At 46.1% G+C, this 120033-nt stretch overlaps 3 protein-coding genes across 9 annotated transcripts in view; 2 read left to right on the top strand and 1 right to left on the bottom strand.

Moving 5' to 3' along the window:
• Window positions 1-2506, bottom strand: part of TNPO3 (transportin 3) — a 92388-nt gene extending 89882 nt beyond the window's left edge. For 2 of the 5 annotated variants that reach the window (XR_006787648.1, XM_045855658.1), the window contains exon 1: window positions 1996-2506. Coding sequence is in view for 1 of the 5 variants with exons in the window: in XM_045855658.1 (XP_045711614.1) it covers window positions 1996-2115 (120 nt within the window). In the remaining 4 variants the exon portion in view is untranslated. The remainder of the gene's footprint in view (window positions 1-1995) is intronic. The other 3 variants (XM_045855660.1, XM_045855661.1, XM_045855659.1) reach the window with 3 other exon arrangements.
• A 60648-nt stretch (window positions 2507-63154) lies between these two features.
• Window positions 63155-83739, top strand: TSPAN33 (tetraspanin 33). Of its 2 annotated transcripts, none has more exons than XM_045855676.1 (8): window positions 63155-63517; window positions 76888-76945; window positions 77600-77724; window positions 78074-78148; window positions 79156-79251; window positions 81740-81868; window positions 82272-82433; window positions 82644-83739. In XM_045855676.1, exons 1-8 carry the CDS (start codon window positions 63416-63418, stop codon window positions 82743-82745), a joined length of 849 nt encoding a protein of 282 aa, XP_045711632.1. In that variant the 5' UTR covers window positions 63155-63415; the 3' UTR covers window positions 82746-83739. The 2 variants fall into 2 exon arrangements, with proteins under 2 accessions (XP_045711632.1, XP_045711631.1); XM_045855675.1 differs by having other exon boundaries at window positions 77597-77724.
• A 13675-nt stretch (window positions 83740-97414) lies between these two features.
• Window positions 97415-119790, top strand: SMO (smoothened, frizzled class receptor). Of its 2 annotated transcripts, XM_045855753.1 has the most exons (13): window positions 98176-98313; window positions 110179-110291; window positions 110984-111189; window positions 112288-112497; window positions 112736-112908; window positions 113457-113676; window positions 113774-113897; window positions 115199-115291; window positions 115697-115805; window positions 116541-116726; window positions 117177-117325; window positions 117862-117996; window positions 118235-119790. In XM_045855753.1, exons 3-13 carry the CDS (start codon window positions 111043-111045, stop codon window positions 118666-118668), a joined length of 1980 nt encoding a protein of 659 aa, XP_045711709.1. In that variant the 5' UTR covers window positions 98176-98313; window positions 110179-110291; window positions 110984-111042; the 3' UTR covers window positions 118669-119790. The 2 variants fall into 2 exon arrangements, with proteins under 2 accessions (XP_045711708.1, XP_045711709.1); XM_045855752.1 differs by lacking the exon at window positions 110179-110291 and having other exon boundaries at window positions 97415-98313.
• Window positions 119791-120033: the final 243 nt, after the last annotated feature.

The following is a 120033-nucleotide window of genomic DNA, read 5'->3' as shown; positions in this document are numbered from 1 at the left end:
CTGGCTATGTCCCTTCAACTGAAAACTACTACTTAAGGCAGCCAACTCCATACTCTTCTTGAGAGTTCCAGTAACCACTCTCTTCCCTACCCCTTCCAGCCCATGGATGTTAACAATTTGGCTACAGGTTACAACTACCTCTTTAGGTACCACATCTTTATAAATAGTACCTTTATAAAAGAAACCCTCCTCAAACTATCCTATTTCAAGTGTGCCAACTGTCCTGTTGGGACCCCATGTGATGAGTTGGTGAGGATGAGGATGATGACATAAAGTTGTCACACAGGGCAGAGTAAAGTAATATGAGAAAAGTGACTACCATTTAAATAACAATTGCGGCCCTGGCCAGTGTGGTTCAGTTGGTTGGGCACCATCTAGAAAACCAAAAGGTCAATAGGTCAGGGCACATGCCTGGGTTGCAGGCTTTGGTACCCAGTGGGGACACATGCAAGAGGCAACTGATGTATGTTTCGATGTTTCTCTCTCACATTGGTGTTTTTCTCCCTTTTCCTCCCTCTCTTTCCCTCTGTCTAGAATCAATAAAAGAGACTAAATAAATAAATAACAACGAATGTATTTTGAGCTCCATGTCCCAAGAAACTTTTCTTAGCTCTTTGCAGGTATTTATTCATTTAATCACGACAAGCACCCTATGTGACAAGCAGAGATTTTGTCTGGTTCATTCCCACATGCCAACGCCTAGCACAGTTTCAAGAACAGGGTAAGCACCCAAACACTGATTTAGAATACACACAACAATAAGCAAGTTTAGTAGGGAAGGGCTGACTTTTGGTATGGTGTAGCATTTCTCCTATTTACTTTGAAAACTATATAAATCAGGAACCTCACTCCCCAGATCACAAAACTAACTCTAAATAAGACCATATGTGAATGATTTTTCTTGTGCAGCCTACAGTGAGTCCTATTCTTTTATCTTCCCATAAGGTTATCCAGGACTTGAGTTCCCAACTGCTTTTTTTTTAAGTGTAATATTAAAAGTTACAAGTTTTTATATATTATGCACTTGCAGCCTATGCTGATTTAAAACAGCAGAGCACCTTTAAGCATCAGTTATTACGTAGTTTTTTTTTAAAGAGCAGGGGGCAATTTTTTTTATAAAATGCATAAATAAGAATGGTAAAGCCAGCAAGATCAAGTACACACACTCACACAAAAATAAAGCACAGCAAAGGTATGAAGATTAGAGAAGGAAACTTAAGACAGTGAATCAATGAAAGAATGGAGAAATACAATAGGTATAAAAGTTTGTGATTAAACCCCTCACTGGATGCTCACAGTTACATGGAATAATCAAGGAAGCTGTGATACCCACATCCTAAAAACAACCGATAAGACAAGGATAGAGAACCAATATGCAGCAAAATAACAACTCCAAAGATTTTTTGAAATCAGGATTGATGTTCTTTATCTTAAGATTACCTTACACTCCAAAACACTGGCAAATTTTACCTGTAAAAGAATCCAGACACCTGAGAAGTTTCGAGAATAAAGAACTCAAACTAGAGGGAAACATCAGCAAGAAGAGTGAGGTGTAAGGCTACCACTGGGAAGGAATTGCCAGGCGCAACACTTGGACACCGAAGGGAGACAGATAAAGACATCCTTAAGTGGAAGATGGAGAATGACTGGGGCTAGATTTGGTTGAAGGAAGACAAAACCAAAAGGCCGTGCCTAAGAAGCAAGTAGCAAGAGTAAAACTTAAAGAGGAGTACATGATGCCATAGTAAAGTGTAGGACCTACCAATCAGAATCTACGGGGTGGGGAAAGGGCCAGTTCGCGACCAGCCAGCTGCGACTTCTTTCCAAAAAGCCGCGTAGCTAGCTGTAGCTTCTCAGCCCCACCCCGCGGGAAGCAGCTCCTCCCGGAGGAGGACCTCACGAGGCCAACCAGTGGGTTCAGGCTCCTGCTCCAGTTCAGTTCCCACCCCGCCCTTTCCCCCCCGCGGGGCAGAACGGCCTCTCTGGGCCCCTTACCGAACGCTGCAGCTCTCCGAGCCAAAACGAGGCGCGCTCCTTTCCGCTGGGATCTGGGTCGTGGTAAAGCGCCTGCACTGCCTGGTACACGAGCTGTAATGTTGGCTTTGCCCCTTCCATGGTAGGGGCGGTGGTGGCGGCAGTGACGACTCTGGCTCTTCTCCGAGGCTTCTCCGGTTGCTCCGCTTTCGTGCTTCCTTACTGTGTTGTCCTCGGCCGCTCCCCGACTGGCGCCATCTCCTCTTTGGCCGTTACCAGAGCAGAGGGGTCCCCGGTGGAAGTTGCCCCCTCGGAAACAGGGGTTAGATCGTACTCAGGTTCCTGGCCCTTTTCCCGATCTTCCCAGTAGACTTCAGACTTCTGAGTCCGGACGCCGGTTCTCGCCTCCGCACCCCGCTGACTGGTCCTCAGAAGTGTGTCCCAGCACCAGACAAACCACGTTTGTCTCAGTAACGTATCTAAACCGCGTTAACCCGGACCGGAAACGGCACCACGGCTACCTTTAGCACACTTCCGCCTGGTGCAGTGCAAACGGCCTCCTTCCTGGCACGCCTCTTCGGGTCTACCCGCCCTCTCCCGGAAGTGGCCCTGCCGGGCAAGGAGCCGGAGATGAGTGCTCCCAGGTGATTGTCTCGGTTCCTTGCGTCCGACTGGATCTTTAGAACTCACTTGTATCCCATACCTGAGCCGCTCTCCTCCTCTTGACAATGAATCCGAAGTGTTTCCTCTGCACTCTGATTTTTCCATCCCTCTCCAGAGAATTCTTCCTGACCCTAGTGGCCAAAACACGTCAATTCAACCATCCAACGCGTGCCCACTGTACTGGAAATCCAATGACTTAAAAAAGAGGTTTTCTGTGTTGACTGTAGTGGAGGAGACAGACAGGTAATCAAATAACTGTTGTACAAACCTGAAATATGTGTCACGTTGAAATAAATTCAAAATGCCTGGAATCCCTGTTCAGCCCCCTTTCCACTAAGTTCTGATACCCAAAAGGGTATTTCTGTTGCTCAAGACACGCTGAACTCCAGAGTATTTGCATACATCTTTAAGGTCGTTCCCACATTGAAAATTGTATTTTTGTGTGTGCCTTTCGGAATCAAAAATACATGGTCTAACAGTTCTGAATAGCAGTATGTTAAAGGATTTCCCAACATTGTTGTTATTCCTTGGCAATAACAAATGCTACTATTTAATGTGTTTACAATGTGCAAAGCACTTCAGTTACAAGATCTCAATTATCCCTACTATGCCAATTAAATCGCCGTGTTAAGGAACAAGACGTGGGTAATGTAATTTGCCCAAGGTTACACAGTTTTTAAATGAAAATAAGCATTTGACTCCAAATGAGTTTCACTCCAAAGCCTGTTACATAGTACAGTCCCTATCATTCTGTTATTTAATTTGTTTCTGAATTGTTATTCTCAAGGGATTTTCACTGCCAACATCACAAGGAAAACAGTGTTACTGCACAGAGTGGATACAATTCCAAAAAGAAAAGAAACTTGATATTTTGGTTACCCAATTCACCTATTCATTAAAAAGAGATTTAGTAAGACCACTCAGATCTTTGCTCTCATAGAGTTTACAGTCTAATTGCAAAGAAAGACAAGCAATTCAATACAGTTAAGAAGTTCTATGAATATCCACAAAAGATGATGTTGAACACACTTGGTACCAAAAAAAAAAAATCCTAGGAGATAAATGGAAGAGCTAAAACTATAAAACTCTGAGAAGATCCCTGACAGGTGTAACTTAGTTGGTTGAGCATCATCCCACAAAGAGAAAGGTCGCCAGTTGGATTCCCTTTCAGGATACAGGCCTGGGTTGCCATTCAGACCCGGCTGAGGCATGTAAGAGAAGCAACTGATCATTATTTTTCTCCCTGTCTTTCTCCCTCCCCTCTCTCTAAATATTAAGTAAATAAAAATCTTAAAAAATAAAACTCTTGGAAGAAAACGGGAATATATGACCATCATGACCTTGGGGTAGGCAATGGTTTTCTTAGATATGGCACTAAGAGTACAACAATAAAAGAAAAAATAGATATATTGGACTTCATCAAAATGAAAAACTTGTCCTGGCTGGTTTGGCTCAGGGGACTGAGCACCAGCCTGTGAATTCAAAAGTCACCTGTTCTGCCCCTAATCAGAGCGCATGCCTAGGTTGTAAGCCAGGTTCTCAGTGAAGGGTGTGAGGGAGGCAACCAATCGATGTATCTCTGGCACATCAATGTTTCTCTTCCTCTTTCTCTCTCCCTGTCTCTCTAAAAAGAAAGAAAGAAAATCTTTAAAACCAAAATTAAAAACTCTTGTGTCAAAGACCATTTAAGAAAACGAAATGACAACACACAAAATGAGAGAATATTTGCAAATCATATATCTGGTAAGGGATTAGCATTCAGAATATGTAAAAAACTTTTACAATTCAACAGTGAAAAGATAATTCAATTTTTTAAATAGGCAAAGGGTTCGAATAGCTATTTCTCCAAAGAACATATACAAATATACATGAAAAGATGCTCAGCATTTTTAGTCATCAGGGAAATGCAAATCAAACCATAATGAGATGCTATTTCACACTCACTAGTATGGCTAACATAGGAAAGACAGTGTTGGCAAGAATGTGAAAAAATTGAAACCCTCAAACACTGCTCGTAGGATTGCAAATTGGTCCAGCCGCTTTAGAAAACAATCTGGCAATCCCTCAGAGTTTAAACAAAGTTACCATATGGCTCAGCAGTTCCGCTCCTAGGTATATACCTCCTAGAAATGAAAACCTAATTTCATAGAAACACTTGTACCTGATTGTTTATAGCAGCATTATTTGTAATACCCAATAAGTGAAAACATCCTCCAAGTCCATCAACTGGTGAAAAGATAACAAAACGTGGTATATCCATATGATGGAATGTTAAGTATTGAAGGAAAGAAGTACTGATTGATGCTACAATGTGGATAAACCTTGAAAACATTATGCTAAGTCAGCAGTTTCCATCCTTTCTTTTATCTCATGGCACACACAAATAAATTACTAAAATTCCATGGCACACCAAAAAATATATATTTTTTCTGATCTGACAAAAACTATAATTTTGATTCATTCAGACTGGGCAGCTATTGTTGTGTTGGCTGTTGTCTTTTTTGTTTGTTTGTTTGTTTGTTTGGCAATCTAAGGTGAAGGAAGACAGTTCCGCTGACTAAATAGTCAGGTATTGCATGTTTTAAAAATTCTTATGTCACACCAGTTGAAAATCACTGTGCTAAGTATAAGCAGCCAGACAAAAATGAAATATCCAGAACAGGCAAATCTCTGGAGACAGGAAGTCAATGAGTGGCCGCCAGGGGGTGGGGAAGAGGAACAAGATGAAGCGTTCTGGAATTAGATAATGGTGATGATTGCACAGCTTTTTGAAAATACTAAAAACCATTTAACATATGCTTTAAAAAGATGAATTTTATGGTATGTGGGTTATATTTCAATAAAAGTTCTATGATTAGGATTGTTTGAAGTACCACATAGATATTTGGTCAAAAGTTACAAAACAAAACACAAACAAAAATAACAATAAAAAAAATACATAGTGTCTCACTCATCTTTGTATCTTCAAGCCATTGTCTAATCTATTGTGTGTGCATAGTAAATGTTTTAAGTTACTTGCCTCTTAGCTCTTCAGTCATAACAAAATCATTCTAACTGCAACATCAAATGACTTAGACAGGGGGCAGGTGACAAGAACAGAGATAAGCTTGTAATAATCCTGGTGAGGAGGTAGGGTGGCCTAGAGTAAGCCATTGGCAGTGCAGATGGAGATAGAGTTACTTAAGATGAATTTCAGAAGAATTTTGATGTAGTGATTGTTTGAGTTGCAGGGTATGCAGAGAGGGAAGAGAAACCAGGCTTCTGAGTATGGAACCCAGAAGAAGAAACAGCTTTGACAGTAGCGGGTAGAGGTATGGGGGGGCGAAGATGAGGAGTTTAATCTCAAACATGGTGAGTACTGAGGCACTCACAAGACAGCCAAGGCCAGCAGACTGTACCCTGTGTGAGACTGAAGCCAAGGACCAGACTGAACACGCAGTTTGAGAGCCCTCAGTGTATATATAGGTGGTGGATGAGGACAAGGAGGTGGTTGAGATGAGCCAGGGCGAAGAGGGACCAAGGCAGGTCCCTACAGATGACCATTATTTAAAGGATTGGCAGAGGAAGCAGAGTCTAGGAATAAGTAGCCAGAGGGGAAGGTGGAGAACCAGGAGAACACGCTGGACAGATCAGAAAAGTCAAGAGAATAGTGTGGTGAACACACTTAACTTCTCTTGAATACTCTATTATATTGAAGGAGCACCTGACGCTTCAGAGAGGTCAAATGTGGTCAGAGTAATAAATCTGAAATAAAACAGAAGTATTTGGAATACCAAAACTTCTTTCACCTGTAGGCACGATGGCCACGCTAGGAACTCTGGCCTCTCATACCACGTCTGATGTGCCGACGACAGACTGCCCACAGCAAGGGCCCTCACTTCTTCTTACTAAAAGGAAATGAAATATATTTTCTTTAAGCAAGAAGGTGGCTTTCTAAGGGAAAGAAGGAACGAGAAGATGGTTTTTTAACTCACTAATGGTGAGCTTACCCAAAGGTAAAATATCATCCTGCAATAAACAATGGCCTCTCCGTTCCATACAGGCGCTGCCATGGCAACTTCCATAAAAGCTTAAATCTGCCATGGGATGGTGTACGTGACACGTGGTGAATTTCAGGTTACACTGAGCATGGACTGTAGCTCCACTGAGTCCTCCTGAATGACCTTTTCTCACTCCCTGACCCCTGCTGTCCATCCACCAAACCCCAAGGTGAGGCGAGCCCTTGCACTTTGTGGAGAAGCTGCACAGACAGCATCGTGGAGGCCAGTGGGAAACCACTGGCCTCTTCTTTTCCTCACCAACTCAAATTGCATTTCTGTCACCTGCCATTAAAACTCTTTTGACGAATACCCTGCTGTCTTAGCTGAAGCTGCCATAACAAAACACTGTAGAGTCTGTGGCTTAAATGACAGAAATCTATTTTCCCAAAGTTCTGGAGACTGGAACTTCAAGATCCGGGCGCCCTCCGGGTCAGGTTCTGGTGAGAGCTCTCCTGCTGACTCAAAGTTGACAGCACCCTCCCTGCCTGCTTACATGGCAGAGGGAAAGAGATCGTTCTTCCTCTTCTCACGAGGCCACAATCCTACTAGAATAGGCACCGACCTCATGACCTCATTTAACCTTAACTACCCCCTAAAGACCCTACCTCCAGATACAGTCACACAGGGCGTTAAAGCTTCTGCATATACATTCCTGTGGGCGGGGTGGAACTCAGTTCACTCCGCAGTATCTGCCAGCACCTCCACTGACCTTGGAGAGCTGGAAGGCCCTCATCTTCACCCAAAAGGTTCGGGGAGCATCAGACTTCTTTGGCTCATCCAAAGCAAAAGCTCAGGCACAGCCGTGCTGACTGCTCCAGGGGCAGAGGTGTGCTGTGCTTAACTGGAGGGCAGCACCCTTGGGCTGGATCTCACAGCTTCCTGCTGGAAACGAGCAGTCTCAAATGTCTCAGGCAGTAAAGGGACACTTGTAGGGTACACAAATCTATGTATAAGAATGTCCGTCCCGGGGCAATTTGCCCTAGTGAGAAGATGGAAATACCCTGAATATCCACCCATAAAGAACTGAACATTAGGGTATAGGGATACATTAGATAGATACTAGATAGCCACTAAAAACCAAGTCATAACTATTGTTAATTTTGTTACATGGAATAACAGTATTTTGTTATGTATAAGAATGCCCTTGGTTGTTTAGAAATACACACTGAAGTATTTAGGAGCGGGGTGGTATAATAAAGGAAATATCTGGCCTTTGTCCTCAGTTCCTGATGCAGTGCTTCAGAAGCTCTCGGCATTTCCTGAGCAATAGGAATGTTTTTGTTATTGTAAGAAAGTGACTGAGGTGGGCCCCTACATGCTGCAGGGTGGGGGTGGTCACCGGAAGGACCAATTAGAGCATTGTCACTTGGAGCCAGACTGACCTCCCAGGAGCAGCAGATTGAATTCACTGGCAATCATGTGAGCGCTGATTTAATCAGTCATGCCTAGTAATGAAACCTGATCAAAACTCTGGACACCGAAGCCAGCGGAGCTTCCTGGCCCATGAATGTGGTGAGGTGCCAGCTGGGGGACGGCCCTGACTCCACCACGAGAGGACATGGGGACTCTGCCTTCTTGCTTGTTGGATAGCCTTCATAACAAACCTTTATTATATTTACAGCACTTTCCTGAGTCTATGAGCTGCTCTAGCAAATTAATAGAACATGGTGGTGGGGGGGTGTTGGGGGAACCCCTGAAGCTTTAGTCATCTGGTCAGGAGTTCAGGTGGCTCGGGGACTACTGAAGTAAAGCTGGCGTCTGAGGTGAGGGCAGTCTTCTGGGGGACTGATCCCGTAAACCTGTGGTGTCTGATAGTGTCAGCAAGCAGTTGGTGTCAAAACTGAATTGCACCCCTGGCTGGTGTGGCTCAGTGGATTGAGCACCAGCCTGCGAACCAAAGTGTCTCTGGTTCGATTCCCAGTTGGGACACATGCCTGGATTGCAGGCCAGGCCAGGTCCCCAGTAGGGGGCGCATGAGAGGCAACCGCACAGCGATGTTTCCCTCCCTCTCTTTCTCCCACCCTTCCCCTCTCTCTAAAAATAAATAAATAAAATCTTTTAAAAAATTGTTTTGCAGCACCAGCTGGGGTCGAAAGGGAAGAGGTAATATGTTCATGAAGTCTGTAATTTAGTTAAAATAGACATAAACTTCACCCCCCACCAATAGATGAAACAAATATGGCAAAATGCTAATAAATTGTTAAGTGTAGAGGATAAGGAAATGTGTTCACTAGGCCATTCTCTCTATTTTTCTCTGTCTGAAGTTTCCCAGATTGAAAGAAAGTCAAAACTGGAAAAAAAATCAAGTCAATTGTTATTTATTGACATGAGAAGATGTCAGAAGATACTGGAAAAGGAATAGGTTATGACTCATCATGTGACAATACCTATGGATGTGAGATTATATCTATGTTCACATATAGGCAAAGAAAGGTGTCTGGAAGGATGTTGGACAAAATGTTAGCAAAGGTTGTCTCTGGTGATGGCATTTGGAGCGGTTTCTTCTCCGGGTGCCTCTCCATAGTGCTCACCACCAGCTGACATGGTCCACAGACATGGTTTTGGCTGCTCCCTCTGCCAATGTGGGGGCTCGACACAGACAGGGACATCGTTTTAGTCACTGTCACACCCGGTGCTGTGAACAGCACCTGGCATATGGCAGGCACACAATAAATATTTGTTAAATGCATTAATATTTATCTTATTTAAATTTTCTTTCTAAAATTGTTTTATTTATTGTTTGAGAGAGAGAGAAAGAGAGAGACTTCATTTTGTTGTTCCACTTACTGATGCATTCATTGGTCCATTCTTGTCCGTGCCCTGACGGGGGGTGGAGCCTGTGGCTTTGGCTATCGAGACAATGCTCTAGCCTATGGAGCTACCCCGCCAGGGCTGAATTTCCTTTATAATGACTGTTTACATTTTTAACAAACATATCTTATTAAAAGCAACACAGCTGAGTTTTTTCCCCAGACAATGACACTATAAAGTTGAAGGGACCAATGTTGACTGAAAGTTGATGGCCCTTTGTCAAGGAAAAGGTGCATAGCACGCACCTGTCCTGGGCCACCTTCTCCCGACTATTCAACTCCTAGGGCACGAACTCCTCCGTCTGCACAACTGGAGACAGCCCTGAGCGCAGCACCGAACGAATCACTGTTCCCTCAATTTAACCCACATTCAGGGCCCGTGTGCTGAGTACAGCACCTGCCTTAGTGTGGCTCTCCAGCTCAGAACCGCCCTCTGTTGCGGCTTTTCACTCAGTTTCACTTGCAAAACAAATTCAAACTGGTGGGAGGGACTGGGGGAGGAGAATGGTGAATGAAGATCATGAATTTCTGTGGACTAATGAGAGTGCAAATTAACTACCCACAGTCAAAAGGAGGCTTGCCTGACGATGTTCTGAAGGACACTTCTGATAGGCTGGGGTGGGAAAGCACTGAGTAGGTTTGAACTTTTCTGAACATTAGTAAAGTGAGATTTGCTTCAGAAAAGGAAATATGAGACGGAGAATTCAGGGACAATGGCAGAGAAAAACCATACACAGTTCAGTAGAAGTCCACCAAGCTACCTCTGATTCCTTCTCCCTTCTCTCTCACAAAATCTCCCTTCCCCTGTTGAGCTCTCCTCTGCAAGTCAGACACAGAGGAGGGGGAAAGTAGCTTTTCCCAGCAAGATTAGTTTGTATGTCATTCTATCCACAGTCTATTGACACGTAGCCTGGTTTTATCTCAGAGTATTAAGCAATGCACTGGAGCTGGTGTGGGATGGGCCAAAGCGTTGCCCAACCAGGCTGGAGAATGCACTTCATTCCCCAGTGCAGAAGGCCCCACTCGTCTGTAGGGACAAAGAAATATCTCCTCTACAGCGGTGGGATGGAAAGAGGGCTGTCCCAAAACTCAGACCCGCTGGGGCCAGTCCAGGCACCACTTCTTTCTAGCCATGTGACTCTACCCAGATAACTGCCTTCCTTGGCTGGATTCCCCTCCAAAACAGGTCATGACACCCACTTACCCAACACACAGAAAAGACCAAGATCATGTGAAAGTGCATTGACACTGGGTCAGTGTAAACACCGTCAAGTAATTAAATACACTTTTACTAATATATGGAGTCAGTCACTCCTGGTCTTATTGAGATACTTAGAAATCACAAGGTTTTTACCCCAAACCGACAGGCTTTTCACATGCTGGAGGAATAGTGTATTTAGTGAAGCACCGAGGCAGCAAATGAGCCCGAGTCCCAGCCCCCACCAGCCAAACGCCTGTGACCACTGTCACATGTGTTGCACTGTTTCTACCTGCCGGCCTCTCGGGTCCGAGCGCTGACCAGCCAGCTCCTGCCTCCTGAATAGTTTAGATACTTAGACCCACTGACGACTCCCAGCTACTCTGCCCCGCTGCTTCGTGGACACTGAGCACATACCCGCTCTGGTCCCACGCTGCCGCGTCTGGACTGCAGGGCCTCTGTCCACGAATGAGCCCAAGGCTCTCATCACTGTCCTCCAGCCTCTAGATCTCTCTACCAGGGGTGTCCAACCCTCAGCCCGCAGGCCACATGCGGCCCAGGATGGCTATGAATGCGGCCTAACATAAAATCATAAATTTACTTAAAACCTTTTTTTTGCTCATCAGTTTTTGTTAGTGTTTGTGTATTTAATGTGTGGCCCAAGACAACTCTTCTTCTTCCTGGGTGGCCCAGAGATGCCAGAAGGTTGGACGTCCCTGTACACAGTTCAACTTCCCTCCCCGGCTTCCCAAATACTTCACCTTCCGGCACTCTAACTTCCATAGCTCACCCCTGCCTGTCACTCTGATTCTCAACGGTGCCTATCAACCCAGCTGCACATTAAAATCACTTGGGGAAGAACATTAAAATACACCAATACTGGGTACCTCTCTAGATCAGTTAAATCAGAAGCCCTGGGGCTAGGTTTAGAGCTCAATCCAGGTACTTGAAAGCTTCCAAGTGTTTCCAATGTGCAACTAGGTTATTAGCCATGCCTTCATTTTGTTACAAAAGAGTTTCTCAGCAGGAGAGCTGCTGGCACTTGGGGGAGGACAGCCCTTCCTTATTCCATCTGATCCAAGCATTGTGGACTGTCGCTAGCACACCCCAGTCATGGCACCAAACATCCCCAAATGCCCCTGGTTGAAAATCTCACAACCCCTTCTCTTCGTTTTTGTGCACCACCCGCCGAAGTTGCGGGAAAGCCCCTCCCTCCCCGCCCCGCCCCTCAGTCCTCAGCTGAGTAATGTTCTAGTCTGTGCAGGCCCATGGTGTTTTCCAGCCTGTGAGACGTGCCGTGCCAACACCGGGAAGTTCCAGGCAAACTGGGAGGGTTACTAACCCTCAATTTCCTCAATTGCCTCCCCCTGTTTTTCCACCTTAACCCACATCTTTTTAAGAAAGTGGCCCTCCCAACCCTGACCGCCAAGAGATTTAAAGTGGGAAATGGTTGGTGGCCATTTTCTACCATGAAGACTAGCGTGGGTTGTGGGGGAAGATGGGCCGTGTGGAAACTGTCCAACCCTGGCTGGTGTGGCTCAGTGGATTGAGTGCCGGCCTGGGAACCAGAGGTGGTTCAATTCCCAGTCCGGGTGCACGCCTGGGTTGCAGGACAGGTCCTCAGTAGGGGGAGCGTGAGAGGCAGCCATGCATTGATATTTCTCTACCTATCTCCCTCCCGTCCTTCTCTCTAAAAATAAATAAACAAAATCTAAACAAAGAAAAAAAGTCCATAGAGACTGAGGAAACACATGCCCAGAAAGGGCAGAGGTGAGATGGCGTCTTCCTGGCTTTCCCACAGTGCCTAGGCCAGCGATTTTCACACTGGAGCCAGCACCAGCATCAGTCACCTGGAGGGTTTGTTAACACTAGGCACCCCCCGCCCCCACACCAAGTTTCTGCTTCAGTAGGTCTGTGTGCGGCTCCAGGATGTGCTTTTCTAAGGCGTCTGCAGGTAGTGTCAATGTTGCAAGTTAGGGACTGTTGTGAGACCCAGCCCTGCCCTTAGGTTACATGGACCTGTATCTTGGTAATAAATTCTGCTTTTTCTCCTAAATAGATTTTCAGACATATAGTTCAAATACCATACAATTTACCCATTTAAAGTATATAGTTCTCACCCCTCACTGGTGTGCCTCAGTGGACTGAGTGCTGGCCTGCAAACTAAAGGGTTGCCAGTTCAATTCCCAGTCAGGGCACGTGCCTGGGTTGTGGGCCAGGTCCCCAGTAGGGGGCGCACAAGAGACAACCACACATTGATGTTTCTCTCCCTCTTTCTCACTCCCTTCCTTTCTCTAAAAAATAAATCAAATCTTTAAAAAATAAATCAAATGTATATATAATTCAATGATTTTTAGTAGATTCACAGATGTGTGCAACCATAACCACAGTCAATTTTAGAGTATTTCCATCACCTAATCAGAAACACCATACCTTTAACTATCACTCTTTACCCTTTGGCCTCCTGCCCCACCCCAGCCCTAAGCAACTACTAATCCACTTTCTGTCTTCTACAGATTTCCTTGTTGTGCACATTTCATATAAATGGAATCATGCAATATTCAGTCATTTGTGACTGGCTTCTTTCATTTAGCATAATATTTTCTTTTTTTAAAGATTTTATTTATTTATTTTTAGAGAGGGGGAAGGGAGGGAGAAAGAGAGGGAGAGAAACATCATTGTGCAGTTGTCTCTTGCACGCCCCCTGTTGGGGACCTGGCCTGCAACCCAGTCATGTGCTGTGACTGGGAATCGAACTGGCGACCTTTAGGTTTGCAGGCCAGCACTCAGTCCACTGAGCTACACCAGCCAGGGCTCATTTAGCCTAATATTTTCAAGATTTAACCACTCTGTAGCAGGGACCAGTACTTCATTTCTATTTAGATCCTTTACTCGTTTTTAATTAGGTTATTATATTTTACTGAGTTGGAACACTTCTTTATATTTTCTAGATACAAGTCCCTTATCAGGTACATGATTTGCATATATTTTCTCCTATTCTGTAGGATGTCTTTTCGCTTTCTCAGTATCTACTATAGGCTGAATGTTTGTGTCTCCCCACAATTTATATGCTGACAGCCTAAGCCTCTCTGCACTTGCAACACACAATCCAAAAATGAAATTAAGAAAACAATTCCATTTACAATTGCATTAAAGAATTAAATACTTAGAAATAAAAAAAAAAACAAAAGAAGTGCAAAAGTTATACTCTGAAAACTGCAAAACTTTGTGGAAAGAAATTAAAGATCTGTTAGGATGTGGGGCCTTTGAGGTACTCAGGTCTCGAGAGTAGAGCCCTTGTGCATGGGATTATGCTTTTATAAAACAGACCCCAGACAGCTCCCGTGTCCCTTCCGCCACGTGAGGGTAAAACGAGAAGTCTGCGACCCAGACAAGAGCCCTCACTGACCACTCTGGCAGCCTAACCTCAGACTTCCAGCTCCTAGCACTGTGAGAAACACACTCCTGTTGTTTATAAGCTGCTCTGTGGTATCTTGTTACAGCAGCCTGAAAGCATAATTCAGTGTCCTTTGAAGCAGTTTTTAATTTTGGTAAATTCCAATTTTGTTATAATTACTCAAATTTGGTCAAATCTAAGAATCATTTGCCAAATCTAAGGTCATGAAGATTTACTTTCATGTTTTCTTCTAAGAGTTTTATAATTTTAGGTCTTATATCTATTTGGATTTAACTTTTATATATGGTGTGAGACCTTTATTCTTTGCAAGTAGATATCCCTTTCTCCAGCACCATTGATTGAGAAGACTATTTCCCCCCATTAAATGACCTTGGCACTCAGGTAGAAGGTCAGTTGACTGTAGATGTGTGGGTTTATTTCTGGAGTCTCCATTCTGCTTCTGTGGGTCAGTAAGGTCCCTCCTATTGCCAGTGCCACAGTGTCTCGATCACCATGGCTTTGTTGTAAGTTTTGAAATTAGGAAGTGTGTCCTCTTACATTGTTTTTTAAAATTGTTTTGGCTATTTTAGGTCCCTTGCAATTCAAGATGAATTTTAGAAGCAGTTCATTGATTTCTACAAAGAAGTCAGCTGGGATTCTGATAGGAGTTTGGGGAGTATTGTCATCTTAACAATATTAAGTCTTCCATCCACGAACATGGAATATTATTCCAGTTATTTGGATCTTTATTTTCTTTCAACAATGTTTCTTACTTTTCAGAACATAAGTTTTGCACTTTTTATTGTTTACTCCTAAAGTATTTTATTTTCTCTGATTTAATTGTCAATGAAATTATTTTCTTGATTTTATTTTTGGATTGTTCATTGCAAGTGTATAGAAAAATAATTGATTTTGTACACTGGTCTTGTATCCTGAAAACTTGCTTAACTCATTTACTAGTTCTAATAGTTGTTTAGTGTATTCTTTAGGGTTTTCCATGTATGAGATCATGTAATCTGCAGAGAGTTTTACCTCTTTGTTTATGCTCTGGGTGCTTTTATTTCTTTTTCTGGTGTCTCTGTCAATGTAAATAAGTGAATAGTAAAGATCTAGGAGAGTCCATTTCCCACCTGGATGAGAGAAGGAAAAGGAACAGCACTGGGTATACGTACCATTTAGGAAACAACAGAATAGTTTAGCTAGGGATAGGTATATAAATAATATATTGTTCTTTCAAATTTTGTGTTACAATATAATTCAAAGTTCTTTTAGGGAAAATTACTATTAATGTAAGTACTGAATTTATATCTCTGATACTGATGAAAGCCTCCTTTTACTCCACTAATCTTGAAAGAGTGCTTTTTAAACTTTCCACCACAGATGCCCTAAGGGCAAGGAAGAGGAAATATTTGAGTAGTTCTGTACAGCCTATGATATAATGAAATAATTTTGACGTGTTACGCTTTATCTCAAAAATGCATGCAAACTTTATATTATATTCCAAGATAGAGTCATGTTCATTTTAATATTAAAATAATGAGGGTTTTTTTTAAAGATAAGGAAGGAGGCTTTGCCCTGGCCAGGTAGCTTAGTGGGTTGCAGGGTCACCCCATGCGCCAAAAGGTTGTGGGTTCAATTACCAGTCAGGGAACATACATAGGTTGTGAGTTTGATCCCCATCGGAAGCATGTTCAGGAGACAACCAGTCGATGTTCCTCTCTCACATCAAGGTTTCTCTCTCTTTCTCTCTCCCCTTCCTCTCTCTCTAAAATCAATAAAAACATACTCCTGGGGGAGGATTAAAATAACAATAATAAAATTAAAATAAAAATGAAGCTTTTTACCATATGATCCAGCAATTCCATGTCTGGGTATATATCCAAAATAATTGAAAGCAGGAGCTTGAAAAGATATTTGTATATCACATTCATAGAAGCACTATTCATAATAGCCAAGAGGTGGAAGCTGCCCAGATGTCAAGTGACAGATGGATAGATCAACGAAATGTGGTGTGTACACCCAGCTGAATATTCCTCGGCCTTAAAAAAGAATAACATTCTGAAACACGGTACAACGTGGATGAACCATCAGGACATTACACCAATGTAATAAGCCAAGTCACAGAAAGACCAATACTTCATGGCTCTGTTTATATGAGGTATTCAGGGTAATCGAGCTCATAAAAGCAGAAAGTAGAGTGACGGTTGCCAGGAGCTGAGAGGGGTGGGGACTTGGTAATGTGCTCGGAGCTCCAGCTGCGCAAGAGGAAAGGGCTCTGGAGACGCGCTGCAGAGCGGCGTGAATACACGGAACACCGGGGAACTGTGCACTTAAAGTGGTTAAGACGGGAGCCCTGGAGTGTTCACGCGGTGGGAATGGACATGAAGACTGGAAAACCAGTTTTGTAGTTTCTTAAAACTAAACATGGAAAAACTGAACCTGAGCTACCATAAAGAATGGCTAAGATAGTAAATATAAGTCATGCATTTTTACCACAATATTAAATCATTTAGAAATTAAACATTTTAGACAGCTGGCCTTATGGTTTGGTCAAAGGTAGCAGTCAGTATCTAGATTCAGCTAGAGCTGAACACACTTCCTCGCTTTAACTCATGGAAGTGTTTGTGAGCCACCTTTTAATTACCCCCCAGGGACTTCTCTGCTCAGAGAGTCACCCTGATCCCCAGGCCAACAATAAACAAGAGAAGCAAAGGGATGGGTTACATGACTTCCAGTGTGTTTCCGTCGTGACATGTGGGCCTTTCCGGGTCACTGCCTGTTGTGTTCCAGGATCGAAGATGCATTCTTACGTAGCACTCTGCAGCGGTTAAAAATTAGGCTTTGTGAGCAAAGGGGAAATCTTACGAGACTGGGTCAACAAGCAAAGAGAACACAGGGGCCCCCCATCCTTCTCTTACCCCACAGAGAGGTGTGCTGGGGCTGGGTGCTCTGCTGGAGCCACAGACAAGCGTGTGCTCTGCTAGAGGGACGGTGCGTCTGCTGTCCTACCTTGTCAGGGAGCAGTGTGAGGAAGCAGTCTGGAGTGGGGGGCACATGGACTGCTCAGGTGCTGGGCAGTGTGGGCGCGGGGTACCAGGTGTTCAGAGGAGTTGTCTGAAAAGCACTCCTGGAGTTGAAGGGCCAGTTTCCCAGCACTTGGAGCCCTGGGGCCTGGGGGAGGCACAGGCAGCCTGCGGGGGAGGGAGGCCCCCGTCCTGGGGGGCAGAACCTGGCATGGCTCCTTCTGCCAGGAGAAGCCCAGCCTCCCCTGCCTCAGTGTCCAGGTCACCCTGACGGGGCTTCTGGGGCTAATCCCAGGCAGGTCTGTGTGTTGCACCATGGTTTCCGAATTCAAAAATAAATCTAAAACGCATTTATACTGTCTGGTGCCATTTTTTCTCTGCCTCGTTCATCTTAAAGAATCAATAATTCACTTACGATAATTGCCTCTGTCTTACCTTATTTTTTAAAAAGCAGCTCTTATAAGGGACGTGAAGTGGCTGTTGAAGAACAACCAATGAATAAATACCTGAGAAGGTTTAGCCTCACTAGTAGTCAGTGAAATACAAATTTTAGAAGCAATGAAATGGAAGGTGGTTGCTGCAGGGTTTCTTCGTGGGGCGATGAGAACGTCCTCAAACTGGTTGTGGTGATGGCTGTACAACTCTGTGAAAGTGCCCCAAACCACGGGCTTGTAAGCTTTAAGTGGGTGAATACTATGGTATTGGAGTTATAGCTCACTAAAACCGTTACCAAAAAAAATAGTTTACTCCTTTTTATTGATGAGTAGTTGCATTCCATGATATGAATATGCTGCACTTTGTTTACCCGATTGCCTGTGGATGGACATTTGGTTTGTTTCCCGTTTGGGGCTATTAAAAATAAAGCTGCGCCCTGGCTGGTGTGGCTCAGTGGATTGAGCGCCCGCCTGCAAACCAAAAGGTCACTGGCTCCATTCCCGGTCAGGGCACGTGCCTGGGCTGCGAACCAGGTCCCCGGTTGGGGTTGGGTGAAAGGCAACCTCACACTGATGTTTCTCTCCTTCTCTTTCTCCCTCCCTTCCTCCCTCTCTAAAAATAAGTAAACAAAATCTTTAAAAGTAAAAACAAAAATAAAGCTGTTATGAATATTCACGTACAAGTCTTTGCATGACACATAGGCTTTCTTGTCTCTCAGGCAAAAACACAGGAGCGGGGTGGCTGGGTTGTATGGCAGGTGTGTCTAACTTCTGAAGGGACTACGAACTATTTTCTAAAGTGCGTGGACCCCTCGACATTCCCACCAATGGTGAACAACAGTCCCAGTCTGTCCACGTCCTTGTCAACTCTTTTTTTTAAAAGGCTTTATTTACTTTCTTTTAGAGAGAGGGGAAGGGAAGGAGGAAGAGAAGGAGGGAAACAGCAATGTGCAAGAGATATGGAACCTGGCCCACAACCTGGGCATGTGCCCTGACTGGGAATCAAAGCTGCAACCTTTCTTTTTGCAGACCAGCGCTCAATCCATTATGCCACACCAGCCAGGGCCCTTGTCAACTCTTGATACAATCGATCATTCAATCAGACATTCTCACATGTGTGTAGCAATAGCCCATTGCGACTTTCATTTTCTCAGTGATTAATGATGTTTAACACATTTTCATATGCTTATTTGCCATCCATATAGCTCCTTTGGCTAAATATCTCTTGAAATCTTTTAAAAATTGAGTAGTCTGTTTTATTATTGAGTTTTCTGGACACAAAGCCTTTATCAGATATGTGTTTTGCAAATATTTTCTCCTAGTTTGTAACTTGTCTCCACATTCTCCCAGTTTTTTTCTTTATTTTTAAGTTAAAAATTTTTTTCAATTACAGTTGACATTCAATATTATATTAGTTTCAGGTGTACAACAGAGTGATTAGACTTTTATATAACTTATAAATTGTTCCCCCAGATAAATACAGCACCCACCTGACACCATACATAGTTACTACAATATTACTGACCATATTCCCTGTGCTGTACTTTTCATCCCCGTGACTATTTTGTAACGCTAATTTGTGCTTCTTAATCCTTTCACCTTTTTTAACTCAGGCCTCCAACCCCCCTCCCATCTTTTCAAGAACAGAAGTTTTAGCCTGGCTGGTGTAGCTCAATGGATTGAGTGCTGGCCTGTGAACCAAAGGGTTGCCAGTTCGATTCCCAGTCAGGGAACATGCCTGGGTTGTGGATCAGGTCCCCAGTAGGGGGTGCTCAAAAGGCAACCACACACTGATGTCTCTCTACCTCTCTTCCTCCTTCCCTTCCCCTCACTCTGAAAATAAATAATTTTTAAAATGTTTTATTTATTTATTTTTAGAGACAGGAAGGGAAGGAGAAAGAGAGAGAGAGAAACATCAATGTGTGGTTGCCTCTCATGTGGCCCCCACTGGGGACCTGGCCCACAACCCAGGCATGTGCCCTGACTGGGAATCAAACCTGTGATACTTTGGTTCGCAGCCCGCACTCAATCCACTGAGCTACGCCAGCCAGGGCTGAAAATAAATAATTAAAAAAACAACAACAACAGAAATTTTAGATTTTGACAAAGTCCAATTTGTCAATTTTTTAATTGATTGTGCTGTTGGTGTCATATCTGTGAAATTGTTATTTAATCAAAGTTTATAAAGATTTTCTCCTATGTTTTCTTCTAGTAGTTTTATAGTTTTAGATTTTACATTTATGTCTATGATCCATTTTGACTTAATTTTTGTATATGGTATGAGCTATGAATTAAAGTGTATTTTTAAAAAATATTTTAATTATTTATTTTTAGATCGGGGGGAAGGGAGGGACAAAGAGAGGGAGAGAAACATCAATGTGTGGTTGTCTCTTGTGCACCCCCTACTGGGGACCTGGCCTGCAACACAGGCATATGCCCTGACTGGGGATAAAACTGGTGACCCTTTGGTTCACAGGCTGTCACTCAATCCACTGAGCCACACCAGCCAGGGCTGAAGTGTATTTTTTTATATACATATATTCAATTGTTCCAGCCTCATTCATTGAAACAACTACTCTTACTTCATTGCATTGTCTTTGGATCTTTTTCCAAAATCAATTTTTTTATCTCTATACCTATACCTATACATTTCTGGACTGTATCCAGTTTCATGTTCTATCCTGATGTCAGCAGCACACTATCTTGATTACTATTGTTTTATAAGAAGTCTTGAAATCCAGTAATGTTAGACCTCCCACTTCGGGATTCTCTTTCAGAGTTGCTTTGGTTATTCTAGGTCTTTTGCCTTTTTGTATGAATTCTAGACAATTTTTCAATTTCTACAATTTTTTGTTCTCTAGGGAAAAAGCAGAAATTCAGCAGATTAATGAAAAACCCAGAGCTCGGAGGTCAGTTGCCTAAGTTCAAGACCCAGCTCTACCTCTTCAGAGCTGCTTGACTTTGGACAAGTTCCCTAGCTTCTCTGAATCTCCATCTCTCATTCATAAAGCAGAGGTAATATTAATAATCTCATAGGGTTGTGATGGGACTTAGTGAAACTTAAGACTGAAAATACAGACAATGGCCAAACCATATATGACAATGAAACTCTGACCCACAACCTCTTTAAGCCAATAGTCCAGGAAGCCAAACCATAACCTCTGCAAGCAACTGGCTCAGAACAGGCCAAACTGGCTCAGTCAATAAGTGCCAGCTTCCCTAACTTTTGCCTCTGCTTCCAACTTAGGACCAAGTCGAGAAAGCCAAATATGCTCCCCAAACCATAGGATGCCCTCTTTCTTATCTGCCCACCTTCAGCTTTCTCAGGCTAACGACTGCCCATTGGGGCATACCTGAAGCCTTCCCTTTTTTCCCTGTGAAACTTTCCCACTCTCCTGCCTGCCGTCAACTCTGCCAAACGCAAATGACGGTGGCTGGCTCCCTGGCTATAGTGAAGCTCTAAATAAGTAGCTTGCTTTTTCTCATTTGAGTGCTCTTTCTTTATTTCCACGGTGCTTAACATTATGTTCTTGGATTTTAAGGGATGCTCAATAAATTTTATGTGGCGCAGCAGAACTGTTTTGTCAAATGAAAATTTACACAGAATCCCCACATATAAAACAAAGGTAGCTTTCAATCATTTGTTGTATTTAAATCTGTCAGTTCCAATAGCGGGACTTTTGGGGTGGCCTCATTAAGATTCCATGGGGATAATGGATGACAACGGCAGATACAGTATTTTTTAAAATTCTGATTCACATCAAGGGAAGTTACAAATGCTAAGAGTTTTCTTTTAAGCCAGTTACCTTATAATAAAATATTTGCAGAACACCTCAAGCACCTCTTTAAACCTCCAGGACCCTCAGAAATATGAAGTAAAAGCTACTGGTGTGAGGTCAGGGCTCAGGGTCTTGATTTAACTGTTAGGGCAGCTGCCAAGTAGCTGGATGACCTTGGGCAAGTTACTCGACTTCTCTGAGTTGTTTCTTCCTCTGCAAATTAAGGAGGCTGAATTAAACAGGGACTTCTCAAAATTAAGTGTATGGTGGTGGGGGCAGCAGTGTGTGTGCCTGTTTAAAAATGCAGATTTCTGCCCTGGCTGGTGTGGCTCAGTGGATTGAGTGCAGGCCTGCGAACCAAAGGGTCACAGGTTCAATTCCCAGTCAGGGCACATGCCTGGGTTGTGGGCCAGGTCCCCAGTAGGGGGAGCTCAGAGGCAACCACACATTGATGTTTCTCTCCCTCTGTTTCTCCCTCACTTCCCGTCTTTCTAAAAATAAATTAAAATAAAATATTTTTAAAAAGGAAAAATGCAGGTTTCTGGCCCACCCTATGGTTCTAACTCAGTAAATCTGGGGTGCCCTGGAATCTGCATTTTAAACAAGCACTTAGCTGATTTTGATGCTGGTGATCCACGTGCATTATTTGAGAAACACAAGAATAAACAGTCTTTTAGGTCCCTTCCAGCTCTGGCGTCTGCGGTTCAGGTGGAATTGAAGTCACAGGGCTGGAGGATGGGGAGAGGAAAATTGCTCCACAGGGAAATGTTGGTGGAAAGCCTATTGTATTAATACTCCCCTTTTGAGAGCCTCCACGACTCTGGTTCAGAGAGACCTGAATTCCTGTCGTGGGTCTCCTAGAGCTTTGCAAAAGCAATGCACATTGTGCTTCTCCATTAGCCCACAAAAATTATCCCTCCCAAACTTCCAAACGTGATACCCCAGATTTGAATACACCGGAGATGAAATGCAACGTGCAAATGCTTCCCTGCCTTTCTGCCCCACAGTTTCTCCACGCGTCGCTTGGAGCAGCAGTGGGCAATGGAGGATTTGCCCCAGTTCTCAAAATTATGTTAAACCCAGACCACTCTCCCTGCACTGGAGGCAGCAAACAGTTTGGTGTGGCCATACCGCCCTCTGGCGGCAGAGAACGGGACTCCACCGATGAGGAGAACAAACGTCAAGGGCGGGCAGAAACAACCCGCAAAGAAACTGAAAGAAAAAAAAAAGATACCGCTGGAGGAAGACTCTGCATTTCCTCTTTCTACTTTATCTGTCCTTTCTACCTCCCAAAGCTAGACTTCCCATGTAGGCCTTCCTTCTATTAATAACTTTTCTAATAACTTGCAGTTTACAAGGCGTTTCACAAACATCATTCCATGTTATCCGTTCTCCCTGGCTTTTCACAACACCTCACTTCCCCTCCAGCATGAAAAGGAAAAATTGGAAAAAGTAACAACCTATATAAATGCCTTTCTTGCATTTTGCCTAAGGGTAGACCTAACGACACCGTTATTCCTGGGTTTCAAGACCTTGGAACTGACGTCATGACTTTGACTTCTGAGCGCATTAACTTTGTTCTGCTCTCTGGTCACAAATAGAGTCTTACACTTGCCAGGGTTTGGTCGATAGGACAATAGACAGCAAAGCTCATGACCAAAGCAGCACGGGCCTGAATAAACAATTGGTTGTTTCACCAACTTTTTAAAAATTCATTGAAAAAAAGCACAAATCATAAACATACAGTTCAATTCATTTTAGAATTGAGCCCATTGTGTAAACAGCACATCCAGATCAAGAAACAGAACATTGCTCTGGCTGCCAGGGCTCAGTGGATTGAGCGCTGGTGTGTGCACCAAAAGATCACTGGTTCAATCCCTGGTCAGGGCACATGCCTGGGTTGCCAGGCAGGTCCCACGTTGGGGGCGTGTGAAAGGCAACTGAACGATGTTTCTCTCCCTCTCCTCTCCCCTCGCCCACTCTCTCTAAAAATAAATAAGTAAAATCTTTTTTAAGAAGAGAAAGAAACAGAACATTACCAGCACCCCTAAGGCCACCCATACCCACCCCTTCCAGTCATAACTCACCCTTAAGGTCACTACTATTCTGACTTTGAACACCATAGATGAACTGTCTGCTTTTTAATTTCACTCAAACAGAATCGAACAATATGTACTCCTGAATGACTTTCGCCAAACATAGTGAAATTAACCTGTTGTTTCCTGTGGTTTATTCTCTCTGACACAGTATACCATTGTAGAAATACACCACAATTTATCCATTTTATTAATGATAGACATTTGAGATATTTCCAGTTTGGAGCTATTATAAGAATGCTTCTGTGAATACTCTCATACATAGCTCTTGGGAAATATATGTACACATTTGCATTGGTTTTATAACTAGGAGTGGAATTGCTTGGTATATGATTGCTTCGGTTGATAGTGCCAAACAGATTTTCAAATGTTGTGCTAATTTATGTTCCCATTAGGAATGTGTGAATTTTGTTACAAATGTTGTTTTTTGTTTTTGTCATCCTGGTGTGTGGGTCGGGTAGTTTCAATTTACGTTTCCCTGATGACTAATGGAGTTGAGCACCTTGTCATAAGCTTATCAGCCATTTGGTTTGGGTATTTTCTCTTGTCAAGTGCCTATTCAAGGCTTTCAGGCAAACAATTTAAAACCTACATTTACCCATCATGAATGGTAAGAGCCTCGTTCAGGATTAAATTTAATCCCAAATAAGCATGTTCTGTGCATGCTCTACTTTGAGAAATGCCCATTATCCTTGTGCGTTATTTACATGACGTCACCTGGTTGATACAACAGCACTCTGAAGAGTAGAAGGTGTAGAGCATGCTCCTTTTACAGAGAAGCAGGCAGCCTTGTGCAGATTGTGAGGTGCTCAAAGTAAGTGGCAGAACCAAGATCCTCAATCAAGATTTTGTGGTTTCTTGGTCAAGTGCTTATTGCATTACAGTGCTTCTCAAAGCCATTTAACCTCTCCACCTTTTATAGTAGATACTTTGAACCACCCCTCCTTTTACCACAATGAAATTAAATCTGTAGATAATTTCAAAAGATAATATGGTGCCCCTACCACATAAAGGAGAAATCAAAGAATAGTGATTTATAATAAATAAGTACATAATCTAATAATAGCATAATTACAAATAAAATAATAGCAAATGCTTGAGCAGAACAATACAAGAACATGTAATGAAATAATAGATGCTTGTCTCTGAAAGCAGAAATTCAAACAGCCACAAACGAAGACAAATGCAAGTGGCTGTACTGGCAACTCCGATGCCACACACGGCTGTTCCTGACAGGATTTTACAAACCGGTGAACAGCTTCAAGTAACATTCTGAACAAAACAAGGGACGACCATCTCTCAACTTACACAGTAGTTGTATTCCTGAGAAAGTCCCCCTGTTTTTTATACCATGTAAACATTATTTTGGCCCTGACTTCTGTGGCTCAGTGGTCTGGGCATCGTCCACAAACTGATAGGTCAATGGTTCAACTCCCAGTCAGGGCACAGGCCTGGGCTGCAGGCCAGGCCACCAGTTGGGGGCGTGCGACATTTCTCTTGCACATTGTTGTTTCTCTCCTTCTCTCCCGCCCTCCTCCCTCCTCTCTCAAATAAATAAATAAATAAATAAATAAAATCTTTAAAAAAATAGTTTGTGCTAACATACAAGGATTTAGATTTTAAGGCTCAGATCATTATGGACTGTTTTTCACCTACATGAATATCTGAGAATACATTCAAATGAGCCTGGCCGGGCAGCTCATTTGACTGGAGCATCATTCAGTACACCAAAAGGTTTCAGGTTCGGTTCCCGGGCAGGGCACACACCTACATTTGGGTTCGATCTCTGGTCAGGGCGTGTATGGGAGGCAACTGATCAATATTTCTCTCTCATGTCGATGTTTCTCTCTCAAATCAATAAACATATCCTTTGGTGCGGATTCAAAACAAAACAAAAAAGTTGGACAAGTTGCAGGACAATTCTCCTTTTGGGGATTGTTACGTTCATTGCAGGACAGTGTAGGAGGCCTGGTCCGTGTCCTCTAAACGGCAATAATATCCCCCAGTCACTGTGACAACCCAACACTCCTTGGGGCAGTGCAGCAACGTCTCTCCCTGAAATATGGAATGGGAGCACAAAGACGGGCTTTGCATTGGGGAAGACCCGAGTTCGGCATCAGCCAAACTTGCTCTGTGAGCGCCTGAGCAAATCACTTGACGTCTCTGAGCCTCCGTGTCTCCAGTTAGGGAGCTGGCCTCTGCACCCTGCTGTGGTGGCAGTAGCAGCAGCAGTTAATACTTCTCTCTGCACCTGTGGCAGGCTGTAAGGAGAGAGCCTCCACCCCTCACACCTCCTAGTCTACACCCAGCCCCGCCCTGCCCCCTGCTGGCAGCACTTTGCAAGGCTGACCAGTCACTCCTGCACAAAGTGCTTTTGATCCTCTCAGTCTGTGCTGATCCACACGTTCAGCAGTAGCTGGCATGGGAGATATTAGCATAAACTGTTAGAAAAGAGATATCACAACATATATCTATTGCCTCCATAGAAAATACATCTTAAGGCTTTAGCTATTGAGAAAATACACTATTCAACACATTCCCAGGTTTGGATGAGTTACCACATCATGGCCAAAATTTTGGTAAATACAGAGTGAAGGCAAAAGTAAGTTTACAGTTCTTTGCATAGAAATAATACAATAAATAATAAATAATGTGAGAATAAACTCTGTGTTTTGCATACTCACCACTGCAAACCTACTTTTGCCCCACGCTGTACAACACCGTCCCAATGGGATCCCAACTGCAAGCCTTGCTAAACTGTTTCTTTTTGAAATTGATGATAATTGACCACTTGAAAAATAGAAATCAAATTAGCGAGTGATATCACAGTGGATTCCTAAGTATTAATACAGCTTAAATTCAAAGGTACAGAATATGACCATAACATGAACATATGAACTACATTAAAGTATAGTTTTATAATAACATGAATTTATGCAAATATAAAATTAACACATGTCAAAGATTTTATTCAACTCTTAATTAAGGAAGAAACCACCCTGGCTGGTGTGGCACAGTGGACTGAGCACTGGCCTGAGAACCAAAGGGTCACCGCTTCAATTCCCAGCCAGGGCGCATGCCTGGGCTGCGAGCCAGATCCCCAGTAAGGGGCACCTGAGAGGCAACCACACATTGATGTTTCTCTCCCTCTCCTTCTCCTTCTCTTTCCCTCTCTCAAAAATAAGTAAACAAAATCTTTTGAAAAATGGAGGAAGAAACAAACAAGATGAGGAAAGTAGTTCAAATGAGAACATGACATGCCAGATATAATGTATTTTCACAGTTCCACGAACAGAAACCGTTGGCATTACTACGGACAAGAAGTGTTTATATTGCTGTCAATTTTCCATAGCTTAGTTTTAACCACTGCAGGTTATAGGACAACCTGGTATTAGTGTCCTATTGCTGTCATAACAAATCACCACCAACGTGAGAGTTTAAAACAGCACATGTTACCTTATGGGGCCAGTGGAGTGTCTCACAGTCAGCCATAGGTCAGCAGTCTGAAATGGGCCTTGGTTGGTTAAAATCAAAGCATGGTCAGGGCTGAGTTCCTTCTGGAGGGAATCATTTCTTTGCTTTTTCCGCCTTCTAGAGGCCACTCCCATTCTTGGGTTCATGGTCCCTTCTTCTATATTCAAATGCGGCCAGGGTGGGTTTAGTCTTCCTCACTCTGCATCTCCCCAGCTGCTCTGATTTCACTGTGACATCCCCGTCTCTGACTCAGTCTCCTGCCTCCCGAGTTCACTCTAAGGATCCTGGAGATTCTATTAAGCCTCCCTGGATAATCTAGGCTAATCTCCCCCAACTATCCATCAACAGTGCAAACTCCTTTATCAGATAATCCCCAAAGAGTCCGAGAGATCACACCTTGCAATCTACCAGTAGGACGCCCACTAAGCTCTTGCCCTTTTCCAGTCTCAGACAATTTTTCCTGATGATCCTAAGCCTCCTAACAAGGGTGACTGTGCAAACCCACGGTGAGGCAGTGCTGGGCCCAGGGTCCCGGAACAGGAAAGCAGCTGCCCCTTTAATCAGGCCGTGGTCACCACCCCTGCCCAGCTGACTTGACTTCTTTCCCTTGGCCTCTGCTAGCCTTTGAGTTTTCCAGTCCTGGTTACTGATTGAGCAAATTCCCTTTCCTCCGCCCTGGAGGCATGAGAATAGAGCAGAAATATTTAGTCCACAAACTGGGGGAAAGTTCCAAGGAGATAAAGAGGCGAACAGGTAGAGCACAGATAAAGCTAGACCTTAACCACTACGATCGTGTGTCAGCCTGGCAGGGTCCCAGGCCTGGGGCAGGGAGTGAGGGCAGTAGACAGCAAGGTGGAGATGTCTCTTCACACTGACTTCTTCTTCCTACCCATTTGGCCTTCTTGGAATAAGGGGGAGCCAAGAGTTCTCCTGTCACCAGTCCAAGACAGTGTCATGCTTCTAACTAAACAGCCACAGTGAAATAGGAAGTATCTGGCCACCTCATCGAGCCAACATTTTCACACTACTCCTGCTCAATGTGCTGATTAACACTGTATTTTTCATTGCTTAGTTGTTCAACTAATCTCTCCTAAGCAAATCCTCTTAAATAAGTGGCCATTAACCAAGATATAATGAGGAGCTGACTGACCAAGGCCAGAGGTCACTTCAGTCTGCAGCCAAAGTAACTTATTCTTTCCCTAAGCAAACACAGTGTACACAAATGAAAGTGAGTAAAGACTGGCCCTACCTCCAATAAGCCACAGTCTCAGGAGGACGAAGAGCTATGCAAATAAATACTTTTAGTAGAGCAAGATAAGTACACAAAAAGATGTGTTTAAGTGCTGAGCCGGAGACCCCTGTACTCTGCCTACATGAATGGGGAGAGGAAGGCCACTTGGAAGGTTTTGCAAAGGAACCATATGATTATTAATATATTTCTGGCCTGCAAACCAAAGGGTTGTCAGTTCAATTCCTAGTCAGGGCGCATGTCTGGGTTGCAGGCCAGGTCTCCAGTAGGGGGTGTGCAAGAGGCAACCACACATTGATGTTTCTCTCCCTCTCTTTCTCCCTCCTTTCCCCTCAATCTAAAAAGGAATATTATAAAATCTTTTTTATAAAGACAATCTGAGTGGCCATATTTAAATCCTGCACAAATTCACGTCTCTTCTGCTCTATTCACTTGCCTCCTACACGTGCCTGGACTGGTTTCTCTCTGCCCTGAAGTTCTGCAATTTAGCTCAGGATTTGGTTTCTCCTAGCTTTTGACCTTGGACTCACTGTCTGACTCACTGTAACTCATTAAATTGCTGATTCTATGAAAGGCCTTCAGGTCACATCAGCTGCCTCTACTAGTTACTCAATAACTAACACAGACTCTGAGATTCCCAGTCCGGCAAGAGAGAAAAGCTTACAGGCACCCTGCATTTGCTCCACTTGGCTAACTTGGTATTGTAAAGAAAGTTTCTCCTTGCAGAGGTGAATTCCAGCTTTTACAGCCAGCGGAGCCATTATTGACGTCCTGCTGTGGCTGCATGTTTTTCTGATGCTCTAGGCCCCATATTTTTGGGGCAAGGAAAATTAAAGAACGGTCTCTATTTTCCTGCCTATTGGGAACTCTCAGATGGCTTGTGCCCTTCATTTAGTCAGAAAGACTCAATAGAAAGAAAAAGAAAGAAAGAAAAACTCTGCACAGAACCCACTCTGCTGGATTCCCCATGGGACCATTTGGAGTAAAAAAGACACTGGCCGGCACTGGCCAATGGCCACTTTACCTAAGGGAGGGATTGAGCCTCTCTTTCATGGAATTTCGCTTCCTGGGTCTGGATTGGACCTGTGTGCAAACTTCCGGGAAGGACTGAATGTAATGATACTATCAACCAGTTTGGAGGCTCAAGGAGTTGGCCTTACCTAAATGGTGGCCCTGAGAGTGTGACAGAAAGGTAGACTGGTTAACTGCCTACACCTGCTCAGCACTCTGGCCAACACTGGAACCTGGTTGGTGCTTGTCCACATAACAGAGGCCAATGGGGCCACTGTAGCTATGTGCACATGACCGGAGAGATGTGTCATTTATGCTGTGGGTGGGACTTACTATACGCCCCTCTCCAATATCCTGCCAGTGCCAATCCTATCGCTACCCTCCTCTTTTTCTTAATGACTCACCTATCTGCAGGAATTTATTTATGGTTGAAGCCACAAAAGTTAGGTATTGAGCCATGTAAGGTAAGTGGAGGCAGTCTGGCTTCCTCACCCAGGTGTCTGGGTAACTAAGGGAAGCCGTGTTCCCGTAGCCTTGGAGGGGCCTGACAAGCAGTGTTCTCATAGCCTTGAGACTGGGTCTGATACACTGTTCCCATAACATGAAGTGGGCTGGCGTGCGCAGAATCATGCTGGGTTGTATAATTTTCTGGCTTGAAGCCAGCGTTGTCTGCCTCTAGTGCTTAAGTAGGTAGGGGCTCCATGCTGGGTGCCATCACAGGTGCCAGGCTGGGGAGCAAGGCCACACTGCCTGTCATGCAGAGGAGACAGGTGACTTGCAGAGACTTGCGGAGACATGCAGGGAGACATGCAGCTTGCAGCATGCGTGGCTCACCCACCGGTGAATAAAGGCATGTCAACATCCCCACGGCTCCACGCATTTTCTCCCATCTCCCTGAAGCTAGAGTGGACCTGCCAGGCCTTGACAAGCTGCCACATAAGCCACCTTATCAACCAAGGCCAGTCCAGTGGGCCCAGATACCAACACACCCAGACTTCTGGTCTTCCAGACTCCTGGCATGTCAATGCCAGATGTGCTCTATTGGGAATGAGAGGTGCAAAAGGTATTTGTCCCCCATGAGACCCCATGACAGCTGGCCATGAAACTGTGAAGCCACTGACATTTTATCCCCCACTTGTCATGATAATACTGGCACTTCCTGTTTCAAAATGTAAAGGTAGGGAAATATCAATCAGTTGCCTCTTGTACATGCCTGGACTGGGGACTGAATTTGCAACCCAAGCATGTGCCCTAACCAGGAATCGAACCGGTGACCCTTTGCCATGCAGGGTGACGCCCAATCAACTGAGCCGCACAGGTCAGGACAGGACTGTCTTTTAAGTGTCAGTCAAACATTTCTACTTCAATGTCTTGCCAAGATTTCAAATGCAATGTGATTAAAGCCTTCCAAATCAGGTTTTTCCTCCCAACTTCTCTCCTTTGGTCACCATTCTCTAAGTCTTTGGGACTACAAACCTGAGAGTCCTTAAAAATCCTCCCTAATGATCATTTCTCATATTTTACTCGGTATCTGATACTTCAGATTCTTTTCTAATGCTTCCCTGACCCCACAGGTCTCAACCTTGGTTGTCTGCTAGAATTTTTAGAGGAGCAAGCATAAAACACAGATGGGGGCCGTGCCGGGGGCCGCCTCCCTCATACAGTTGTGCAGACTATTCAGAGCCCAAGGGTGAGCGGGAGGTTGCTCCGGTTCAGGCTCTGCTTGCCCAGCGTCTGGCCCTGGCACGGAGCTGCATTTGATGGGAGGAAGGGGAGTCTTTAGAACTCACACAAAGGCACTGTAAGAACCAAGAAAGCCCTGGCCGTCTCTCTGAAATTCTCACTCAGCAGACCTAGGGATTTATTATTTTAAATAGTTCCAGTGAAATACAAAAACCGTACTCCTAAATAGCTGCATTTCCTTCTCTCTCTTTTTCATGCTATTATTGTTGCATGTATTACTTCTAGGTGTGTTATTGCTATAATTATTACTTTGAAAGGAGCTTAGAGGAGGAGAGCAAGTATATATTTACAGGGTTTGTGATATTAACCTTCCGATTTACTCTTCTTGTTCCTCTGTATTTCTTCCTATGGATTTGAGTAACCATCTGGCGTCATTTTGTCTCTCCAGCACAGCTTTGCTCCCACCTGCCTCTTTTGTGCTGCAATTGTCAGAGAGGTTCCATTTTTACTTGGTATCATCCAAACAGGATAATCCCTTACATATTGTTTTATGCCAGTGCTTTTTGTCCAAAAATGAGATAGAACTTAATACCATAAAATTCACCCTTTGATAATCACTGATGACAGGCACTTGTGGACCATTCATGTATCTTCTGTGGAGAAACGTCTGTTTAGATGCGTTGCCCGTTTTTAAACTGTGTTATTCATCTTTTTATTGTTGAGTTGTAGGGGTTCTTTACATATTCGAGGTGTAAGCCCCGTATCAGATATATGATTTGCAAATAGTTTTCTCCCAGTCCGTGGATTGTCTTTTCACTTTCTTGGTGGTGACCTCTAAAGCCCAAAAGTTTCTAAGTTAAAAATGCATTTGAGCAACCATGTTTTTAATTTTGATGATTTCGATTTTTGTATATTTTAAATCTGGTTGCTTGTGCTTTCGGTGTCATATTAATAAGTCATTGCCTAATCCAGTGTCATGAAAATTTACCCCTATTTTTCTTATGAGAGTTTTATCATTTCAGCTCTCCAATAGGTAGGTCTTTGACCTGTTTTGAAGTAATTTTTGTGTGTGATGCGAGGCTGAGGACCAGCTTCACTCCTTTGTACGTGGATGCACAGGTGTCTCGGAACCATTCATTGAAAAGACGGTTCTTTCCCCAGTGGATGGTCCCGTGGGCGCTCGCATTTATTTCCTGGGGTTGCTGTAACAAATCACCCAGACTCAGTGGCGTAAAACAACAGAATGTTTTGTCCCCCACACTTCTGGAAGTCAGAAGTTCAAAATTAAGGTGGCAGCAGAGTTGGTTTGTTATGGCGGCTCTGAGGGAGAAATGGTCCCGAGCCTCTCTCCTGGCCCCTGGTGACTGCCGGCCGTCCTGGGCACCCTCGGCTTGTAGGTGCCCTGCTCCAGTCTCTGCCTCCGTTGTCACCTGGCATTCTGTCTGTGTGTCCTCCCCCCTCTCCCTCTCCCCCCTCCTTCTTCTTCTGTGTGTGCCCTTTCTTCTTCTTATGAGGTGGGTTTAGGATCCACGCTAATCCAGTATTACCTCATCTTCACTAATTACATCTTCAAAGGCCCTATAGTAGTTCCTCGTCATCTGCAGGAGATATAGCCCAAGACCCCCAGTAGATGTCTGACACCATGAATAATACCAAGCCCTATATATACTGTTTTCTCTGTACATATATACGGTACCTTTCCACTCAAGGGAAGCACTGCTCTTTGGCATATCTGAATTGCCAGCATTGCTACTTTTATGCTTTGGGGCCATTACTAAGCAAAATACAGGTTATTTGAACACAAGCACTGCAACACCAGGATAGTCGACCTGATAACTCGTTTTCTGCTGAGTGACTGGTGGACAGGATTGCAGCGGGGATGTGCCGGACGAAGAGATGGTTTACGTTCTGTGTGGATGGAGTGGGATGCCAGGAGATTTCATCACGCTACTCAGAACTGCGTGCCTCTTAACACTTAGGAAGTGTTTGTTTCTGGAATTGCCATTTAATATTTCCAGACTGCAGTTGACTGCAGGTAACTAAAATAACAGAAAGCAAAACTTTTTTGCGGGGGTAAGGACTACTGTATTTCCAAATAAGGCCACATCCTGAAGTTCCAGGTGGACATGAATTTTATCCAGTCCAGCAGAGTCCACCCTCTCATTCTCAAAATTCACATCTGTCCCATGTGCAAAATACATCCCCCCCATTGCAAGATACCCCAACATCTTGATCCACTCTTAAAATATTTAACAAATATTTTAACAAATATGTTAAACCTAGAAAATAAGTTATGTGATTCCAACATCCCCAGCGGCGACAGGCATGTCACGGACATTCCTACTCTGAAAGAGAGAAAAATGAGAGGGATAAAAAGGTTACTGGTCTAAAGCACATTCACAGCCCAGCAGACAAATTCCACTCGGTTTCAGAACTTGAAGGTAATCTTCCATAGCTCAATGCTCTGTCCTCTGGGTCCGGCAGGGTGACCCCAGTGTCTCTGGCCTCTGCCTCCATAGCTCTCACCTTAAAGTCATTCTCCCTCCTTTTCATCCCATCTCCGTCCCCTCCAGCCCAGGCTGGCGTGTTTCTGCTGGAGTAAAATTCTCAGAAACCTGTCAGTCTCCTGTGATGTCGAGGAGATCACGCCACGGGACACAATGTTCTCCACAGAGTCTTCCTGCAAAACCCATCCCCGCTCCTGGCTTCTGCTGAGAGGGTTGGTCGGACCCATAAATTACATGCCTAATCTCCTCAGCACATGGTTGTCCAAGCTCCACTGGCGTTCTCACCGGAGCGTGTTTGCTCATCTTTCAATATGGATAGGCTGAGACTTTTCCAAGTCATTAAGCTCTGGCTCCTTTTTTGCTTAACAGTTGCTTTTTAAAAATCTCTCTCTTTCATCTTGCATTTTAGTATAACAAGGAGAAACCAGGCCATGCCTTGGATGTGCAGATGAGTGCTTTCAAAAAATGTGGGAGTTTCAGCCATGATTTTTTTGAATCCTTGTTTTCTGTCTTTCTCTCTCTCTCTTCCTTCTGGTACCGTCATTACACATATGTTGGTGCACTTAGTGGTTCCCACATTGCTCTGAGGCTCTGTTCATTTTTATTCAAGCTTCTCTCTCTTTGTTCTTATGATTGCGTCATCTCTCTTGATCTATCTTCAAGTTCACTGATTCTTACTTCTGACAGATCAAATTTAGTGTTGAGTCCCTCCGGTGAACATTTCATTTTGGCTATTGTACTTTTTTACCCTAGAATTCCTATTTGATTCTTATAGTTTCTCTTTACTGATATTCTCTATTTGATGAGACATCATAAATTCTTCACATCTTTAGGCGTGGTTTCCTATTTATAATAAATGCTTTGGAGTCTTTAGAGCAATTTCTTTTGCCTGCTTTTTTCCCTGCATATGTGTCACACTTTCCTGTTTCTTTGCACACCTCACAACTTTTTATTGAAAAGTGGACATTTTAGATAATAGTCGTAGCAACTGTGGATGCTGATTTCCCACCCAGGGGGTTGGGGTATTGTTATTTGCTTCGTTGTTTATTTATTTGTTTAACGACTTTGCTGAACTAATTTTTCCAAAGTCTATTTTCTCTGTGGTGTGTGGCCACTAATGTCCCTGCTCAGATATTTCCTCTTGCTTTAATCTTTCAGCCTGGCTACCTAGGCTTCACCCTGCGTTGACATAAGCTATTTATTTGTCAGAGGTTGTATTTATGACCCTTTAGTGAGCTATATCTTTACCCTTTATTGTTAGATATGTGTTGAGCTTGGAGGCTGCTGCCATGGTTCAAGAAATTTGCTTTTTTTTTTTTGCCCCACGTTAGTCCAGGACCTAGTAGCTTGGATGATCCTTCTCTGCTCAATTCTGATGAGGTGCAGCCTCGGGCATGCCCAAAGCCACTCCCAACTGCCGTGGATAAGTGTGATCTTGCTTTTACGCCTGATTTCCTAGAAGTTGCTCCTGGTCAGAGTAGTTTCTTGGTCACCCAGTGTTTGGTCAGAGGTTGTGCCTAAGCCCCTTGTGCCACGAGAGGCGCTGTGTTAACAGGCCTATGTATGGCTTGGGGACTGTTTTCGAGTCTGCCCCATGCCCTGCTCTGATTGTCCCTGAGTGGGTGCAGCCAGGCACGTGTGCACAGCCTTCTGATCCCAGAGTTGAATGGGCTTCCAGAAGGGCTCTTCTTGGCTTTCTCTTTCCCTGGTTCTCTAGTAAATTTCTAGCTGCTCTGCCATTTTGCTTGTATCATGGGGCCACCAGGCTCCTCCTAAATGCTCTACATCAAGGTCTCTATTGTTTTCCACAACATCTTTAGGAAGAGTTCTCCAGGCTCTGTTCCAATAAAGTCAGTGTCTCAAGCACAGCTCTAAACGCATTGTCACTACAGGCTGACTTCCCTCTGGGGCAGAACCCCTGTGCCTCTCCATCAGAGCTGGGGATGGGGCCCTGCTTTTCACGGAGTGACACCTTGCTCTGTGAGTGGGCTGGAGTGGGGGGATGAAGCTACTGATCTTCTCTGCTTGTTCCTCCTGGTCTAGAGCCGCCACTCTACAAACTGACTTGAGGAACAGGTGTAACGATGGGGCTGTGATATTCTCAGCCTGCCATGCCTATAACAGCATTTCTGCAACAGAGGACAAGGAAGATGAGAAGCCCTGGCAATCTGCCTCTCCCAGGGTGAAACTGTAGCCCCAGGCTAGGGGTCGGGAGGAATCTTCTCATTGAGACTAGAGCTGTCAGGTAGAGCTTCCCTTGCAAAAGGGAGCTGAGGGAGGAGGGCTCAGGGAATAATGGATCACAGCCCAAATGCCATAGACTCTTGTTGTTCTTCCTAAGGATTAGGAAGGATTATCCTTGTATAATATTCCTCCTTTCGCTTCATGCCCTTATACCAACTTCGAGATACTTCAAATGATTGTGTTGCATTGCGTTTTACAGTTTTTACCAGTTAAGTTGTTGTTTTGCTGGGGGAGGGTTCACTTAACTCCTTATTCTGCCTTTCTGGAAGTCCCACCCTCTACGTATTATTTTTATAGCAGTGCCCATCAAGGCACGAACTCAACAAATAATAACTGTTATTTTATTTTTTGGTTTCTCCTCTTTATCCTTCAAGATTCGATGGTTTCCACCCCTTCAGTGAAGCATTCCTCGGAGGGCACAGTCGGTGACGGCCAGTCTGCCTCTGAAGCCGTAGCATTTACTGTGCACTGCTTCGCCCAGTTACTGACCGCCTGTGCGTGGGGGCTGCCTCCTTGGCTGGACCTGGAGATGCTCTTCTGCTCCATAATATTCCCAACACAGCTGATGCTCAGTAAATATTTGTTAAAAGATGTGAAACAAAACACATAGCAGTATTAATAATAGAGGAACAGTTTGTACCTGACAACTACATAAATGATCCCATTGACACATCCATTCAATAGGCTATTTTTCTGAATAATGGTTTTTATCATAATTCGCATATCCTATGATTCACACGTTTAAAGTGTCCAAGTCCTCCTAATTGTTTTTAGTATATTCGGAAAGTTTGACAACCATCGTCACAATTTTAGAACATTTTCATCACTTCCATGATCTGCCATTCTTTTTTTTCCCAATCATACGACATTCGAGCTGTCATTCTTCATGTCCGCACCCCCCGCCCCGGCTCCCACCCCCTTTCTGTCTCTGTGCAATTGCCTGTCCTAGACATTTCTCGCAAGCGGATGGCCCAGCACACGGCCCTCTGTGACTGGCTTCTTTCACTTGGCACAGTATGTTCGAGGTTCTTCCAAGAGGTAGCAGGTTTCAGGACTTCGCTTCGTTGCATGGCTGAATAATAGTTCCCTGTATGGAACTACCGAGTTTTGTTTATCCACTCTTCAGTTGATGGACATTTGAGATGTTCATACTTTTTAGCTATTATGAATAATGTTGCTATGAACGTTTGTGCAAAAGTGCTTATATAAACATATTTTCATTTCTCTTAGGGATGTACCTAGGAGTGAAATTGTTGGGTCATACAGAAACTCTAGGTTCAGCCGCTGGAGGAACTGCCAGGCTGGTTGCCAAAGCCGTCACACCCTTCTACATCCCCACCAGCAGTGCGGGAGAGCACAGTTTCTCTGCATCCTCAGCAACACTTGCTGTTATTTGTCCTTTCCATACAGCCATCCCCGTGGGTGTGAAGAGGTATCTCCTTGTGGCTTTGATTTGCATTTCCCTGAGAGTTAGTGATGTTGAGCATCTCTTCATATGTTTACTGACCATTTGTATGTTTCCTTTGGAGACATGTCTATTCAAATCCTTTGCCCATTTTAAAATTGGGTTGTCTTTTTTATTACTTTATGGTAAGAGTAATTTATATATTCTAGATACAAGTCCCTTATTGCATATATGATTTACAAAACATTCTGTCCCATTCTCTGGATTATATTTTCACTTTCTACTTTTTAATATATTTTATTGATTATGCTATTACAGCTGTCCCACTTTCCCCCCTTTATTTCCCTCTGCCCTGCACACCACCTCCCACCCGCATTCCCTCCCTTTAGTTCATGTCCATGGGTCATACTTATAAGTTCTTGGCTTCTACATTTCCTATACTATTCTTACCCTCCCCCTGTCTATTTTCTACCTGCCATTTATGCTACTTATTCTCTGTACCTTTTCCCCCTCTCTCCCCCTCCCACTCCCCTGTTGACAACCCTCCATGCAATCTCCATTTGTGTGTCTTTTCACTTTCTTGATGTTGTCTTTTGAAGCACAAATGTTTTCAATTTTGATAATGTCCAATTTATCTGTTTTTTTCTTTTTGTTGCTTGTTGCTCTTATTTATGTTTTAGAATATTGACAAGATGAAATACAGAGAAGGAAGAGCACAGAGAAAGAAGAATGCTTATGGTGAATGTGCTAATTTGTTGACACATGACATCAACCCAATTCAAATAAACTTTGGCAGAAAAGGGATTTAGTGGTCATGAACTCTGAGAAAAATTAAACAACTACACCATAGGAAAGCCAAGGTCATGGATCAACCTCAGAAAGAGGTAGATCCAGAGTCTCTGATAGCACCGGGGCTCCCTCTCCAGCCTCCTGTCACTTATTTCACACGTCCCAAGGAGGGGCCGCTCACATGGTCCATGTGTCCCCACTCTTAATAGAAGCAAATCTACTTCTCGACCTTAGCTCCTCACAGCACGTGCCAACCCCCCTCTCCAGCCACACACTTGTATGGAGAGCTGTTTTCTGGAAAGACAGTAAGACTTAACCGTGGTCACTGGGGATAAGGGTGCCAGGGAGAGACTGTGACTTTTTATCATGTACGTGAGTTAGTTTTTTAAAAAATTACGTGAACCTTGAATGTTAGAAGGGAAAAATGTGTATATAGGATAAAAGATGAGAAAGGAAACCTGCAAATGTGAGAAGGTCATCGGTGCATTAAGATGATGGAGTCATGTATAATTATTTTCTTTTTTCAAAATTTTTGGTAAAGTGATTATGTAATTTTATACAAAAGAGAATCTTTTTTCTTTTTATTGAATTTATTTGGGAGAATCTGGTTAATAAAATTACACAGGTTTCACATGTATGGTCCTATAACAAACACATCCTGTGCATACTGTATTGTGTGTTCACCCCCCACGTCAAGTCCCCTTCCGACACCATTTGCCCCGCTTTGCTCTCTTCTACCTCCCCCACCCCTTTTCCCTGCGGGAACCACCACACTGTTGTCTGTGTCCACGAGCATTTTTTTGTTTGTGGCTTTTTTGTTGTTGTTGTTTGATCCCTTCACCAAGCCCCGCAAACCCCAAAGATAATAATCTTAAAAAACAATACAACCATAGAAAAGCTGGGGGAAAAACTTCAGAGGTGCTTGTGTAAAGCAAAACTTAATTAGATTAACTAATAAAAATATATGGTCCCCTCCTAAATTAATTATTTGGAAAATATTTCGGATTTCCATATTTCAGTTCTGCCTAAAGCGGGGCTGGCCCAGAGCGGGCCCAGAGCCACCCTGCCACGTCGGTGGTGGCAGTCGTGACTGTCGCTGGCACGCGTGGGAGTCAGGGAGCCGAGCCCGGACCCCTGTTTGTGGCCCACGTCAGCCCAAATCTGGGTCCGGGGAAATAAGCCGGGAAACAGTGTTGAGGTTTTAGGAGCCTAGAGGTGATGAAAAAGCTCTTCCACTATAAGGGAAGTGGGGTTAGGAACAAAGTCGGTTTGGCTACTCCAGTTTGGCTGCTGGGCGAGGTCCGCCGAGTGCACCCAGCCGCGGGCATCTCCAGAGCCCAGACACAGCGGCGCCGATGACCTTGCAGGGTGCTTCCCCGCTTCGCGGGTTTCCTTCAGCCTCAGCTCCAGCCTTCCTCTTTTCCCGCTTGCTTCTCAGCAGCTTCTTTTTTTACGCGGTCCCAGTAAGTCTCTGGATCATTAGTCATGAATGAGCCTTAATCGCTCATCTCTACACTGAGACCTAACAAAGAGTTCTGGTGTTTCTCGCCTCTCGAGGGCTCACCATGGTTTTTGCTGCGTCATCCACCAAATCAACACAAGGCAGTGGAAAGGACGAGATGACGGGGTAGAAGGTGACTAAAGTGACCACCTCTCCAACCAGGAGTTTGGGCTTGGACCAGCAGAGCCAGGCAGGAGGAATCGGGGGCAGGAAAAGAGCAGCTCTCCCCACTCTCTCCAGCTCCAAGACTCCGCGCCAGGGTGTGGGAGAAGAGGAGGGACGCTGATGGGGGGGCATTGGTTTTCCAGTGGAACTTTCTGTGTTGTTTTCGAATTGCAAACTTGAGAGAGACTTTAAACCTTCCTGTTAGTTGTTTATTCACATTAGTACGTTAGGCTGGCCACCGTATTTTACACATCAGTGCTAACTCCTTCATAGTTTGCCTGCACTTGCATGTGAACACCCGTAAAGACCAGCAGAAACCAGAGCATCTGACTCCGAAGGCTGTTCCAGAGCTGCCTGATTTGTCTAACCCTTCCCTTCAAAGAGTGAAATGGACTTCCACGTTGAGGGAACTGGGCTGGTTCCTGTTCACAGGGACGTTCTCACCCGTGTTGTGGGGAGTCAGGTGGAACGAGGCGGGTGGCAGAGAGGACTGGTCTGGGTTCAAGATTCAGTGGGCAAACTACTGGAATACAAAGTTGCCCTTTTGGAACGTAGCTCTGGAATCTCCGGAGACTCAGCCAGCCTCCTGGTATTCCATTCAAGTTCGACTTTACTCAATGGAATTGTGGTCCCTTTCTCTGGTCCTCTTTGAAGCTGAGGCCATGAGGTCTTGGGGCTCAGGGTTAGGGGGTGGAGGTCTACAAGGGGCAGAGGCATGGTGTGTGCAGGGGTGCAGGGCAGGCTAATGTGAAGGAGTTCTCAGAGGGTGCCAAGATTCCACATTCCGGCGTCAGGCAGTACAACCCGTAAAGAGAGCCAGGAGCTTCTGAGGCTGGGCCAGGATTTGAGGAGGAAAACAGAAGATCCCAGAAACAACAAAGTAACCTTTGAAAGGCAAGGAAGCTGGCAAATGCAGTGTGGCAGATTTTGTTCTGGGTGTTAAAATAGCAGGTCTGGTTCTGCATAGGATGGCACTGCTGGTGCAGAAGGAGGCCTGATTGGCCGGGCTGCTCTCTCACAGCTCTGACCTCACCAGGATCCAGCCTCCTCTCAGTGATTAGAGAGACCAAAAAGGTCCTTTCTTAAGGACAAAAATATCTCCCATCACAGATCTAAAGCTGTTCCTTAATGCAAGTGTTTCTGCTAAACTGGATCCAATGTCCTAGTTAAAATACAAATATATATTTGAAGCAGTGGTAGGGGGAGTGGGTAAGAAATAAACCTTATCCCTGGCTGGTGTGGCTCAGTGGATTGAGCGCCGGCTTGTCAACTAAAGGGTCGCTGGTTCGATTCCCTGTCAAGGCACATGCCTGGGTTGTGGGCCAGGCCCCCAGTAGGGGGCGTGCAAAGGCAACCACACATTGATGTTTCTCTTCCTTTCTTTCTCTCTCCCTTCCCCTCTCTCTGAAAATAAATAAAATCTTGAAGAAGAAGAAGAAGGAGGAGGAGAAGAAGAAGAAAGAAACCTTAGCAGCTATCAGCACTTTAGCATGAATTGGTTTAGGAACAAAGAAAATTTTCCTAAGAGGATAAGCATGTAGGGTTTTGTTGTTAGTGGCTGGTGGTATTTGGTTGTTTTGCTGTGTGTGTGTTTGTGTATGTGTGATGGGGGGGAGACAGGTTGAAGGAAAGCTCAGAGCCAAGGCTGTGCCAAGTGAGTTAAGAGATAGTCTGACATACATGTCAGAGTTCTTGCTCTTGAGGTTTACATAATTCAGGCTCTAGTGAGACAAGATAAACCACTGAGACCCTAATTTCTCAATGCTGTCATCGGAAGTGGAAGGAAGAACCAGGATATACTGGAGGACATAGTCCCACAGAGGGAGCTTCGGAGGTGAGGGGTGCTTGCTGGAGGAAAGGGTTGTAATGCGGAAGTTGAACTCAGCAAGAAAAATTCTTGGGCTGGTCTCTGTTTGCTAAGTAGGGCCTACTACCCTGGCCAGCCAAGCCCGGCGCAGGCCACGTCCCCAGGGAAATGCCAGGTTCCACTTCCTCCTGTTGTAAGAATGAATCTGACGTCTGTGGTCTCACAGGCCACAGGGTTTCCTGATGTTTCAAGAGGCCAGCACTTTGTGAGTGGTCAGGCACTCCCCGTTCACTTAACCGACTAACCGCCACCAACCAACCACCTCCTTAGAAGTGGTCCTGAGGGAGGGGCTGGGCATCTCTGGGGACCAGGCCTGCTCAGCACTGTGTTCCCCATGCTTTGGCTCCCGGCTAGGGGCTGGATGGGGCTCTCCTCTGCACACCCCATTATAGCAGCAGTCCGGCTTATTAAAATGTGCCAGCTTGCTTATAAATTAGTCCCTTCTGGCTCTACAATTCCCCACGCCATAAACCCTCAGAGCTTTAAAGGCCTTCAGAAAGCATCAAGGCCCGCCTCCCCAGGGAGCCTCAGTGGGACTGTGTTCAGAGGAAGAAAATGAAGCACAGAGAGACTAAGGGGCTTGTCCAAGGCACACAGCCACTCAGTTGCAGATTTGGAACTAGAACCCAGGTTTCGCCTCCCAGTCGGTGTTCTTTCCTCTAGAATACAGCCTCTGCCCCCTTATTATTTCTGGCATAAGATAGAAGGATTATATTTGTGGCTTTGGAAAAGCTTTGCTCTTGGATTGAATTCTGATTTTTCGCCTCTCAAGGCTCACTGAAAGCCACATAAAAAATTTCTCCATTGGATTTGAGATTTTTAAAAAAAAATGAATCTGAAGGAAAAAAATAGCAAATCTGGTTTCCTAATGAGATAGTGAATGCACAAGTACTTTGACAGAGGTACAGCACGCCAGTGCTTTGCAAATATAAGGTATTATTATGCTCTTGAAAGAAACACAGAGGCCTTACTGCTGTGGGGGCGGGGCCTGGTGGAGATGATGAATCAGAGATTGTGGGAAGGAGGGTTTTGTCCAGAACGCTGACTCACTTCTGGGTTGTCCCAGCGTACAGAGCCAAATTTCTTGGGGTTATTTCCCACCTCAGTAAGGAACTGGTGGTGGGTTCTTTCTGGAGTCTGGCACTGCAGGAAAAGCTGCCCACAGCATGCGGGTGGGTTATCCGCCTCAGGACCATGGAAGCTAACTGTGGTTGCTGCAGTTAACTGTGGTTAGCTGTCCATATAACCTGCCTTTGGGATCCACCTTTTAAAGAACTGCACTGCGCTGTTCTCTCTGCTGGAGCTGCTGAAAGGAGGTCATCAGGCAATTATCAGAGGCAAAGGAGTCAAAGGCTAAGCTGTAAAAACAGGCGACCTAGATCTGGCTACATCGCGGTGATTTTGCACTCGGGGTGGACTCCTAAGACAAGGTGAACGTTGTTAATGATCACAGTTGTCGGGAAAATTTCCCGAGCTGTGCTGGAATCAACCTCCAAAGCAGGACGCGGCCAAGAGACCTAAAGAGGCCAACAGCTCCAGAATAAACACAGAGTTTATTAAGGAAACTTATGGGGGTGGGGGCTTCCTATACAGGATCCAGCACACATAACACCCCTTTTTATTACAAAATCCTTTATTACAAAATCATAAGCATGTAGCTCTGTAACATGGCAATATCACACTCAAGCACACCATGTGACATTTTAGGTGAAATGTTCAAATTAAAACTATAAATTATTACACCCATATTATTTCCCTACCAGCCACATTCTCACAGGCCTTACTTCTGCTGGACCCTGTATTTAGCCTCCGGGGCCACAGGTGGCTTTTAGCCAAGTGGCATGAGCTTGTTAAGAGCTATATGTTCCAAAGCAGTGAGCAACTTAATGGGCCTAGTGATCTATTAACATGTAAGAACACACCTTTCAGGGGTATGGCGCACTCCTGCTGGGGTGAACTGTTAGCCACTGAGAGGACTTGCTTCTTAAGGAGGTGTTGGTCACGTCAAGCACCAGGAACCATTTTGCCTAATCACCGCACACAGCCAGGCTGGAAAGCGTGCCAGTCAGTACTTGTCTTGGCCCGTTTGGCTGTTATAACAAAATGCCACAGACTGGGTAGCTTATAAACAAAGACGTTGATTTCTCACAGGGGAAGCCAAGGTCAAGGTGCCCAGCAAATTTGGTATCTGGTGGGGATCTGTGTCCTGGTTCCTAGACAGTTGTCTTCTGGCTGTGCTCCTTCATGGAGGAAGAGAAAATGGGATTAGAACGACAGGAATCCCATTCATGAGGGCTCACCCCTGTGACATAATCACCTCCCAAAGACCTAGCCTCCAAATACCATCACACTGACCATCACATTTCAATGTATGAGTTCGGGGGACACCAGTGTTCAGTCTACAGCAATGCATTTCCAATTTCAAGTGATTAAAAATCCATTTCACTCTGACTTAAGCAAAACAAATGAATTCATTGACTCCCATAACTGAAAGTCCAAGAACAGGGCTAATTTCAAGCACTGTGGGACCTTGGGGCTCAAACAATGTCATCAGGACTCAGTTTTACCCCATTGTGTGGCTATGCCTCCCCCTCAGCTGTGGGGTGGTTCTCTGTGGCAGCTGGTCAGCTTGAATGCTAGGGGTCCCAGCAAAAGAGAGTGACAATCTCAGTCACGTTCCTCTCCCTGACCAAATTCCAGAATTCATTCTGATTGGACCAACTTGGATCACATGTCCATCCTTGTATTCTGATTGGCCAGAAGAGAGTCAGATGCTCCAACTCAGAGCCCAAGAGTAGCTATCCCCCTTAAATACTTAACCTGAGAGGGAAGGTGGGGTGCTTTCCCAAAGGATGTATAGAATGCTGGTACTGCCAGGGGAAATGTATGATGGGCTTGAAAGAATAATGGACAGGGATTCAATTCTACCCATCTAAACGTCTGAAACTGTTTCTGCCCCGAATCAGAATGACCGAATTTCAAACTCATGAGATTCCATCTGAGCTCTATCTGGATGGCTTGAATGGAGGGTATGCAGAATGTTTTCACCAATGTGTGACATACACAGAATGAAGTGTAGAGACTGGGCTGGGTATCCCTCCCAGGAATATTTGCATTCCTAAGCAATTCAACACCCGAATCTGAAATGATTGTGATTAGATTAGAGAGTAACGAGAATGTCAAGCTGGTAAAGGTGAGAAGTAAGGGAAAGGAAGCGTGGTGGAGCCCCTCAAAACACCACGAAAAAACAGCGCTCTATGCCTCCATGGGTATAAGGCTGCTTCTGGTAAGAGATGTTCCCAAACTCCTGTTTGCAGTCCGCAGCCTCAGTCCCAACTCCACAGAATTATGCTTCCCCTGGGGTCACCGCAGGGTTGACCAGTTACCTCACTGACAGACCTTTCTCTAACAAATGCCAACCTTCCTCTGGACGTGCTTAGGTTCCCCCAACCCTGTCCCTCTGCATCTATAGCTGCTGTTCTGACCTCTCACACATGCCCCAGTCCTGGGGTCCTGCAAACAGAACATCTCCAAAGCATCCGGGGCTCCAGACTCCAAACCTTATTTGTATCCCACTCACACACTCACTCTTCTCCCTGCCTTTTATATTTTCCACAAACAACTCCAAACTTATTTTTTGCTCCTCCTCTTCAATACAATCTGTTCTGGTTTTCAAGGTTCCACTATTTCTTTGGCTTTCCTCCCTCCAAAAGGCACACCCAGTGTCATCTCTTTCTTCACCTTGGCCCGGGATTCTCCTACCTGCTGACCCACTGAGTCCCACATGCTCTATCTCCTCCACCTGCTCAGATCGAGCAGGGTGACATTGTAGAGTTGGGCACAACTGGAATTTTTCACCAAATTCTAAAGGACTCAGTGCTTTGACTTCTTGAGTGAATACAAAAGAGCCTGAAGCTACTCATATACTGGTTTGTAGTCTTTCTGCTTGAAAAAGAACTCCAGAATCTCCTGAGGCCTTTTACTAAGTCACATGTTCATTGGGACCATCTTCTCACCATGCCTACAACATGCAGAACTTTTAGATTCCCCTATAACATGCTCCTATCCTGTAGACCTCATTACCTCTCACTGGTCTCGCCCCAATTCGTGACGTGCCCCTGGTTACTTTGAATCTTTCTCCACTGGCTTCTCATTGGCTTCATGACTCCAGTGGCACAAATTTTACTGTATTCTCTGTGTGTCCTGCTCTTTTTTTAGTGAAGTATAGTTTTAGCACTGACACTATAATCTTAAATGTTTACTAGGGCCAGAGAGGTAATGCAATGTTTGAAGCTGGCTGAATGTGTAATTAGGAGTGATGGAGACAGGCTAAATTGGAGAGGGCAAGTCAAAGCTAAAGGCACTCGAATTCCAAATGTTCAAGACACTATGGGACAAAAAAAACTCACTTATTATCCGAAAGAGTCTAGTGTGCAAACCACTGTTTAGGCTTGTGTTGAAATTTTTCTCTTTTGCAGGACTTTTCCTGGGCAGAGCATTACCTTCTCACCCAGTAAAGTTATAAGGCCTTGCTTATAACTCCTGCAGAAAATGGCAGCAATTAGAAATGGAGATTGGGGAGGGGGTTTATGCAAATATTAGAATATCAGGTTTTTGCCATTTTTTCATTGACAGTGTGCTTTGTCATCATCAGTGAGCTCTGGGAAGACTTCAGTGCAACCTGGAAATAGTGCACATTTACTAGCAGCTCCCTTTCCCTTCTGCAGGATCAGACTCTGCATCCCACGTGGAGTCAGTTTCGAGTACCTACTTCAGACACAGTTTCTGTAGGAGGCAGTAAGGTTCAGGTGTTACGAGCACAGGTCAAGAGCCCGTCTATCTGGGTTTAAAGCCGGGCTCTAGGTCCCCCTCGCTGTGTCTGCCTGAATAACCTTGAACAAATGAAGCACCCTCTCTTTGCCTAAGTTTCCTCATTTGTGAAGTGAGGATGATAGGGCCTCATGTCGTCACTGAAAGGATTAAATGAGCTAATACATAGAAAGCACAGGGTGTGTGAACAGTCGAGAGACATAGGATAAACAGTATGTTCATTTTTCAAAGAGTATCATCGGTATTTTTTTTTTCTTTAACCCTTGGACAACCCCCAATTTAAAGCAATGAGGCCATTTTTATCTATAAGAAGTACAATAAACACACTAAAGAGTGCCTTAAAAAGTATGGGGAATAGGAACAATTATATATATAAATTCTAGGTATTAGAAATATTATATATACATCTTATATATAGTATATAATAAATAAACCTTTTTTCCACTTTAACATGTGTATCTATGGCTTCAAATTTAGAGATCTTTCACTGAAAAGATGTCTTGGGATTTAAAAAGAAACAGGATATATTATTCAAAGTGCTAAATAACATGTGATTTAAAAATCAGTTTATCCTATGCTTCCTAAATTCTAGACACCCTGTACTTACAACAGTGACTGGCACTAAGTAAGCGCTGTTACAGATACCATTTTCCTCTGTCTGGTTAAGTCCTCTCCTCAGGCTGAACCCCTGTCTGGCCCACCATCGCCACACTGGAGGCTCTTAAAGTAGCACGTCTCCAAAGAGCATGGTCTGCCTACCCGCTTCCTTGCTGCTCCTGGAGACTAAAGTGATGCATGTCAAAAAAATATTATAGATATGGCCAAAAAAGAGTAAGCCTAACTATAAAAAAGGGGGGCCTAACTGTAGCAGATGCATAGAGGGCCTAAATTAATGCTGACCAGTCTTTTTCAATAATTTACTGTATTTCCTATTTTGTGTAAGTAACACATGTACATAGTTCACAGTCAAAAGATGCAAAGGGTATGCAGTGAAAACTCTCCCTTCTGTCCCTGCCCTCCAGTTTGACCCATGGCTTGTGTCTCCTTCCAGAGATACAAGCCTATGTCCAGCCAGGTCCACAGTTCCTTATTCCAAACCCTCAGGGACAGGTGGGTTTCAGGAGCCAGAAGTTTCCAGATGTTAGGCTGGAACACGGTACGCAGCACACATTCCACAACGCCCCAGGCTCTGTCCAGGGCGACCAGACGCCTCGGCTTGCCCCCGGTTGTCTGGTTTCAGCACTGTAAGTCCGTATCCCGGGGACCCCTCAGTCCCGGGCAAACCAGGCCAATTTGAGCATTTTTTTAAAATTTAGCCAAGTTTTTATGAATGGCTTCTTTGCTTTTACTGCTTCTTAACATCACTTCAAGATTGCTTTAAGGTCACTTTATTTTTCCTTTTCCTTTGGTTGTCAGACTCGACCTCTCTTAAACCACCAGGCAAAACGTACTCCGGCAGGCAGAGCAAATTCCACATCATGTGGACACGTACAAAGCATTTTAGCACTCACTAAGAATTAACGGCACATAAATAAAATGAGCGGGATGAACAGGGAACAATTCAAAAGGCAACTACAGAATTCTTTCTCTTGTTCTTTATTCCCCAAGTTGTTGTCTCGGTCTCTGGGAAACATTAAATACAGTCTTATTTCTGAGGGGAAAAAAGTGTGTTTGTGTGTGAGCATGCATGTGCCCAGAGAAAACTCTAGAAGGGCTTACAGGTGATTTTTCGTTTCTTTGTTGTTTATATTTTTAAATAATGAATGTGTGTTCTAATGATATAGCAGTTTGAAGTACTTTTTCTCTTCTTAAAGAAGTGCTGGTATGTTGTTTTCTGAATTATCTGGATTCTTTCCGAATTTACTTTGTCTCCATGGATAAAGCACAGCCCAATTTCTGCTGTGAATAGGAGCAATTTAGTTGAGCTTGTAGCTAGATTGTTTGCTCTTCAGTTTATGCTAAAGATCTCGTCTGCAGCCGAGCACGATGCCTGCGTGGAGTGGGTGCCCACAGCATGTCTGCCATGCTGGGTGTGAACACTCCTGTAAGCATCACTTTATTCTGGGTACAAAGTCCCAGTTTTTTTCACAGACTTATTTCAAAAATAGTTTATACTATTATCACAGGTTTTTACTCATGGTGAGTTGAGTACCAACAAAAAGTACCACAGAGAACAGTATCCTATTACAAATACATCACCTTGAAAAGGTGTCGCAACTCTCTTTTAATTAAGGTGACATAAAAATCCATGACTAATAGTGGTCAAAATTGCCAGTGGTAATTTCTGCCTTAGCAACCACTGTCACAAATATGTGTATTTCATAATAGAATGGATGTAGTCTATGAAACCCAACATACCATCCAAACTCTCTTTCAAAAAGAGACAAATTTCACCTGCTTTATATAATCAAACATCTTTAAAGAACTAAGCATATGTGTGTTGGGAACCACCTTCCCTGATTTAAAAAGCTGTAACCCCCATGGCTAAGGCTGAGTGAGAGACCTTGGGACCATAAACCACTAAGGAGACAAAGCTTATCTCCCTGGATGGACACCACCTCTGTCCCCTTTACTTCACCATGCTTGGCCCTGGGAGGATGACTGGTTAGCCAATGATGGGTAAGATTCCTCAAGGGAGGGATAACCTAAGACAGATATGATCACAAAGGAGCTCTCAGGGAAGGACTTAAGGGACTATAGAAAAAGGGGGTGATGGACCTTTACCCCTCAGCTTTGACATAGCCTCATTCTGTCTGCAAGAAGCCTCCTAATCTCTTCGCTGCCTTACTTCCCCTGCCTGACTTAAGCCTGAAACAATGATGGAGGGCAATGCAGCCCTGGGCAGGACCGGGCAGTTCCCTGGGGTGGTCAGACCTAAGAAAGAATGCTTAAAGTCATGTGAAACCTGCTTTGCTGAGAATGTCCTCAATTTTCTGATAAGGTCCAAGCATGAAATGAGTTTGTTTCCCAAAGTTTTATTGCCCTTTAGCTAACTGACCCTGACTCAGAATAAGCCCTCATAGTTCTTTGAATGTTATCTATAGTTTGATCATTACTGCCTAACAATGATGAATAAAGACCTTTCTTGAGGTAATGCTCCCAGAAAAGCAATAAAAGCCTGTCCAGGCAAAGGTCAGGACGCTCTCTCACTCAGAGAGTGGCCATGTCGTCCCTTTTTCTCCACAGGACTCCTTCAGTCCATGTGAATTTGTTGGTCCCATCCACAACATATGGACCCCACTGGACAGAGTCCGCATCACATGTGAAAGGCAAAATTTAATTATACCTCAGTATTTTTACTTGTTTTTCCATATCATTCCATTAAGAATTTGCAACAGTCCTTCTGTGTCTAAAGAACTCATAATGGCCTTCCCTTGCGAGGGACCACTGGACCTGCTAAGGACCCACCCCTACTACTTCTCATCGCTCCCAGACCCGGAAGATCTGAGTTACAGCGTGCCCCACAGGAAGAGGTACCAAGGAGAGCCTGTAAAGAGGCACATACTGAAAATTGCACTATTTTACTAATTTCTATCAACCAACCAGTTCCCAGGCTGGAACAACTTCACAAATCCAGGGTCCCCTGCATGAAGGGGAACCCAAGTCCCCTTGAAGAAGGAACCTGCTACACAGTCAAAATTTTACCCTGTATCCCCTCTTCTAATTAATTAATTAAGCCATCTCTAATAGGAGCTACAGCCATTTTCCTGGATGACGGTGCCTTGGGAAAGGAGAAATAGACATTTTGGGTAAAACTGGACACCAGCTCTGAACTGACACTAACTGAATACCCAGAATGCCATTGTGGCCCTCTCATCAGGTAGCGGTTCATGTTTGTCAGGTGACCATTGGAGTTCCGCCTCAGGTTTATCTCACAGTGGGCCCAGTGGGTTTCCACAAGCACCCCCTGGTTATTGTCCCAGTTCCGTCATGCATCACTGGCACAGGGACAGTCAGCCATTGGCAGGATCCCCGCAGTGGTTTGTTTCTTCACTCATGGAGTGAGCGCTATTACAGTAGGAAAGCCAGATGGAAGCCTTAGAACTGTGTCTAACTACCAATACAGCAAACTGAAAGTAATACCACATTCCTGAGGTTGGTGTCACTGACAAAGACTGGAGCAATTCAGGGGTGATGATTCCCCAATACATCCCCATTCCACTTATTTGGCCCACGAACAGAAGTGAGTCTTGGAAAATGAGAGCAGTTTAAGTTAAACTTAATCATATGGTGACTTTCACTGTAGCTGCTCTTCCAGCTGTGGTTTCTTTGCTTAAGCAAAGCACTCTCTTTCCTGGCACCTGCGAGACAGTTTTGACCTGGCGAACGCTTTTCCCCCATACCCGTTAGTGAAGGCCAGGAGAAGCAGTGTGCTGTCTGCCCAGGAAACACCCTCATTGTTCTACCTCAGGGCTGTGTCAGGTCTCCGGCACTCTGGCATGACTCAGTCTGCAGGGACCTTGATCACCTTTTCATTCCACAGAACATCGTGCTAGTCCATTGCATGGATGATATCATGTCAATTGGACCCAATGAGCAGGAAGTAGAAAATATATAGACACATTGATACCATTCATATGTACCAGCAGGTGGGAAATAAATCCCACAAAATTGCAGAAGTCTTCCACCTCAGTAGAATTCCTAGGGCTCCAGTGGTCTAGAGCATTTGAGATAACCCTTTCAGGATAAGGTTGTTCTACCTTGTCCCTCCTATCTCTAAGAAAGGGGCACAATGCCTAGTGAACCTCTTCAGATTGGGGTGGCAACATATATCTCATTTGAGAGGGCTGCTCTGACCCATGTACTGAGCAACATGAAATGCTGCCAGTTTTGAGTGGGGTTCAGGATCAGAGAAAGATCTGCAATAGGTCCAGGCCACTGTGCACGCTGTTCTGCTACTTGTCGTAAGACCAAACAAACATGGAGGTGTTCCAAGGGTCTGTGGAAGATGAAGATGTTGTGTGAAGCCCTCGGCAGGCCCCTACAGGCCGATCACAGCATAGAGCCTAAGGATTTTGGAGCAGAGCTGTGTAGCCTCTGCAGATAACTACTCTCCTTTGGAAAACTAGCTCTGACTTGCTATTGGGCCACAGTGAAGATTGAGTGCTTGATCACGAACCACGTGATCTGTCCTGAGCTGTCCGTCCACCAAACCGTTAGGTTACGCACGCAGAGCAGCAGTCTGTCAGCAATTGGAAGTGGCATATGCAAGATTGGGAGGCTGAGCTCAAGCACGTCCTGAAGACACAAGTAATTTAAATGAGCAAGTAGCACAGATGCCTACACCCATACTCTTACCACATTGCCTCCGCCTCCACCTGCCTCTGTGGCTTCATGGGAAGCTCTCTATGACCAGATGACTGAAGAATTAAAAAAAAATTAGGGCTAGTTTTAAAATGGTCCTGTATGATGGACTAGCTCCACTCAAAAGTGGATGGCAGCAGCAGTATAGCCCACCCCAGGGTAGCCTCAGGAAAGTGCGAAAGAACTTCCTCCCGGTGAGCAGAACTTCAAGCAGTGTACCTGGTTGCTCATTGTGCCTGAAGAGAGAGGGGGTCAGAGGTACATATATGGACTAGCTCATGGAGAGAGGCTAATGATTTGCCTGGAGGGTCAGGGACATGAAAGTAATCTGATTGGAAAACTGGTGCAAAGGAGGTCAGGGGAAATGTCATGTGGTTGGAGGTGTATGAATGGTCACAGAGGAAAAAATACTTGTGTTTAACATGAATGCTTATGAAGAGCAACCTCAGTAGAGGCAAATGTTAATCAAGTGAATGAGAAGACCTGTCCTATCGCTGTCAGTCAGCTTCTTTCTCCAGCCGTCCCTGTTCTTCCCCAGTGAGCTTGTGAACAAAGTGGCCATAGCCAGTGAATCGGTAGGCAAAGAAAGGGATTCCTGTACTAGCTATGGTGATTGATCCTGACTAATAAGGAGAAATTGAGACGTTGCTATACAATGGAGGTAAGGAGAAGGATGTCTAAAACGCAAGCGGTCTTCTGGGGGCATCTCTTAGACACACAGAATTGTACATTACTGTGTGATTAAAGTCAGTGAAAAACTACCATAACCCTTATAGGCAGAACTATTAAAGGGCCAGATGCTTCAGGAACAAAGGTTTGGCTCTCCCCAGACCACAATCAGCTGAAGCACTTGCTGAGAGCAAAGGAATGTCATAGTGGAAAAGGGAGCTAAAAAACTGTCGCAACCACGTGACCCATTGCAGAAACAAAGTGCAATTGTTATGAGTATTCTTTCTTATTTTGATATGAATGTATTTGTATATACAATTAACCAATTTTTTTGCTCTTTCCCTCTCCCATTCTCCTACTCCCTAACATACAATGTGTTAATGGTATTTAGCCTTATATCTCAGTATTTAAGGTACAGAATGTGAAAGGGGAGTATGTGAATCAGATAGAATTTTGTTAGGTGGAAGAACGATTTTGCTTTTGTTATTATCTAGAAGTTAGAGAACAGAAAAAGTGTATACAAATGCCAAGCACAGAAGGGGTGGAGTGTGCTGATGAGTAGCACTTGCCAACCTGTCTTTTAGATGTTTATTATACATGCCATCTGGTCAACCAAAAAGGTGCATACAGATGCCATGTACACAAGGGGTGGACTTGGGTAATGAGTAGCATTTGTCAACCTCTCATTTAAATGTGTATTGCAGATGTCATTTTGTCACATCGCTCTATTTTCTGCAAAAATATTTCTTTATCCAAATAACCTAACAAAAACGTATGGATTTATGCTTGTTCTTATCATGATTAACAGTCAGAGGTCAACGTTATCACAATTCAATCTATTCTGCTGTAACAGAGTGGTTCGCCTTCTCATTCATTCGACAGCATTTCTGGAATACCTAATATGTGTCAGCAAAGCCCAGGTACAGGAATGAGCAAGACACAGCCCTTTCTCTTCCAAAACATACAGTTTACTCCCTTCTCAACTGCTTTAGAAAAGCTATGAAATTGCCTCTTCAAGAATAACATTTCAGTGAGGAAAGAAAAGGAATTGGGAATTGGAGAATTCAGACTCATAATAACACTTTTCCTGTGGAAATTTCAATAATCAATGTTTTTACAGCCCTAAGCGTGTAGCTCTAACGTGCAAATGCACTGGGCAAAGCCATGGTTTGGTCACACTGGTGGCTGCCCTTCTTTTCCTGTCATCATCAGCATGACCATCCGCACCGGCTTCAAACACAGTCTCATCACCTCCTCACCTGTCATTATGATTAAAAGGGACCAGAGCTATTAAAACAAAGCAGCCATGTGTTGAAAGTGAAGCTTTTCTTCTTTTAACCTACAGACTGAGTTCTAGAAAGAGATCGTGTAATAACTGACAGCAGTTAACATAGTGAGAATAGTTGTAATAATTAATTGGTTCTATCATATGTAATGACAATTTATAGTGTAAGAAAAATGCCTGAAATCCTGTTTAAATATAAAGGTAAAAATGTAATAATGACTAGTAAAAATATAATTCAAAAATATCCTCATCTTTGAAATAATATGATGTTTTAAATTTATTCAAAAATAAACCAGTGGCTCAGCCATAAAAAAGAAGAAAATTTTAACCTTTGCTACAGTATGGATGGACCTGGAGAGTGTATATTAAGTGAAATAAGTCAGAGGAAGACAAATACCATACGGTTTCACTCATATGCGGAATCTAATGAACAAACTGAACTGACCAGCAAAACAGAGCCAGACTCATAGGCAGAGGGCAGGTTGGCAGCTCTGGGAGGGGTGGAGGGCTTGAGGAAAAAGGACTCACAGACATGGACAACAGTGTGGTGATTTAGGGGGAGAGGGGGGAAAAGGGGACTAAATGGTAATGGAAAAATACAATAAAGATTAAATTTAAAATAAATAAACAAACCAGTGGTGGCGGGGGGAACAAGTGGTGATGAAATAAGAAAAGCCACAAGGTGACAATTGTTGTAACCGGGTGCTGGGTTCATTGGGCTTTCACATGTAGAACCATGATGATGACAAGACAGACAGGCTTATCTTCTTACCCCAGGACCCCTCATCAGCCTCCTCTGTCACTCCTTTCACACACCCTACGTACTACACCCTGCTTCCCATTGATCGCGCACTTGCATACCTCCAGACTATCATGCCTGCCCTCTTCTCTGTTTGGCAAAACCCTCATCCCCTCATCCCTCCACACCCAGGTCAAATGCTACTTTTCTCTCTTTCCTCTAGCCACCCCTCTCCCTTTCTTTCCACCCCACCTCCCTTCTAGCATTATTGAGTTCTCTTTTCCTCCTTTTCCAATAGAACTTTGCTCAGAGGCCCATGATAACATTTATTGCATCCTATAGTCTGCTATTGTATTCATAAGAACTATTTGGCTGAAAGAAAGAGAAGTGAACCTAAACTAGCGTAATAGGAATCTATCAAAAGAAAAACAAAATAACTCCCAGGACCCTAGGGCAAGTAAGCAACTGAGCCTGGGGAAGGGACTAGAAGTGGAGAGACTCCTCTCTCCAACCATCTCTCCTCCTCTTGTCTTGGTGACTAGTTCATTCACTGAACTATAAATTCTTTTTGCTCTCTGGTCCCCACGGCTAAAAACAGCTGTCCCTCTGCTGCCAGGTTTACGGGTTAAAAGTTTAGCCACCCAAAGAGCCAGTGACTATCTCTGTGTTTTGATAGGGAAGGAATTGACTGACCCAGGTTAAAGGTCAGAATACACCTGGGTGGGGTGATAGGTGGGTGGGCAGGATCATGTCATACAAAATGGCTACTGCCACTATAGATGACAACCAGCACTTTAGGGTAACTGAGGACAGAGTAGATGGTCCAAAGGTTCCACTAGAGTTACCTGCACATCTGATTTCCCAGCTAAAATGCAAGCTCCTCACAGGCAGTAATAGTGGCTCATTTATCTTCACATGCTTTTGTCGGGAAACAAATATTGAATGAATTTGCAAACAGCTCATTGACTTTAACTCACATGTGAGGCTCACACAAAATTCTCTGAATTAACATATACAGCCTGGCTGGTGTAGCTCAGTGGCTTGAGCGCCGGCTTCAAACCAAAGGGTCGCCAGTTCGATTCCCAGTCAGGGCACATGCATGGGTTGCAGGTCAGGTCCCCAGTGGGGCCCACATGAGAAGCAACCACACACTGATGTTTCTCTCCTTCTCTCCCTCCCTGCCTTCCCCTATTTCTAAACACAAATAAACTCTTAAAAAATACATGCAGACATATTTTGATGGACACTCAGACACACGACAAACACTTTGTGACATTGTTCTAGCTCTCTACCCATATCCATTCTCCCCTCCTTTTTTAATAATAGAGCTTGTTTTATCCCCCTCTTCAGGAACATAGTACATTTAGTAATACTACTTTCCCAGGCCCTTTGTAGCTAAGGTAGCAATGTGGCCAAAGTCTGGCCAATAGATATTAGAAGTTGCTGGTAAAGCACCTGTGAACACTTTGTAAAAGTAACAAGCGTGTCTGGCCTGTAGCTGTTGCTTCCCTCTTTCCCTACCTGGAGTGTGGATGTGATACAGTGATGGGCATCCGCCATCTTGTGACTGCGAAAATGAAGGGTGCCCCCTAAGGCAGTCTCCCCCAGCCCCAAAACAAAACTTACTTGTTTAAGACTGTTGGTTGTGTTTTATGTTACTTCCAGCTGAAGACAGTCCAAATACATTTGGAAAAGAAAAACTATTTTAAACTACAACTCATTTTTTAATTGTACCAGTTACATTTTTACCTAAGGAAAGATATTAAGTAGATCCTTTAGAAAAGTTTCTCAGAGTGTGGTCCATAGGCAATCTGCATCAGAATTACACAAGCTGCTTGTTTATGGATATAAATTTTCCATGTGCTTGTTTGTCCAAGCCTGCCCTCCCAAACAAGAGTCGGAATGGAGGGGATCAGGCCTGCAAACCTGCTGTTTAGCAAACTCTCCGGATGATCCCTGTGCTCAGGAACCCCGGGAACCACTGCAAGTAATCCACACAAACTTGAGTCATTGGCCGGGCAGCAAGGTAAATGTAGCTGGGTTTTGGTTTGGTTTGGTTTTTCCAGTTCTGTACCAGTTTCCACACCTGCCAACCTTAACCTGAATATAAGGAAGGTCTAGCCTCCTTCTGGAAGGGGGGTAACCTGCCAAGCTTGAGTAAGAACACACAATTTCTTATGTGATTTTCAGCAAATCTTCTGCTTTATTAAGTTTATTTTAACTAAATTTGCTAAAATTGCCAATCATATTCTCATTTTACATGTGCAATTATACTCAGTATCATATTTAAATTGTCTAACAAATTTGAAATGAACTCAATCCAATATAATTCTGATTTAATATTCCTTTCTTGAGTCATTAATTCCTTTTAGGCTCTGGATAATCTCACCCAATTTTGTCTTTCTTATGGTACTAAAAGTTCTTCTTATATGAAAGAACATAGGTAGATACAATTTTTAAGATCCTCAATGTTGTATTCAAGGATGATCAGAGGTCATTTGTTGAGTGATAACAGAGATCCTTGACCAAGACTGGACTCCCTAAACCATTTCTGACCTTGTCTTTTGGCACCCCATTTCTCACAGCTTCCCCAAACACATTCCCCTCTCTAGTCATTAGGCGACCTTCGGCTCATTCCTGACTCCTCATCTTTGCTTCTGTCGTTTTGCCATCTGGTTTAGCCAAGCCCCACCTACAAAGCCTCCCTCAATTGCTCCAACCCATCCAGCCAGGTCTCCTCTCTAAACTTTTATTCTACTCATCGATGTTGCCAACCAATTTTCTAAGTCTTCCCAAAAGAGATTTATGGCCTGTTAGTGTCCCACTAAAAACCCTTCGATAGCACTGTTTCTGACAATGAAAACACTCTGAGCATCCCATAAAGTACATTCTGCTAAGTGCCAGGGATACACAGGCGTAAAAATCACAACCACTGTCTGCTGTCATTATGGACTGATGGGTCTATAATGTGAGGTTACTCACATCTGGGCCACACTGAAGTTCTCATGTGCTCTACAGAGCACACTGGAAATGACGTCAAGGCCCTCCATGATCTGTCTCCAGTTGATTTTGCTTATTTTATGCCTCATTATTTCCTTTCTTTTGATCCAAATAGCTGGGCTAAGTACCACTCTCCAAACACAGCTGCTACCTTTCTGTCTCTCTTTGATCTCACTTTGATCTCTGCTCCAGCAATGACCTCCTCACCTTTCTACCCACGTCAGTTCTGACATATCCTTGAAGACCAGTTCCAATGACACCTTCTTCATGAAATGTTTTCAGTGCTCATGAAGTTGCAATGAATTCAGTTTTCTTAAAAAGAACCTCACATAACATCAAATGCAATAACTGGTTTTTGATTAAATCCCAGTTTGAACAAACCAGCTGTAAGAGATATTTTAGGGTGATTTAGGAAAGTTGGAGTTTGAACTGGGTACAAAATGATATTAGGGAATTATTGTTAAATAATAATATTATCGATTATAATGTTATTGCAGTTATGTTAAAAAAAAAAGTCATCGTTTTTAGATAGGAAAACGAAACTAGGATGGAATGTTGCCATGTTGTACCTTAAAAATGGATGAAGCAAACATGGAAAAATGTGAAAATTTGATAATGGGAATATACAGGATCCGGGAAAGTTAAGGCCTGCCTGAGTGTGGTTGGTAGGATTATAACATGGTTGTAATAATTTATAGTTTTAATTTGAACATCTCACCTAAAATGTCATATGCTGTGCTTGAATGTGATATTGTTATGTTACAGAATTACATGTTTATGATTTTGTAATAAAAAAGGGGCACTATTTGCGCTGGACCCCATAGATGTTTTCAGATTTCACATTTCTTTTTTTTTAATTTTATTTATTTATTTTTAGAGAGGGAAGGGAGGGAGAAAGAGAGAGAGAGAGAGAGAGAGAAACATCAATGTGCGGTTGCTGGGGGTCATGGCCTGCAACCCAGGCATATGCCCTGACTGGGAATTGAACCTGTGATGCTTTGGTTCACAGCCCGCACTCAATCCACTGAGCCATGCCAGCCAGGGCAGATTTCACATTTCTAATCAAAACTGAAAACAAGAATCCCAAACATTTTTTCTCTATAAAAAGTAAAACATGTTTCCTAAAGAAAATTTAAGGAAAGAGCGCCCTGGCTGGCGTAGCTCAGTGTATTGAGCGCAGGCTGTGAACCAAGGCATCGCAGGTTCGATTCCCAGTCAGGGCACATGCCTGGGTTGCAGGCCACGGCCCCCAGCAACCACACATTGATGTCTCTCTCTCTCTCTCTCCCCCTCTCTTCTCTCTCTAAAAATAAATAAATAAAATCTTTAAAAAAAAAGAAATAAAAAGTATCTACTACTGTACTGTACATAGATAATCATTATTTATATTATGATGCATTTCCTTCTATACATTTACAAATATAACAGTTTTTATTTTATAAAATTGTAATTACTCTGGATAGTTTTGTATTGACCTCAGATTTTAAAAGAACATATACCAAATATTAGAAAAAAGAGCACATAGATAAAAGAGAATGATGCATTTAAAAAGATTTTTTTCTTTTATTGATTTGCAGGGTGTCCAACCTGTGGCCCATGGGCTACACGGGGCCCAGGATGGCTCTGAATACAGCCCAACACAAAGTTGTAAATTTACTTAAAACATTATGAGTTTTTTTGTGATTACATGTTGCAATGTATTTAATGTGCAGCTCAAGACAGTAACTCTTCTTCTTCCAATGTGGCCCAAAGACACCAAAATGTTGGACACCCCTGTTTTAGAGAGCCGGGAAGGGAGGGAGAAAGAGAGGGAGAGAAACATCATTGGTTGTCTCTTGCACACACCCTGACTGGGGACCAAGGCCACAGCCCAGGCATGGTTCCTGAAGAGGAGCTGAACCCACAACCTTTCGGTGTGCAGGACAATGCCCAACGTACTGAGCCACACCAGCCAGAGCAAGAAGGAGGCATTTTGTAGAAATGTTATATATCAATAAAAAATTAAAATACACCTGGCTGGGTGGTTCAGCTGGTTTGAGCCTCATTCCATACACCAAAAAGTTGTGGGTTCAGTCCCCAGTCAGGGCACATACAGGAAGCAAAGAATCAATGTTTCTCTCTCATATTGACATTTCTCTCTCTCCCTCTCCCTCTCCCTCTCTCTCTCTCTTTCTCTCTCCCCCCCCCCCTTCTCTCTTTCTCTCAAATCAATAAGCATATTTTTGGGTGATGATTTTTTGATTTTTTAAAAACTAAGAAGAAATAAAAAATTAAAATACAAAAAAAATAGTTAAACACTAAACTGGTTTGTAGACACACCTTCTAATTCTCCTACACCCACATACCAGCAGTTAATGCTCTTTCAACTCTAAGTCCCACAGATGGACTTCTCTCTGCCAACCCAGAATCATTTGCCTCTTCGAAGTTCCCAGTGCCTGTTCTCACAGTGGGCTCTCCAGGCCACCACGTAGTACTTTGAGGAAATCACCGGCCTGGTTAACTGCGATCGCTGTGGCTCTCAGCTACCCGGCCTGGGCTCTCATTGCTGCTGACCCGTCTCCCTTCCTGTCTCTTGCCCTGCTCTGCTTCCCAAAGCTTCTAACTAACCCACACCTTCCCTCCTCCTTGTCACTGTTCCTTTCTTCGCACATCTTCTTGCCAATGTTAGCTCCAGCCATAATATGACTCTTTTTTTTTGCTTTAGAGAAATATCTTTTAAATACTTTAATTCTTCTTATGATCACATATAATAACATTAAATACATAACTTTGAAGTTAGAAGTTGCAGCACATCCCACCACATCGTTGCAACTGATTTTACCTTCACATGTTCTTTGGTTCATCTCTGTTGATATTCACACATATTTCATACTGTGGATACGCTGTTTAGAATGTTCCACTGACACTGTAAAAACTTTACACGCTATCACATAATCTTTGGGGGTTTTATTTCTAAAGGCCATCTCATACATTCCAAGGGATTAAAATGCCTTCCAAGGACTTAAAGTAAATTGAAGCCATTTCCTGGTTATCAGATACTTTATTTAAATCTACTTAAATCAACAATCTGCTTTTTACACTTCCTATGTCATGGACTTCTTCCCAAATCAGTACCTACATTTTCTACATTATTTTATTTTTGTTTTGTTTTACTTGTTCTTTCTTATTTTTTTGACAGTATTTTAAATGGCTGTATAGCATTCCATAATAAGGATGTAATTTTCTTCAATTTAATGCTTGGAATAGTAATACACTCCCTGTTTTAAAAAATCAGAAGAAAATAAAGTGGCACACAGTGAAAAGTCTCTCTCCTTGCTGTTTAGTTTTCATCCCACTCCAGTGAGTAACAAATCTCCCTTCTCTGTATCTTTTCAGAGTTTATTGAGGTAGATGCAAGCAAATGTAAACATCATTTCTTATTTTTAATCTTTTTTAAAAACCAGAATGTATTATATACGCTGTTCCCAACTTTACTTTTCTTAATTTTATGTTAGAGACTGTTCTAACTCAGTACATTGAAAATTTCCTCTTTCTTTCTTCTACGGCTTTATAATTTCCTTCTGTACAGGTACCATCCCTGACTTCCATGTGATGAACACTGTGGTTATCCTGTTGACTCCTGGTCCCATCTCTTATCCATTAACTCCAAAACCTCACCTCTCCATGAGCCACCTCAATCTCTTTTTACTAGGTTGCTTCGTCTACAAGCATGTCAGTCTCTTGTATGCAAAAGAGAACTTTCCCTTCATTCTAAGACCCCTTCAGGCTCCTGTAACCTCCAAGCAGGATTGAGGTGTCCACAATCTTCATCCACAACGTCCATTTCACCCCTCATTCCCTCTTCGATCCCTTGTGATCTGCCTTCCTCCTCCAGTCTGCTAAAACTCATCTCTGGGTGGTCATCTAATAGAAACATTCAACACCTTGGTCTTTTTCTCAGTCTTCACCCTAACATTTAAAGTGGGTACCCACCCTTTGCTCACCCATTCACTCCTTAACCTCTTGTAAAATGCCTTCTGCCTACCCCACCTCCTTTATACTAAAACCCATCTCCCAGTGATCAACTAACCCGTTAATGGCAGTCTCCCAGGAACCTGGCCTTGGTTCAGTTCTTTAGGCCCCACCCCTGGTATTCCTGTCACCCTAACCACCACCACTGGCTGGCGCGAGAGATTCTATCTTCTCAATGACTTCACTCCTATCCTCCCGTGTCAGTTCTGTCCGTTATCTCTAAATCAGATCCTAATTGCTGATGACCTAGACTATTTATAATGGTCTCCTAACAAATCTTTCTCTCTGCAGCTAAATCCAAGATCAAGACTCCTACTCTGAAAAATAAAGCAGGACTTACAGCACTCTCTTCTTCAAAAGTCTTATTTCCAAATCAGTTAAGCACTAACTCCCCAATCTGATATTTAAATCCTACCACTATTTTTACTCAGTTTAACTTGTATTGACCTCAGTTGGCGTTATCTCCCCCTGCTACACAAGCACACACGATGCTCCAGCCAAACCAGCCTGCTTACTTCTCACTAAACACACGGTGTGCTTTTGTACCGCTAGGCTTTGATTCACCCTTTTGTCCACCTGGATTGCCTTTCCCCTCTATCTGTGCTACTCTAAACCTTATCTTCCCAACTAATTTTACTTGCCGTGATAGTTTCACTAACCCTCCACCACATGTGTTACAGGTACCTGTGTAGTTCTCCTATTTTCCTACTGGATTCTAAATTCTGCTAAAACAAAATTTTGCATTTAGTGAGCCTTTCTATGTGCCCACCTGTGCCAAGTGACTTGCACACATTATCTCATTGAACCCTCACAACAATGTTGTCAGGCCAGGACTCTCCTCATTTTAACATTAAAGAAACTGAGACTCGGGGAGATTAAGTAGCTTGCCCAGGTCATGCAGCTGCTAAGGGTAGAATCAACTTCCACTCGCACACTCACTGTCTTAGGCCGTTCAGGCTGCTGTAACAAAAGTACTATAAAGTGGATGGCTTATAAACAACAGAATTTCATTTCTCACAGTTCTGGAGGCTAAGTCCAAGATCAAGGCACCCACTGCTTCGGTGTCTGATGAGAATCCTCTTCTTGGTTCATAGGCTGCTATCTTTCGCTGGGTCCTCACGTGGGGGCGAGGGCTAGGAAACTCTCTGGGGTGTTTTTTCTAAGGGCATTCATTCCATTCGTGAGGTATCCGTTCTCAGGACCTAAGTACCTCCCCAAGTCCTCATCTCCTAACAGTATCACCTTGGGGGGTTAGGGTGTCAACATATGAATAGAGGGGGTGGATAGGATATAAGCTTTCAGTCTAAGGCATTCATGTTTGTATTACTTATGGTAGCCAGCACAGTGTCCATCACCCGCACTGCACTCAACCTGTGTGTGTGAGATTAAAATGTTTAAGAACGGTGTCTGTGTGTAGACCAAGACTCTAAGGAAAAGAGGAGTGGGGATTGAAACAGTAACGAATTTGGGTAACTCAAATGTCTGCTACTGAGTTACAGAGCTTTTGAAATAAGCATTGAAAGTGCATAGTTACTACACAGGATTGCAACTCCTCTTAACTATTCTCTGTCGTTCGTAGGCTAGTATTGTCTCCCTGATTTTACTGTCATCACCTCTGGATTATCTCTCTACGGTCTTGTATTCCCCCAGCCTTCAGTGCATTGCTCTACTTACGGTGCCGGTACTTGTTGATTTCAATGTATGTGGATTTGCACATGTGCACAGCAACTGGCTAGAAGACGTGGGTGTGTGATGCTGGGTGCATTCCTTCCCATCCTTTTCCCCTCAAGCAACTGCAGCCTGGATGCTTTCTTTCTCCGGGGAGAAGGCAGAACCGCTGACCCTTTAGCAAGTTGTCCCTCACAGAACAGGTGTCTCCCCCTCCTCTGGAGGAGAGGGATATCTGGACACTCAGTGACAGAAGCGACCGACCAATGAGAAGTCAGGCTTCCGCAGCCGCACCAATGGGCGACCGGGGGCGGGCCCGGTTTCCTGGGAGCCAGGCGGGCCGGACTGGTCCTCGGGCAGCCGCGGAGTCTCCGGAGCTCAAGCTCCCGGTGGCGGCTCCAGCGACTCCCGACTCCCGGCGTCTCCAGTGGCGGCGCCGTTCGCTTGCACGCGCTTCTCCTGGACACAGGGCTCGGGTACCGCAGATCCCCCGCGGCTCCGGCTCCGGCGGTGGCGCGGCTCATGCCTCCGGGCTGAGAGTGCGCAGGTGGGCCGGCCACCGCGGGGAGATAGGCCCCCGGGGGCAGCGGCGGTGGGACCATGGCCCGGAGACCAGGGGCGCCGGCTGCCTACGGGGAGGAGTTCTCCTTCGTCAGTCCGTTGGTGAAATACCTGCTCTTCTTCTTCAACATGCTCTTCTGGGTGAGTCTTAGGGGTCGCAGGGTCACTGGGCTGCAGGACACCCCCGAGGGTGGAGTGGGCTGCCTGCGACTGAGGAGGGGGCGCCCTGGGATACCCATTCCAAGGCGAGCGTGGTGAGCCTCACAATCTAGTTTTCCAGGCTGATGGCACTTTGGGGTAATTTATCCTGGGGAGGGACACCTCAGTGGAGCCCTATCTGGAGGGTTGTTGGATGGAGGGTATGCAAGGGGTTCAGTAAAGACTTATAGACATTCTCTGGGCATCGGATGAGGGTCTGTGTCAAGCCAAAGAGGGGTTTGAGCAGAAGACGCCGGTTTTCCAGTTGGAACAAGGCAGACACACGGGGTACGTTCATGACTGGGGGACTTTCAGGCCTGGGGACTAAGAGGCCCTGCTGGCAAATAAGAAAGAGGAAGGGGGAAAACCCAGACCTTCCTTCCCCTTACCTCAGAGAGGATGGAAGGGGTTTCAGCTCTTCCTTTTGCAGGCCTCTGGTGCCTCTCCCCTCAAAGGCTGAGAAAGAACAGGGATGGCCTCAGGTGTGGATGTCTTTCCCGGCACTGTCCCAAACTTTGTCCCACCTTTCTTCGGACCACACTCCATTCCCTGAGGTCTGAGGGTCTTCAGCTTCTTTAAATAGGACCCTGTGTTGGGCTGGAAGGCCAGGGGTCTTTTCAGAATCTTCTGCTTGGGGGTGGAAAAGTAGAAAAAATACTGGACTGGGGTTACCTGGATTTTCTTAACCACTCTGCTGTTAATTGTTGACTTGACTCACCCGGCCAGTCTGTCCACCCCTGTAGGCCTTAGTCTCTTCCTCCATAAGATCAAATCCAGTTTGATCAAGGATGGCAGAAATACTCTGCTGGAACCGAGGATCCAGCTGGACCAGATCTGAAATGCTAGTTCAATCCTGTTTCATGTCTACAGAGTCCCTGGGCCCTCTGGGTTTGAGGATATAGGGAGCTTCACCCCCATTCCCCTTTTCTCTTCCAGTTCCAGCTATACCAGAGCTGCTGCTCTAGCTACCCATTATGCCTGGCCCTTTCTGCCAGAGACCTAAAGTTCAGACTTACAGGAGGGAGTAATTATAAGTCTAAAATATGCTTCTGAGGAGAGGGAGCAGACCAGGCATCTGAGCCAGTTGTTGCAAAGGTTTCACAAGGGCTGTGGTGTGAAGAACAGACACGGAGTACAGAAGTGCTAGCCTGTTGGGACAAATGAGAAAAATCCCAGAGGGTGGTGATGACAGCTCACTCTCAGCCATTGTCCTCGGGAAAATGAAGTCTCAGTTTTAGAACTGTAAAAAAAAAATTAGAAGGCAGTTTGTCCAGCACCTGCATTTTATATGTCAGAAAACTAAAGCACAGAGATGTTCACTGTTTTATCCAGGGTCCAACAGCTGGTTAGTAGGCTTGATCTGGCAAGTTTTCTGCTAAACCACAGTGCCTCTAGGGGAAGTCCTCGGCCCAGATGGCTGACTGCGACTGTGACTGGGGCATTAGCAGTATTAGTAGTTAGTCAACCTAAGTTCCCGTGGTCTAGGTTCTGCTTTAGCTGGAGGTTAAGCGAGAACAGAAGAACATCTCACCACCACTCAGTCAGGGCTTGGGGATATCCTAAAGGAAATTCCCCACCTAAGGGCAAGTCCCAGAGAATCATTCTACATTGTCACTAAATGTGCCAGACCAATGACCTGCTGTCCTCAGAGCCAGCGCTGGCATGGCAGGGACCTCAGATCCTCAGGCTGACTTCCTCTATCAGCCAAGACTGCATCTCCTTCCAAGCCTATGGCACCATACCCTTATCTGTACCGCCCAGCGACAGCAACAGCTGGGCGCATCTGTTGCACTTGCGTTCATGGTCATTTTCTCGGACTTCCCCACTCCACCCCGCCGCCCCCGCCTTTTACCAGACAAATGACTTTGGGAGGCTGCAGCCAGGGAGAGAGTGTGGCTCCACAGACCCATTTACCTCGGCAAAAATGCTTCGTTCAAGGTCAGAGGACCTGGCTAACTAAGCTGGCACCACGTCGAATTAGAGAAGAGCCCCTCCGTGGCCCTACTTTAGACTCATAAAGAGTTAGAGGCTCCAGAAATAGCACGCTGAAGGACGAGAGGCCCAGTTTCTTCCTGGCACCAACTTACTGTGTGACCCAGAGCCAATATATCTGTCTCTCTGTCCTTATTCTTTCTCCTCTAAAGGAAAACACTTTGCTGCTTCTGTGAACTATTTAAAGATGAATGCATTACTTTGGGGACTGTTTTCTTTCTTCAAGACCTGGGGCTGGATCTAAAGATGCATCTCTCTGTGTCCTGATATCCCAGGGACATTGACCTTCCCATGGGACAGTACATTGTGGGTGTCCCTGCGCATCACTTCTCCCCCAGGCCCAGAGCCGCAGAGTTTCACTCCACACAAGTGCAGCTAGGGAGGAAGGGCTGCTTCTCCAGATCGGGGTCATCTTTCTTCCCATCCCTCCTCCAGGGACTGGTTGCTGGGTTTTCCTTGTTGCAGGCTTCCATCATCCTAATCAAATCCCCTTCTTTTCTGCCCAGGAGGCACTCATGGTTGGGACTGTCGGCCCACTCCTTTTCCAAGCAGAGTGTTCTGGCCAGCTGTTGCGGGGCGGAGGGGGGCGGTATATGGGTGACGTTTGTGTCCATACCTGGAACACATTGAGAAGGTAGCCAGCACCGCTGGGGCTCATACTCAGTGATGGCGGTGGTGGCAGTGGCTACCTCTGCGGCTGCTCTAGGGGCCCTGACCCTTGGGGCATTCGGAGCCTGACTCAGAAAGCTTCTTTGGGACCAGGATCAATTGCTCCCCTTTCAAATTTCAAATCTCACTTTCCCTTTTGTCTGGGAGTTTTGATTTTCTCCCCAGAATCACTGGGATCCCATGGCTTGGAGTAGTTGCCCCAGAATCCCAAAAGTTGTATTTTGGTCTTTCAGTCAAGAAATAGCTGGCATTCCTCGCCTCCCTGTATCGGACAGCTCTGTGCGGAGGGAAGACTGGGGTGGTACGTGCTTTATCAGGCTCGCGCATACACTGGCAGGGACATATCAGCACTACCCACAGCAGCTACCTCCTTCCCTGCTGGTCCTTTTCCCACTCGGGGCAACAGTGGGGGTGGCTTTTGAGTCAGAGTCCAGAAACTCAGACCTCCGGCCCGTGTGTCTCTGCTCAGGCTTCCTAGGTGTCCGTGCCTCAGGGCTCCCACGGCACCTGGTACGTACTTCGATTGTCATGCCTCTTATCTGTGCCACGATGATGTGTTTATGTCTCCTTCTCTGGACTCAGGCTTCTGAGGGGGGACACTGTTTTCTTTACTTCTGGATTCTCAGGGCCCAGCTGTGTTTGGCAAAGAGTGGGTACTTATCAAACGTTTACTGGATGGCAAAGGAGAGAGCAGGCCCGACAGGGTGAATGCGCCATGCCCTTCCTCCCTCTCTCACGGACACTCGTCCGTCAGCGTGCAGCACAGCCTTAAGTGCCTGAGTGTTCCTGCTGGGGAGTGTCCGGCTGTGTTCTCTGCAGTGGGTCTCGTGGGCCTCTCAAGCCAGGACCAAAAAAATGGCAGCCATCCTCCCCAGCATCTCCCTCAGGGACAAGCATAATTACCATCTACAACACCGGGTTTGTTTGTTTGTTTTTTTACTTTAATGCAGCACACGTGGAGCCCCATTCAGGCCTTCCTTAGGCTGATTCAGGACTCTGGCAAGGTGCCTTCTTCAAGGAACTCACTTTCTTGTCCAAGACCACTGTATTGGAATCCCCAGAGCACTCAGAATGCCCCAGACCGCCTGTAGCACCATCCGTTATAACCTGACTTAGAAGCCACGAGAACATGACCAGGCATCAAGCCTGGCAAAAACCCCTCCTGAAGGGCAGGGGCCCCTCCCTGCCACCCAGTACCCACCACACACACACACACACACACACACACACACACCAAAATACACTAGGAGGTAGAAGCCATGTCCCCTCCCTTCCCCACAGACTAAGCAGGCTGCAATAAGTGGAGTAGTCACATTCATTTTATTTAAAAAAAAAAGGGCAAGAAAAAAACCCTCACAGACACAGACTACATGGTGATTACCAAAGGGAAAGGGAGGTGGGGGAGGTAGAAGAGGGTAAAGAGGGATAAATGGTGATGGAAGGAGACTTGACTGTGGGTGGTGAACACACAATACAACATACAGATAGTGTATTATAGAACTGTACAGCTGAAACCTATGTAATTTTATGAACCAATGTTACCTAGATAAATATCTTTTTAAAAACACCAAAAATGAAGACAAGAACCACACCCTTTGCTGTCAAATCACATGTGTGCCTTCTTAACTCCCCTAATAGCTCTGTTTGCCTTGTCCCAGTCAGGAAATCATGAACTTTGAGCAGTCTTTGAAAAGAATGAAAGAAACCACGTAGCACCTCTCGGGGTCTTCATAGCAGGCTGTGCGCCGGGCCAGCCACTCCAGGGCCATGACTTTGAGTGTTTAGACTACTGTGAGCCCTTGTGTCCTTTCCTTACCCATTTGTAAACGTGGAAAACCAAAAGCAGCCATGGCCTAAGTAAGGAGCTAAAGGGTGAGCCCCAGACACTGGAGAGGAGAGAGCCCTGTGGGCTCCTCCGCTCTGACAAGACGATTCTGTCCAACCCCGATGGAGAAAGCCAAGAGCCAGGTTCACGTGGAGAGATGCTGCCTCAGAACCCCAGGAACAACAGTGGTCACAGAAGGACTAACGTATGGGACCCCGAGCCTGGCTTTAGGTCCAGCAGGCTGTGATTTCCTTGACGTCATCCAGAAATAAAGAGAAAGGACTAAGAAACTCGAGGTGCAGACCCCGCCCTCCCAGCGTTCCTGTGGGTAGGGACAGGAATTTGATTCCTGCAAAGGGAACCACTCAAATCCCAGCTGTCTTCCACCACGGCCTTCACAAGACAAGGGAAAGACATTTCAAGGAAGAAGAGAGGACCCTGAAACAGATCCACCTACTTTATGCAGACTAGACTTTAGAATGTGGAAGACAGACAAGGCCAGGGCTTTCTCTGGGCTGGGGAGGGGGCGGTGGGGGTGGGGGTGGGGTTGGGGGGTGGCTCTGTGCAGTGATGCTGTCTTCCCCTTTCAGGGCACTGTCTTCCCCTTTCAGGGCACTGTTCCGGGGACTTCCCTGCTGGCACCACCATCACCTCCTTCCTTCCCCCTGCCTTCCCCCGGTGCTATCTTCCTTCCCCCTGCCTGAGCCACACCCAGTTCGGAGATTACCAGCTGCTCCTTCAAAAGAACTGTAGGCAGCTTCTCCCCACCTCACATGCCCAAGGTGAATGCACGCGTCCTGCGGGCGAGGTGAGGCTTAGAGGGAAAGGCAGTCCTGTGGCTGAGGTCCTAAGGCTCTAGAGACACGCAGACCTGGGATCCAGACCCCCTTCAGCCGCTCACGGACTGAGTGAACCAGGGAAGGTTACTGGAATTCTCCCAACATCAGTGCTGTAAAATGGAGATACTAACGCCCTGTGGGGGTTGTGGTCAGAATTCAATGAAATCGTGTGTGTGAAGTGTTTAGATCTATGCCTGGCCCTTAGCACTCAACAAAATGTAGCTATTCCTACTGTCGTTACAAATAGCTCCTAGGGCTCACCTGTTGGGGTTGGGCTTGCAGAGCTGAGATAAGTGTTTCTCCTAACAAGTGGCAAGTAGATGGGGGTCAAGTTTAGGTCAGGGCCAACCTTGAGCCTAACTTCCTCCAGCCTGAATCCCCTTAGCTCACATGCCTACTGTCAGCCAGAGGGAGATGATAATTACTGATGTCTTTATATTTTATAGTTTATACGAAGTTATATATATATATATATATATATATATATATATATATATATTACATTGTGTGTGTGTGTGTGTGTGTGTGTGTGTGTGTGTGTAGCATAGGATCAGAGACCCCACTGTGGTCCCCGAGGGCCTTCCCCAGGTCATCTCTTCAGGGTTTGACACACCACCTTGGTCTTAAGGTGGCAGTGGGTTCCAGGAGCTAATTTGCCCATCATTATTGGCATTTGAGCACTAGATCCAGAAGAACCCTTGTTCGGGTCCTCACCTTGGGGCCCCCAGTACTTCCTCTCTCAGCACCGAGGGCTGGGAAGTCGTTCCCTGGGGCCTGGAATAAGTGCTTTCTCACAAACATCACACTGTGACGGCCTTTTCCCAATGTGCAGGGAAATAAAGTCAAGATAATGGAGAGAATTTTCATTTTTCTACCATGAACCTTATTACTACCTGTGGCTGCTTATCTGCCAGCAATCACTCGCCGAAGGCAAATGGAAGAACACAAATAGCAACCAAATATTATGGAAAACTAGGAACCTATTTAGAGTGGTGCCTGTATCATTATTTGATGAGATGCAGAGACATATGTCTAACAGTCGCAGCGTCTGTTAGTAAATCGCTCCTTATTTCCATGGTGGAAATTATCTTGTGCTTCTTCACGTGACTCACTGAGAAGGACACATTATTCCTGTCATATTCTTGTCAAAAATGTGTCATCTGATTGGAATTGTGAGGAAACAATCAGATAAATCCAAATCGAGGGATATTCTGCCAAACAACTGGCCTGGACCTATCAAAAACATCAGTGTCAAAAAAAACACAAAAAAAAACCCACATCAGAACAAGTGTTGGCAAGGATGTGGAGGAATAGGAGCCCTCATACAATGCCGGTGGGACTGTGAAACGATGTAGCCACTGTGGAAAAACGATTTGGCAGCTTCTCAAAAAACTGAACATACTTTACATGGTTAATTTTTGTGGTATATGTATTTTACCAGGATTTTTTCAAAGTCAGTATCTTGAAAGACCAAAAAGTAAAGAAAAAAAGTTACAAAACTGTTCTAGGCTAAAGGAGACTTGACCCCCTAAACGCCCAATCCTTGATTGGCTCCTGGGTCGGAAAAAAGAAGAAAACAATTATAAAGGACATTATCAAGATAATAGTGAAAAGTTAAATATGGACTGTAAATTAGATGGCAGTAATAGCATACAGCATTAAAGTTTAAGAAAATCGTTTTTTTAAATACTCACCTAAGGATATGTTTATGGATTTTAGAGAGAGAGTAACGGAGACAGAGAGAAACATTGATGTGAGAGAAAAACATTGATCCACTGCCTCCCTTATGTGCCTCTCCTGGGGACTGAACCCTCAGCCCAGGCACGTGCCCTGATCAGTCAAACCCACAGTCTGTTGGTGCACAGGATGATGCTCCAATAAACTGAGCAACCTGGCCAGGGCCAGATTTGCTTAAACTGCAATTCTCTTGCATGGAATCACCAAAGTGTAAGGCAGCAGATCTTAAAATCGTTCCAGTGACAGAGCACTGGAAAGCTACAGCATTCTGTTGGTATACCCTATACTATTTATTTTTATTTTCTTTAAAGATTTTTATTTACTTTTTAGAGAGAGGGGGAGGGAGAAAGAGAGGGAGAGAAACATTAATGTGTGGTTGCCTCTTGAGCTCCCCCTACCGGGCACCTGGCCCAAAACCCAGGCATGTGCCCTGACTGGGAATTGAAGCAGTGACCCTTCGGTTTGCAGGCTGGCACTTAGTCCACTGCGCCACACAGTCAGGGCTACCCTGTACAATTTTGACATGTTAAATTCTTTTCTGAGCCCTGGCCAGGTAGCTCAGTTGATTGGAGCATCGTCCCATACACCAAAAATTGCGGGTTTGATTTCCAGTCGGGGCACATGCCTAGGTTGCAGGTTCAGTCTCTGGTTGGGGCATGTACGAGAGGCAAACTGATCAATGTTTCTCTCTCACATCCGTGTTTCTCTCTCTCCCTTCCTCATATAGCCTTGGGTGAGGATTTTTTAAGGATCCGATATTAAAAAGTGAGGATTTATAAAACTAATAAATCAGGGGTGGCTATTTTTAAATATATTTTATTTTTTTAGAACAGTTTTAGCTTTAAAGAAAAATTGAGAAGGTGATACAGAGAGTTTCCATGGACCCCACATCCAGGTTCTCTCATTAGTAACATCTTACACGAGTATGATATATTTGTAACAATTAATGCATCATTGTTATCATTAAGGTTCATACTTTATTCAGGTTTTCTTGGTTTTTACTTAACGCCATCCAGGATAACCAATTTCGTTGAGTTGTCCTGTCTCCTTAGGTTCTTCTTGGCAGTGACAGTTTCTCAGATTTTCCTTGGTTTTGATGACTGTGACAGTTTGGAGGAATGCTGGTTATATATATTGTAGAATGTCCCTCCGGTGGAACTTGACTGCCGTTTTTCTTCTGGTTTTACTGGGGTCGTGGGTTTGGGAGGGCAGACCACAGAGGTGAAGTGCCATTTCCGTCACCTCCTATCGCGCACCCGGGATTTCTCTGTGTCCACGTGGCCTTGGATCAGCGGGTGGAGACGCGGAGGACCAGGCTTCTCTGCTGCGAAGTCATCCCCCGCCCTTTTCCGGACTGCGCTCTTTGGAAGGAAGGCACCCTGTGCAGACCACACTTCGGAGTGGGGAGTTACGCTCCACCTCCTCAGGAGAGCAGCCGGTTTCAGCATAAGTTATTTGGAATTCTCCTGCATGGGAGACTTATCTTTTCTCCCCATCTATTTGTTTATTAAGTCATTTATATCTGTATGGACTCATGGATATTTATTCTATATTTGAAGTAATAATTCCATACTTCTTTATTTTGATGTGCCTTTGGAAAACTCACATCAATACAAGGTTTTATTTTGGGTTGGGTTTTTTTTTTTTGCTTGTTTTGAGCATTTCCTTACTTCCTTGTACTACAAGATGCTCCAGGCTTATCTTGCACATTTCCTGCCCCAGTCCTAAAGCCAGCCACTTTCCAAGGGGATGACTATTTTCATTTTTAGATGATTACTTATCTTACATATGGATAAAGGTACTAGTGCATGCAAATTATTGTATATAATTTGATCAACAACTCTTCAGGAACATGCCTTTTGCTGGACTCAGCTATTTTGAAAAAAATGTATCTAGTTTTTAAGTTTCCAGTGAGATTTCACTATAGCCAGAATATGAAAAGCCATTCTAAGAAGTGTCTTTATCCCCATCCTCAACATGAAAGGAGGTCATTGGTGATACTGTGAGGTGTTTTGTGGCAAAGATATGTAGTGGAAAGAGTACTAGAGATTGGCCCTGGCTGGTGTGGCTCAGTGGATTGAGCTCCGGCCTGCAAACAGAAAGGTTGCAGGTTCAATTCCCAGTCAGGGCACATGCCTGGGTTGCAGGCCAATGTTTCTCTCCCTGTTTCTCCCTCCCTTCCCTTCTCTCTAAAAATAAATAAATAAAATATTAAAAAAAAGAGTACCAGAGATTGAACATTGGACTTAGTCCCAATATTGCTGCTGCACCCAGGTGCGCTTGGTGAAGCATCACGCCGCTCTTTCTGCCTCCTCTATAAAAAGAGGGGAGTGGTGGATCTCATTTCTAAGGTTCTGTTCAGCTCTAAAATGCTCTCCTATTAACAACAGCAGCACTGCTTTGGAACGGCAGCAGCTTTGAGGAATTCAGGGTGGGAGATGACAGGAAGAGAAGCATGAAAGGGCAACTTGTGACTCCAGGAGAAAGAGGCAGCAAATCGATGACTGAAGTGCAGAATTTTAGAGTTAGTTAATGAGCGCCAGGTAAGTGGTATCATTAACGGCCATATTAAATATTAATGATCATATTAAAGCCTTAATCTTGACTGTAATGTAGCCTGTAGCTACAGTTCCAGATCCCAGGGTGAATGTGCTTTGAACTGTGGTTCTCCGACTTGGCTGCGCATTGAAATCACCTGCAGCACAATCAGAACCACAGGGGGGGTCCGGCAGAAGTCACGCCTGCTTGAGTGAGGTCGGTTGGGTAATAATATGGGTGTAATAATTTATGGTTCTAGTTTGAACGTTTCAACTAAAATGTCACATGGTGTGCTTGAGTGTGATGTTGTTAGGTTACAGAATTCCATGCTTATGATTCTGTAATAGAAGATTTTGTGCTAAAAAAGGGGTGTTACGTGTGCTGCACCCTCTATTGTTGCCTAAGTCCTAATGCCAGAGATTCAGCTATACTTGTTTTGGGGTATAGCCTCAGGAGGTTTTTTTGTTTTTTTTTTAAGGTTTTATTTGTTTATTTTTAGAGAGAGGAGAAGGGAAAGAGAGGGAGAGAAATATCAATGTGTGGTTGCCCCTTGTGTGCCCCTTACTGGGAACCTGGCCCACAACCCAGGCATGTGCCCCAACTGGGAATCCAACTGGCAACCCTTTGGTTGAGCACAGGCTGTGTTCAATTCACTGAGCTACACCAGCCGGGGCTCGGCCTCAGGGGTTTTTAAGTTTTCCTGCCCCAACCCCATTCTACTGACAGCCAAGGTGGAGAAGCAGGGCTTTAGGCCGTAGATGCCCTTGCCGCTCTCCCACTAACACACGGGCCTCTTTAAGGGCAAGAACCACATCCTCCTCACCTTTGCCGTCTTCAGAGTACCTCGTACAGAGCAGCTGCTGAATTGGATTTGGATAGTGTATTAATTTCCTATTCTTGAAAGATTTTCTTTAATTTTAGAGAGAAGGGGAGGGAAGGAGGAGGAGAGAGTGTGAAACACTGGATTGGTTGCCTCTCAAACGCCCCCAACCCGGGACCGGCTGTCAACCAGGCATGTGTCCTGACCAGGAAATGAACCAGCCGGTGACCCTTTGGCCTTGGGAGGACACCCAGCCCACAGAGCCATACCAGCCAGGGCTGTATTATTTTCCTATTGCTGCTGTGACAAATTACCACAAACTTAATGGCTTCATACAACACAAGTTAACTTGCTTACAGTCCTGCAGCTCAGAAGTCCAAAAGAAGCTCCCATTGGCCTAAAATCAGGGTGTCGCAGGGATGGTTCCTCCTGGAGGCTCCGGGAGAGAACCCGTTTCCTCGCCTTCTCCAGCCTTTAGAAGCCGCTCGCGTGCCTTGGCTCAAGGTGGCATGTCACTCCAACCTCCGCTTCCATCGTCAGACACGCCTTCTCGGCCCCTGACCCTCTTGCCTCCCTCTTACGAGGTCCCTTGTGATAATATGGGGCCCAACCGGATAATCTCCCCATCTCCAGATCCTTCACTGAATCACGTTTGCAAAGCCCCTCTTGTCACATAAGGCAGTGTAGTCACGGGTCCTGGGAATCAGTATAGGACAGGTTGGGGAAGACACGGCTCTACCTGCCACAAGGAGAGACCAAACACCTGTGACGGCTCCAAGCCCACCTGTGGACTTGTTGCCCTGTGATACGAGGCATCTCTTTACCTGCCCTTTCTTGTTTTAGCCGTGTTAGGATGTCATCAGAGACTATCTTTACGGAAGATTGTACACCCTTGTGAAAATTTAACATGTGAAGAAACGGTGAGGCACCTGAACGCACTAGAAATAAAAAGCAGATATGTATTTTTATTTTTATTTATTTACTTTTAAATATATAGCTGTTGATTTGAGAGAGAGAGAAAGACGGAGAGAGAGAGAAACTTCAATGTAAGAGAGAAAAACCAGTCGTTTGCCTCTGTACACACCCCGAGTGGGGATTGAACTTGGAACCTAGGTACATGCCCTGACTGGGGATTGATCGAACCCGCAACCTTTTGGTGAACAGGATGATGCCCCAACTGAGCCACCCAGCCAGAGCAAAACAGCATTTCAAAATATGACTAAATAGTCTGTTCTTATCAGGCCTGCAATGAAAAGACAAAAAGAACCAACCAGATACGTATTTTTAAATGATTCCGTAAAGTGATATTCAGCACCGTAATTGCCTGTGGTGTTTCAAGGGCAGGCAGAGACGCCCAGTCACTCTGGCAAAGGGCGGTGCCTCTGGGCCCAGGGGATGACTGGATCTCTGTGGTGCAGTTTTCTGGCCGCCCACTCCCCGCCCTCAGCCCCCCACCGCTCCCTGAGCCTGCCTGTGCTCCGGACAGGAAGCCAGTCCGCATCTCCAGCAGCACTCTCAGGTCTGCAAGCAGCTCCCTGGACAACGGGCGTGAGGGCCAGAAGATAATACATCTGGCCCTGAGTCAGAGACAGCGTCAGATGATTGAGGGGTAAGGAGAGGGGACTGTGCATGCAGGCAGAGAAGGGTCCTGAAAGATACAGTCTTTCCCATTTCCCTGGGAAAGATAAGGGTAGTTTCCCATTTACTGCTGAATGCAACAAGTGGTAGGGGCCCCTGAGGGAAAAAATGTCTTTCTACTGAGGGATTAGTCTGACCCTATTACCTGCTATAAGTAATTCCCTTCTCCACGGAAGTCCCAAGATGGCTCTTTCCAGCTGGTCTCTGTCTTGCAGGACAGTGGAGTCTGGCCAGCCATCTCCCTCACTGAGCTGGCCAAGTTGCTGCTGCTGAGAACTCCCTCCAGCCAGAGCTTGGCTCCAGCTATTGCCATGGTGATAGCCAGCTGCTGCGTAGCACCAGCCTGGGGACTGGGCACAAAGAAAGGGTGGCCCAGGGATGTGTAAACTGGGCAGCCCAGCATTCCTAGAGGCCTGGGCCGGTGGCAGTGAGGCCCCTTTGGGACCCCTGGGAGTCTCTGATGGGGTCGCTCAGGGCAAAGTCAGGAAGCTTGAAAGGCCTCCACTCCTCCACACCGTAATCAGGGTTTATAAAGGTAAATGTTCCTTTGCCAAGGGAGTTCTGCTTTTTTTACACACATACACATTCATGCATGCATTCCTTCACTTCGGTATGCGCTTTCATTCTTGCATCTGACACCATATTGACCTTGAAGAGAGAGGCCTGGGAGTGTGCATCTACTTAGTCCTGCTTCAGTGTTAAGACCGCCCTTTGATGTACCTGGGCTAGAATTCACAACTTCATGGAGTTTCTACGTGACCCAGGGCAAGTCCGTTAACTCAGTAATGGTAGGTAATAGTTATTGTCAGGCATTGTGGTGCCTGCTTGCCATGCATTACTGCATGTTCACCTAATTTTTTAAATGGAGTTGTTTTTCATTCCCATCATCAGATACGGAAACTGAGTCTCGAGATTGGTCCAGCATGGGCCCAGGTCTGAGTCACTCTGAAGCCCAGGCTCTGAACCACTGTTATTAACTAACCTTGTAAACTGTAATTTCCTCATCTGTAAAATGGGGATAACAGCCACCTTGCAAGATAACTGTGCTGTGAGGAATGAATGAGATGATCTTGGTAAAAGCTTTTCATGGAGGTAAAGCGCTGACAGATACTACCAACTGTGTCGCTGGAGAGGAGAAAGACGCTCATCTCTTGGTCCTGGGAAAGTCCTCTTGCCCTCCTTCAAGGCCACTCTATGGCGATCAGTCATCTGGTTTCCAAAGTCTCAGGGTCTGGCTGGTCCCCTGTCTCCCCAGGTGATTTCCATGGTGTTGGTGTCCGTAGGCGTCTATGCTCGGCTGATGAAGCACGCAGGTGAGCTGTAGGTCCCCCTCCCCCTCCCCACGGCTCCTGCCAGGCCCCTTCCAGCTCTGGCCCCGTTAGCCCTGTACCACTCGTTCCCACATAAGCTACGGGGCCAAAGGGGGCAGCTGCCCTCTTGCCGAACCCTGGCAGCTTGTTCCCGAGCCAGTTCACATTTCCCAGAGCTCTCACAAATCTTCCAAATATACCTGCCTCGTAGGCTGAGGAAGTGTCTAAGGAAGAAGGTAGGGCTCTGGGAGCAGAGAGTAGTCCCAGGCTTCAGCCCCTCCCTCCTTCCGTCCTGGAGTAACTCAACCTCCATTCCTGTTCCAGTGCACAAAGTCTCCAGGAAACGATCGGCAACGCCGGCGAGCCTAATGCCGTTCTAATTCTTTTCTGGAGCAAAAGTGGGCCCTACTCTCCTGAGCCAAGGAAGAAAGGCTCTTACTTTGCTCCTCAAATTAAATGCCACAAACCCTGCTGGGCCCTTCCTGTTCCCCCCCATAGGAGGGCAGTACTGCCTCCCCATACTCTTCACCCAACCTCACTGGACGGGTCCCCACTAGGGAGGAGGAGAACATCTGGGAGGCACCCTCTACCCACCCGTGGGTGCCACCCTGAGCCGACACCAGGCTCAGACTGAGAGATAGCCCCTTCCCCCAGAAGCAGCCTTGGCCTCCCTGGCAGTGGACCCAGCCATCCTGTTGATCGTGGTGGGCATCCTCATGTTTATGCTCACCTTCTGTGGCTGCATTGGATCCCTCCGGGAGAACATCTGCCTCCTGCAGACGGTGAGTGGTCAGGGGCCCCACTAGGAAGACCCTGGCCCCCTCCTCCCTGCACCTCGCAGCCTCCCAGTGCCATTGCTGCAGCCTTTCAGTTTCCTCTGTCCTACCCTACCCCCAATGTGCTGAGGGTAGGGGTCTGTGCTGTCCACTCCTCACCGTACAGTTCAGCCCAGGTAGGTGACCCAGCACAGGGTGACCACCCCCAGACAGAATCCCAGAGACAGCAGCTTTTACTGTGCCGGGGTCAGCTGGGAGAAGTGCCCTGTGCCCCCTCAGTACTTCCTGTGGCCTGGGAGGGGCTACTGCCCAACGTGGTAACAGACTGTCACTTTTTCGGGCCCTGTCCCCGCAGTTCTCGCTCTGCCTCACCATCGTGTTCCTGCTACAGCTGGCTGCTGGGATCCTGGGTTTCGTCTTCTCAGACAAGGTACTGTTGGGAGCCCAGGGCCCTCAGGTGTGACCCACGGGAGGAAGGGAAGGTTCCTGCCTGTGCTTAGCCTGACTAGTCAACCACAGCACTCCTTCCCCTGAGACGCATCACCTTCGGGATGAATGAATAGCTTTTAGAGTCACCATATTTAAAGAGGGTTTCAAGAGTGTGGGGTGTTCCTCTCTGGCAGTCTGAGAGGCCAACAGGGAGGTTAATCCTGTGACTACAAAGTTAAAATCATCTGCAAACTTAGTGGCAGATGATTTGGGAAAATCTGTTGTCGAGTGGTTCACAGACAACGTGAAAAGCCTTTTACTTCTTTGGGTAAAAAAATGTTTATTGGAAAAAACGGAAGGAAGGAAGGAAGGAAGGAAGGAAGGAAGGAAACATTTCAAGATTTCGAAAGGTGCTCATCATATCTGGACACGATCTGCCATTCACTGATAGAATTCCTTTCCCACAGGGCAAATCGTTGCAGGGGACAAGTATAGGACCATTGGTAGGGAGCTCTGGGAGAAGCAGTGGAGTAAGAAGGAAGAGAGCATGGCAGAAACTATGAAGTTGAGATCCACGGAATCCCTCAGAATGTCCTAGTCCTGCTTTAGTAAAATCCTCAAATGATCGATGTAGATGTTTTGTTTAAAGAGAAGTAATTCTCTTATGTCCACTAGAGGGCAGTGCCTCAGCTCAGGAAGCCTTTCTTTACTTAGGCAAAAAGTTTCTCACCAAGTATTTTGTGGTAACAGTATTCAGAAGTAGATAAATACAATATTTGATTATCACGAAATGTGGCCCTGTGAAGTGACAACAGCAAGTCCAGTGGTACCTGAGGGCCCATGGATCGATGGGCTTCAGAACGGGCTGTCTTCCATCGCTGGGACTTGGTTCTACTTTGAATGCTAACTTAAATAAATAAGGATGACCACTGTCTACTGTTATTTCTGCAGGAGGAGCAGGTTAGGGTTTAGTCCTGTGTTCTGATTCCCTACTCATGTTTCTGGCAGGCACGAGGGAAAGTGAGTGAGATCATCAATAATGCCATTGTACACTACCGAAATGACCTGGACCTGCAGAACCTCATTGACTTTGGCCAGAAGGAGGTACGGGCTAAGAGGTGGGCTGGGGGGCAGCTAGTAGTCTGGAGGGCTGTGAGCTCTAGTCAATGCCATCCCAAGAGAGGCTTCGCTCTCCAAGCCTGTGGGCTTTTTCTTTCTTTCTTTTTTTTTTTCCCTCACCCAAGGACATTTTTTTATAGCTCTTTTATAAGAGAGGAAGGGAGAGAGAGAAATGTGGACTGGTTGCCTCCACTATGTGCCCAGACCAGAGATCAAACCCACAACCTTTTGGTTACAGAGTGACACTCCAACCAACTGAGCCACACTGGCCAGGGCTGCGGGCTTTTACGTGACCTACCAGGGCAATGGATTCTGGGAAGGCAGTTGGAAAAATAAAAACATACATGCAGAGTGCTTTCCAAACACTTTTAAGGGCACAGAACAGTGTCTACAGCAATCTAGCACTCGTGTAAAACAAGGGGGAGGTAGGAACACATACTCATATTTGTGAAAAGAAGCCAAAAGGATATGTAAGAAACCATTGTAAGTGGTTGCTTATAAGGGGATGAGGAACTGAGATTTCTTAATACTCAGAAGTTACATTTTTAAACTTGTGATAAAATATACATAACCTAGAATTTACCATTTTAACCATTTTTAAGTCTGCACATCTGTGACTCTAAGTACATTCCCATTACCATACAACCATCATCACCACCCATCTCCAGAACTTTTGCAACTTCTCCAACTGGAACCCTGTACCCATGAGGCAGTAACCCCCCATTTCTTCCTCCCCCATCTCGACAACCACTATTCTACTTTCTGTCTCTATGAATTCGACAACTCTAGTACCTCCTACAAGTAGAATCACATGGCATTTTTCCTTTGTGACTGGCTTATTTCACTTAGCATAATGTCTTCAAGGTTCATCTGTAATTGCAGGATGTGTCCAAATCCCCTTCCTTTTTAAGGCTGAATAATATTCCATTGTATGTATACAAGGTCTGTCTGGAAAATGTCCGGTCATTGTTAATACAACAAGAATGGTTTGCTCAACATTGATGGAACCTGGCAGCCAAGGAGAGTGGACTGGAGTACGCATGTGTGAACAGTGATGACTTCACTGTACCAGTCAGTGGGGGTGGTAGACACCATTGAGTGAACATGTGTACTGTGTGGCCATCACATTCAAAATGACTGAGCAAGATGAGAAAGGAATCTGCATCAAATTTTGCATGAAGCTTGAACATTCCCCTGTGGAAACTATTCAGATGATTCAGAAGGCTGCAGCTGTGGGCAACTGGTGATTGGCAGCTTCATCACAACAGCACGCCCACTCATGTGTCACGTCTCATGTAGTTTTTCTGCAAAACATCAAATCACCCAGGTGACTCAATCCCCCTACAGCCCAGATTTGGTGCCCTGAGACTTCTGGGCACCAAACTTTAGTTTTCCTAAAACTAAAATCACCTTTGAAAGGGAAAAGATTTCAGACCATCGATGAGATTCAGGAAAACACAACGGGGCAGCTAATGGCGATTGGGAGAACTGTGTGAGGTCCCAAGGTGCCTACTTTGAAGGGGACTGAGGCATCATTGTCCTATGTACATCGTTTCTTGTATCTTCCTCAGTAAATGCCTCTGTTTTTTCATAGTACGTGGCTGGGTACTTTCTGGACAGATCTCGTGTACTACACTTTCATTTTCTGATGCACACTTGAGTCACTTCCAACTTTTGGCTATTGTGAAAAATACTGCTATGAATCAAAAGCTAAATTTTAAGTAAAAGTGCTCTTGAGACCAGCGCTGAGTTCCCCTTCCCATGGCTCAGCAGACACTGACCGGATCCTGCTTGCTTTCATGGAGTAATGATGGGCCCACATATTGAAGGTTCTCTTCCTGTGTTTTCTCTACATTAACATAAATATTTGCAGCACTGAAGCTCTAATTATTTCGGTCAGTATTTCTGAACGCCTCCTTTTGCCAGGCTCTATGATATGCAGGACTGCAAAACCAGAAACTGCCCTCGCAGAGCTCCTAGTGTAACGTGTAAAACCATATATGTGTGTATGGCTACAGCAAGTTATAACAAGAGATATAAAGTAACAGAAATTGAGAAGGGCCCTGGCCGCGTTGCTCAGTTGATTGGAGCATCGTCCTGTGCACCAAAAGTTTGCAGCATCGATCCCTGGTCAGAGTACATACCCAGGTTTCAGGTTTGATTTCTGGTCGGGACGGGTATGGGAGGCAACCGATTGATGTTTCTCTCTCTCTCCCCCCCTCTTCCTCGCTCTCTTAAAATCAATAAACATATCCTCAGGTGAGGATTAAAACAAATTAGAAATTAAGAAGGAAAACTTCTTCACCGGAAGGCCACTGAGAAACTCAATCTCATGTTTCAAGGTTATCTATAAACACAACCCGAACCTACACGTGGAAGCTCTCCATAGACCTCTGTCTGCTCTGAGAATTCTCCCGGTCACCTCAGTGAGAGGGTGGGCGGTCCCTAACCTCTGTGGTGGACTTTGTTGCAGTTCAGCTGCTGTGGAGGGATTTCCTACAAGGACTGGTCCCTGAACATGTACTTCAACTGTTCAGAAGACAACCCCAGCCGGGAGCGCTGCTCTGTGCCTTACTCCTGTTGCTTGCCTACCCCCAACCAGGTGAGCACACTTCATACTTCCTTTCCTCCCGGGCAGTGATCTGAGTGACTTCATGATTAGGGCCCCTGCAAGTGGGAATCCCCATCCCCTAGCATAACCGATCAATTTCCTTGCACAGCTGTCGCATGTTGTTCTTCACCCCAATCCAATGTCTTTGTTAACCTCTGACTCCTGTAGCCCACATGGGGTTCAGAGCGGGCAGGTCTCTAAGTCAAGGGGAACTGGACTTGGCTCTCTCAGAGGAGGGAAGCTCTCAGATTTCACAACTGTCCAGGCAGCATCCCCCACATAAATTCTCTAACAATTTAGGAGTTTAGGAAGGGTGGGAATCCCATCAGCTAGGGCCCGCAAGAAAAAGTTATCGGAGTGAGAGTCCCATTTGGCTTTTCAACTCTCTCCCCAGGCAGTGATCAACACCATGTGTGGCCAAGGCATGCAGGCCCTCAGCTACTTGGAAGCTAGCAAAGTCATCTACACCAATGGGTGTATTGACAGACTGGTCAACTGGATACACAGCAACCTCTTCTTACTTGGCGGTGTGGCACTGGGTCTGGCCATCCCCCAGGTAACTTACCCTGCAGGACGTGTGTGTCCCACAGTTCTGCAAAGACTCCTTTGTTTTGGGGAGGGCAGCTGGGGATCCGCTAGGGTGTCAGGCACTGACATTGCTGAGGAGCAAGGGATGAGAGGGTCCTGACCAGACTGGGGAGACTGAGCTGGGGAAAACACAGGCACTGCTCACTGCTGAGGGCCCAATCCTTCTTGCCTCCCCCAGCTGGTGGGAATCCTGCTGTCCCAGATCCTCATGAATCAGATCAAAGATCAGATCAAGCTACAGCTCTACAACCAGCAGCACCGGGCGGACCCGTGGTACTGAGAATCCATCCTGCACCTCCTTACTATGGCAACAGGCAAGCCTCCTCACCAACAGCAGTGGGTACATCTCTCAGCACCCAGTGGAGATTTGGATTCCAGCCCCCTCCCCCAGCAACAGCCCAGTGGGAAGAAGCAAACTCCTGGCAGGCAGAAGGCAGGTGCCCAGGTGGCTCAAGTCTCTGGAGGATATGTCTCCCCTCCCCTTCCTAGCCTTCAGCATTGTTGGAGAGTTATTTTGTATTGTTTCTAATCTTACTTATTTGGGCTCATGTTTAAGTTTTGTCTGGGCAGAGGTGTTTGGGAACAGCAGTTGCCAAAGTCATGGGGGTTCGGCTGCTGCTTTTCATGGAGGCACTGTAACTGACAGCTCTACTAAGGCCGCTTCTGAGCTTGACCGACACACTCAGATTCCAGCTGTTGCCAGCAAGACCTGGCTGGAGAGTGGACACAGCAGCCCTGCCCGGAGCCCAATTGGCATGATAGCAGCTCCAGAAGGAAAGGGAATGAAGCAGGCCATGAGCTTGGAGGTCGGCTGGGGACAGTGGCATGTGTTGGGAAGCAATGGAAGGCGATATGTTTACTAAATGCCTGCCCTGCCATCCTCCTAGGTAGTCAGAGTGAGGTACATCCTGTCCCTCCCTCGTTTCCATGGAAACATGGCAGCAAGAGCAAGGGGGAAAGCCCAGCCAAATTCATCCCTCTTTCCCCCACCCCCTTTGAAAAATGTTTGGGACCATAGTCTCTATATTATGCACCCAGTAGAGGTGGTACTGAGCCATAGCGCTTTTGAATTCCTCCCATCTGGCCCTCCTTCTCCAGCAAGTGGGGCTTCTTTAACCTTGGCAGTGTGCAGAGGAGGCGAGGTAACATCCAACCGCCCCCGCCCCCTCCCCCTTTCCCCTGCACCAGAGCTCACTATTTCTACAGTGTAAAAAGCAGGGATCTTGCTGGGGCAGGGGGAGCCAGAAATGGCAATAAAAGTTTGTTGACCTGGGCTAGGCTGGACTCCGTGAATTTTCCATTCTGGCAACCAGAAGGGGAGGGGTAAAGGGCCTACCCCGTGGGCCCTCCCTCCCGCAGGGGACTGGAGACTCCCCTATGTGCCACCGTACCGCCCGCCCCGTCTCCTTTGCTCAGATGCGCTACTCCCCTCGCACAACCGCGCTCCGTCCAAAGGAGGTCGAAAAATCCCAATTCTGATCAGGGAATGTGTTGATTTCTTCCCCAAACCTGATGTTAATTTTTTCCGAACTAAAGTGAACTAAAATTAATTTGCCACCCAAAACTTTTAGGATGGGAGTAGGTCACGATACGTCTGGAAATCAGGGTCTAGCACGCTCTCTGGAGGAGACAGGAATGAGGAGGGAAAAGGCCATCTCTTCACTTCCAGGCTTGCCCCTCTAAACCCCCCTTCCATCTTTACCTGAAGGAGCTGGTTACCACTGCCCATCTTGCTTTGGGAAGGATTCAGAAAAAAAAGAAAAAAAAACAAACCTTGAGCGAGGAGTGGGGGCTTCCTCGCTCCCAGAGCTGCTAAACAGTGAGGGCGGCAAGCAAGGAGGCCCCGGGGCGCGGCAGGGGGCGGGGCCGGGGCGGCCCAGTCCAGCGCTGTGGGTGGTCCTCGCCCCCGCCAGCTGCCCGAATCCGCTCCCCTGCCCTCCCTGCCCGGAGGAGCTGGGGGTTGAGCTACTCGACCCCACTGTGTGGCGAGTGTCCCCCGAAGTCTCCAAGACGTCCCCTGCTCTCAGGGGGCCCAGATTAGGGAGCTGGCCCGGCCCTGGAAAGGACTCGAGAGAATCCCTACTGCGCTGGGGAGGCAGACCCGCGTTCGCTCCCCGCCCCCAGTTTCTCCTAAGCGAGCCTTCTGCTCCTGGGAGGGCGCCTTTCCAGCAGCCGCCTGGGGCCCCGGCCAAAACTGAGTTCCAGCTAGTAACAGAATGGAAAGAGAAAAAAACAAAATCATCACAAATAAAAAAAAATTAAAAGTAAGGGCCTTTTATTCTGGGAGAGAAGAGTTATAAAAGCACGCTTTCTTAATGCCAGAGAGCGCATTTTATCCTTTGTCGTCTGTTCGTGGCGTGGGCCCAGAAGTCCGTGTTTCGGGCGAGGAGTTGGGCGAATGCATCTTTGCAGTTCGCGGGCTTTTGAGGAGCTCACCTGACAGGGGCCTCTTCGGGGGCCTCTTGGAAGAAGAGACCAGAAATGGTGGCGCACAGAACCAGGATTCAAATCCAGATTCCTTAAAACTCCAGGCTGCATTTTTACTTACTAAGTCTCTACTGTCTCTTGGTATCTAGTCTTCTGGACTTTGACAAAGGGTCTGGAATTCCTGCCCAAGCCACAGGTCTTCAAACAGCTGAGCACATGTTCAGAAGCTTGCAGCGTGGTTCAGTGTTTCTAGATTCGTTTCTCAGTGGCTCTGGTTCTCAGTATCTCTCTAGCTTTCTTCCTCTTTGGCTTGATGCTAGGAGGGAAAAATATGCCCCAATTTTTAAAAAGATTTTCTCATTATTATTTCATGTTTCAATTTATTTTTCTCCCTGAATTCCCATGTTTCTAATAACCCTAGTTTTGAGCATGTGTGGTTAACACCAGCATCTTAGAACAGCTGTTACATCCAGGTTCAAAGGCGGGTGGATGGAAGAAGATGGTTGGGGCAGTGGAAAGCAGGCTGGAAGGGCAGAAATGGAGAGGAAACACTTAAAGGGTGGTGGAAATTTGGCTGGGGTGACATGACCCCATGTCAGGAAAGTACCCAGTGGTACCCAAGAAAGGTACCACTAGGTTCTGTGGGCCTCCAGCCCTACGATTTAAATTAGGACTTGAGCCCAGGACCGCCACTTTTGCAGAATACTCAATGAAATGCTGATTCCCTATATATTTGTTTTCTGTTGCTGCTGTAACAAATGCCACAAATTTAGTGGCCTAAAACAATTTAGATTTGTTATCTTACAATTCTGGAAGTCAGAAGTTCAAACTGGGTCTCACTGGAGCAGGGCTGAGTTCCTTCTGAGGTCTCTAGAGGATCCATTTTTCAGCTTCTAGAGGCCGCTTGCCTTCCCTGGTGCCTGGCCCCATCGTCCATCTTTCAGAGCACATCGGTCCAACTTCTGCTCCCGTGGTCCCACCTCCTTTTTCTCTCTGACTTGCTCATGTCCCGCCACCGCCCCCACCGTAGGACCGTTGTGGTTATACTGCGCCCACTATCCAGAATAATCTTTCCATTTTAAGAATCTTATTTTAAACATGTCTGTAAAATCCCTTTTACCGTGCAAGGTGATGTATACACAGGTTCCAAGGATTAGGAAGTGGACACTTTGGAGTGGCCATTATTTAGGCTACCACGTCTTTCCCCACCGCTCAGGCATGACTGAAGCTGGGGGCATATAAGAATGAGTGAAAGTTCAAGGTAGGTGTTGTCTGGCCTTCGTTCCAATAACACTTAACATTTACTGAGTGCCTACTGTGTGCCAGGCACACATATCTATCACACAGTTTAAGAGGCAGGTCTTTGGTTTCTCTGACTTGTTCCCATCCCTAAGGCCAGATATGTTAACAGCCTTGGGAACTAGTTTCAAGAAGGGGACACAGAAAGGGCACAGTTTCTCCCATCAGAAGGATTCTGCTTACCCATTCATCTGAAATGGTCAGGAACACGGTGAAAGCCTCCACCCCCAAAGTAAGTCGAGTCATTAGGTAGTTCCATCCACAGATAAAACACTTACGGGAAGGAATGAAGCAAGGGGTAACCATGCTCTGGAGCTCAGGTCAGAAGTTCAGCCCTCGGAGTCTTCTCAGAACCACGCCAGGAATCTGGTAGGTCAGTTGGATGAGTGGAATAGCATAGAGATTCCAGAAATATTTCCAGTTATCAGTGTACATTGACTAATGAACACAAAGCATCACAGTGATGAGGAGAAGGGGTGATCACTAACGAAAGGTGTTAGGACAAATGGATTGCACAAATTACTCTATAGAAAAGAAGTAATTCAAATTCATAACTCGCCTCGTACACTGACATGCTTTGCAGAGGCTGAGATAATCAAATATTTTAAAGCAAAGCAAACAAAAATGAGAATACCTCATTTGTCCTAGCTATAGGGAACTGGAATGGACAGTCTGCAGTGCACCTGCCCAGCTCACAGTGACTCTCCCTTTTGTGGGAACCAGTGTTCTACTCCTCCAGCCACAGGCATGAGTCGCAGGGAGCCACTTGCACTACAAGCCATGGTCTCCTAGACGTAGCTGACTGGATCAGGCCTGAGCACTGCATTAGTGTCCTAGGGCTAGTGTAACCAAGTACCACAAACTGGGTGGCTGGCAACAACAGAAACTATTGCCTCCCAGTTCCAGAGCCCAGAAGTCCAAAGTGAAGGTGATGGTAGGGCCGGGCTCCTTCTAGCTCCCCTAGCAGAGAATTCTTCCCTACCTCTTCCAGCTCCTGGTGGCCCCAGACAGTCCTTGGTCTACGGCAGCGATCTGCAGTCTCTGCCTTCATCTCCACATGGCCATCTTACCTCTGTGTCTGTGTCCTGATTTCTTCTTCTTGTAAGGACACAGGTCATATTGGAATAAGGGCCCTCTCTACTCTAGTATGACCTCATAACTAGACCTCATAATTACATCTGCAATGACCCTATTTCCAAATAAGTTTGCATTCTCTGTTACTGAGGGATTAGTGCTTCAACATATCTTTTCTGGGGAACACAGTTCAACCCCTAATGGGCATGTAGCCCAAACTTCCAAACAGCTCCTCTGGGACTTCAGGCTTGAGAATGAGATTCTAGCCACAGCCTGGACTGACTGGTCTGGGGAACAGAGAGAAGGCAGGGGAAGCTGAGGCTCAGCCTTCCTGCACCTGTGGACTGAGTAGCAGAGAAGTCCTAGTTACAGGAAGAGGAGACTGGAAGGGAGTGGAGTGGGGTGGGGAGGCAGACAAAAGGGACAGAGGAAGGACGCTTCTGGTGGCAGCTTTCACAATGGCCCTACCACCTTTCTGCAGCACCATGGCTATCCTGACCTGGGCTTCCTGAGACACTGCCTGCTTGCATTGTCTGCTTAAGGAAGCCCAGCTTGGTTTCTGTTGCATACAAGCAAAGCTAATAAAAGGCTATAATCAGAGTAAGATACTGTATTCGTTTTCTATTGCTGCTGTGGCAACTCACCACAAACTTAGTGCTTAAGACAACACAAATTGACTCTCACACAGTGCTGGAAGTCAGAAGTCTGCCATGGGTCTCCCTGGGCTAAAATGAAGGTGTCAGCTGGGCTGCATTCCTTCTGGAGGGTCCAGGGGAGAATCTCTTTCTTTGCATTTTCCAGCTTCTTGTAGCCCCCTCCTTCCACCTCTGAAGCCAGCAACAGCAGATCAAGCCTTTCTCATGACACCATCTCTCTCTGGTTCTCTGCAGATGGGCAAGGCTGCTCTTTGTAAGGACTCCTGTGATTAGACTGGGCTCATCTGCATAACACAGGCTGCTCTCCCCGTCTCGAAGTCCTTAACCTTAATCACATCCATCTGCAAAGTCCTTTTTGCAATGCCAGATCTTATGTTCACAGGTTCTGGGGATTAAGAGGTGGCCATCTTTAGGACCCACAGATGTGCAATACAATATTATGACCACTTGTAATAAGATAGATGGCTGAGAGTTTAATGATGTCTCTTCATACTGTTTCTTTTTCTTATAAAATTGCTTCATTCTGTTTGAACAACTCAATCTGAAGCCTTGACCTCTAAAGGAACACAGGGTCAACTCTGTCGGATTCAAGGACCTTTATTTTGCTCTCGTCTCGTAGCTGAAGGTTTATCCCAGAAAGACACTAAATGAGGACATATTCCCAAAGGCCTGATTAGAGCCAGGAAGGAATGAACAGAATGGAATCAAATGCCTGTTCCCCACTAGAGAGCTGCATGTATTAAAATGATCTTACTGAAAAAACGCAATTGAAATTCTCCTGAATGAAGAAGAATCTGGGGTGGATACCTTGTTTCTGGCAAGACGCTGTAAAGGCCAGTTTACGTATATACACAATAAATAAAATGTGCACCTACAGGGAGGCAGGTTCACTCAGCGAGGTGCCACTCTGGCATTGGGCATACTGTGGAGAGCACAGCTTCCTGCCTTCCTACGTGTACTGGAGGAGACAGATTTATCCAAAATTATACCTTACACATTGTATACAGTATTATCTCAGGTGGAGATGTAGGCTTGAAGAAAAATAAAGCAGGCCATGAGAGTAGAGAGTGACAGAAGAAGTGCTATTCTGGATGAAAAAGGGTTTTTTTAATGCCTTAAATTTAAAAAATGATTATTTTGAAATAATTTTAGACTCATAGGAGGTTGCAAAGAAATACGCTAGGAAGCCCCATGCATTTTTCCTAATACTCCCCAATGTTAACATTTTATGCAATTATAGAAAAATACCAAAACCAAGGAATTGACCTCACCAGTTATAAATGCACTCATTTGAGTATGTGAACATAGTTCTGTGCAGTTTTATCATACAAGTAGCCTGTGTAATCACGACAGCCAAGACACTGAACTGCGTCTATGAATTATACTCAATAAAGCTATGACAGAAACAATACTCAGCTGTGCCGTCAACACCAGAGATGTCAGCGTAGCCTCTTTATGGCCACGCCCATCTCTCCCCATCATCATCATCACCCCTGGCAAACACTGATCTCTTCTCCAGCTCTACAGTTAGGTTATTTCATAAGTGATAACTGTTACATCAATAGAATCCTGCAGTGGTCTCCTTTGGAGATCGACTCTTCACTCAGCGTAATTCCCTTGAGATCCATCCAAACTGTTACATGAATCAATGATTTGTTCCTTTTTATTTCTCAGCAGTATTCCATGATATGGATGTACCACTGTTTACTTAACCATTCACCCATAAAAAGACACTTGGTTAGTTTCCAGTTTTGAGCTATGACCAATAAAACTGCTGTGAACATTTGTGTACAAGTTCCTGCGTGTAAATAATTCTTTATTTCTTTTGGCTAAATGCCCAGGAGTATGATTGCTGGGTTGTATGGTAAATGTGTATATGGTTTTGTTTTGGGGGATTCTTTTTGCCTTTTTTTTTTTGGAAACTGACAAACTATTTCCCAACGTAGCTGTGTCATTTACATTCTCCAACAATGTATGAGCAGTTCTGTTCCTCCACGGCCTTGCCAACAGTTGGTGTTAATCACTGTTTTTCATTTTAACCATTTTGCTAGTTGTGTCGGGATATCTCATTGTGGTTTAATTTGCATTTTTCTAATGACTAATGGTGTTGAATAGCTTTTCATGTATTTATTTGCCACCTGTATATTCTCTTTGGTGATGTATCTGCATGTTTCTGCCCATTTTCTAATTGTATTGTTTGTTTTCATAATACTGAGTTTCGAGAGTTCTTTATATGTTCCAGATACAAGACCTCTGTCGTATATGTGCTTTGCAAATATGTCCTCCCAGTCTGTCATTTGTCTTTTCATTCTCTTAACATCGACTTTTGTAGAGCAAAAGTTTTTAAAATTTTTGTTGAGGTCTAATTTATAGAACTTTCCTCTGATGGGTCATTCTTTTGGTGTCAAGCGTAAGAGTTCTTCGCTCATATAAGTCCTAAGAATTTTCTCCTATGTTCTTTCCTAGAGGTTTTATAGGTTTTTGTTTATGTTAAATCCATGATTCATTTTGAATTACTTTTTGCATAAGGTGTAAAGTTTAGGTTGAGTTTCACATTTTTGCTTCTGGATGTCGAATTGCTCCAGCATCACTTACTGGAAAGGTCGTCTCTCACCCTGGGTGGTGGCGCAGTTGGCTGGAGTGTGGTCCGAGCACCAAAGGCTGTGGGTTGGATCCCCAGTGGAGGTGCATACAGGAGGCAACCAATGAATGTTTCTCTCTCATCAATGTCTCTCTCTCTCTCCCCGCTCCCCAACCCTTTTCCTCTCTAAAATCAATTAGCATGTATTTGGGTAAGGACTTTTTAAAAATTATTTTAAAAAAGAAAAGGTTGTCTCTCTATTGAATTTCTTTGCTTACTCTGTCAAAAACTAATTAAGCATATTTGCAGTCCTATGTCTAGGTTTTCTACTCTGTTCCATCGATCAATATGTGTATCTTTCTGCTAACATTGCACTTTCTTGCTTACTGTCACTATCCAGCATGCCGTAATATTTAGAAGTGATTTCTCCCACTTTATTCTTCTTTTCCAAAAATTATGTTAGCTATTCTAGTGCCTTTCACTTTCCAAATAAACTTTGGAATAAACTTGTCCACCTCTACAGAGAAACTTCCTGAGGTTTTGATGGGAATTGTGTTAAACTGAGAAGTTGAGGGAATCGATTTCATGGGAAATTGACATCTTTACTACACTTGTGGATTGGTTGAATCTTCCAATCCGTAAACACTGTGTGTCTCTCCAAGGATTTAGGCTGTCTTTTATTACTTTCATCAGTATTTAATAATTTTCATCATATAGATCCTATACATATTTTTGTTAGATTTATACTTACGTGTTTAATTTTCTTTGGAACAATTTGTAAGGAATGCCTTCTCGAGAAGGGATATTTGAGCAGAGACTTGAATGAACTTGAGAATGTGAGTGCAAGCCCTCAGGCAGGAGCTTGGTGGTGTGTGTATGAACCAGCAGAAAGAACAGCTTGCCTGAGAGGGAGTGGGCAGGTCCGAGAGGGAGTGGGCAGGTCCAAGAGGGAGTGGGCACATCTGAGAGGGAGTGAGCTAGAAAAAGAGTAACACCACATGAGGTCCTGGGAGGCGACAGGGCCTTGGTGAAGTCATGATGAGATCTCAAAGATTTACTCTGTGTTATGAGATGCCATCAGAGGGTTTTAAGCACTTGAAAGATATGACATAACATATCTTATTTTATTTTTTAAGAAATTTTAAAAATAATCCTCACCCAAGGATATGTTTTTATTCATTTTAGAGAAAGCAGAAGGGAGAGAGAGAGAGGAACATTGGTTGCCTCTACTATGCACCTCGATTGGGGTTTGAACCTGCAGCCTGGGTATGTGCCCTGACTGGGGATAGAGCCCCCAGTCAGGGCACATACCCAGGTGTACCAAATGACACTCTCACCAACTGAGCTCTCTGGCCAGGGCTGATATGGCATATTAAAAGAACCACCCTGGCATCTGGCTGGAGAATAGGAGGGAAAGGGGTAACAGGGAGCCCCGTCAGGAAGCTCTTGGCGTGGCCCAGACGACAGGTGACAGTAGCTCAGCCCAGGATGGTGGCCGTGGAGGTGATGAGTAGTAGCTGGAATCTAGACATACACATTTTGAAGATGTAGCTGGCAGAATTAGCGGATGGATTGTGTGTCAGATACTAGAGAAAGAGAAGAATCAAGGATGACTCACAGGTTCTTAGCCAGTGCAGCTGGGTAGGTGAAATGGCAGTGCCATGTACTGAGAAGAGGAAAACTGTGTTCTTCAGTATAGAAACAGACCCCAAGAAGGCCTAGAAAGTCACAGTGTGCAGTCTCAGACTGAAATGGGGTAAGATTCCTCTTTCCCAAACCAGCCACATTTCTGCAATGTTGGCCACCAGTTGGACTTCCAGGAGGTACTGAAATGGCCCTGTGGGAAGGGCATGGGAGGAGAAAGAAAGTAAGTGAAACTGCCAGTTGGTAAACACTTAAGGGCCAATATTTCTCATGTTAATATTAATCCTCATTGGATTCCTTTTAGATAAGTAGCAATAGGCTTTTCCCTCTTTTTTTATGGCAGAAAAAGCATACATAACATAATACTTATCATTTTAATTGTTTGTAAGTGTACAATTCAGTGGCATTAAGTATATTTAGTATGTTGTATAACCATCACTACTATTAGACCCCAAACTTTTTCATCACTCCCATCAAAAACTCTATGCCATTAAACAACTCCCCTTTCTTCCCTTCCCCTGGCTCCTACTAACTATACTCTATTTTCTGTGTCTATGATTTGTCTATTCTAGGTAGCTGATATAGGCAGAATCTTTTCATATTTGTCCTTTTGTGTTTGGCTTATGCACTACACATAATGTTTTCAAGGTCCATCAATATTGCAACAAAATTATATTCACTTTTACGGATATACCACATTTTGTTTGTCCATCTGTTGATGGACTCTTGGGTCATTTCTACCTTCTGGCAGTTGTGGATAGTGCCACTGTGAACATCCATGTACAAGTGTCTGGCTTCCTGCTGTCAGTTCTTTGGGATGGACACCCAGGAGTGGAATGGCTGGGTCATATGAAGATAGTTCTACATTTAGCTTTTTGAGAAACCACCAAACTTTTTCACAAAAGTTGCACCATTTTGTATTTCTACTAGCAATGCACAAGGGTTCCATTTTCTTCCTATACTTGCTAACACTTATTTTTCATGTTTTCTTAAAATATGCACCTTATTAGTTGTGAAGTTGTAGGTCAGTGTGGTTTTCATCTGCATTTCCCTAGTGACTTATGATGTTGAGAATTTTTTCACGTGTCTATTGGCCATTTGTATATCTTTGGAGAAATGTCTGTTCAAGTTTTTTCCCCCTTTGCAATTAGGCTGTTTGTTTTGTTGTTGAGTTTTAGGAGTTCTTTATATATTCTGGATATGAATTCCTCATCAGATATATGATTTGCATGTATTTTCTTCCATTTTATGGGTTGTCTTTTTTTATAATATCCTTGAATGCACAAAAGTTCTTTATTTTGATAAAGTCCAATTTATCTATGTCTCATTGCTTTTGGTGAAACTGTTACCAAATCCAATGTTATGTATATTTTCCCAACGTTTTCTCCTAAGAATTTTATAGTACTAGCTCTTAAACTTAGGTCTTTGATCCATTTTGAGTTCATTTTTCCGTATTGTGTAAGGTAAGCATACAACTTCATTCTTTTGCATGTAAATATCTAATTTTCCTGTGACTACTTGTTGAAAAGACTGTCCTTTCTCATTGAGTGGTCTTAGAACCTTTTAGACAATGAATTGTCCATGTATGTGAATGTTTCTTTTTAGGCTTTCTGTTTATTCTATCGGCTTACATGTCTGTCTGTGGCCAGTATCACAGTGCTTTAATTACCACAGCTTTGTAGTAAGTCTCAAAATCAGGAAGTGTGAGTATTCCAATTTTATTAATGTTTTTCAACATTGTTTTGGCTATTCAGGGCCCCTTGCAGTTCCATGTGTATTTGAGGGTCCCTTTTCCATTTCTGTGAAAGAGGCTGTTGGAATTTTGATAGGCATCACACTGGATCAAAGATCACTTTGAGGAGTATTGACATCTTAACAACATTAAGTCTTCCATCCATGTCCACAGTGTCTTTCGACTTATTTAGGTATTTTAAATTTTCTTTCAGCAGTGTTTTGTAGGTTTAGATGTACAAGTTTTTCATCTCCTTCGTTAGATTTATTCTGAAGTATTTAATTCCTTTTTGTGCTTTAAAAATGGAATTGCCATCTTAATTACCTTTTCAGATTATTCGTTGCTCGTGTATAGGAAGACAACCAATCACATCTCATTTTTGCAGAGGAAGAAATAGGGGCTTAGAATAAGATGCTCAAAGGTTCTTGGCTAGTAAGGCCTAACTCAGGTTCCTAACTCCAAATCTATTGTGCTGCCTTTCTGAAGAGGCAGATTATCGAGCCCCCTCCCCATTTTGCCTGTCCTCTGACTTGATGCTCTGAGGTGTAAAATAAGAAACACTGGAAAAAAGAAAGAACTGGCAACACTTATGCTCCAAATCCTAATCAGTGTGACAACCAAGCCATCAGGAGGCAACCAAGGCTTCAAGGATACCCATGGATCTCCCCCAGATACTTGCATGTTCATTGTTTCTGAGTGGAAGACCCAGAGGCAAATCGCAGAGAGTCAACATTGAATGTGTGGCTTCAAAAGAGTTGATGAGAATGACTCAGAAGTCAAGAAGCTACTTGTAGCAAATCGAGTACTATAATACATTGTCAACATGGGGCAGCTCCTCATGGCCCTGACAAAAGCACTGTGTTATGACATGTAGATGGCGGTAAGACTCTTGAGGAACTGGGTAGGGGGTGGCTCAGGCTCAGAAGAGGCGTACTTGGCAACCTGCCACGAGGCTGGAGACCAGGGGTGTGCTGAGTAACTCTGAGGAGTCTCTGCAAGACCCTGTCAGTCTTGTTAGGATCAGCTTTCTCCAGGACCCTGAACGCCATTCAGAAACCACCAGGAGATTCTCTCTTTCCCCGTTCCCCTTGAACACTTTCCTTCCTTTCCAAACCTGCTGTCTGACAGGATTCCCGAATCTCTATTTCCTTCTGTTTCTGGGGAAAGACACCTTAAATGTGCAGCCATGGCTACTACTGTTGTAGCTGCCACTGGTGGGAACCTGGCCCAGTAACTGTGGACGGTACTATGAGAATTTTCTCAGTCTGCCTCCCTTCTGGCCAGAGAGATTCCCAGAGAGGAGTGCTGAAGCCTAGAGAACAGAAGTGTATGTACGCACACACACAGAGCAAGAGAGATGAGAAATCAGACTACCTTCTTCCTTTTGAAGCAAAGAACGTAAGAACGTTCTGGCTGGAAGACAACACCTTAGGATCTTCTCAATTCACCCTCTTATATCCCAGTGTAAAGGTCCCATGTTACAATGATGTGATTAGTCCTCATACCTCCCAAGAAATCCCAGGCGAGGAATGGTAGAGCCCTCATACTTGAAGGATTTTTAGGCGGAGAGGTAAGAGGGTGCAGAGCACTTATGCAGGTTCCTCCCTAGTGACATGAAATGCTGAGGAAGTCCCACAGGGCTTTGAAGCGGCCGCAGTAACAGCCAGACAGCAAACAAGTGGAGAAAGTTCACGAAGCAGCAGCATGTCAGTGTGGCAACAGACAACTTTCTCTGTGGCTCAGACCTTGGGCGTGTTGTAACAGCCGTTTCATTTATATCAGAAAAAAATGGCTGCAGTAGGTCATAATGTTTGAAATTATTTTTCCAGTGGGAATATGATGCCCCGATGACAGAATCTTATTCCCACTTCTCCCATAAATCACCAGCAGCTTCCTTCCAAACCGGCCAGCCTTTCCCCTTTATACCATCCTCACATCACCTGATTAACATTCTTAAACATATCCCTCCTCTGTCAAAACTCTGTACTGTTTTCTCACTGCCAATACAATTAAACCTTAATTTCTTTGTATGTTACTCAAGTTTTCTTACCAATCAGTTTCCCCGTTTATGCCTTACTACGCCCTGGTTGCCAGGCCAGTCTTGCTGTGAGCCGTAGCCATAGTTTCCTCTGGGTGTAGTGCCAGCTCCACGCCTCTCTACTCTGTAACTCCTCCCACTCACACTTCAGGGCTCCGTCCAAATCCCACCTCCTCCGCTTCTTCCCACATTGATCTCTCCCGCTATAAAACCCTGGAGTGCACCCACGCTGCACCTCACGTAGGCAGCTTATTTACTGAGTGACTAACACGCATGTCTCGCTGCACTCGAAGCTATGCGTGTACAGAGAACAGAGTAAGGTCCCTGTCCTGGAGGAGGAGACTGTGCTGCGTTGTCATAACATATTACCGTCACTTCAGGACAAGGCTTGTCACCACACTAAAAGGCACAAGTTCTGTGACAATGTCATGCTTATCATGGCGCTATGTACATCCTAGGATTTCAGAAGGACTTGCCAAATTGAATTGAATTCATTCTCATTCTCTCTCCCTCCCCCACCCCCGCCCCGCCCCAATTGAGGATGGTAGCTGAAGTGCAGTCATTATTTTGCTCCTAAACGGCCAAACCTAACAGAACTCGTCCATTCCAGCTAGGCCGAAGAGGGCAGGGTAGGGGGTAAAACAGGAAAAGCCTCCCTAGGGTGCTGCCCCATCAGCAGCCGCACAGGAAAGTGCTCGTCTGCTCTCCCGGCTGGATCCCAACTGGCTCTGGGGGTAAGCTGTGAAATCAAGTGTGGGGACTTGCACAGGCAAAGAAGTGAGCGAGGGAAGGCAAAATGAGCCGAGTCACACGGGAGGGCCGCAGAAACTTCGCCAGCGCATAAGCAGCGAGAACCATCAAAGATGGACGGGCTTCCTTCGGACACAACCAAAGACACGCCAGGGCCAGGCGTTGAAAATCACAACTCAGACCGCACATGTGCAGCAATAAAGGCTTGAGGTTGGCACATTTGGTTTCTAGACACCTGCAACCCCAGGTAACAGCAGCCGGGACAGCTGCCTGAGTGACTCTGAGGTCCCCTCTCGCGCAGGTCCCGAGCTGGAAGGATTTGGCAAGCGGGAACCCCAAACCCTGGTTCTTCTCGACGGAGCCCCGGCACAAGCTGACACGTCTAACCAGAAGGCAAACGGGATGGGGCGCGGGGAGGAATAAAGGTTTCCACTGACTTCAGGCGCCACCGTCTCTCCCGCCGTAAACCAGAGGAGTCCACTCCCTGCAGACGACCAAGTAGAAGGGTCCTCGGGCTGAGGACCCTTTTAAGGGCACTATTAAAGTGCCCGCTGAGTCTCGGCGCAGCTCCGGGACACGATTTCCACCTATCTCTAGCTCTGGGGCGGCGGGCGGCGTCACCTCCGCCGCTGGCCCGGGACCCTCTGCGCGCCAGAGTCGCTGAAGCTCGCGCTCCTCCTCTCTCCCATCCCCTCCCCTCCTCTTCCCTCCCTCGGCCAGTCCCTCCCCCAGCCGTGGAGGAGGGGGGGCCGGGCTTGGCCCGACGAGGCCCGTGCATTCCAGAAAGCGTAGCGAGCTAGAGCAACAAAGGAACCGGGCTAGTCGGCGGGGAGAAGTCGGGGGGCTGCGGCGCGCTCTGGCGAAGGTGGCGGCTGGACCCCGGGCTGGCGCGGGGGCGGCGCCGGTGACCTAGTCTCGGGTCCCGGGCCCGCGCCTGGCCTCCAACGCGGGGCCCGGAGGTGGTTTTTAATGGTGGAAGAGGGGATGGGGCTGCTGATCCGGGGCCCCGGGAGCTCCCAGGGCTGAAGACAACTTTGATTGCCAGGGAAAGGGGTAGGGAGCTGTGCATCCCCGCCCGGGCCTCCGCCGCCTAAACATGGGCCCCAGGTTCCAAAGTTTTCGAAGTTGGGCGCCGAGGGCCCGTGGCGCGCGGAGCATCCGGGGGAGCCCAGCACGGGACTCGCGGGGCGCACAGGTCGTCTGAGTCGCCTCCGCGGCCCCAAGGGTTGCGCGTGGGCCCAGGGGGCTCCAGGGAGCGGGCGGGGGGCGCCGGGGCTTCTGCTGAGTTGGCGGGTTTGGCCATGGCCGCTGCCCGCCTTGCACGGGGCCCGGAGCTCTTGCCTCTGGGGCTGCTGCTGCTGCTGCTGCTGCTGCTGCTGCTGCTGGGGGGCCCGGGCCGGGGGATGGCCTTGAGCGGGAACGCGACGGGGCCTGGGCCGCGAAACGCGGGCGGGAGCGCCAGGAGGAGCGCGGCGGTGACCGGCCCTCCGCCGCTGCTGAGCCACTGCGGTCGGGCTGCCGCCTGCGAGCCGCTACGATACAACGTGTGCCTGGGCTCCGCGCTGCCCTACGAGGCCACCTCCACGCTGCTGGCCTGGGACTCGGCGTCTCAGGAGGAAGCGCACGGCAAACTCGTGCTCTGGTCCGGTAAGCGCGTGGAAGCCCGAGTCCGGGGACTGCGGTGGTGGGATGCGGGGACTCCGGGGAAGAAGAGCTCAGGCCTGAGATTCGGAGGGGGCGGGAGCTGCACCCCGGGGGGGCTGGGAGGAACAGAGTCGGAAACTTCTGAGCAGGCTGTGTGCAGGCTAGGACCCTCGGTGATGAGGAAGGAGGGCGAGGAAGTTGAGGAAGCGGATCACAAAGGGCCTGCGCAGGGTGGGTGAGCTAAGGATGCGGAGGAACTAGGAGCCGGTCTTGAAGGGACTCTGAGCGACAAGAAAGGAGAGAGAGAGAGGGAGAGAAGGAGAGAGGGAGAGAAGGAGAGAGGGAGAGAAGGAGAGAGGGAGAGAGAGAGAGAGAGATGCTCCAGATAAGTGCCAATCTGGAAGCTGGGTCCTCAGATACTCAAGGAGATGTTGAGACCGTGGAGAAGAGAGAAGTCCAGTTGAACAGGAAAATGGGAAGAATGTGAATAGAAGATTTAGGCATGAGAGGTGGGGAGTGGGAATTAGTGAAATTTGTGAGGGATGAGAAACCCCCTGGTAATGAATAATTAAAAGGTAACCGGAGGTCCTGGCTAGGTAGCTCATTTGGTTAGAGCACAGTCCCGGTGCAGCTCCGGGTCCCAGACACTGAGTGTGCGGGTTCCATCCAGGTCAGGGCACACAGGAGAATCCACCAATGGGCACATGAATACGTGGAACAGCAAATCGATGTTTCTCTCCTGCTCTCGCTTTCCCTCTTCCTCCCTCCCTCTCTCTCTCTAAAGTCTATCAATAAAAAAATTTTTTTTTAAGGTAACCAGAAAGTTTCAGAAATATTGTTTTTGGAGACTGGAAGTTCATAGAACCCTGATCTTGCCTTGCTTTCACAGGAGATTTCACAGTTTCCTCATCTGAAAAATGGGGACTCTGATTTTTGTTTGGGATTGGGAAGGAATGTGACTATTTTAACGATTATTTGTGTGTTTTTTGGAAGTTTGGGTCCTCAGGCTGGTCTGGAGTGTTGAGAGCCTGTGGATTCTTCCACGGTGACCTCAAGAAGTCCCAGGGCCCTGACCTCAGTGGGGGATTATGGTCCAGCTTGAAAATCTGCAGAAAGAGCCCAAATGGTCCTTCCTTACAGTGCGGAGTGAAGTATGTCCCCACCTGTCACTCTTCTGAGCTGGGAGCTTGCAGGGTGCTCAGGAACGACCCTGGCCTTGTCACTCCTTGCTTCTAGCCAGCATGATTCAAAACTGACATTGACAAAAGAAAATAAAATCCAAAAGCCACGCGCAGATCTGGCAACCTCCTTTTGACAGACTTCGAGCGCCCCACACCTCAGTTCTGCCCCAGTGCCCCAGTGCCGCACGCCTCCCATCTCCATTCTGCCCTGGGTGCTGCTGGGAATGGTCCTGATGGGGAAGTGTGTGTAGGTCGCCTGTCGTTGTCAACTGGGCCGCTAGAATTCTCAAGGTTTCTCGCGGGATGTTGGACAAAGCCATACTATCCCTGGCTTGATGCAGATGCCAGATGAGGAACTTGGGGGATGGTGCCGGTGGTGGAGCTTCATCCTTTGTGGGTACCAGGTCAGCGTGTCAGCAAGGGCCCTGTGTAATCAACAGTAGCTTTGGAAAATCCATAATTACCATAAGGTCTGTGTAATTTTGCATATATGCTCTCTATGGTAATATGTTTGTATAAATGTGTCACAAACAGAAGTATAAAAGTACACTATAGAAGAAAGGGCATATGTAGAAACTATCATTTTAGTCTTTAAAGTCACATAAATGCAAAGCAGAAGGGCGAAAGAATGAAAGAGGAATACCAGAGGTATAAACACTATTTCTTTGAGCAGTGCCTGAAAGAAGGCTTGAGTTTAGGAGCCGGCTGTATGGACAATCTGAATAACTCCCTCAGCACTAGAATCTCACCCAGTTCTGAGTTGCGTACACTATAAGAGGATATTCTATTTCTATTCATGTATTTTGCAGGGGCCAGTGGTTGAATTCTCCTAAGTTAGATGCATGTGTGCTGCTACCCTTCTGTCGTGACTATCAAATCCAGAAGGAAGGGTATGAACTTTTTTACAGCCCCCACTCCTATCCTGAGAGCAGCTGAGTGGGCAGAAGTGGTTTGGGCAAGAAAGTTTACCAGTTAGAACCAGCTGCTGTCCATGCAGGTTCGAACCCCACTAGCTATGCCTTGGTGGGGCAAGTTCCTACAAGGGTGTCCCTCCTAAGCCCAGATCCTTAGTTCACTCCGAGCTCTTCTCCACTGCCACCCAGCATCCCTGAGCTCAGTCCATCCCCATGTGCGTTCTGGTTGTTCTCTTTCTGCCTAGGGCCCTTCTGTGGGATGTTCTGTGAAGTAGGACCAGAAGCAGGTGTTGGTCTGAGCTGAGCCGGTGGGTGGGTAAAGTCAACCTGGACCAAGAGTGAGAATCCCAGACAGGCCGCCAGCTGGGAATCGTGGAGAGTGGCCAGTGACTGGTCCTGTCCTGAGTTAGGGGCTTGACTTGGCATTAGACACGGTCAGTGTCACCTGGCTCTTCGAGATACTTTTGTAGGTGAAGGATGGAAATGATCTAGGTCATCTTCTGTAAACTTTTGAAAGTAGGGACTACTTGTTCATCACATTTTTCTGAAAGCCTCAGAATTCTGAGTATACACAATCACCCAACCATTTATTCATGTAGGTATTGGGTGCTTGCTGCAGCCTGGGTCAGGTTCTGGGGCGTATAGAGATGAAGAATGAAGACATGAACCCTGCCATTGAGCGGAAGACAGAAAATGAAACAGGCTTTAGCAGTATTTGTGAAAGGTACTGTGACAAAGTAGGATGCTGCAGGAACACAAAGGACTTTGTGGAGCAAGGGAAGAAGACCCTGCCCACAGAAGACCCTGCCTGTTTGCCCCATGACCTGAGAAATAAGTAGGAATTACCTGGGCCAAGGAAGGGTTGGATGGGAAAGATTAGGAAGAGGAAATAGCACTCACTAAGGTGAAGGGGTACTTTTAAGGAAGTTTAACAATTTTAGTAGAACCGGATCAAAGCCTTGGAGAGAGAGAATTATAAGAGATAAGATCTAGAGAACTGGAAAATAAAGGGATTCCTTCCCCATATTAAGAAGTTTGTGTGTTATCCAAAAGATAATAAGGAGCCATTGAAGGCTTTTAAGCAAGGGAGAGATGTAATCATGTCTGCGTTTTAGAAAGATCTGTGGGTGCCTTGTGAAGGAGCCATGGTTGGAGGGAAAACCTGGAGGCTGGTTGCTTGTTTAGAGGATGGTTGAAGGAGTCCAGGGGAGAGGTGATGGGGTCAGGATTGGGGTAACAGGCTGTAGGAAGTAGACAGGCCCCACAGTTTCCGAGCTAGAACCAATGGGACTTGCCGATGAGTTGGATGGAGGGCTTGATGAAAAGTGATACCTTCCCTTTCATGAAGCCAGAGAATGCTAGAGGAGGAGGAGGTTTAGAAGAAAGCAGGGGTTCAGCTTCGGCCAAGCGAATTAGAGGTGCTTATTGGACGTCTGTGTGGAGAGTGCCAGCAGATCTGGACCAGGAGTTGCTGGCCGCCATGTGCTTCTTCCGCCCAGACTCCTGAGCCCTTGGCAGCGTGCTGTTGCGGGAGGCAGTTCATAGCTCAGGTTGGGCCAGTTCCTGCATTTGTGTAGAACTCGGATCGCTCCTGTATCTCTCAGCTCTCCGGAGTGGGCTTCTGCAGGGTTCAGCATCTTCTCCATTATAGCTTGCGAATGCCTCCTCTGAGGCATTGCAGGTTGATCGGATAATCATAACACCCAGGTCATGGTGCACCAAATCTGGTTTGGTAAGTGGGGCAAGGAAGCAGAGAGGCCAGAGGCTGGCGAGCGGGAGAGGTCCCTGAGAGCTAGCACGTAGCCTCTTTGAGGGCTGCTGTGCTGTGCGTGTGCACAGGGGTATGTGGTTGGTCACCCAGCAGCAGCATGCAGGAGGAGAAAGCCAGGGAAGCTGGGAGGAATTTCTCGTTTACCTCTCAGACATCCAGTTGAGAGATGAGAGGAGGAGGGGTGTTGGTGGTGATGGTGCGTTATTCATGGGGTCAGATCTGGGAGCATTTCCTTAGAACTGTTCCCAAACCTGGCTGGCTGATGGTCAGAATCAGTTTATATATATAGAGTCCAGCAGACGTAACTCCTGCTTGAGTGTGGTTGGTAGGATAATGATATGGGTGTAATAATTTATAGTTTTAATTAGAACACTTCACCTAAAATGTCACATGGTGTGCTTGAGTGTGATATTGTTACATTACAGAGTTACATGCTTATGATTTTGTAATAAAAAGGGGTGTTATTTGTGTCAGATCATTCATACACGCATACACACATACAAGGAAAGTATAAAATACAGAATAACACACATTTACAAATGTTGATGTAGTTTAAAGACCCTAAAATGAGGCGTAAATAGTATTGAGCACTGTTTTGCCACAGTTAATTGTATGTAGTTTCTAGGAAAAATAAATGATACTGCTAGTTGAAAAAATAAAAAAATAAAAATATGGAATAACACCCATGGGCCCACATTTTCATTTTTGCCTCAGATGTTTAACTTTTTAATTGGGAAATGTAGCATGTGTACAGAAAGTGCACAAAACGCAAAGGCACTGAACAACAAGTAGTTATAAGGAGCCACGGTGGGGCCCCTAGAAACTCCCCCTTTGTCTTTTCCAATCACATCTCCCTCCCTCCTCTTTTAGAAGTAACCACTACCTTGATTTTTGGATAATTGTTTCCTTTTTCCTCTATAGTTTTACCTTCTAGTTTTGGAATGCCTAAAATTCACTTTTCATGTTTTTTAACTTTATACAGTGGAATCATGCTGTGTGTGTTCTTTCATGTCTTGTTTCTTTTATTCTGCATTATTTTGTAAGATTCGTATTATCGTAGCTCATTTTTCATTGCTGAATAGTATTCCACTGTAGAATGTATCCCTGTTTTAATGTTTAATGTTGTTAAACATTTAAATTGTCCCCAGTTTGGGGCCACTGGGAATACCATTGCTGTGAGTGTTCTTTTATGTATGTCCTTGTGCACCTGGGTTCATACTTGGAGATAGTAGGGCATGTACACCTTCAGCTTTACTAGATAATACCAGAGAGTTTTTCAAAGTGGTTGTGCCAACTTACACCCCCACTAGCCCTATAGAATAGATGCCATTGCTCCACATGATTCCTGACCGACTCTTGGTATTACCTGCCTTTAAAATTTCGCCAAACTAGTGGATATATTGTTGTATGTATTTGTGGTTTTAATTTGCATTTCCCTGATTACTAGTGAGGTTAAGCACCATTTGAGATGGTTACTGGCCATTGGAGTTCTTCTTTTGTGAAGTGTCTGTCCAAATCTTTGGCCCGTTTTTCTGTAGGGCTAGCTGTCACTTTTAAAAGATGTGTAGGAGATCTCCATGGGCAGGAGTCCTTTATTGGTTGCATGTGTTGAAAACATTTCCTATTCTGTGGCTTGCCTTTTCATTCTCTGCGTCTTTTGTTGAACAGACGTTCTGAACTTTAAGGTAGTCATTTATTAAACTTTTTATGAGTAGTGTTGACTGTATTTTATTTTAAAATGTCCTTTTATACCACAAAGTCATGAATTTATTCTCTTACACTATTTTCTCAAAACTTTATAGATTTTCCTTTCATTTTAAGCACATAAATCACCTGAAATTGATTTTAGAGCTCCAATTTCATATATATATATTGTCAATAGCATTTGTTAAAGAGAATATCTTTTGTCCACTGCTCTGCCATAAATCACGTGTTGAAATATATATATTTGTTTCCGGGATCTTTATTTGATGGGTCTATTTGTCTATCCCTTGCCAATTTCACAACGATCTTCATTTTGTTATCGTTATAGCATGGTTCTTCACCTTCTTTGAGCTATGAGCCAATTTGACAGTCTGGTAAAACCCATGGGCCCCTTCTCAGTATAGTATTTTTAAGTTCATAAAGTAAAACATATAGGATGGAAAAGAAATATTTAGGATTATGAAGGAAATGAATTATATTGAAATAGAGTTATCAAATTTTTAAATTATTTTAATACACTTTTTAATGAGGTCATTTTATTTTTTTTAAAGATTTTATTTATTTATTTTTAGAGAGAGGGGGAGGGAGACAGAAAGAGAGGGAGAGAACCATCAATGTGTGGTTGCCTCTCACGTGGCCCCCACTAGGGACCTGGCCCACAACCCAGGCATGTGCCCTGACTAGGAGTTGAACCGGCGACTGTTTGGTTCACAGCCTGAGCTCAATCCACTGAGCCACACCAGCCAGGGCTAGTTATAAAATATTTTAAAAGTTTATGATGTAATATTTTTGTGCTTCTTTAGCAATACACTATAAGATCTGGTGTGGGTTTAATAGCCACTGCAGTCAAGGTGGTGTTGAGCAGTAACAATATTTTGAGATATCTGCAACAAAGTTTGAGACAAAGCCACGGGTATCACCAACATTACTGTGGTATGTTGGTTATATTGTTCATGGAAGGAAATGCTAAATTTCAGTTAGATGTAATTGTTTGTCCCATCCAAGTTCGTGGATCCCTAAATTCTCTCCAAGAATCCTTTGTGAATTTGAGGCTAAGAACCCCTGCTTTACAGTGGAGCACTATCTGATAGGGAGTCTGGGCTATTCTCGATTTTTTGTGCTTTAATATAAAAATAATTGTTGGTGTTTTTCTTTAACCATAGAAAAATTTTATTTTATTTTTCATTCTAATTTTTTTATTGTTGTTCACTTACAGTTGTCCCATTTTCCCCCCATTACTCTCCCCTGCCATACCCATCCTCCATCTTCCACTTTCAATCCTCCCCCACATTGTCTTTGGCCATGGGTCCTTTACATATGTTCCTCGACTTGACCCTTCCCCTTCTTTCCCCTGTTATCCTCCTTCCTCTCCGCCCTCCCCTCTGGTCACTGTCAGTTTGTTCTTGATTTCCATGCCTCTTGTTCTATTTTGCTTGCTTGTTTGTATTGTTGATTAGGTTCCACTTGTAGGTGAGATCCTATGGTATTTGTCTTTCACTTCCTGGCTTATTTCACTTAGCATAATGTTTTCAAGACCCAACCGTGCTGTCATGAAGGGTAGGAGTTCCTTTCTGCTGCATAGAATTCCATTGTGTAAGTGTACCACAGTTTTTTGATCCACTCATTTACTGATGGGCACTTAGGCTGTTTCCAGCACTTGGCTAGTGTAAATTGTGCTGCTATGAACATTGGGGTGCATAGGTTCTTTTGAATTGGTGTTTCAGTGTTGTTAGGGTATAATCCCAGCAGTGGAATCAGTAGGTCAAAAGACAGCTCCATTTTCAGGGGTTTTTTTTTAGGAAATTCCATACTGCTTTCCACAGTGGCTGCACAAGTCTGCAATTCCTACCAGCACTAGGGTTCCCTTTTCTCCACAACGTCGCCAGCACTTGTTTGTTGATTTGTTTATGATGGACATTCTGACACGTGTGAAGTGGTATCTCATTGTGTTTTGACTTTGCATTTCTCTGATGGCTAGCAATGCTCAGGCATCATTTCTTATGTCTCTGGGTCCTCTGTATGTCCTCCTTGGAGAAGTGTCTGTTCAGGTTCTTTGCCCATTTCTTAACTGGATTGTTTGTCTTCCTGGTGTGAAGTCATGTGAGTTCTTGATATATTTTGGAGATCATACCCTTATCCAAGGTATCATTGGCAAATATGTTTTCCCATATGGTTGGTACCCTTTTCATTTTGCCAATGTTTTCTTTAGCTGTGCCAAAGCTTTTTAACTAGATGTAGTCCCATTTGTTTATTCTTTCCTTTATATCCCTGTCCCTAGGAGATATATCGGTGAAGGTATTGCTGCATGGAATATCTGACATTTTCCTGCCTATGTTCTCCTCTAGGACTTTTATGGTGTCATGACTTATATTTAAATCTTTTATCCATTTAGAGTTTACTTTTGTGTATAGTGTAAGTTAGGGGTCGAATATCATTTTTTTTTTTTGCATGTAGCTGTCCAGATCTCTCAACACCATTTGTTGAAGAGGCTATTTTTACTCCATTTTATGCTTCTGTTCTCTTTGTCAAATATTAATTTACCAAAGAGACATGGGTTTATTTCTGGGCTCTCTGTTCTGTTCTATTGATCTATGTGTCTGTTCTTATGCCAGTACCAGACTGTTTTGATTACAGTGGCCTCGATTATTGTTGGTGGTTTTGATTGCAATTACATGGAATATATAAATTAATTAGAAAAAAAGAGACATCTTTACAATATTGAGTATTCCAGTCATTTCATTATATATTTCCATTTAGATCTTTAATTTTCTCAGTATTTTTTACAGTTTTTCTGCAAGGATTTCTTAAATATAATTGGTTAGGTTCATTCCTAGGTACTTGATAATTTTTATGCTACTATAAATGATCCCCTTAACATTTTGTTTTCTGTTTGTTGCTGGCATATAAAAATACAGTTGATTTTGAATCCAGTAAACCAGCTGAATTTATTCTACACACATAGCTATCTCATTTGTGAATAATGAGTTTGTTTCTCTTTTCAAGCCATATATGTATTTATCTTTATTGCCTTGCTACACTAATTAAGGCGTCCAGTACATTGTTAAATGGAAGTGGTAACTGTAGCAGCATCCTTCGTCCATGACTTTTTCTGTGTTCTAAAGTGAAAGCTTTTCTACCTTTCACTATTAAGTACAGTGTTCACTGTAGGTTTCTTGTAGTTATGTTTTATCAGATTAAGGAAGTTTTCTTCTATTCCTAATGTGTCAGTTGTCTTTTTATCATGGCTGGATGATTTTATCAACTACTTTTAATCTATGGAGATGATCGTGTGATTTTTTTCTTTAATTTATGACTGTAGTAAATTACACTGATTACATTTTCTAATGTTAACGCAGCCTCAGAAGGAAGGTTTTGACTCGGCTGCTATCAGCATCACACAAACAAAGTCTCTTTCAAAGTCAAAATTGTGGCGAATGTTATTTTAAAGTTTTAAGAATGTAGAAAACTGTGTCCCTGGTTTTCTTGTTTCATATTTTATTAAAATCCAAAAATAAAACTGCACTGATAAAGTTGATGTCCCCTTTCTTCCTGTTAGCAACCTCATTCCCTTCTCTTCTTTGGGAAGCTTTCCTCATCTCAGTGATTGGCACATTTATTTTTTTCAAGTTAATTGCTTTTCAACCTAGTACAAAATTCAAAAGCAACAGAAGTTAAATCCCTCCACGTGTGTTCCCAGCTACCTATTTCCCCTTCCCAGAGGCGGCCGCCAACACTGGTTTCTGTGTGTCCTCCTAGAGAGCGCCGACATGTGTACAAATGTCTATGTGGCCTTGGTTTTTTTCTTCCCAGGAAGTAGTGGCAGGCTCTCCCAGCTGTTCTCCACTCAGCTGTGTGCGTTTAACAAGATGTGCTGGGGATAGTTCCATGTCACTGCAAATAGTGCTCCCCTGAGTAGTGTCCTGTTATATTGATGTATGACTATTTTTTTAGCTGGTCTGCTGTTGATTGATATACATTCAGTTTGTTTCTACTCTTTTCTTGTTACAATGTGGCAATGAATAATCTTATAAATTTGTGAACATGTGAAGTGAACTTGCTGGCATAAAATTTTGATAGATAATACCAAATAGTGTCCATGAGTATTTACTAATTTTTATTCCTACCAAAAGTAAAGTGCCGGTTTCCCCCACACTCCTGCTAATATAGCATTTTAAAATATTTTGATCTTTCTCACTCTAAAGTTTAAAAAATTGTATCCCTTTATGGTTTTATTTCACATTTATTTTATGAAGAGTGAGAGGGAGCATCTCCTTGTGTGTTTAAAGGCCACTTGTATTTTCTCTGATCTGTTGTGTTTGTCTTTTGCCCTTTTTCTGTAGGCTTATGAGTTTCTTGTTGATTTGGAAGAGCTTTATGCATATAAGAAAATTAGTATGTATACAATATGTTCTCAGTGTATTGCTTTTTAATGATTTTGTTTAAATCTTTTATGTCATAGCTTCTTGGTTTTGTGTCATATATCAAAAACCTTCTCCACTCCAAGGTTTCCAAGACTATGTCTCATCTTTGTTTCAGTGCTTTAATTTTTTAAAATAATGTAATTATTTTTCTTCATCTGGAATTTATTTTTACATAAGAAGTGAGGTAAGGGTCCAACTTACTTTTTCTTTAGATGGCCCCTCCATTGTTGTTTAAGATTTATGTAATAATCTACCTTTTTCTTGGGGAATTTATTTTTAAAGAATGAAACAATATTTAGCCCTGGCTGGTGTGGCTCAGTGGATTGAGCATCGGCCTATGAACCAAAAGGTCACTGGTTCGATTCCCGGTCAGTGTACATGCCTGGTCCAGTAGGGGGCGGGCAAGAGACAACCTGCTGATGTTTCTCTCACACATTGATGTTTTGCTCCCTTTCTTTCTTTCTCTTTCCCCTCTCTCTAAAAATAAATAAATAAAATCTTTTTAAAAAAGAATGAAACAATATTTTAGATGAAAAACTAAAACCAAATTATATATTTTTATTTTTTAATTATTTGATAAGGCTCATTTTATTTTTACTATGTCTATCCAGTTGCTCCAGCATCCTTTTTTTTTTTTGGTTTGTTTTAAGATTTTATTTATTTATTTTAGAGAGAGGATAAGGGAGAGAGAAAAAGAGAAACATCAATGTGTGGTTGCCTCTCACACACCCCCTACTGGGGACCTGATCTGGCCTGCAACCCAGGCATGTGCCCTGACTGGGAATTGAACCAGCGACCCTTTGGTTTGCAGCCTGGCACTCAACCCACTGAGCCACACCAGCCAGGGACAAATTACATATTTTAAGAAGTTGATAATTAGAACAAATATCACAAAATCCTGAAAATGATAACACAATATTTTTATTAATCAACTGCCTGCTGTTTCTGTAGAATACATTTTCCTCTAGTGAGCCCGCCCCAATTTTAAATGAACATCCAGTAAAATATACTTTTTCCTTATTGTGCAGTTCTACGAGTTTAGGCAAACACACAGAGTTGTATAACCAGCCACTACATTCAAGACAGTGAACAACCCCATCCCCCCAAACAGTCCCTCATGCTGCCCCTTTTGTAGACAAACCCTCCTCCCACCCAACCCCTGGCACCCACTGCAGTTTTCTCCACCCACACCCACTCAGAATTTCTGAGAGTGGATTCTCTACCCAAGGTCATAAGGGCTCCCCCAGATGATTCCGATTTAAGTCAGGTCTGGGTACCATTGCCCGAGATCATTGCTTCTGAAGTGACAGGACCTTGCCCCGTGCCCCTGGAATAGGCCGGGTCACGGTGAGAGGAGTGAGTAGCCAGAGGCCTCAGGGAGGTACTGGTAATAACCAAAATTTTCCCGGTGCTTGCTGTGTGACAGGTGCCATCCTAAGCAGTTATCTTGCCAGCAGTCCCACAAGGTAAATGCATTGTTCCCATTTCACAGGCTAGGACACCGAGGCTAGAGGTAGAGACTAAGTAATTTGCTTAAGATCACATAGCCAGGAAATGGGACCGAGATTTGGCCCAGGCAGGCTAGCTGCAGTGTCTGTGCTCCTTGCCCCTCTACTATATCACTTCTGCCCCCCAAAAGAGCAGTTACCTACCTACCCCCACGACCCCGCAGCCCAGCAGTGTGGCCAGCACCCATGTTGGCTCTCGTGTCCTCAGAAGCATCTCCTAATTCAACTTCTTGTTTGGGACATAGGTGCTCCTGAAGCAAGGATGATTGAGGAGGGGCGAAGGGGGCGGAATGCTGAGTGAGCCCAGCCACTGGGGCGGCGGTCTCTGTCTTGCTGACACCTCCTTCTCTCCCTCTGCACTGGACACAGCCTCCTCTGTTTCTCTCACCTGACCTCCCGTTTCCTCCTCTGGCCTTGGAGTGCCTGGCTCCCCTGACTACCTCTCCTTAGCTCCCACCTGTTCTCTATCTCACCTCAGCTTGGTAAGAGGGCCCGGGGCCCTGGGATCTTGGCGAGGGGAAAGGACTCCTGGTCTGGAGCGCGGGCCCTGGGAGGGGTGGGTCCCACCACACTCCTTCCCCCTAGGGGAGGCCTGTAGCATTTAAAAATGCCCCCCAAAAGGTAGAAGGTAAACCAGCCTGGGATTTTCAGCCAGAGGTGCTTATCCTTCCTAGCTGGGCATTTGGAATCAGGGGCTGTTGTATAAACCGAAACTGAATTGTAGTGTACCTATGGAAAAGTGCACAGACCATAAACTTGATATTCACAAGGTGGATATCCCCGGGTCTCCAGTCCTGGAGCAAGAAGTAGAATGTGAGTAGCATCCCAGAAAGCTCCTCTTCAGGTTCTCTTCTAGTCACCACCCCTGGCAGGGGGCTTGGGAGGGAGCACATTTGGGGTATCACAGTGACTTAGGGGTTCTGTTGGCATTTAGTGGGCAGGGTCCTGTGATGCTAAAGGTCCTGCGATACATGGGACAGTCCTGCAGCAGACAGTTGTCCTGCCCAAGTGCCCCATGGAGAAGTACCTTGCCCGACAGCTCCAAGCTGTAGTGGCCTGCAGAGAGGCAAAGACAGATGCCTCAGGCCTGGGGAACAGGGGTGCTGCTGTGCCTGTGGGTCTGAATGAGGAGGGGGTTTCACTGTAATGTGTCCACACTGTCATCGCCCCGCAGGCCTCCGGAACGCCCCCCGTTGCTGGGCAGTGATCCAGCCCCTGCTGTGTGCCGTGTACATGCCCAAGTGTGAGAACGACCGGGTGGAGCTGCCCAGCCGCACCCTCTGCCAAGCCACCCGAGGCCCCTGTGCCATCGTGGAGAGGGAGCGGGGCTGGCCCGACTTCCTGCGCTGCACCCCTGACCACTTCCCTGAGGGCTGTCCGGTGAGTGCCCTATGGGGCGAGGGGCGGCTCAGGACCTGGCCCAGGGCTGGACCCAGCAGGAGGGGAGACGGGGGAGCCCAGAGCCTTCTCTCCTGGGAGACCCCACGTCAGCAGCCACAGCTCAACAGGCCACAAATGCAAACTGAAGCTTGTGGGCTGGGCCCATCCATCAGTGACTATCCTTTTATTTTATTTTTTAATAAAAAGATAAGCGTGTGCAACAAATACATTTTGAGCACCAGCTCTGTCAGGTGTTAGGGAGTTACGGCAGTCACAGACGACAGGAACCTATCCCAACAACGTTTGCTGTGTATTTAGGGAGTCAAGGCACAGATAAGACAGCCGGAGACACCAAGACGGGACGTGTTCTAGTTCTGGGTGACGAAAGAGGGCTCATGAGTGATGACAACGACAACAGTAATGATAATAATGATGGTAGTGACACTACTCGTTACTGTTTACTACCTGCCAAATACGATTGTAGCATTTTATATCTCTTTATCCATTTACCCCGTGAGCCCCACCATGAAGCAGGTGTGTGTGTTACATGCTGCTGAGTCAGCTCCCACCCCTGGTGACCAGCCCTGTGGATGAGTGACGTCCACAGCGTCCTGTCCTCCCAGCCCTGCTCCGCTGCTGTGCACTCGTGCCAGTGGCTTCTTTCACGGAGTCAGTCTGCCTCATGCTTGGCTTTCCCTTTCCCTTCTGCCGCCTTTCTTTCCCAGCATTAATGTCTTTTCCGAAGAACCCTGCCTTTGCATGATGCGCCCCAAATAGGGCGGCTTCAGTTTCCTCATTGTTGCCTCCAGCGCGGTTTCAAGGCCTGTGGGCCCTGGGGCCCACGCGATCATCTTGCTGGTGGTCCAGGGCACCCACAACCCCATATTCATTCTGAATGAATCCTTTCCCCGCCGCTACCTCGTAGATGGGGAAACCGAGGTGACAGAGAAGTCAGATAATTTGCCACAGGCTGTCTCCAGCGTCTGTGCCCTCAGCCACTCCACCATGCTACTCCTGCGCCTCTTACTAAACGGAAGGTTACCCTGAGCCTCCCGCTCCCTTTTGTACTACCCTTCTTCTCCTCTTCCCTTGGGCCAGAATGAGGTGCAGAACATCAAGTTCAACAGTTCGGGCCAGTGTGAGGCTCCCTTGGTTCGGACCGACAACCCCAAGAGCTGGTATGAGGACGTGGAGGGCTGCGGGATCCAGTGCCAGAACCCGCTCTTCACCGAGGCGGAGCACCAGGACATGCACAGCTACATCGCCGCCTTCGGCGCGGTCACGGGCCTCTGCACGCTCTTCACGCTGGTCAGCCGAGGACGCCCGCACGCGGAGGGGGCAGGGGGAGGCCCAGGACACTCAGCCTGCAAAGTGGGAAGGGAGCTGGATTATCAATGAGAGAGGCTGGGCTCTGGGGCAGGGAGGGAGGTGGGGAGAGGATGACTTGGCCCGCCGGGGAGGGGGTTCCTGGGGGAGGGTCATAAGGGTGTCTGTAGCAGCAAAATAACCCCGATCTAACGAAACGGACCCCACTTCTCTCTCCTAGGCCACTTTTGTGGCTGACTGGCGGAATTCCAACCGCTACCCTGCAGTTATCCTCTTCTACGTCAATGCGTGTTTCTTCGTGGGCAGCATCGGCTGGCTGGCCCAGTTCATGGACGGTGCCCGCCGCGAGATCGTCTGCCGTGCAGATGGCACCATGAGGCTTGGGGAGCCCACGTAGGTGTCTTGGGGACCCAGAGGTGAGGGGAGGAAGGCTGAAATGCGTGTTTACCGCAAAGGGATTTCGGGGTAGGATCTGGGTCTGCCTTGTTGCACCCAGGGTCTTGCAGTGGTATACAACTTTTTCACATCTCTGGGCCACACTGGAAGAAGAAGAGTTGTTCTGGGCCACACATGAAATACACTGTGACACGTAATCACACACACAAAAATTCATAATGTTTTAAGTAAATTTACAATTTTTGTGTTTAAATTCACGTAGCCATCATGGGCTGCATGTGGCCCAAGGGACCACTGGAAGGGGTGTCCGCAGGGGTTGGACACCCCTGGAAGGACCTTGGTTGCAGTATTAGGACCTTGACTGCTTGCATCTGTTTGAAGGGGCATCTTCTGTATTCTCCTCAAATCTGCCTGGGTCCTGGTTTCAAGCCCCGACTCCTAGGGAACCGCCAGACCTGAGCCAAGGGTGTGGAGACAGGGTGGAGAGAGCTGGTAGAGGGAATATAGAATGACCTCCTCGAGTGACACCCCACATGTCTGTGTAGCTCCAATGAGACCCTGTCCTGTGTCATCATCTTTGTCATTGTGTACTACGCCCTGATGGCTGGCGTCGTCTGGTTTGTGGTCCTCACCTACGCCTGGCACACCTCCTTCAAAGCCCTGGGCACCACCTACCAGCCACTCTCCGGCAAGACCTCCTACTTCCACCTAGTCACGTGGTCACTCCCTTTTGTCCTCACTGTGGCAATCCTCGCTGTGGCCCAGGTACAGTAACTGGTAGGGGCCTGGGGTCCTGAGTGGGATGGCCTCGGGAGAGGGGGCCAGAGACAGAGTCTGTCCCTCCCATCCCTTCTGGCTGTAGGTGGATGGGGACTCCGTGAGCGGCATCTGTTTTGTGGGCTACAAGAACTACCGATACCGCGCTGGCTTCGTGCTGGCACCGATTGGCCTGGTGCTCATTGTGGGCGGTTACTTCCTCATCCGAGGTGAGTGAGGACCAGACCAGGACCAAGGCACCAAAATACGCTGAGCACCAGCTTTGTGAAAGCAGGAGCTATGCCCTGCCAGCTCTGCTGCCCTCACAGGGGGACCTCAGCTGGGCCACACTGGGTCTTGTCTGCTTAGTAGGGGCCCCTTCTAGGCAGACACAGAACCTTAGGCGCTTGTTGTAGGACACCACCTTTGTGTTGGCCAGAAAAGTGCACCCCTTTCTTCAGAGCCTTGATCCACATTCACAGCTTATTGAGTGGGACCCGGACTGGGTGCAGTCTCCCCTCAGCCCTCGGCCAGGTGCACTTGGGTGGTGGGTTGGCTGCTCAGTCCACATGGACCAATTCGGGGACTTGGTCCCCAGTGTAGTGTGCTCCTTCTAAATTTGTATATACCCTCAGTGTTTAGGAGCGTGATTTCCCATTGCCCTCCTGTCCACAACAACAACACACACACACACACACACACACACACACACACACACTTGTCACAATGTGCACAGATCCTCTGGTCCCTAATTTCCCCATCTCAGTCTGTCACCACCATAAGCCTTCCAATTCCTTCGCTCATTTTGTTGCTTTCTTGTGTAAATTTCAGTTTCCTCCCTCCACAGAAGGTCAGCCTTCTGTTCAGCCCACTCCTTCCCCTCTTTTTAGCAGTGTCTGGGCCCCTGGTTTGTGTTTTGTGTCAGTGCTGTCCTGTTTGGTGGCCACTTGCCACGTGCATTGAGACTAGCCCAGATCGAGACGTGTCATAAGTGTAAAATACAGGTTGCATTTCAAAGACATGGCACACTCGCTAGTGAGTTGTAATACAGGCTACATGTTGAAATGATAATATAATAAACAGTGTTATACTGTTTATAAAATACATTGAAATTAGTTTCACTTGTGTCTTTTTACTCTTTTAATGTGGCTTCTCAAAAATTTGAAATTAGGTACGTGGCTTATACTATATTTCTATTGGACAACACTGTCCTCAAGTCTCTCTTTATGCCTTTTCCAGCAGGACAGCTTTGACCTGACTACCTTACATCAGGGCGGCCGGGCCAGAACCAGCGTGCCTTCTCTCTCCTCTCTACTGTCCATCTGTGCTCTGCCCCAGTCTTTCCCGTCCATGACACCCCTGCCACCAGCTGTGCTCCATTTCTCCAGTGTCCCCAGTTCCCCAAGCTTGACACCGGCACAGAAGCAATCAGGCGGGGACTCCAGGGCCCATGGGCGCCTCTCCTGCCATACCCCCCCTCTCAGGAGAGTGGTCTCTCCCCACTAATGTCTGAAGTGTCCCTTCTGTCCAGGAGTCATGACTCTGTTCTCCATCAAGAGCAACCACCCTGGGCTATTGAGTGAGAAGGCTGCCAGCAAGATCAATGAGACCATGCTGCGCCTGGGTGAGTGGGTGCCACCCAGCCCAACACTGCACCCTCCTGGAGCTGTGGGACCTGCAGGATAGGGTCTTGGAGGGTGCCATAAGTCAGTGGCACAAGTTAGCAGTCATGGGGCAAGACAAGGCTGTGTGTGTGTGCGTGTGGTGGTAGCAGCTCGAAAGAAGGGGACCTTCTCAGGTGGAAGAATTCAAGTTCATGCCAAGACTACTTCTTCGTGCCCGCTGCCCTCCCTCTGGGGCCTCCCACGGCTGCCTCAAATGCCCTCCTGCCTCATTTTGGAGACTGTACCTCTTGAGCCGAGCCTAGCATGAATTCACCCCAGACTCAGCTGTCTTTCAGGCCTTCCTCCCCACAGCTACTCCCACACCTGGGATTGGTAACGCCTTGCCCACCCCTGACCCTCCACAGGCATTTTTGGCTTCCTGGCCTTTGGCTTTGTCCTCATCACCTTCAGCTGCCACTTCTACGACTTCTTCAACCAGGCTGAGTGGGAGCGCAGCTTCCGAGACTACGTGCTGTGAGTGCAGGACAGGGGCTTGGGGACTTGGGAGAGCCAGAGCCAGGACCGCAGGGTCAGCCTGCCTGTGCTGTCTAGCAGGGATCTGCCTCTCTCTTGCTCTGGGTGCCCAGGATGTCAATTGGCCCGTAATTTGCCAACATGGCAAACAGCCCTCAAGTCCCTGCTCAATTCTGCACCCCCATGGCTGTCTGGCTGTGGTGTTTGTAACTGTTAAGAAGTCACCTTGTGTCTTGGCTTCTCTGACCAACTCTGTGAGCTGCAGAAGCTGCTCTCTCCAATTCTCACACGTACTCTTTTTTCAGAGCTTATTGGAGAGCCCTGCCCAGAAGTAGTTACTCTGTGATGAGTTAATAGCCTGGTAATGCCTGCTGACTTGCCTGTGTTTTCGTGTCACAGTGAGGACCAGTCAGAGAGGGAGGCATCTCAGCTGTTGAAAGACTCCAGGAGCAGCCGTTAAAATGCTTGTTAAAATGAATGCCAGTCCACATCGACTGCTTTAGACTCCTCCAAGGCTCCAGCTTGCGGTCTGGGAAGCTCTAAACCACACGGGTGCCTGGGTCTCTCCCCTGGAGCTTTGATTTAATTGTCTGGGGTGTGGCCCAGACATCAGTAGTTATGAAAAGCTCCCAGGTGACTCTAATGAGCACCCACAGCTGTGAATCGGTGCCGATTGTCTGGGTACCCACCCAGGAGACCCAAAAAGCCTCACCCGTCTATCACCCCTCACTGTAGGTGCCAGGCCAATGTCACCATCGGGCTGCCCACCAAGAAGCCCATCCCTGACTGTGAGATCAAGAACCGCCCTAGCCTCTTGGTGGAGAAGATTAATCTGTTTGCCATGTTTGGAACTGGCATCGCCATGAGCACCTGGGTCTGGACCAAGGCCACACTGCTCATCTGGAGACGCACCTGGTGCAGGTGGGGTCAGCAGCGAGCTTGTTTTGACTCTGAGGCCTTCGTCTCTCAACCTGTGTGTCCCCATCATTAGGCTCTGTCTGGTCCCATGCCTCCCAGCACAGCCCCAGGGAGGCGTGATTTCTGAGCCTGTGTGGAGTTACTCCAAGCTGACTTCTCTGTGGCTCACCACTGCCCCCTGGTGACGCCTCCTGTTCTTGGGAGCCCTGGCTAGTGCTGAGCCCACTGCCAGCACCTTTTAAGAGTGGAGTGATTTGAGAACTGGGCACACAGGAACCCTGCATTCTGGGCCCCCGTCTTTGCAGAGTAGGCCTCCACTACTCAGAGTCCTTGAGGACTCCAGGCCCTCTGGAGGCCTCTGCCCTGGAGGGGTTGGATTTGGTGGCCTCTCACAAGATTTGATGGGAAGTGGCTGCTCCTCCTCTCTCCCTCCCTCACCCCTGCTGCTCTCAGGTTGACGGGACAGAGTGATGATGAGCCCAAACGCATCAAGAAGAGCAAGATGATCGCCAAGGCCTTCTCCAAGCGGCGGGAGCTGCTGCAGAACCCAGGCCAGGAGCTCTCCTTCAGCATGCACACCGTGTCCCACGACGGGCCTGTGGGTAAGCTTCCGCCCCTTGCCTCTCCTGGAGCCACTTAACGCCGGCAGCACTGCACCCCATTCCCTCCTGGGCTGGTGTGGACACGGCACTGTTCGGAAGGCCATGAGGACTGCGGTGCTGCCTCCTCCCCTCGCGGTCATTCTTTTCCAGTCCCCTACCATCCCCAGCGACTCTCCCCCCTCTCCCTCTGCCCCGGTTTCAGTAGTTTGTTTTGTTTCCCAGAGGACTCATCTCCCTTCCCCTTCTCCTGTCTTCTCCAGCTCTTCTCCCTGGACTAGAGTAAGTCAGGCTTTCAGGAACTAGATTTCTGGCCTCTAGTGAGGTCTCGCTCTTGTTCTGGGTGCCCAGATGTCAGTTGCGCTGTGATTTGGGAATAGGTAGAGATCACTGTGATTACCGGGGTGGGTTTTCTGTGCAAGGTGGCATGGGAGCCATTGGCGGGGGAAGGTGAATGAATGGTGCTGAATGAGGAGGAATGGTTGACTGCAAAAGACTGGGCTGTCTGGATTCCTTATCCTTTCCTTCCATTTCCACAGCGGGTTTGGCCTTTGACCTCAATGAGCCCTCAGCTGACGTATCCTCTGCCTGGGCCCAGCATGTCACCAAGATGGTGGCTCGGAGAGGAGCCATACTGCCCCAGGATGTGTCTGTCACCCCTGTGGCAACTCCAGGTATGGGGTCCGGGTTTCTGTAGGAAGGTGGGGGACACAGAGGCTGGGGGCTACTAGGACTGTAGTACCAGGAGCTGCCAGAAGGCAAGAGGGGAGGAGAGCTGAGGAAGATCTGAAGTGTGGGGCTGAGGCCCCAGAGGTCTAGAGCTATGGGTCCCAGAGCCTGGGGGGGTCTGCGGAGAGAGCGGTGACGTGGACAGTCAGGGTCCCAGGCTCACGTTCTCTCTCTCACCGTCAGTGCCCCCAGAGGAAAAAGCCAACCTGTGGCTGGTTGAGGCAGAGATCTCCCCAGAGCTGGAGAAGCGCCTGGGCCGTAAGAAGAAGCGGAGGAAGAGGAAGAAGGAGGTGTGCCCGCTAGTGCCACCCCCTGAGCTTCACCACCCCGCCCCGGCCTCTGCCTCCAGTGCTGTTCCTCGGCTGCCACAGCTGCCCCGGCAGAAGTGCCTGGTGGCCGCAGGCGCCTGGGGTGCCGGGGACTCCTGCCGGCAGAGAGCCTGGACCCTGGTGTCCAACCCCTTCTGCCCAGAGCCCAGTCCCCTGCAGGACCCATTTCTGCCCAGCGGCCCAGTCCCCATGGCCTGGGCTCAGGGCCGCCGGCAGGGCCTGGGGCCCATTCACTCCCGCACCAACCTGATGGAGGCGGAGCTCATGGATGCAGACTCAGACTTCTGAGCCAGGAGGCCAGGACCTGGGGCAGCAAATAGCAACAAAGAACATTCTGAGGCCCTTCTTCCTCCCTGAGAGTCCTTCCCCAGGGTTTCTTCTTCCAGAGAGCCTGAGGGCCCAGTGCCCTCCCAGGAGGGTTCTCTATGTCTGGCTCGTGGTAGAACTGTGGGGAAGAGCCCCAGCAAAACCACGGGTGGGCCTCACCCAGGGAACAGCCCTGAGCTCCAGGGCCCCTGTTTCCGCCCCACCAGCTGGAGTCTGGCTGGCAGCCCTAGTCTGCGACAAGGTCATGGGGTGTGCCGAGTCTCAGGTGGCGCAATAATGGCGGAGGTAGGAGCAACAGTATCCGGAGTGGGCTGCGGCGGCCAGGACGCAGCCAAACCTGTGTCTGGCAAATGAGGGCTGGCTGCCCTTTTCTGTACTAATGGGTGCCCTTTCCTGGCACCCTCAGACCAAAAATGTTTATTGTGTCATTAGGCCTTTGTCTAAGTGGGAACAGGGCTCCCTTCTCCCTCTTCCAGGCAGTTGTGAGGCTGGGGTGCCTATTCCCATAAGGGCTGTAACCTCTCTTCGCAGATGTCCAGCCGGCCCCACCCCAAGCCAACAACTCAGCCCGTGTCCTCCTGCACCCTCCCTCCCTCCCTCCCTTTCCCATTTCAGTTCAACCAGGCCAACCTCTTCCTGTTTCCTGGTTGTTGGTTAGGACCCAGATGCAGCCTTCTCCCTCCCACCCTCATCCCCTACCTACTTGCTGGGCTCCATCTCCAAGAAGGAGATGGGTACAGCTATAGAGCCTGGGGTGCTGTAGAAGCAGTGAGTGGCAGGAGCCTCTGGGTCTCCGGGACGCGTTATCTCTTCCTGTATCCACCCAGTGGGGGATGGACCCCCTGACTTAAAGGGCTACCCTGGGAAGCTGCTGGAGCTTCAGGCAGGCAAAGAAAGCTTCCTTCAAATCCCACAACTAGTGGACGAAGAGATTTCCACCCTCTTAGAGGCCCCCTCTGAGTCTCTAAGGCCCCAGCTTCAAGAGCCAGGCAGCAGGAAGCCCGAGGAGCTGACTGGGCTCCAGATGGGGGATAGGGCTGGGGAGAAGAAATATAAACAGTAAATAAAAGGTTTTTATATAAACTCTCAGTGTCCTTTTCCGTAGGCCCTAGGCTCCACCTAACTGTTTATCAGGTCCCGATCTCCTCTGTCTCCTACTTCCTCCTCAGGCTATTATGAAAGGTCCAGAGCTCGGTGCTAATGAGGTCAGGACTGTCAGATGTCTGGCTGATGTCGGCTTAATGTGCCGGCCGCCCTTCCTCACCAGTTGGTTCTATTCAGACAAAAACTCTTCTGTGGCCACAGCTGCCTCACTGAGTGCGGATC

The sequence above is a fragment of the Phyllostomus hastatus genome, unplaced genomic scaffold (assembly GCF_019186645.2).
Source record: "Phyllostomus hastatus isolate PE091 unplaced genomic scaffold, TTU_PhHast_1.1 phas_scaffold_114, whole genome shotgun sequence".
NCBI lineage: Eukaryota > Metazoa > Chordata > Mammalia > Chiroptera > Phyllostomidae > Phyllostomus > Phyllostomus hastatus.
This window is presented reverse-complemented; position numbering and strand designations above follow the sequence as displayed.

What these genes read in the sequence shown, in the direction of transcription:
- SMO (XM_045855752.1), top strand. Translation starts at nt 97,968, where the DNA reads ATGGCCGCTGCCCGCCTTGCACGGGGCCCGGAGCTCTTGCCTCTGGGG. An exon ending in TGAGACCATGCTGCGCCTGG is followed by an intron (nt 115,292 to 115,696) that starts GTGAGTGGGTGC and finishes GACCCTCCACAG; the next exon opens with GCATTTTTGGCTTCCTGGCC. An exon ending in AGCTTCCGAGACTACGTGCT is followed by an intron (nt 115,806 to 116,540) that starts GTGAGTGCAGGA and finishes CCCTCACTGTAG; the next exon opens with GTGCCAGGCCAATGTCACCA.
- TSPAN33 (XM_045855675.1), top strand. Translation starts at nt 63,416, where the DNA reads ATGGCCCGGAGACCAGGGGCGCCGGCTGCCTACGGGGAGGAGTTCTCC. An exon ending in TCGGCTGATGAAGCACGCAG is followed by an intron (nt 76,946 to 77,596) that starts GTGAGCTGTAGG and finishes CCCTTCCCCCAG; the next exon opens with AAGCAGCCTTGGCCTCCCTG. An exon ending in GTTTCGTCTTCTCAGACAAG is followed by an intron (nt 78,149 to 79,155) that starts GTACTGTTGGGA and finishes TGTTTCTGGCAG; the next exon opens with GCACGAGGGAAAGTGAGTGA.